Here is a 144,179-nt window from a genome sequence, read left to right as displayed (position 1 = left end):
GGAATTTAATGTCTGTTAAATTCCTGACTAAGGCATACCTAACATGGGGGTTGGATTGTGCGGCTAAGGCCACAGGGCCTTATTATCAAGCCTATCGCTGTTTTCCATGGAACATCACTGGAAAACCAGCGATGTTCCATGGAAAACCCCGTTATCGCTGGATTTCTTATCGCCTTTGAGGTAAGCATTGATAATACAACGCTATCTCGGCGATTAAATCCAGCGATAGCCGGCGATAAAAATAACAGCGCCAAGCACGCGTTGCGATATTTATCGCAACTCCTTGGTAATATGCCCCTTAGTTGTCTAAATGTAAGAACCTATAATGTCCATCTGCATTGGCATGGGCAGGCCCAGGTCTGTGTTCCACTGTAAAGTCAGTTTCCTGTAGGAAGACGGACCACCGCAAAAGTTTGGGATTCTCACCTTTCATTTACATAACCCATTTGAGAGGTCTGTGGTCAGTTTGTTTTTATTGTCCTATACTCTAACAAACAGCTTCTAGGTTTATATATTCTTGTAATAATTGTGGATAAATTGTTACTATGTCTTTTTATTTATGTTTTTATTATAGTAGTATTTATAATTGTTAAATTGGGTATTGATTTTTTAAGGAAAACTACTATAACATACAATCTGTATGATTTCATGTTGTTGATGAATTCTGTCTTTTGTGATTACCACAATCGAAATAAAGACAATACTGAACTGAACTGAACAGTTTGAACTCTGAAGTGAATACCAAACCGGTATGGACTCAACTTCTTCAGGGACCAAACCAGAGGAAAGGCCTCCCTCTCAATGGCACTCCAACGCTGCTCCCTGGGGAGTAACCTCCTGCTTATAAAAGACACAGGCTGGTCTTGGCCATCATCACTGGGATAGGACCACTCCTATCCCTAGCTGAGAGGCATCAGTCTGCACAATGAACTGTTTGGTGTAATCTGGAGATTTGAGAATGGGAGCTGAGCACATTGCCTCTTTCAGGGTTTACTTTCTTTGGCATTTTCTTGCATGTGAGTTCTGTGAGGGGTGTCACAATGGATCCATACCCATCTTCACAAACCTCCTATAATGCACGTATTATACAAGGAATGCCCTGACTTGGGTCAAAGTTGTTGGACCCTCCTAGTCCAGATTAGCCTGGATCTTGAGTTGTAAGGGTTGCACTTGGCCTCCATCAACGCTGCCAGGCAACCTTCCCCAAATCTCCAATTGAAGATGTCTAGTCCTCTTTCATATTCTAATACTTGCCCCATCTCAGTCCCGAACCTTCCGCAATCGCACCCTTCCCAAAGCAGGGGGAAGCGAAGATGTGAGATCGCTGAGGGCCGGTGACTGCACTGAGGAGCAAGTGGGTGTTAGCGCTTGAAAGCTGGGTACTCAAATATAAGCAATCTGACTATCGGCGAAGAAGCAGATCAGGAACCAAGAGGCCGGATATTGCAGGCTAGGCCCTCGTGTTACACAAATATACTTAGCCAAATGACCAACGGTCTTTCAAGCAGGAATTGATACAAGTCAAGCAGGTATTGACACAATATTAATAAAGGTTAAACTCAATTCCCTAAAAACTTACCAGGCCGACCTATGAATTGGAAGGGCAGTCCCACGCAATGACTAAAGACTAGATGTGATCTTTAACAACAATCAATAAGTAGCAATAGACAAAGAAATAGCAGAAGTACTTATCTGCAATGAAGAAGTGAATAAAAGAGAATGATGACTGTGTCCCCTCGACATACATATTGTCTGGAGATTCTATTGGTTTATGATGTATTATTGTTCTTTAAAGGGCTGAATTTTGGGGCAGCAATAAAATGTTATTGTAATGAAATCAGCCACCTACTCACTACCTTGTTCAACACCTCAATTGCCAAAGCCACCTTCCCCAAAGACTGGAAGCATGCAAAAGCCAACCCCCTACTAAAGAAACCATTAGCAGATCTAAGTGAATTCCACAAGTGTCAACCAATCTCCTGGTTTCCATTCCTGGCCAAAGTATTAGAAAAAGTCATCAAACAACAACTCTCCTCACATCTGGAATGGAACCTCCTACTCGACTCCTCCAAATCTGAATTTCGCAGCAACCGCAACACCAAGCCAGTCCTCCTTGCAGCTACCGACGACATCCAAGCCCTACTCGACTGAGGAGAGACTGTGGCTCTGGTCTTCCTAGACCTCTTGGCAGCCTATGATATGGCCCCCACTGCACACTCATCACAAGGCTGCACAATAGAGGCATCCAAGGAGCTGCTCTCAGATGTATCGCTTCTCCCCACCAAAATAATGCAAAACTTAAGTCTACCCTTCACCTTCGAACCAAAGGACATCATCTGTGGAGTACCCATAGGATCCTCGCTCAACCCCACCATCTTTAACACTTACATGACCTTTCCATCGAACATCATCAAAACTCATGGACTGGCATCCTATCCTACGCCGATGACACACAACTCATCCTGTCCCTCTCCGAAGACACCGCCAACACCAAGACCAACATCCAAAACTACAATACAGACATTGCTAACTGGATGAAGGACAACTGCCTGAAGCTCAACACAGACAAGACAGAGGTACAGGTCTATGGAAACAAAAGCTTCCCCTTGGATGCATCCTGGTGGCCCTCTTAACTCAGACACCCACTAACCACTCTACCATCCGACTACAAACCATACAGAACACAGCAGCCAGACACATGTTCTGGATCTCTTTAGATGAACACACATCACCCCCTACCTAGGGGAAATCAACTGGCTCCCTGTACAGAAAAGATTCTGTGTATCAAGCTCCTGGCCCACGCATACAAGGCCCTACACAACTGCGAACCCACATATTTGAACCATCACCTGAACTTCCATCAGCCCACCAGACATCTCCACTACACTTCCATCTCTAACCTTTACCCTCGCATCTGACGTAGCAGATGCAGAGGTCGCTACTTCTCCTATCTAGTAACGAAGTCATGGAATGAGCTACCCCTTTATCTCCGGACCTCCCTATCTCTTCCAGAGTTCTGAAAGTCCCTGAAGACCTGTCTATTCGGCTAATCAACTGGACCCTGCCATCACCTGTATTCCCTCACGCGGGACAAGAAGTGCTCTACAAATCTATTGATTGATTGAAGCTGAGTGGAGCGAATGCCTGTTGTTCGTGACAACACATTTGAAGGGAATTTATATCTTTGTAATTTGTGGAACATCAAAGTAAAGATTTGTATGCACCCTGTATGAATGTTTGTTGTTCTTATTCCTTAGTATAGAAAGTGAAAGAGCTTTCTTAGAAATAAACATCACCAAAAATATATTTTCTATGCATGGTATCAAATTCTCAAGATTTCCATATTCAGGTATTGTTACAGTGGATGGACACTTTTTTGATTAATATAATTATTAGAATTCTCTCTGGAATACTGAAACTGGCTCAGCTAGTCGAAGGCAGTAGAATGGTCACACTAAGCTTTCCGATTTGCCCGTGTTCCATGTTCAGTGAAGGTCTGGAAGCCAGCAGTTGCAATTGGCTTTTTGGCATTCCTATAGGGGTGCTAATAGGTGTATTCTCCACATGCTCAGTAGTAAAAGCTCTTAATTGCCTGTTCTCCTTTTCTTATCCCCTCACATTCATAGTAGTCAATTATTGGGTTATGCTCTCAGCAGATGGTATTAACTAATGTTAACACACTTTGCAGTGGGCAAAAGTGGATAATACCTTACAATCAGCTCTAGATGAGAACTCTTAGGACTCTCTTAATCATTAGTGAACACACGCATATGGGCAGTGAGATCGGAGAGCAATTACAAAAAAGTATAAAGATGCAGGAGTGTAGTGCCAATAAATAGCACACACTGCATAGCCAGGCTGATGTTTAGGAAAACGTGTCTCACTTTACACGTCAAAATAATCTTCACCTTTCTCTGCAAAATGATGTGACTTTCATTAATCTTACAAATTTACGTTTGTTGTTTTGAATTGGTGCATTTCACTAGGATCCACCTCTTTCCACTGGATATGAACCTGTCCACTCCCTTACATCCTAACAAGGTGAACATGCATCCTCGCTCTTCTTTCACTTTAAACATATTTGCGTGTATTATTTGTCTGACAGAAAAATACTTAACCCCTTGCCTGCTCATGACGGAACCACTTTGTCATGAGCCACGGGCGCCGTGTGCTCATGACGGAGTGGTTCCGTCATGCTGCGGCCGCTCCGCCCACACGGCACTGATTCCCCGCCTATGCGGGCGAAAAATGCAAGTGGGCGGAGTCGTGACGGAACCACACCGTCATGAGCACAGCTCGCCCGTGACTCATGACGGCGTGGTTCCGTCACGAGCATGGCGGCGCCACGCTGATCCCGAACCCCCCCAGCGCCGCGGCGGAATTCGTGCCGCGGCGAAGGGGTTAATGCAGTCAGTCTATTTATACTCATGGAATGTTTATAGGCAAAATAGCCAAATACACTGTTCTGACACTGGAGATCTTTAAAGCCTTTAAAACCGGAAGGGTACCATGGCTGAAGATATGACTTTACAGCTAAATAATATTGTCATCTCCTACTTTACATGATTTACTAGAAACTAAGTTGCTGGCAACAAACTCAGCGTGATCATGGTTCTACTTACAGTTGGGTGCCACTGAAATGTTTGTTGAGAGTCTTTCATTGTGTTCCTGGAGGGAGAGTTTGGTGTGGAAAGTGACAGTGGGCCTGAAAGTATGTTTTGTCTAATGCACTTTTTACCTTTACAGCAGCCACAGCGGTTCCCCACAGACACAATAATGAGAGAGAGCCGAAGCCTCCTACCTTATTGGGTGAGAAAGGACATCAAAGGCCACCATGTGTTTGAGCATTTCCTTCACCATGTGTTTGAGTATTTCCTTTCTCTCAGTACTTTTGATCTTTTACTTTCTATCAATGTGTTATCGACAAAACCAGTCATTTCTTGCCACCTCTCCCTCTCTAGAACTAGCTACACAAGCTGCTCTGTCATACATCGTCTTATCTTACTGCCTCATCCTTCAATGGATTTTACCCAACAGTGATTACAGCTTTATGTTATTTGAGTTTTGACAATAAAGTTTCCAAAGGTTTGTTAACTTCAAATGAATGCTGTTTCATCAAGGTTAATAAAGGCCACTAATTGATTTTTTAAATAGATCAAGACAGCGTAGTTTATGAAATACTAACATATACACATAGCCAAAATGTATGAGGAAGATTTTATGTGAATCACTTCTGCTTCTTTCTTTTTTGATTCCAATATTACCAGCTGATCTAGCCATACACACTCTCAATGTAAAAGACACCGCGATCTTCTGAATAAATTATACATTCCAAACAAACCTTTGAAACTGTTTATCTCATCACCTCCAGAAAGAAAGCTTTCTCTTGATGAAGTATATCCACACTGATGGCTTGTACAAACTTCAACTGTGCAAAAGTAAATTAATGGCAGCATCCATCTTAATGTCATTTACAAGTAGAATTATGGTTTCCTTTACATATATTTTACAAACAAGTCTAGAAGATTTATGATGCCTTTTATGATACAAGATTTGGAATACGCTTTCAGACATATATGCAGTTAATTCAAAGCCCTCTGCCAGAGCCACCAAACTATACCATCACTCTTACCAAGATCTACTGATTTCCTTTTATCAAGAGAACTCCTGATATGAGATTCAATAAGCTTTATTAAATCACTACCTCTGGCATTCCCCAGAAGAGACGTTGACTCATCAAAACTCGTAAAACTAAAAAGGTTTACATGGACTTCAATATGTTTTTTGAACAGGGGAATACACAACCCAAAAAAACGACCATATTGAGTGAATATTTGGCTAGCCGCCGTATCTGCATGTGCCCAGGCATATATATATATTTCTATATTTATCTATATATATGTATAGAAACATATATGTGTGTATGAGGGAGATACTTTCCCAAATTCTAATGGCAAGAATGGTGGGTTGGTGGGGGACTCAAAGACATCTATCCAGGGGGACTATGTGGAGGTTAATTTTAACACGCACCACCTGGATCAGCAATTGCTCAACCGGTTACCTACAGTGCCATCACTGAATACCCAAATGTTTGTGTTACTGCTTGGCTTTTGCTATAAACCGGCTTGGAACAGTCCCTGGGGGCAAGACCCTGTGGCCCTCCCAGTCTCCCCCACCTTGAGCCCCAATACCTTCCATCAGGACAATCCTTCATCCCTTTCCCACTCTCAATCGATTCAGTGTTTTAACAGGCCTAGAAGGTTGCGATTGACAGAGGAAGAACAGGAGAACTCCAACTCCAAGCCGCAATATATCAGGGTTCATAAACCCCTCGCAACTTATGGCAACACGCAATCAGATCGATCATGCCAAATTAATCATCTGGAATATCGCCGGCTTGAGTTCCAAACTGTCCGATCCTGATTGGTTAACAATTGTTACCACCTATGACCTGATATGTTTCAAAGAAATATGGGAAACCGGTCCTATTAATCTAGGTGGCTATCGCTCTTTCCATACTTCTGCCCTTCCGTCGAACTCAGGTCATGCCGGAGTGGGGATTCTGACCCTGTGGAAAAGTACCTTAAAGCTGGAAGTCTTGTCATTTCACAACGATTCTCCTTATTATCACCTTTTACACCTAAAGGGCCCCAATGGTAATACAGTTCTTTAAAAAAAAATGATTATAATAATTTTACTGGTGACATGAAGAAGGCTGTTGACCTACTGGAAGGGGAAATCAATGTACTTTTTATTACCCTTAAACAGTATCCGAATATTCTATGGGTAGGTGATTTTAACGCACACAGTTGCTCCTTTTTTAAATAAAGCAGTATGTGGCATAACCAATAGGATAGACGAGCCTATACCCCATTTTACACACAACCCTTATGGAGATGCTCTGAATTGATTTCTTGTTATGAACGATTTAGAAATCCAGAACCTGATCAATTCTAGCTCAAACATGCTACACAATACATTTGGCTTATCTACTCAGGGTTCAACCATAGATCATTTCGGTTCCTTTAAAAAAAAATATTTGTAAAGTTCAAATTGAGGGCCATATGTATCAAGCCTTTTTCCCATTTGCAAACGGGCAGATTCTCAGAATTGGCCCGTTTGCGAATTGGAAAAAGCCTTTTGGGATGTATCATCTCAAAAGGCCATCGCAAAATAGAGAATTGCAAAATTAGCAAATCTCTATTTTGCAAATGCAATAAAGGAAGTGCAAATTGCGATTCCGTAAATACAATTCTGGAAGCACCAGCAATTTGCTATTTGGCCTTAAGGAATTGCAAATTACCACCAACTTCAAGTTGGTGGTAATTTGCGATTTTATTTAAAAAAGCACTTTTTTGATTTTTGAAAAGTGCCATATGTCGCACATACATGCCCTTAGGACATGCATGTGCGCAAAATGTGCACACATGAATATTTCAGGGGTGCAACAGGGTGTCCTTTTGGCACCCTTGCAACCTTTAAATTGCATTCTAAATTTGCGATTCTTTAATTGGTAATCGCAAATTGAGAATGTCTTCTCATTCATTCCTATGGGCCTCCTAGCCCATAGGAATGGATGGGAAGGCATTCTCAATTTGCCATATGCATCAAAAAAGAGTTTTGATTCCTATAGGCTAGGAGGCCCATAGGATTGAATGGGAAGGCATTCTCAATTTGCGATTACAAATGAGAGAATCGCAAATTGAGAATGCAGTTTCAAGGGTGCCAGGTTGTCAAAAGGACACCCTGTTGCACCCCTGAAATGTGCATGTGTGCACATGTGGCACACATACATGCCCTAAGGGCATGTATGTGCGCCACATGGCACTTTAAAAAATGCAAAATAGTGTATTTTTAAGTGAAATCGCAATTTACTACCAACTTGAAGTTGGTGGTAATTTCCGATTCCTTAAAGCCAACTCACACTTTCTTTTGTGCTTCTTACATTGCATTTAAGGAATCGCAATTTGCGATTCCTTAAATGCAATCGCAAAATAGGGAATCGCAAAATCTGCGATTTCTTATTTTGCGAGGGGATTTTTGTGTGATACTTTGCACACTGCTAATTTGCAATCGCAAACGCTGAAATTGTGCGAATTTCAGTGTTTGCGATCGCAAATTGGCTTCAAACATATGGCCCTAAGTCTCTTAATTATAGTGATCATGCTGCCATTATTGGTAACCTGGAATGGGAAGGAGTCCATTTGAAGCAGAAGATGTATGTTAAACCCATGATAGCAGTAAATAATGGGATTATCCTTAAATGGGCTACAATAGACGAAGCAAAAATTGTTTCCGTCTTGGTCAGAAACAGGATAACTGATTTCATGATCTGCCTAGAAGTAGAATCTGATCCCACTCAGGTAACCACGGCCTTTGAACAGATATTAATCGAGATTAAAACTGTCATAACTAGAAAATCTCCTACTGCCAACACGTTAGGCCCAAGATGGTTTGACCAAGCCTGCGCTAAGTCCCTATCAAATTTACATCAGGCCCTTAGATCCACCCCTAGAGATGTGGAATTGGTTAAGCTTTTCGTCTATAAAGAGGCAAGGAGGATTCGAAATATAACTCTTAAGGAAGAAGCATGGGAACCATTGTATCAATCCGCCACCTCAAATAACGCTACGGACTTTTGTTGAGTTATTAACGCTCCCTTTCTCAAACCATCCACTGTTTCGAATCTTGCGTTGCATTCCTTTCAATATTTGACCCAAAAGCTGAGGGAGCGATTATACAGAGGGCAGCCATTACCTCCCATACCAAACCTTTCCTCATTTTTAACCATCAGATCAGAAGGTCCTTATGCAGTGCTACAGTAACAGAGCCTCCGGCCCAGATGGTACTCCAATAATTTTCTTCTTTGATGAGCCGGATTTATGGGGACCCATGCAGACAAATGTTTTTAACACAGTCGCCACTGTGGGCCCACCGGACTCATGGTCGAAATCTATTTTAATTCCAATCTATAAGAAAGGAGATAAATCCGAGGCCAAAAACAACAAACCGATCTCCCTCCTGGACCGCACTGCTAAACTCATGGGTCAGGTCCTAATGAACAGATTAGAGGAATGGGATACCCGCAATAATGTCCTGATCCCGGTGCAATACGGTTTTAAAAAGGGGAAAGGTACTCAGGATCAATGCCTTAACTTAAGTCTGTTAATTGGCAAGTATATTCAAGCCAAGCAAGGCAAGTTATACTTGGCATTTATGGACTTATCCAAAGATTTTGGCTGTGTTGCCGACCACCATTTATGGAGGATTATGAAAGAAATGGGCATTGATGAGGCAATTATCCTTTTTATCAGGCAGCTCTATTTTTCGGCCTTGACCAGCATCCGCTACTGGTCGCAGAGAGATTGCATAAGGTCGTTCCCAATGAACAGGGTAGTCCTACAGGGTCATGTACTTGCCCCATTTCTTTTTTCCCTCCATACCAATCGGGTAAATACACCTCTGTCGGATTCAACCCCAGATGTTCCTAAAATCAATAAAGTGCGCTCCCCAATTCTCCTTTATGCAGATAATGCAGTGTTAATTGCCCGTACGGGCCAAGCCTTACTGGAATTATTAGAGGTTTACGTGAATTATATGCAAAATCTGGATCTAAAAACTTATGAGGCTAAGTCCTTTATCTTAATTACCAGCAGTAAAGATAGGAAAGTTCCAAATTTTTACATAGCCGGTCTAGCAGTAGTCCAAATTTATACTTCTCTTATATAGGGGTAACATTCGACAGACAACTAAATTGGTCCAATATGTTTACCACAAGGGGCTTATTGCTAGAAAAAACGTATTATCGCCCTACACTCTTTTACAGAAAAACTGGGACCGAAAACCCCTTGATACGGTTAGAAAAGTTTACACTGATAAATCTGTCTCAGTAGCAACTTATGGGGCAGGTATCTAGGGTAGTCTAACCCCTCAGCTCTCCAGACTATGGAGGACATTTTCTGGAAAAAAATAGTAGGCCTCCCTGTAAGCTGCTCCAAGTTTATCTGTCACGCAGAACTGGATGTTCCATACATTAATGATGCAATTTAGCCTGGCTCCAATCATTCTATGGCATTCTATCTGGAGAATAGAATCTGTCAACCTCACTCAGAAACTAATAGAAGACTGTCTCTCTCTAGATTATGTCCATAGGATCCCATGGATCACATATTATTAAAACAGTCTTTCCTCCCTTGGCCTACAGCACTTATTTGTCTCACCAATCAATTGCTCTACCATCTCCAAAAAGGAGATCGAGACCCGATTTTTTAAACAAAGGGCAACTGAGAGATTTAAAACTAACTTTTCAAAAGCATCAGTGAATATCCCATCTGAATGACCGATTGACCGGGAAGACACTGCCTCGTACTTAGTTACTGTGACAAACCCTCACCATAGGTTTATTTTACTAACGTTTCGTCGGAATTTTCTCTCTTTTATGCTGACCTATGCATCAGGAATTTTCTCAATACGTGATCCTCCTCCTTGCCCATGTGACGGAGTTTCCACCCAATCAAATTTGCATATCTTTTTCTTTTGCAAATTTTAAGTGTAACACCGTAAGAGATTCATATTGCCACTCATACATAAATATAATTTTACACAATACCGCTCAGGAATGTATTTTCTACATTCACTGCCTGATCACCTTGTTTGTTACTCCATGGCATCTTTTTTACTTCTTTCCTGGAAGACCAGGCGATTGCACAATACTCATGTATGAATTGTATGTTTTATTCTGTTTTTATCAGATGTTTTTATTTGTCTTTTTCAACATTTTGCACAATGATGGATGTTTTAATGGATGTTTTTAACTGCTATTCTGTTTTTCTAACATTATGATGATTGTTTCTTCTATTCTGTACATCTGTACTTTTATAATCTTATCACATAAGAATCGAATAAAGTGATTTCACTGACTGACTGATGTGTATGTGTGTGTGTTTATAACTTGATGATAAACACATAATAAATATATATATTCAAGCACCGTTGATGTGCATTTAGAAAACTATACTTATTTATATATACTTACATTCTCAATATTTTGGTTAATGATTAGATGGTAGGAAAATATTAATAATTTGATATCCTCACATACAAAGTTGTGGGCAGAGCAGGAATGTGAGCCTCATTAGTGGAGGCTAGAAATGGCCTATATCTTTGCTGAAGTCATTTTTGGATTCTTTACAGCTTCCTGAATGCTTTTCTAGACACCGCATGATACAGAGGAGTTTTTCATTGATTTTGAGCATCCTACGTCATATTGCTGGAAGAGTATTGGTAAGTGAAAAAGAATTTTAATGGAGGAATAGGAGCCAGGTATTTGGGTCTTTCAGTTGCTCTTCATGCATGTTCTCTAACATTGGATCCACTATAACTTTTATTTCCCACACCCTGTTCCCAATCCATAACTAACCTGACCAGCCTTTAAACAAACCTTTTTCTAGCATTTCTCACCAACCAATAAGACCTCTAAACCTTAGAGCATCTTCTTAGTATCTCCACTTGTTACACTGTCTTTATGCCTACTTCACTAGTCCACTAAGCTTCTTTTCTGGCAAATTCTTCCCCTTTCCTCTTCTTTCCCTGAAGTCTGGATTAGACGTCACTCTTCTTTCAACATCCCCATTTCATTCTCAGGCACTTCCTTCCTAACCTACCCAACCTACAAATAAAGTGTAAATAGTTCAATAGCTATAGATCTTCATACACATTGGATATTTTTTGACTCACTAGTTTTAACCACATCTGTATTTCTGCATTTACATGCACATGCTTGTCATACAATTCATGAGATTGCATCAGATAGATCAACTTGCCATTTAAATTAGCATGTGATCACCTTCTGAAGCGTCGGCACTGCTAAATACTTTGATGTGGGTTTTTCATTATGGGCATGGTGTTTTGTGGATAATGGAAGAAGGCCTTGGAGTACGTTTTGCCTTTTGCCATTTTTTACCACATCAGCATCTACGCAGGCCCACCACAGAGGCAATGATGAGGCAGAACAACAGCTTGCTAATTTACTCTGGCGAAAGGGTAAGTGAAACAGGATTTCAAAGGCCACCATGTTTTTGAGTATTTTCTTTGTCCCAGTACATTTTATCTACTTGGATTCTAGCAATGGTGGATGGCCTACAAAGCCAATTTCATCCATTGTACTTGGCCCTCGTCTAAAGCAAAACTGTACAATATCTTCTTTGCAACATCCAAATCTTAATGGTCACTGGGTTTTGAAATTACTGTTTCAGAAGGTTTATCAATGGCAAATGAACGCTGTTTTTGCAAGGATTAATAAAGGCCACCAATCAATTATTCACATAAATGAATATTTACAATGCACAATTTGCAAAGCAGTCTGTCTCCCATCCTTTCTTTCACTTCTCCAGAGTATCCATATTCCCTTCACACCCCTTTTCTGTACCTATGCAGAGCAAACATATTTATCAAATCAAAACCATTTTTCAAGGTGAGCTTGCAACCAGTCTGCCATTGATGCAGAGAATATATTTATTTGTATTTGCTAGATCTGCAGAATGGATACATCCACATCACCAATTAAAAGTAACTAAAACCTCATTTGACAGTTGTACTGTTCACAATCCATTACATAATAAAAGTACCCCATTTTTGCCCTGCAGTCGCCTCATAACATTTTGCAGTTTTTTGTAAATAGTGACAGCATTTTTTAAATAACAGGGACACCACGTTTGTCAGTCCAATGGGGAGTGGCAATCCTATTTCAGACAAAAACTCATTGTTTGATGTTTGCAAACACTTGCCCTCCCACCCTTCTTGGTATATGACGTCAACAGAACCCTTCTATAGCATATTGGACCATTTTACATGTTACCTTTTATGTATTTTTTATTTTACATATTTACTTTGGGGGTAATAAACTTTTTTTAAAAGATGGATTTCAAACAAACTAATGTTTATTGACAATAGTAAGTAAAATATTGGCTTATACTGTTTAGTTGCCTGCAGTGAAATAAAAAATAATGCTTGATTATGCTAAATATGGAATTTTAGTAAAAAACACTGTTTGGCATGGTGGACCGTTTCTTGCCAGATTTGTTGCAGGGTCCAAGTTCTTGGTGATATCTGAAAAAGACTTTTCAGTGGAGCATTTGGCTACACCATAACTACATAATGGTGACTGCATTGTGTGCTATGTATATGTGTACATATATATATATATTCCAAAACTCCTCGTACTTCCTTTCGGCGAACAGAGAGAGACGGACCCAAACAGGTAAGGCAGTTAATGTAGTTTATTGACACCCTCTGCGACGCGTTTCGAGCACCCTGTGCCCTTGATCACACGCGGAGGCTAGAGTTGGCCTATATCTTTGCTGAAGTCATTTTTGGATTCTTTACAGCTTCCTGAATGCTTTTCTAGACACCGCATGATACAGAGGAGTTTTTCATTGATTTTGAGCATCATACGACATATTGCTGGAAGAGAATTGGTAAGTGAAAAAGTATTTTAATGGAGGAATAGGAGCCAGGTATTTGGGTCTTTCAGTTGCTCTTCATGCATGTTCTCTAACATTGGATCCACTATAACTTTTATTTCCCACACCCTGTTCCCAATCCATAACTAACCTGACCAGCCTTTAAACAAACCTTTTTCTAGCATTTCTCACCAACCAATAAGACCTCTAAACCTTAGAGCATCTTCTTAGTATCTCCACTTGTTACACTGTCTTTATGCCTACTTCACTAGTCCACTAAGCTTCTTTTCTGGCAAATTCTTCCCCGTTCCTCTTCTTTCCCTTAAGTCTGGATTAGACGTCACTCTTCTTTCAGCATCCCCATTTCATTCACAGGCACTTCCTTCCTCACCTACCCAACCTACAAATAAAGTGTAAATAGTTCAATAGCTATAGATTTTCATACACATTGGATATTTTTTGACTCACTAATTTTAACCACATCTGTATTTCTACATTTACATGCACATACTTGTCATACAATTCATGAGATTGCATCAGATAGATAAACTTGCCATTTAAATTAGCATGTGATCACCTTCTTAAGCGCGGGCACTGCTAAATACTTTGATGTGGGTTTTTCATTATGGGCATGGTGTTTTGTGGATAATGGAAGAGGCCCTTGGAGTAAGTTTTGCCTCATGCCATTTTTTACCACATCAGCAGCCACGCAGGCCCACCACAGAGGCAATGATGAGGCAGAACAACAGCTTGCTAATTTACTCTGGCAAAAGGGTAAGTGAAACAAGATTTCAAAGGCCACCATGTTTTTAAGTATTTTCTTTGTGCCAGTACATTTCATCTACTTGGATTCTAGCAATGGTGGATGGCCTACAAAGCCAATTTCATCCATTGTACTTGGCCCTCGTCTAAAGCAAAACTGTACAATATCTTCTTTGCATCATCCAAATCTTAATGGTCACTGGGTTTTGAAACTACTGTTTCAGAAGGTTTATCAATGGCAAATGAACGCTGTTTTTGCAAGGATTAATAAAGGCCACCAATCAATTATTCACATAAATGAATATTTACAATGCACAATTTGCAAAGCAGTCTGTCTCCCATCCTTTCTTTCACTCCTCCAGAGTATCCATATTCCCTTCACACCCCTTTTCTGTACCTATGCAGAGCAAACATACTTATCGACGAAGGCGCGCCAAAGGCAAGCCCGTCTGCGCCCGTCCGCGCCTGGACCGCGCCCAGCGCCAGGACCCCTGGCCCTCGACGCCGCCAGCCCACACGACGGACCTACGCTGCTGCCACCCTCCATGCACTCAACGCCGGTCGGAACCCCACCTGCTGCCAAGCCACCCCGAGACATACCCACGGACCCTTCACCTGCCAGGCCTGCAAATTTACCAGCCTCCGAACCTGCACCGCACCCGCCAGGCCAGACACCAGCAACAATCACCTCAAGTGCATCCTGCTCAACACTCGCTCCATCCACAGGCACGCCATCGAGCTCTGGGACCTCCTTGACACAACACCTCCAGACGTCGCCTTCCTTACAGAAACCTGGATGAACGCCTCCTCAGCCCCCGACATCGCCATAGCCATCCCGGATGGATACAAGATCACCCGGAGGGACCGCGTCAACCAAACCGGAGGAGGCATCGCCATCGTTCACAGAGACACCATCCGGATCACAACCAACTCCGACGACACCCTCACCGCCGCCGAGCACCTCCACTTCCAAATACACACCGACCCCAAAACCACCCTCAGAGGCACTCTCATCTACAGACCCCCGGGACCGCGCACACAATTCAGCGAAGCCATCGCAGACTTCGTCAGCCTGCACGCCCTAACCTCCCCAGACTACATTCTCCTAGGAGACCTCAACTTCCACCTGGAGAACAACAATGACAGCAACACCGCCGCCCTGCTGGACAACCTCGCCGACCTCGGACTCAAGCAACTGGTGAACACCCCCACCCACTACGCCGGACACACGCTTGACCCCATCTTCTCCTCCAGCAAGCACATCTCCTTCAGCCATTCAACCGGACTACACTGGACAGACCACAGCTGCATCCACTTCAACTACAGGAAAACCACGACCCACCACCACCCGCATCAGGCACCCCGCAGAAACTGGAGCAATATCACCACCAACCAGCTCACCACCTCCCTCAGCCAGAACCCTCCCACCAACTCGACGGACCCCAACGAAGCAGCCCGCAACCTCACACAGTGGCTCACCAACTGCGCCGATGACCTCGCACCACTGAAGAACCCTCCCAGCAGACCCAGCAGCAAGAAAACCTCGTGGTTCACTGACGACCTCAAAAGTTCCAAGAAAACCTGCCGCTCCCTCGAGAAAGCCTGGCGCCACGACAAGACAACAGAAAACATGACAGCCCTCAAGAACGCCACCCGCGAACACCACCAGCTGATCCGCACCACCAAGATGACAACATTCAAAGAACGACTGGACAACAACACCCACCACAGCAAGGAACTCTTCAGAATCGTCAAAGAACTCGCCGACCCCAGCGCCTTCAACAACGACATCACACCCTCGCAAGACCTCTGTGACTCACTCGCCTCGTTCTTTCACCGCAAAATCACCGACATACACAACAGCTTCAGCGCACAATCCACACACCCCACCGCCGAACCTGCACCCCCCACCACCATCCTCTGCACCTGGACCCCGGTCAGCACCGAAGACACCACCCGCACGATGAACACCATCCACTCCGGATCCCCTACCGACCCCTGGCCACACCACATCTTCAACAAAGCCGACTCCATCATGGCACCCCAACTCCGGGATATCATCAACAGCTCCTTCGCATCCGCCACCTTTCCGGAGAGCTGGAAACATGCCGAGCTCAGCGCCCTCCTGAAGAAACCCAGCGTGGACCCCACCGACCTCAAGAACCTCTGCCCCATCTCGCTCCTCCCTTTTCCTGCCAAAGTCATCGAGAAGACCGTCAACAAACAACTCTCCGCCTTCCTCAAGACAAACGGATCCCTCGACGCCTCGCAGTCCAGTTTCCTAGCAAACCACAGCTCCGAGACCGCCCTCATCGCAGCTACCGACGACATCAGGTCCCTGCTCGACAATGGGGAAACAGCTGCCCTCATCCTCCTGGACCTCTCTGCAGCCTTCGACACCGCACCCTGATACATCGCCTCAGCAACAGCGGAATCCAAGGAACGGCCCTGGAGTGGATCATCTCGTTCCTCGCCAGAAGAACCCAGAGAGTCCGCCTCCCCCATTCCGATCCGCGGCCACCGAAGTCATCTGCGGCGTCCCGCAAGGATCCTGGCTCAGCCCCACCCCCTTCAACATCTACATGAGCCCACTCGCAGCCATCGCATGCCAACACAACCTAAACATCATTTCCTACGCCGACGACGCCCAACTGATCCTCTCCCTCACCAACGACCCCGCCACCGCCAGAGCCAACCCCCAGGAAGGAATGAAAGACGTCGCGGAATGGATGAAGCTCAGCCGTCTGAAACTGAACTCAGACAAGACGGAAGTCCTCATCCTGGGACCATCCCCCTCTGCCTGGGACGACTCCTGGTGGCCCCCTGCCCTGGGCACCGCCCCCAAGCCAACGGACCATGCAAGTAACCTGGGCTTTATCCTGGACTCCTCCCTCACGATGACCAAGCAAGTCAACGCCGTCTCGTCATCCTGTTTCAACATTCTACGCATGCTCCGAAAGATCTTCCGGTGGATCCCCATCGAAACCAGGAAGACGGTCGCCCAGGCCCTCATCACCAGCTGACTGGACTACGGGAACACCCTCTACGCGGGAACCACAGCCAAACTCCAGAAAAGACTCCAGCGCATACAGAACGCTTCTGCACGACTCATCCTGGACATCCCCCGCCACAGCCACATCTCCGCCCATCTGCAAGACCTGCACTGGCTCCCCGTCAGCAAGAGAATCACGTTTAGACTCCTCACCCACGCACACAAAGCTCTCCACGACATGAGCCCCAAATACCTCAACAGCTGCCTTACATTCTACACACCCACCCGCCAGCTCCGTGCCGCCAGCCTCGCCTTCGCCACCGTCCCACGCATCCGCAAAGCCACCGCCGGAGGAAGGTCCTTCTCCTACCTGGCGGCCAAGACATGGAACTCCCTCCCCACCCACCTACGGCTGACCCAGAACCATCTCTCCTTCAGGAAACAACTCAAGACCTGGCTGTTCGAGCAATAGCGGCACCCCCCCATCCCAGCGCCTTGAGACCCTAACGGGTGAGTAGTGCGCTTTACAAATCTGTTGATTGATTGAAATCAAAACCATTTTTCAAGGTGAGATTGCAACCAGTCTGCCATTGATACAGAGAATATATTTATTTTTTCTTGCTAGATCTGCAGAATGGGTACATCCACATCACCAATTACAAGTGACTAAAACCTCATTTGACAGTTGTACTGTTCACAATCCATTACATAATAAAAGTACCCCATTTTTGCCCTGCATTCGCCTCATAACATTTTGCAGTTTTTTGTAAATAGTGACACCATTTTTGAAATAACAGTTGTCAGTCCAATGGGGAGTGGCAATCCTATTTCAGACAAAAACTCATTGTTTGATGTTTGCAAAGCACTTGCCCTCCCACCCTTCTTGGTATATGACGTCACCAGAACCCTTCTATAGCATATTGGACCATTTTACATGTTACCTTTTATGTATTTTTTATTTTACATATTTACTTTGGGGGTAATAAACTTTTTTTAAAAGATGGATTTCAAACAAGCAAATGTTTATTGACAATAGTAAGTAAAATATTGGCTTATACTGTTTAGTTGCCTGCAGTGAAATAAAAAATAATGCTTGATTATGCTAAATATGGAATTTTAGTAAAAAACACTGTTTGGCATGGTGGACCGTATCTTGCCAGATTTGTTGCAGCGTCCAAGTTCTTGGTGATATCTGAAAAAGACTTTTCAGTAGAGCATTTGGCTACACCATAACTACATAATGGTGACTGCATTGTGTGCTATGTATATGTGTATTACCTACTGGCGGTCGCCAGTAGGTAGTTATAGTTAGGACCACGTTTCCATAGGAAATCCGCAACATTCTATTTGGAAACTTTCAAAACTAATGGGGCGCTACGCTCCGCTCCTACCCTGAAAGTCTCGGGGGGATTCGTCAAGCGGGGGCTGAGAAAAAAGGGTTTCCAAAATGTGTTTTTCCCATGCATTTTTCCATAGGACCTTTAGACACAGCTACAGCCCGAACGGCTGAACAGAGTTACTTGAAATTTGGCAGAGAGGTAGTCCTCAGGTCAAGGAAGTGCCTTTTGTAGGTCTGGTGTAAATCTGTTCAGTAGTTCCTGAGAAAATAGCATTTAAATCAATATATATATCTGAGCCAGCTTACGGTGCGCTTACGGTAAGCTTACCGTACGCGTACGGTGACGTGCGCGAGCGCGATTCTGATTCGCTGTTAGATCTTAGTAAACATTCGAATCGTTCGAAACCAGGAAGCGGCGGCCGCCATTTTCTCTCTCGCACTCTTAAGGGGTGAGGAAAAACGAAGGCCAAAAACATGTAATGGGACTGTTTAGACAGCTCCTTACCACCTAGCCTTGATTAATGGGTCCCCACCGTTCCCCCATGGGCAAAAAGTCCATTTTTATTTTTTTACGAAAAATCGCCGATTACGCTTACCGTACGCGTACGGAAAAAAAAAAAAAAAAAAAATTATCCTCACTCTCCCCACCCCGTATGCAAATGGTGCCCGAACGGCAACATTTGCGCATGGCATATCAGCCTTGTAGAAAATGTAAAAGCTTACCTTTCACAGCGAAGCGCATAATATGTCCTCCATGTGCGCACGGTGCGCGTAGCGCATCGTGCGTACATGGCCCATCGTACGCGTACGGTAAAAAAAAAAAAAAAAAAAAAATTATCCCCACTCTCCCCACCCCATGTGCAATGGTGCCCGAAGGGCACCCTTTGTGCATTGCATATCGGAAATGTAGAAAATGTAAAAGCTTACCTTTGACAGCGAAGCGCATAATATGTCCTCCATGTGCGCACGGTGCGCGAAGCGCATCGTGCGTACATGGCCCATCCAGCGTAACGTGGGCACGCGGTGCGCGTAGCGCACCACGTGCCCACCCTGCATGCACGGCACTAACTGCGTAAAGTGGGAATATTAGGAATGCCTACAATAGGCAGTGGATAGCCCATATAAAAATAAATTTTCTTTGAAATAATCTATTTGAAAATGGCATAATTAATAACATGATCGGAATGGAGTTACAAATAAGATAAATAACTGGTCACAGTACACAAACGGGTGATAGTGTAAATAAAATAAAGAGTAGTGATAGTTATAGAACTACACTAACCAGAATGCACTGCACATAACAACCAGGAAGTGATGCAATGACGTATGAGGAAATGGGTTTAAATAATGAAAAAAACATGTCAGAAGTGTAATGATTGAACCTCGTGAAAAAGATCTTTGTAAATATTGAAATGCGTAGAGGATTATTACTGGTATGCTGAATTAAATCACAACCTTGCTAACTGGAATTTGGAATCTGCTTCGATTATTTCTGAGTGCGAGCGGACCTGTCTCCAATCGGAGACATTGCTTTTGGAATATATATATATATATATATATGTATTTATTTATATATATATATATATATATATATATATATATATATATAAAAAGAGGGAAAGAGATAGAGGTAAATTTAGATATATCTCGAGCTACAGATAGGTTGTAGTCTTTTCCTGACATTTGTGGAAATTCAAACTACAGGAAATTATAAAAACTGCCTTTTCTAGACAAATCACAAAACAGGTTTAAAAAAATACCTTTTCTAACGTCCTGTGATTATCTTTCTAATTTACCAAGATTGGGGTCTAAAGACCGATCTGAGAGGAGAGGGGTTGTAATAATGTTTAGTGCGGTCAGCTTCTGAAGTCTTTTTTGCTTAATGCCTTTTTTTGGTATCTTTCTCAGCTACCCATTTGGCCTGCCACAGGTGTAATGGTACATGGGAACACCCATATGGTTACACTCATATATCATGCTGCTGGGAGAGAAATGGTAGATGGGAGAGGATGTTAGTAATTGAGTTGGAACCATGTCTTGAATGTTTCCTTGTCCTCCTAAGCTAACGATGAAGAAATGGCCTCTAGTGTAGTTGTTCAGCATGACACCTAACATTCACCTCGTCCTTGCCTTTCTAATAATGTCTTGACCAAAAGTCACTCATTGCTATTCATGCTCACTTATCTTAAGACACACTTTTCAAACAAACATTTTTCCATTGACCGTGCTGTACTTTCTACTTGAAACATATTTGTCTTGATTGCTTAACAACATATTTATTTTCGTATCACCTGCAGCAGTGCCCTAAACAATAGAAATTTGCGTTGGATATGATAAGCTTCTAAGATTTCTGTTTTGCCTTGACCTCCATGCTTGCTGTTTTAAACATTACTGTCCCTAGTGACACCACATATAAGGGCACGAATGGGATGCCATGTTTGTGCTGGTAATATCCGTACCCTCTAGGATACTCTGAGCACATAGAAATTCCTGGAAAGTCCTAGTCCTACCTTGAGCATTTACGTAATAGATGTCTTAACAAACATAAAATAGAAATATTTAAGAATATCCTAAAGAAGATGTTTAGACAATCCCTCTGAGCCACATTCCGTTTTCATTTTCTATGGCAAACCCATCAGACCATGACACTTCTCAATAAGTCAATAATACCCAGCATTCTCTAATGACTATCATTATGACAGAGATTTGCGCCATCACGGATGCCCAAAATGAACCAGGATTTATTGTCCCAGGGCCGTCATGTTACTAGGGGATAGGCATTATAACATGTCTGACCACAATTTACCCAGAAATATTACCATTATTGGAGGGTCAGTATTTGACCATGGGTGGGCAATGTGAATCCTCTAATGGAAGTAACAGGTTGCCAAGAATCATTCATTTATTTATTTGGTGTTTTATATAGCGCGAACATGACCCTGAGTAGGGTGTCGGAGCGCTTTACATTTTCATTTCAAAAACAGTTATGTTACCAAGTCATCAGTTGTTGTACATTGATTTAGAGAAAAAAAATTAAGCTTAATATACAAAAATACAAACAACAAAAAGGTTAATGTTCAAAGAAAGGTAGCCTGTAACTGATCAGGAAGGATCCATGATGCTTGCGAGTCTGTTGAGATTATGGGAGGTATTTACTCATGTGAAAGGATTTTGCTTTGTTTTTTAATGCAGAGATGGACGGGATTTTTCTAATGTTGGGAGGGAAGGCATTCCAGATTCTAGGAGCTGCGCCAGAGAACGCTCGATCATAAGTTCTTTTCTTACGAAAACGGTCCGGTTTCAGTAGTAGATCTCCATGGCTCCTAGAGATACGGCATCCTCCAGATAGAGTGATTTTCTGGGCTAGGTACACAGATGTTTCGACATGTACCGCTTTGTGAGTGATGCATGCCAACTTAAATTGTACTCTTGCTTCGGAGGGCAGCCAGTTGAGAGCTTTCAAATGAGGGGTGATGTGGTCGAATTTTTTGGATCCCTTTATAAGTCTTGTGGCCGCATTAAGACAAGCTTTCAGTGGGGCTGTTGAGATCTTGGGAAGACCGGCCAGCGTTGTGCAACCATATTCTATCCATGCCTGAACTGCTGTTTTGAGGTATGACTTATTTAAAAATGGTTTCAGTTTTCTAAGGTAGCTTAAATGGAACCGGGCGTTTTTTGCCATTGTGTTAATATGTGATAGCATGTTCAAGTTTTTGTCCAGAATAATTCCCAAGGATTTAGTGGAATCAACAATCTTCGGAGTACAGTTTAATGCCATGATCAGATTGGTCCATTCTATAATGCTCGTGGAGCTTTTCTGGGGGGAGATCAGCAGGAATTCGGTTTTATGTGGGTTAAACTTCAGATGGTTACTCGTTAGCCAATGATTGGTTCTCTTTAGTGCCTGGTTCATGATACTTATCTCTTCTGTCGACGTGACTTTGATGTACAGCTGAGTGTCATCAGCGTACATGTGAAAAGAAATGTTTGCTCGTTGTAGTGTTTCCGTGTGTGGTTCTACGTACAGATAAATAACGCCGGGGAGAGTGTGAAGCCCTGGGGAACTCTGATTGTATTTCTGGATGAAACTGATAAAGTTTGGTTGACTATGAATATTTGCGATCTTTTTTCTAGGAAAGAGCTGAACCATTTTAGGACTGTCCCCTCTACTCCCATTCCATTTTTCATGCTATATAGTATTTTGGCATGGTTTACTGTGTTGAATGCCGACGAGAGGTCAAGCAGGATTAGGAGACATTTGGTTATGGTCGAGGGCAAGTAGAGCGTTGTCCACGATGGACAGAATTGCTACTTCCGTATTATGGTTAGGTCTGAATCCTGATTGGAAGTCATTTAATAGATTGAATTCGGAGATATGATGGCTCAGTTGTTGTACACATTTGTCCAGGACTTTGGCTAGCATGGAGATGTTTGTTACTGGTCTGAGATTGTTTGGGTCAGAGGGGTTCTCTGTTGGCTTTTTTAAAATTGGACTAACTTGCCCAGCTTGTAGGCATTCCGGAATTGTGCCTTGTGCTAATGAAACGTTGATGATCTTTTTCCATGACGGGATGAGCAGATGGTTTATTGAGGACCAACACTTTGCAGGTAAGGGATCGTTGTCATGATAATTAGGTTTAATGGTCGAAATGATCTTCGCAATGTCATCAACACCAGTGCCTCTAACAGATAGATCATCAACACCAGTGCCTCCAACAGATAGTTTTTTTCTCCCATGCTAAAAATGCTAGTTGTAGAAACACTTTTTAACCATTTGCTGTTTAGGAAGCATGCTTTGTTCATCCACCTAAAAAGAACACCAGTGATAAAAAAGGCAAATATAAATACGCAGGATTCATTTGCAAAAAATAAAAAAAACATATTCATACACAGGCATGCACACTCACACACATATTAAAGTACAATGAAATCCACATGGAAAACAAGTAGAAAACATATAACTCCTGGTTTTTTTTAACTAGAAAGCCATACTTACTGTCCACTTGTGGGTATCTTTCTCCAACAATGTAGCATCACCCTACTGCCATAGAAAGTACAATAGTCCTTTGAAGGTTCTAGAACTGTTCAGCACCACATTTGATTTTCTCAAATCTATTCTGTAGATTGGGGTCTTGTAAAAGGCTGACAAAAATTGGTCCACTAAACTGAAAAAATAAGCAAATCCCCTCATTCCCTCCAGCATTCCTTGCATCTCTCTGAATGATATGTGGCATGTACCAAAATACTTGAATCTACCTCACTGAATTCATAGGTCAAAAGAAAGATTCGACCAGGAGTAATACCAGATCACTTTCTCCATAGACTTATTGGTCAATTTGAACTGACTTTAAGGGCTTCTCCATCTAATGCATACCGAATGCTCAGTTAAGAATCCTTAAGGATCACAGTAATAGTACTGGGGGTTCTTATACATGCCAGTGTGTACAGGGAAGAGGGTACCTCAGAATGTTGCAGAACTTAAGATATGACTGCAAAGTGATAACCTTGTGCCCTCTGCATGTTTTGAAACTTGTAGCTTCAGTAACATCTCCCTTGAAGGTACTGCTTTGAAGTGCAAAGGTCAACATTGGTGTGTTATATCTAGATGGTGTGGGATTCTATTCAAAGTGAGTGAATCTATAATGATTACTGATACCAATAGCATTCCCGGTAAATGCTATTTCATCTGCTAATCCACATGATGTCATAAAGAGTACTTTGATGATCATGTAGCCATTCCTTACTTAACCCCTTCGGTGCTCATGACGGAACGGTTCCGTCATGAGCCACGGTTGAGCTGTGCTCATGACGGAACCGTTCCGTCATGACCACGCCCGCGCAAGATTCCGTCAGCACAGCGGCGGAATTTGCGCAGCATGGAAGGGGTTAAGCTGAGTGTTTTGGGAAGTGTGGTCTAGTGATAGGAGAGGGATCATTTGTTGAGGGCAGAGAATAGCTAACTGGGTGTCACTAACTTTGAAGCTTCAAACACTGACCATCAAAATATTGGCATCAACTGGTGTAAACTAAGGAGCACATTTAGGAATGACAGCAAAGCTCACCAACTTATAACTTCCATGTCCAATTTCCTATGCTGGACATACTTACATTTGCTTATTTCCAATTTGTCAGGATGGACAAAAGAGTGATGGTGCAAAGAATTGTGATCCAATATAACCCTAGGGTTCAAGGAGCTACTAAGGGGCTTGTTAGACTTGGCATCTTTTGGCATGTTTCCCCTGAGTTTTTGCTTTCTGACCTCCCAGGTTTTGACTCTGTTTTTGCTGGCTTAGTGTCTCTGCGCACTTTTCTCACTGCTGATCAGTGGTAAAGTGCAATTGCTCCTGTGGTAAAATGTGTTATGGATTGGTGTTTCCGTGATTGGTCTATTTGATTTATTTGTCAGTCCCTAGTAAAGTCCACTGAGTGTGCCAGGGACTGCAAATCAAATGCTGTTAGTGGGCTGCAGCACTGGATTGTGCCACCCACACGAACAGCCTGTAAATGAAACTCTGGCCTGCCATTGCAGAGCCTGTGTGCAGTCTGGTACTGCCATGTCAACTTGGCAAGTGCACCCACTTGCCAGGCCCTAACCTTTCCTTTTCTTACACGTCAGTCACCCCTATGGTAGGCCCAAGGTACCCCTGTGGGCAGGGTGCAGTGTATGTGAAAGGTAGGACATGCCCTGGTGTGTGTGGCATGTCCTCATAGTGAATTACTGCCAATTTAGTTTTTCACTATTGCAAGGCTACCTGTTCCCATAGGACAGAATGGGGAGTTTGTTTACAACATCTTATAAACATAACTGGCCCTGGGAACTAGGTGGAAAATAAAGTTTAGTATGCCTGAACTCAGAACCTAAAGATGCATCTTTTAGTGAAGGTGATTTTTACATTTTGGGTTTGAAAATACCACTTTTAGAAAGTAGGTATTTTCTTGCTCAGACATCCAGTAGGCCTCTGCTGGGTTTGTGGTTTGACTGTCTGGTTTTTAAATGACAGGGGCTGTGGAGGAGCAGTGGCTCCAGATAGTCCAGGTGGGTCAAGAAAGGGCTGAATAGATCTGGGCTGCATTTAAAGTAGGGGGAGGAGATTTCCTTTCACCTGAATGGGCCTGGTCTGCCTCTGACAATGCTGTCTCTACCTCCTGGCAGGAAGCTGCACCAGAGAGGATAGAACTGGTTCTGGCTGGGCACAGACACTCTCTGCCTGAGAGGACAAAGGATTTTGGGCTATAAAAAGTGGGGCCCAAACCCCTGAACTTTAGAACTCTTTTGGCCCAAGAAGACTGCCAAGAAGAAGAGCTGGAGAAGCTGTGAGGAGGAACTACCACTTTGCTGTGGGCTTTGCTGTGTTGGCCTGCAGTGGCTGCTTCTGTCTTGGGCAGTGAAAGGACTGGACTGAACTTTCTGCAATCTAGTTTTATGAGTTTCTCCAAGGGCTTGAGGTAGAGCTTGCCCCGTGTTCAAGAAGTCTCAGGAACAGCAAAGAATTCAAGGTCTTCTGCCCTCAGGACTGGAGACTGTGTGTTTTGTGCTGCAACAGAAGAAAAAGCAACCCGACACCATCTATGATGCCGCTGCCGACTCCGTGTCCTGAAGGCACCGCAGAGGGCACTGCCGCAACACAGCACAGCGACCCTGGTCTCACCGATGACGTTTGTTTACGCCACCACCGATCCACTACTCGCACCGTGACCTGTGGGCACCGCACTCCCCATCGACTCGCTTCACAACACCGCCTTGGTATCCTTGACGCTGCCCCTCCATGCCGCAATCGACGCTTCTGCCTGCACCATGGTTCGAGGGCACCGCACCTAAAGTTACATGACGCACCAACCTCCTCCCGCACAGCAGCCTTGGCCTACCAACACCGGCGCCATTGACTCCAGTTCGTCAGCAGACGACAGCGCTTCAGCAACGACGATGACGCTGCTTGCACCGTGACCTGCCAGCACCATGACGAGCACTGCATCACTTCGCACCGCGACCCTGGTCTCACCAACTACGCCATCTGACGCCACCACGAGCCGCTGCCAGACCACTGCACTTCGCACCGCAGCACCCGACGCCTGCCAATGCCAGCGCTCCTGACTTCAACCATGAGGAGTTCGATCTGCAACGCGTTTGACTTCGAAGGCCCGGCGACTCCTGCACCGACCTACTGAACCGATGCCTGCTGATGCCCTGTTTTCAGAGCTTAACAAGAGGTTGCCGATGCCCTGCATTTCTAAAGGTACTGTTTTGTGGTTCTTCCCGACACCGTAGTCTGCGACGCCGCGGTCAGCCAGAACTGTTTGTATTTGTTTGTTCATGACGCCGTGATAGCCCCAGAGGGAGCTAATGATTTCAAGGAACTGTTTTTCAAGGTTATTTTGATAACTGGAGATTTCTAAGTACTGTATTGTGGATTTTTTGGTCTTGTCTTAAGTATATAAAAATATTGGATATTTTTCTACACTGATGTGGTGTCCTATTTGTGGTGCGCACACTGTATTACTCTTGGTTATGTGCAAATGCTTTACAGACTGCCTCTAAGATGAGGGTGATGGTGAGGGTGCAGAGAATCAGGAAAGTTAAATCAGGCGGCCGGGCCTATTGCATAGCAGCTCCCCGGCTCTGGAACACACTCCCATTGGACATTCGACAGATAGATAATCTGATGCAGTTCAGAAAAAGGATTAAAACCTGGCTCTTTCCTCGGGCCTACCACCAAGCCCCCTGCTAATTCCGCCTGGCAGGGGCCTTTCTCACTCAGTCTACATTCTAACATAGCGCCAGGTTACCCGTAGGGTGTCAGCTGCGCTGTACAAGCAATTATAATAATAATAATAATAATAATAATAATAATAATATTAAGATAAGCCTGACTGCTCGTGCCAAGCTACCAGGTGGGTGAGCAGGGGTTATTTTAGGAGTGTAACTCCCTTATCCTGACTAGGAAGAAGGGTCTCTACTTGGACAAAGGTGCAAACCATTGCCAACTAGAGACCCCCATTTCTAACAGGGCTTATTAAGAGTCTGGTGGTCCACAGACCGCCAGACTCGCGGGGTGCAGCGGTCTTTCAACCTCTCTATTACAATTAGGATAGTCGGACCGCCAATACCCCGCAGCAACCGCCAGGGAACCACTGTTCCCTGGCAGTGGTGCGGTGGTCTTGAGGCCACAATATTCTATGTGGAACCGCTGTGGTTCGCCAAGCATATTGCAAGTTTCCTCTCTGCCACATTTCTCATGGTGGTTCCTCTTCCTTGAAAACCGTGGTGGAAAGGAAACAAAGGGGGCCCCATATAGGGCCCCCTTGTGCCTCAGAGCCATGGGGTGCATGCAGAGGGCACTACATGTGCCTCCCTGTATGCATGCACCCCAGTTCCTGCACAGCATGATCATTACATGCCATATCATGCAGGAACTGTTTTTGGGGTTCCCATTGTGGTGCCCATTTTCTGAGGCACTGCTGTGAGAATGTCAAATAAAAGCCTGCCAGACAAAGAAATACTCGTAATCTGGCAGGAAGCCTGACCATGGGTTTGGTGGTGCAGCGCACTGCCAAGCTCATAATCAGGCCCCAATTAAGATGGGACATAAGAGTGTGGCTAGCAAGGAACATATCTATCCGAGAAAAAGATTTACGAGAGGCGGAAAAATATGTAAACCCATGTTCTGTCATCTCACAATATCGCCAGACATCCACCAGAGCATAAGGTTCCATTACTTGCAACAAAGCTGCCCTAGCCATTTCGTTTGAGCTATAGGTGGTTCTCAAAGTAGAGTTTAACCCTCGACCACTAAAAGAGGGGTCCATCAATGGATTAAGGACCCTGAAAATAATCAATGGTTCCGACCATTGATGTAGCTAAGAAAGCAGACTATCAAAGACCACAGGGTCATTAGTGTTGGCCCCATAGAGTACACATGGCATAATGCATAATTGGCCCCTCTTGACTGTTGCTATCAACTTTCATCCACCGACATCTATACCGTGGTTGATGAGTGTCTAGCTCTTATTCCAAGCCAGTACGGCAATCCCTCTCTGAGAGAAAAGAAACAAGCTGAGAATAGCACTTGATACCAGAAATCATCCAGAACAAAGGCCTGTTTATTCACGAGCTGAGTTTCCTGTAGGCCATCTAAATGTGGATGAAGATAGTGTAACATCACAAATCAGTAGAGGAAAAAGCTGCATAGTACACCCTCAGCACCCCTCTTTCTAACTTGCTTTCAATATATTGATGTTACCTATTACTCCAAATAGCTAGGCTTTTTGTCTTCACAGCATTATCCTCGCTACCCACGAACCCTTTCCCTTGTCTTGTCCTTTCTTTCTGGCTAAATGGGCTTCTCACATACCATCAGTCTTTTTTCTATTCTAAAACCTATTCACAGTAAACAAAACAATTAGGCTGCACATTACTCAAAATATTCTTTTCAGACTGCCAAATTTGCTAGAAGTAATCACTGGTTTTCTATTCCAAAAATAGTCAGGTATCTTCTAACATATGGATAATTACTTCTTTACTCTAGATCCTTGTTTATGTACCCCAGGAAATGATAAAGCTAAAGAGAAAAAGACACGAACATCAGCTAAAAAAATCAAATTTTTTCTTTGTGTAATTTCAATATTTTTCTTAGCTATTGCCTTCATACCTTACAAGTTAGCTAAGTGTAGCACACTCTTCCGAGCCTGCCAGTCTTCCTTCCGGAGAAGTTGCAAAGCTTAATTTTGTAGTCAGGCAGTTCTGTATTGTGCGGGCAGAGCTGGCGGAATTTGATTCTGCGTGATTACATTAAAATTCTGCAGAATTCAGCTTTGGAGCGGAGTGTGCATTTGTTGCTATTTTCTTAGTGCTAAATGCACCCCCTCAAACAAAATGGATGCGAGGGTGCATTTTGCACTAAGAAATAGAGCTGGCAAATACCAAATGCACTGCAGTACCTACCCTTCGGTGCCACTGTTACATACTAAGATTACATAAGCCTTAAATACTCTGAGTATGTAAGGGCACTGAGGGGTATGCACATCAGTGAAGTTAGTAGTTTTTAAACAGAGACAGAAGAGGAAGCTGTCCCTGTATGTTTAAAAAATAACTGCACATTAAAGTTTGACTGCTGATTAATAAACGTAAATGGTGTCTACATCAAGGAGTTAGTGCTTGGGTGGTTGTAGAGCAACTGAGTCCATTAATAAGTGGCTAGATGAAAGCACATCAATATGAATGGATGAAGAGGCCAGTGCCTTATGTGTGGGATAAGTAAGTCTGGGGTCTATTGTGGCAGTGTGCAGGGGCTTGGGTAGGTTATGATGAAGTGGGAACCCAATTGTATTGTGACATCAGGGTGGAGGAATTAGAACTTAGGATAAGTTGTGGTGGTAAAGTAGGAGAAGGCTGCACCCAATCAGTGCATGATGGAACACAGGGCAAAGAAGGGAGCACCTTACCTGGTAGAAGTAATGCTGAGGGGTTGGGTAGCTGGACCTCTTCTGCTGCTGGGCCATGTAGCCCCAGACCAAATTTCATATCTGCACCAGTTCCTCATCTGCACGATAACTGAGGCTTATGGCCTTGCTGCATGATTATCTCTGATCAGGAACACCCTTCTTTGTCTTTCTCTTTATGTCTGGATAAATGGTTGCTCATGTTACCTTTCCCTGAAATGTTTCTTCTCACATACCAACAATCTAATTTCCATTTTTAATCTGTTCACACAAAATAAATAAATTAGGCTACACATTACCCAAAACAATTTTTAGGCACTGTACCAGATTTGCTAGAAGTAATCATCGATCATCTCACAAAGTGGTCACACTTAAACATAAGCTGTCTTCCCACTTAGACGATCACCTGTAGGATGCACACCAGTGAAAAGCAAAATGTCTTTCCTTGTGGAGAGAGGGAGAATGTATGTGTGTGGATAGAGGAAATTGCTCTTGAACTGAATCTTGGCTAATGCTTTTTTTGGTATTTTCACAGCAAGAACCCAGCCCTGCTGCACTTGAACTGGAATAGACCAGGGGCCAGATGTACAGATAAACGACCGGTTTTAGCGGTTGCAAACGTGAAATTGGCCCGTTTGTGACCGCAAAAAAGGGTGGTGGTATGTACAAATGCTTTTTTGCCAGTCAGTGACATGCAAAATAGTGTTTTCGAGTTGCTATTAGCAAGGGGCATGCCAAGGGTGTCCCTTCCTAATATCGAGTCACAATGGTATGTAACATTGTTTTGCGACAGCATTTGTGGTTGCAAAACACTCGCAGCTTACCGTCTACTTGAAGCAGGTGGTAAGCCACTCCCAAATGGGCTGAATTTGGAAAAAAAAGTTGCTTTATTGAAAAATCAAACACATACACTGAGGTCTGCTGTCACCAACAGGCCAAAATCCCTGTGTTTGCAGGCCATTCCCGATGGGTCGCAAATTGTGACCTGCCTCTTGAATATTAATGAGGCAGGTCCCTTGCGACCCATTTGAGAATCGCAAACAGTGTCTCAGACATTGCTGTACATTTCATTTTGCGAGTTGCAACTTGCGAGTCGCAAAATATCGCAATTTGTGATTTGCAAAATGGAATGGTCGTACATCTGGCCCCACAAGCCTTGTACCTTATGATAGTGAAAGTCAAAGAATAAGTGAGAGGTAATCAGTGGATAGGGAATTAGCTTGTTTTTTAAATGTTTGCATGCTAGCTGTAATGGAATGGCCTAGATCATTTTTTTTTTTTATTCTTCACCACTGGATATTCTAAAACCCCACTATCCCTCATCCCATTATTTTTCCATATGTGATCAAAGAAGCCTGTCGTAGGCACTCAGATCAGAGTCGAAATCCTTGGACAGCCTTAGCCACCTACAGTTGCCACATTGATGTCACCTTTATCCCTGCTAGCCCACTCTGGGTGCTTCATCTTTATGCCATGATTGCAAACAGCCAGAAACCACCTCTTTTGTGTATTTTCAGCTTAATCCTGCATCTTCCTTATGGTTCTCTGCACAGAAGGAAACGATGTCTGAGTTTTCCCCATAAATAGCAAAGACATATTTTGCTTGACCGCTCCCAAGACACTTCAAACATGCCTTGTTCAGGCTTTGTTCAATAGGTGGGCATTCTAAAGCTTTCTTGCCTTGCCTTAAAGCATCAGCCCTATGAACAGAAAACTGCTTTACGAAACTGAATTGGTTTTTCTACAATATTTTTCATTCCTTTTTGATAGTGGCAAAAATGTGTTTTGGTCCCGGTATATCTATAGGTCGTTATTTCAAAAGTCGATTACATGACAATAGAAGAACTACAAGCAGGTAAAAATAAAGGGTTCTGTTGTGACTGTTGGCAGTGGTCTTGCCTCACACTTTTTTTCGAATCTTTACAGTTGCCAGACACACGCACCTCAGATGAAACACACGAGAGCAGCATCACATTGGTGCGTCGCCTTATAAATCACACTTCAGGAAGGCAGAGGGTAAGTGATCAGTGGACAGGTCCATGTGTGAGTGTTTCCTTTCTCCCCTCCCAGTGTAAGCTTTTACAATTCTTTATCAATGAATTGCCCTAAAATCTTCTGCAATCTTGTATACCCTTCCAAATGATTAAATCTCTTAACTATTATTTTCTCTGCAACACTGAAATTCCCATTAAGTTCTAATGAGCAAGCAAAGTTTATGTGGTGTGTTGAGTGGAAAGAAGAGAGCTGAGCAGTGCCATATCGAAAAAGATATTGCACTGCTGCCATCTTCCCAAGTGCTCGTTCTCCTTAAGGTTGCCTAGCAACATGCAGAAACATTTGAACCAGAAAGGTTTTGTACAGAAATGATAACCCTCCAGTACAAAATCCTTCGCTTAAACTTACTTTTAAACTTTGCCACTTTGTATGTGTTCTATACACACATGCAATGATAGAACAGTTTGGAGAAAAAAGATGTTCTCTTACTTTGTGCCTTCCTCATGGAGGCATATTTTTTTTGGTGCAAACTCATGTCAACAACTGTTAGTAGATGGGACTCTGTGCTAAATTCCTAGGGTAATTACATGGGAACACCCATGTACAATCCATGAAACACCCCTTGACGCAAAGCAATGCAAAGTAACACAAACAGCTGCTTTGCGTTATTTTTAGTCAACCTTCCACACAAATAAACGTTTGCACTGAAATGTAATACTTTATCGTGACTTTACACCGGTGCACATCTCTTTTTGTGACTTTGTACCAACACAAAGCCTTGATAAATCTGACCCTACATTCATATTTTATCTAACTCAGACCAATGTCATCTCCATCCACCAAGCCCCAGATAACCCCTTCATTCTTACACCATGATTCTTGAGAAACTTTTATGTTTATTTGTTAAGTTAAGCACTCACTTCATATCAACTGTTTCTAGGCTTCCGCAAGACAAGTCTTATTGCATAACATTCTTATTGTTTTAAATTGTATTGCTAAGTGGTTGTGAAAGCAATAATTTGATCAAGGTGAGTTTTGAATCCTGAAGGTCATGTTACTAGTGGTATTATGAGTGTGTGGATGGAGGATATTGCAAAATTGAAAGCCAGTGACTCTGAAGTGTTTTCTACAATTGGTTCCAGTGACCATTAGAAGATTGATTTCTTTGAATCTTAGGGGCATATTATCAAGCACAGCGTTAAACTTATCACCGCTTTAGAGGCAGAAAACTGCCCCTAAAGTGGCGATAATGGGCTTGATAATATGCCGCAGAGAATTCCAATAGAAGCCCATGTTTACACCAGAACATGGGCTTCTATGGGAATTCTCAAGGGCATATTATCAAGCCCATTATCGCCGCTTTAGCGGCAGTTTTCTGCCGCTAAAGCAGCGATAATTTTAACGCCGTTCCTTGATAATATGGCCCATAGATGGTAAGCTGGTGGCGCATGATTTTATTCTGTAGGTATAAGGGTGTTGAACGTTAATGGGAGTTGAAGGTTATGCAAAGGGAGACTATTTTATTGAGGCGTAAGTGGTCTATGCTTTTCTATGTGGACAAAAGTGTGAATGGTGAACGATGAACGGCAAGTTTCAGTTGTTCATAGTACTTTGGTTTGTCAGGAGGAGTGATGTAAAGGAAATTGTCGTAGTAACATTTACTGATGTTCCTACCTCCAGGGGTGGTATGTTTTGGGATGAGAGGCAAGATCTTTTCGAGGAGCTATATTTAGTAGAAAGTGACATTGACCATTGCTTCTGTCAGTTGAGACTGTGGTTTGTAGCTATACAAAACAATGAATCTGACTTTGGTTTTTATGGAACAATGTCCCCAAAGAAGGTTGGGCATGTCAGAGTGCCAGTATTTGTAAGGGAGTTGTGTCTCAGCACCAGGAATTCTGTTTTAAAGCCATGGAGTGTCATCAGCCTGCTCGGCGTCATCCACATCTCTATTGCTTTGAGGTCTTCTGTCACATTGATGAATTGTTTCGTGTGACCTGCAAGTAAATCTACTTGTCATCCTGTGGAAGGTAAGGCTGTGGTTTTTAAGTCCATGCGGTTGTCAAGTATTTATTAGAAGGATTAGTATTAAGGATGATGTGGTACTCTTCATGTGACCTCGCAGGGTGGGAGAATTCAAACAGCTGCAGCAGAGTGGTCAATGATGCGTGCAACAGACCAGTGATAGAAAGATGAGCCAGAGTGGTTGAAAATAATCAACTTGCTTTGGAAGCCTTAGCTGAATCTCACAAGTTGACACAGATATTCACTGCTGTAGCTGCTGTTCCATGTTTTAAGCAGAATTCCGATTTCTTGTTATGTAAAAAGTCATTCCTAATATTGGGAAAGGTTGTCAGCTTTTGCCGTCATATTTTGTTGCAGAGGGTGGTGCATTAATGAGTCCCCTTTTATTGGATGAGTTTTAATGTTCCTTGTTAGTGTGATTGCATATGAACTTTGTAAGATAATATCCCTCTTGCATCAGAATGAACATTTCTAATGGTGAAAAAGCAATGGAAAGAGGTGTAAACATCCAAGACAAAATGGCAATTGAGTTAGAGTGGGCCTTTCATTGCCTGTAAGGAAGAATCAATCAATCAATCAAAACAGTCTTTATTTCGAGTATTTCATCTTAAAAGACATTTAAAATTCATCAAATACAATTAAAAAGTTAATGTATTATTTATAACAATTGAGACTAAAAACTATTTAATAAATAACAGGTTAAGATCAATAAAAAAGTATTAAACATACATAGACTTTGACTTGAAATTCATTCTACAGTTGGGGGTAATGCTACGCTATAGTATGTATAACCAGTGGTAAAATTTCACCTTTTCCGTATAAGCCACGCCCAACTAATATATTTGGCTAGACCGATGACCACAAGAGAGGATGTATCAGTCTTTAGGATCCTTCTAGCGGCCTGGGCTGATCTGACACCTAGTTCACGACACACAGGTCGCAGCCAGGCTCGCCTAGGTTGGTAATATGCCGGGCATACAAATAAAAAATGATCTTCTGTTTCGACCAAATTTTTACAGAATGGGCATTTATCAGTGCCATTTAAGGACCAGCTAGAAGTAAAGGAACCTAAAGGAAGGGTACCAATTCTGAATTGGTGGTATAATTTCCGATCCAGCTTTTTGGTTATTACGTCCCAATATACTTCTAAAGATGATTGATCCTTAATAGACAAATAAATTGAGGTCAGGGAACCACCAGTAGAAGGAGTAAATCGTTTTTGTGAAGCCCAAAGCCAGTAGGCATCCCTATATATTTTTTTAGGGGGAAACACAGCCGACACAGGGTTGGACCACAAGTCACCCATGCCCATTTCTGACAGAATAAGTTTGATTTCTGTGAGCCAACGAATTCTATGGGAGCCTCTCATATCCTTTACCTCATGCAGCGCTTTAGCATAAATGGATAGCTCCGGGGTAGTCCATAGGCGTCGCCAAAACGCCAGGGGCCTATACCGGATCATATCCTCTATGGGTTGTCAGCCCAGATCGAATAACAAGGGGATACGTGGGGTGGAGGGGGGTAGCCCTATCAATGATCTCAAGAAGTTGTTTTGGGCCACCCTCAAGGAGTCAAGATTACTAAACCCCCATAGCTCGGCGCCATACATGACTGCAGGGAGGATTTTAGAACCAAAAATTTGTATCACAGGTGCAATGGGTTTAGTGCAGGAATGCATATGTTCCTTTAATAAGGCACCACCAAGTTGGGAGTGCTTTAACCTAAGCAATTCTATCTGGGGCCCCCAACTTAGGTTATCACTAAAGGTGACCCCCAAATATGTAAATGTAGAGGTCTGTTCCAGCCTTGCACCAGCCATTTCAACCCTAGCTTTAACGGGGCGTGGGCCACGAAGAACCATAAATTTGGTTTTCCCCACGTTGACCTCGAGCTCATGTTCGCGGCAGAATAACTCAAACCTAGAGAGGGCCAATTGAAGCCCCTGTCGGGTTTTAGAAATGAGGAGCGTATCGTAAGGAAGAATCCCATTCTAATGTGATTCATCAGTGTCTAGGGTGTCATAAGTTACAATGTGGGCATGTAATTGGTTGGTGACAGCTTGTCCAGCAATGGTATCTTTTATCCCTTTAGTTTCCAACTACTGGCCTACCCAGATGGCTGGCCCAAACTGGGGTGGTGTGGTGAGCAAAAGAATGATGGATTTAACCCAGATCTTTGTGAATGTTTGCATTGTTCAGCATTCTGTCCATCATTTGTTACTTTTGCCTCCCAATTAAGCAGTCAGAGGAATGCGTATGTGCTACAAAATCAACTGGCATTGTACAGGCTACATACAATCTAAAGTGGGTTCTGCAAACAACATGACAAAGGAGAGTCTACGGGAGCCTCCAACTCTTCTGCAGCGTATGCAGAGCAAACCATGGAGACTAGAGAAAAGAAAGTAGTATTTTGGGGGTGGGCAATATGCTTATTGACAGTGGCACAATACTTTGACTGAGTGTTTCCTCATTCTCTTTTTGTATCTTCACAGCACTCACTGTGGCATGGCACATCTGGGATGTTCCAGAGGAGCAGCCCTGTACTTTTAAACCAGATCTATTACGTTTCTGAGAGAGAAAGGGTAAGCAACAGGGAATATCAATGGAGGGGTGTGGGCCATATGGTTGATCTTTGACTCCCATCTGCATGGTTAGTTGTTGTCCTTCAAAATGGGTGTCCAATATCCATCCTCATCTCACACTACCTGCTCCTCCCCCAACAGAATTTAAGTGTCTAGTCTCTAAACTAAAATGGCTCCATGACAATCCTGTTACCCACTGTTCTCACCACATTGACATCTCCTCCATCCTTCCAAGCACTGTCTAGTTAGCTCATCTTTACATCAGAGTTCTCGCCTTCCAGCGCCCACTTCTTCCTCTTCTTTTCCACCTTTCCACATGATAGACAGACTTATTGACTTTGCAGGGCATGTTGATGCTTGTATCCATATTATAGATGGATTGTGAAACCTTATTTTACATATGTATGATTTATACACCATTTAAAAAGGACCACAGAAAGTTCAACTGATCTTAATTCATAATTGGCTTTTTTTTACAACTATTTGTACACTATCTTTAATACTCGTACAATAAACTACAGAGGAAATTGGTTTATCTCAAACATACTGTGATATTGTTCACTTAAAAAGTAGTGAGAACATATGATCTTCACAAAGAGAAAAATTGTGTGGAATAGGTTTTCACCAGTGCAAATTTCGGTGGTAAGGCACTGAGTCTGTAGCACTTTCTGAGATTAGAAAAGTAAGCTGCTGAATCATGAGATCAAGTATCTCCACCCATCCCAAACTTTTCAGGCCCTTATCACCCTGTCATTTCCTTGTAACTACCAAGCATCATTGGTTCAGGCTTGACTAGCTACTCCTGTATAGGGTTAAGTCTTTGACTTCTGAGAAGTGTACTCCTGGTTTTATGTGGATAAATCCTTATGCCTGGCTTACAAAGCTTTGCAAGGGACAGGTCACTTGTTCCTGAAACAACACTTCACCTGGCACCATCCAGCCAGAAACTTAAGATCATCACAGAGCAAGCTCGATGGGGAGGAAGAAATTTTGTTCTGAGCACAGTGAAACTATGGAACTCTCACCCTATGGACATCAAACTCAGCCCCACATTAGTCTCCTTTAGAAAATCACTAACAACTTGACTGTTTTACAACTAAAGCCACAGTCTCTGTTATGCATGGCAAACCTTTTTTCCCACACAGCGCCTAGACGCCCTTGGGCATTCGTGCACTATATAAATATAAAATCAAAAAACAAATCATAAACAAGAACTACAAATCCCACAATGGAAAGTTAAAAACCTACACCATAGCAGTTAGTTCTGCATAGATCTGGGCAACTTGACAAGGAGCTCGGAAGCCTGGGGAGCTCTGCTGCTCAGGGTCTATACTGTAATAGTGTAAACATTGGTACTGAGTTATTGTGCAACTGAGCCCTCATAATGATCATAAGAATTTAGGACAAATGTTAACACCAATCCTGTTTTCACTTGTGAAGGAGGTGTATTGAAAGCCAAATTAGTTATAACTCTTGCATGTATGTATTGAAATATAATTAATGCAATTGTCAATGCAGTTTGTGAATCACTATTGCTGTTTGGTCATGATTATCTTATGTCTAGGGTTCAAGTTACCTACAAATGTAAAAATGTTTTCCATTTTTCTCTAACCCCCACCTGAAATTTATATTTATGTTTGTGCATCTTTTTCTTTTCCAGGCAACAGAGCCTTTTTCCCAAAACTAGTCTGCTTTGCGCAGAAGCATGCTGCACAGATAAATAACACCATTGACAAGATGCTTATTACATAATAAAAATAAAGCTGTCAAATGTATATTGTAAAATAAAAAATAACGTCAAAAACCATATTAAAAAATAAAAAAGTTTAATGCTGTCTACATGTGATTCCTACTTGATCCTGTTTAATTGATTCTCTTGTTGACTGGGAGTCAGTGGAGTTGTCAGAGGTGTTGCGTGATGTGGCTGAGGCAGGGGATGTCGAGTACCAGTCTGGCTTCGGTGTCTTGGACGTTCTGTAGTTTCTTGAGCTGTTTCTGGGGAACGCCGGCATAGAGTGCATTGCCGTAGGTGATTCTGCTGGTGATGGGTGCATGGGTGACTGTCTTTCTGGATTCTGTGGGGATAAATCTGAATATCTTTCAAAGCAGGCGGAGCATGAAGAAGCAGGCTGAGGAAACTGCATTGATTTGGCGGTTCATGGTGAGCAATGAGTCCAGTATGATGCCGAGGTTGCATGCATGGTCCGTGGGGGTGGAAGAAGATCCCAGAGTGGCTGGCCACCAAGAGTTGTCCCAAGCTTACAGGGTAGGTCCCAGGATGAGTACTTTGGTCTTTTTTGAGGCAGCTGTCTTTCATAAAGGTAGCAACAGCCTCCATTCCACTGTGGAAGTTGGTTCTGGGGGTTGCGGGTTTGTTGGTGAGGAAGAGGGTCAGCTGGGTGTCGTTGGCTTATGAGACGATGTTGAGTCCGTGGCTTCTGATGATGACTGCGAGGGGGGCCATGTAGACGCTGAAGAGGGTGGGGCTCTGGGACGAACACTGTGACACTCCACAGCTGACCTCTGTGAGCTCTGAGAGGAACTGTGGTAGTCTGACTCGTTGGTTCAGGCAGGTGAGGAAGGACTGGATGCAGTTCAGAGCCTAGTCGCGGAAGCTGGCGTCATGGAGTCTCGTGATTAGGGTGTGGAGGGAGATGGTGTCGCAGGCGACAGAGAGGTCTAGTAGGATGAGGGCTGTGGTCTCGCCACGGTCAAAAAGTGTGGTCTCTGTGCTGTGGTTGCTTTGGAAGCAGGATTGGGAGGGGTCCAGGATGTGGTTCACTTTGATGAACTCAGACAGTTGGGCATTGATGGCCTTATCGATGACCTTGGCTGGGAAGGGGAGGAGGGAGATGAGTCTGAAGTTCTTGAGGACTGTCAGGTCCGAGGACAGTTTCTTCAGCAGGGGGTTGATTTTAGCACGTTTCCAGCCATCGAGAAGGGGGCGGTTTTGATGGAGCAGTTGATGTTGCGGCGAAGCTGGGGGGAATGGCGGCGGCTGCTCTGTGGAAGATGTGGTAGGGGCAAGGATCAATCGGTGCTCCTGAGTGGATGCTCTTCATGGTCTTGAGCGTGTCTTCTATTGTGAGCGGGGTCCAGCAGTTCATGGTCTTTTGGGGTGCAGCTTGGTTGTGTGTGAGGGTGGTGAGCATACTGGCTGGGTCTAGGGTGTCGAAGCTGTCATAGATCTTCCTGATCTTGTGGTGGAAAGCCCAGTTTGATGCAGAGGTCTTGGATGGGGGAACATCTGTGGTGTCACTGTTGAACTTGGTGAACTCCTTGATGATGGCAAAGAGTTCTTTGCAGTTGTATGCGTTGTTGTTAATTCTGTCTGGGAGGGCCATTTTCTTTGTGGTTTTCAGAAGTAGGTGGTGTGCATTGATGGCGGAATTGAAGGTTGCTTGAGTTTCCGGGGTTGTGTTGTTCCTCCATCTCTTCTGTTGGTGCGTGTGGACTTGTGGAAGGTGGGAGTAAACCAGCTGGCCTTCTTGGAGTGTTGCTTGGGCAGTCTGTTCTTGAGGGGTGCCAGAGTGTTGGCGTAGTTGGAGATCAATCGGTGGAGGTCGCGTGCTGCGGTGTTGGCGTCCGTTGGATTTGGCAGAGTGGTTGTGCTGAGGGAGTTGACGATAAGTTCTTCAGTGGCCTTCATCCAGCTGTGACAGAGGGTGATGATGATGGAGTACGGTGGGAGTGGTGACGCCGAGATGCACGCAGTGATGGTCTGTGCAGGAGAGTTCGGTGGTGTGGCTGTAGCTCATGTTCCCGCTGGCGGAGAAGATGGGGTCGAGCGTGTGTCCAGCTGTGTGGTTCGGTGCAGTGACTAGCTGCTTGAATCCAATGCTGTTGAGGTTCTCCAGATGCAAGGCAGTATTCTGGTCACTAGGGTTGTCCATGTGGAAGTTGAGGTCTTTGAGTAGGATGCAGTTGGTGGATACGAGAGCATGGGGTGCGATGAGGTCTACAATGGCATCAGTGAAGGAGGGTCAGGGCCAGGGTTGCCTGTAGATGAGGGTGCCGCAGAGGGTGGTGTTGGGGGTTGTTCTGAATCTAGAAGTGGAGTAGCTACATGGTCGTCGTTGGGTCGTTGGTGTGCGTGATCAGTCAGAGTGTGCTTTTGTGGATGATGGCGATGCCTCCTCCTGGATGGTCGGGCGGTCCTTTCTGGTGATTTTGTAGCTGTCGTGGATGGCGATGTCCGGTCCGGTCTGGACCAGGGGTTGGTTCGGATTTCCATGAAGAAAGTGATGTCTGGAGAGGTGGCATCGTGGATGTCCCAGATTTTTGTGGCATGTTTGTGGAGGACCGGACGTTGAGGAGGATGCAGTTAAGCCGGATGGATGATCTGTTGGTCGGCTGGGTGGCGAGAGAAGCTGGTGTGTCAGCGTGGCTGAAGGTGCGGTTGCAGTTCCAGTAGGCAAATGGTCCAAGGGTCTTCTTCGGTGATGCTAGATGGCAGGTGGAGTGGCGTCCCGGGTTGAGGGCGAGGAGGGTGCTGGCATCATAGCGGTGGAATGTCTGAGAAGCAGGGTCATGGGCGGTGGGAGCGGTCCAGGCTTGCCTTTAGCGTGCCTTTGGCACGTCAGTGGCGCCACTGCACAGTGGCCACCGTTAAGTAGTGCTGTGGGGGGGATGGACAGCTGTGAGGCGGGAAACTCTGGAGCGGGAAGGGACACTGGAGGGGGAGCGGGCCATGGGGATTTGCAACGGCAGGAGAAAGGAAGAAGGACGAAAAAAGGAAAATCCAAAAGGCAGATGAAGAAAAACGAAAAGAGAAAAGTAAAAAGAGGGACAGCGACAGCAACAAAGAGACAGAAGGGCAGTCAAGCAGCAGAGCATGATGCTCTACCACTGGACCACCAGGGATGGGCTGCAGGCAGGAGCTTGTAGGTGGAGGAGGACCTCGGACTCCTGATCTCCAGGTCAGTAGCAGCAGCAGCAGATAAGGAAAGCAGCTACCAGACGGTGCAGTGCTGTGGAAGGAGCAAGTCCACTAAAGGATAGGTGCAGGTAATTAAACGAAAATAACAGCTGTTTGGGGAAGAGTCGGTATTTAAAGCAAAATGCTTGCCAGTAACGAGTAGGAAATGGAACAAATGCTTCAGCCATTTTATGCTGTGCAAGAACCTGAGAAACATACTTAAGGGCATCTGGCAGAAGACACTTCTATGGTCACTTGTCTGCCTCAAACATTGCTGAATGGGTGCAGTTGTCTCACCCTCCCCAGAGACACAATTCTGCATGTGTGTGCTTTCTCCCTCGATGCAACATTTGGAAGGTGAGAGATGAAAGAAAACCAGCATTATAATGTCTGCCCTGGAATCAAATCTGGAAAAAATATACCTGTTGCTGTGCTCTTACAAACAAGGAGAGTGGTGGGAAGCAACATGGGTAGTACTGGGGCAGGGATGTGAGGGGGAAACAGCAGATGGGGAGAGAAGAAAAAAACATGTAACTTTTTATTTTTCTGCTTGTGCCTCCAATTGCATTTCATTCATCCAATTATATATGCACATTTCTCATGATAATGCATATTTCAATAGGTATAATGTATACATGTTGTGTTCTAGATGGTGATAGCGCACCAATTATTCACATATAATGTGATTTATAGTGTAGCAAGTTTCAGTGTGTGTTAAGCAGAATGTGTTTGCTAATTCTATTTCAAATCTCTGTTCATTGTGTTTGACACTTATCATAACAACAAGAAAAGTGTATCTAAGTCTGATGCAAAAGCATCTTTCCTGAGTCACATGTAAAGATTTTTCTTGGAGCTATGAGCAGACGACACTGTATACTGCAGATATCTTAGGCTGATGGGCAAATATAAGTCTATGAGTGGATATCAGAGAAGACTCATGAGTCTTTCAGTAAGTGTGTCACTGGCTGCTATATTCTATGAATGCATCTCTCTATCAGAATCAGAATCAGAAAAACTTTATTCGATTGCAAAAAGAACAATCATGAAAGTATATATATAAAAAGACATTACAATTCATTAAAAGAAAAAATATCACATCATGTAGCAAATCGTTTCCATGGGTTGATAAAAAGAGATACAATTATACAGTTATCCCATTTCTAATAAATATCACCTTCTTCAAGTACAATGTGATTGTTGCAACACAGAGCTGATTGTCCAAGCGTTGGATATCGTACATAGCCGGGCGGCATTGCCGATGCCCGATCTCCCTTAAAAAGGGTAATAAAAGAACACACCTCGTTTGATGATAACATTTACAAAATAGGACAACATGCATTGTACTTTGTGGGGAAATTTCATCACAAGGACGGGGAGGCAGTACATGAGACCAATTATTAACTGATGGGAAGCTAACCAGTCTATGAAACAGTCCTAACCTAAAACGGGTTAATAGAAATCTGTCATAATTACCCGAAACATGAAGCAAATAGGGTTGAATATTAAAAGATGTTAAAATTATTTGGTGGTTTAAAACAGTGGGTTTTGAGGCCTCAGCAGCATTTCTTAATGATTCTAGAAAGAGCAGACCCTCTTTTTTAAGCTCTTTCCGTGAGATTGCTGACATGGTATAAGGATTTACAAAATAATCCAATTTTCCAATATCACTTAAAAACTTTCGTACATAATTCAACCACGGTATCCTCGAATGACCATCCAATTTTAAAACATCTGACAATATGTCTCTATTAAGTTTGGGTTCTTCTTTTGTCCATACCCTATGCCAAAGTAGTACCGGTTCCAACTTAATGAGATCTGATATGAACGAGAGTCCCAATTCTGTGTGGCAAATATAGTTAGAGGAACTCTTAGGGACTGCGAGGATAAATTTCAGGAAAAAGTTCTCAAGTACCTGGAGCTGGATAGTGTCAGCGAAGCCCCAAATCCCACTGCCATACATTGCGGCAGAAACGCATTTGGCCTTGTAGATCTTAATTAATTCGGTAGGCGGTCTGGTACCTAATTTCCTCGTGAAGGTTGTGAGGGCAGCAATCGAACGGTTCATTACCAGTTTTTTTGCTAATATTGCCTCACCCCATACATCCTTCCAGGTAAACAATATACCCAGATAGGAGAATTGCTTGGTATGAGTTAACTGCTGACCCTCAATAAATATAGCCCTCTTAGTTTTAACCCTTCTACCACAGTGCATGAAGAAAGTTTTTGCAATGTTAACTCGTAAACCCAGATCTTTCATAAATAGGGCAAAACAATCCACCACGTGCTGTAAACCCACTTGAGTGCGGGACATTAATACGGCATCATCTGCGTACATTAAAAGCGGGATTGGACGACCAGCTACGTATGGGGGGGTCACAACTCTTATTGCGCAGGGCCTTCTCCAACCCATTTATATACAAATTAAAAAGGAGTGGGGCCAGGACACAACCCTGCCTGACCCCACTTCTGCTTGGAATTTTGCCCGTGCATTCTCCCTTACGTCCATAACGAACGCGAGCAGATGCATCACTATAAAAACATTTAAGAAAATAAATAATGTTTTCTTCAACCCCAATTTGTTCCAGTAATATCCATAGTTTAGAGTGAATCACACAGTCAAAAGCGGCTGAGAGGTCAACAAAAGCCATAAACAAATTCTCCCTCTTAGCCCTGGTATACTTCCCGGTCAACATCAGAAAATTTAGGCCCTGTTCCACTGTTTCCAATCCAGAAAGAAAACCATATTGCAGGTCGGATAAAATAGAATTATTCTCAGCCCACGTAAGTAGACGATCCAAGATAACACGTCCAACTATTTTAGTATAGGAATCTAAAAGGGAAATGGGTCTGTAACAACCCGGGTCATATCTGTCCCCCTTTTTGTAAATTGGAACTATTATCGATTCCGCCCAAGTGGGCAATAAGTCCGTCCTGCAGCTGGCATTTAGCACCTGGACCAGAAGGGGGGCCCACAGAGACATAATTGTCTTAAACACATCTATAGGTACACCATCTGGGCCAGGGGCCTTCCCACCCTTACTCACAAGTATAGCTTTTTCAACCTCTTTTAAGGAAAACTGCATATTGCCTAAGGAAGGGTAGTCCATAGGTTTACAAGAAGAATAAAACATACAATCTCCCTCATACACTTTAGAAAAGTGATCAATCCATTTATCCTCCGGGATGGCAATCTCTATGGAGGGACAGACCTCTTCACTAAGAAAAGGATTTCTGATGATCTTCCAAAACCTTGCGCAATCATTACTAACCGATGCCTGATGCAACGCTTCCCAGAATTCTTTTCTTAGCTCGTCTTTTCTATCTTTTATGGCTAGTTTATATTCTTTTCTAGCTCTACGTATATCTTCAATACACCTAGGATGATTATGCAACATTTTCTTTAAATAAGAATATGCTCTGGTGCATCTAGAGTTAAACCAGCCATCCCTCGGTGCAATGTTACTCTTGCATTTTCTCGTTAAGAAAGTTCTAATTTCATCACAAATTAACGAAAAAGATGCAAGTATTTTTTCTGGAATAGCGTCCTCCGATAGACAAGTTAAATACTCCGGGGCACATTTATTTATTACGGAATTTAATACTTTAGTTTTATCCACCTTATCCCATTTAAGCGTATAACCATTGGTTCTACCGATGGTCAGGTTTTCCCACAGTATGTCTCTGTCTCTACTATTATTGGGAGCAGATTTCTTTGAAATAAAAATAGTTAGACATAGTGGAAAATGATCACTTAAAGCCATATCAGATACATTAAATTTAACAATCCTTTCGGCATGTTTGATTGTAATTAATGCAAAATCGATGGTCGAAGAACAACCTCGACCATTACATGTTGGAGGAAGAGAAAAGGGGTTGGTACAAAATTCATTTAGAAAACCCAAATCTAGTTGTCCCAATAATTCATTAAAATATTCTCCCAAGGGAGAATGATTAAAATGTAACGAACTCGCTCCATCTTCTTGCCCTATAGTGCATCTCTTATCAATCGTCATATTGCACAAAGTACAATTAAAATCTCCCAGGAGAAGGATCATCATATTATACCCAAAAGATTTTTCTTGTAGGGACACTGAATTAGCCAGTTTGTTGAGCGTAATAGAGGCCTCCCCCAAGGGAAAATTATTGTATAAATTGAGCAGAGCAATCGGGGTGGCTAAATTAAAAACCAGTATCAAAAGTTGAAAGTAAGAATCCTTAACTGGCTCCAATATCCGTAGTAAATGCAATTTATTGGATACATAAATTGTCAGGCCTCCTTTGGCTCTACCATGTACAGAATCCACTGCTGGAGTGTGAAACGTTTTAAACCCATTTATATGCACTGGATCCCCAGTCCATGTTTCTTGGAGACAGATGAGATCTTGCTGGTAGATAAAATCTTGCCATAAAGGGTTACCAATTTTGGATATAATTCCAGCAATGTTCCATGAACATATATTACATGTCAGAGTGCCACTCGGAGGACAAGTAAGGGGAACCAGAATAGGATCTGCCTTCAAAGGCGATAAACCACTCTCACTCATCTCCTCTATACTCTCGGCCACCACCATATACCCACCCATGTAACCATCGATTTCAGATCGAAAACTAGCTACACTTGTTTCACCGTTGATAATATGCAGTGGGTCAGAAGGCAACGTATCATCCATAACAGAAATCAAAGTACTTGGTGAAGGATTAATTTGCTGTCAATCATTGTTGTCTAATCCACTAAGAATGTCAAATCGGTTAGAAGTTGGGATAGTAAATCTCCCACCCTCAGAACGCCCCCAGGTAGGTAGTACAGGACGATAACCCCGCATCCTTTCCTGCCATGGGGACGAATACAAGTAATCGAGGGGAACAATGTTGACATGATCTGTAAGGAGTTGGCCAGAATAGCATCTCTCAAGAATGTCGTTAACCAAAGGTGGGGACCGGAATGAAAGAATCACGCAGTCCCCTCTCAATGATTTAGGAGACGGACCAATCCAGCCAACTCTTCTAGCCATCTTAAAGTTAGAAAACAAAGCACCATTTGACCCAAATTTAACTGATAGGAAATATAGAGATTTGTTTCTCAAGGTTGACCAGTGTTCTTGAACATTTGGGGGAAGGGGTGGAACATTAGCTAACACCACGGTGTATGGTAAGGCCTCCGGGGGCAGGTTTATGGTAGGTAAGCTGGGCGTAATAACCTCCCTAGCGTCAACATCTGTTCCTATAACAGTTGGAGAATTATTTTGGACAGCTTTAGAAGGTCCTGGTACATCTAAGCCCACCAAATTGGTGCCTTTTGATCTGGTGGATTTCTCCTGCACACTACTTTCAGTCAGCTGATGTACTTTTTTAGGATTGCCTTTCGTCACAGGCGGCGGCTTTTGTGGTACAGAAACATTACCCCGCGTGGCCTGTGATTCAGCTATGACTAATCCTTCCATGTGGGTGACCCTGACTTCAATATTTGATAATTTAACCATGATGGGTTCCACAAGGTTCATTAACAGATTCTCCATTTTCCCCCAGAAACCCTCCCCTATTAACGGGTCACTCATGCTAATATTAGGAGGGGTAACTAATGTATTGTTATTGACCATTTTCCCTTTTTCCACAGGTTTACTAGTAGTTTTACGTGGTTTATGGGGTCCCTTTCCCTTAGCGTTTGTCAAGTATGACCCTTCCTTAGTGCAATGGTTTTGCTTACGCTTCGCCTTCTGGCCTCTAGTTGTCATTCGTGGTGAATCATTATTGATGTTTTGTTCAGATCCAGAAATTATGATTGGACTTAAAAAAGGAGCTGCTCCCGCCTCATCTATAGGACTCTCACGCAGAGAGTGCTCTGAAAGTTGGTTACTAGAAAAAATGACAGGGGAAAAAGATAACCTAGATTCTATAGGCATATGATCTAATTGTACCTGTTGAAAAGAATTTATATTGTCCCCGGGTATTTGTAATGATCGAACTTCAGGGAGGCCAATAAAAGATGGAACTATTAATGACTCCTGTAAGTTAGAGGTAAGAGTCGATACATTGTTGACAGAAAGAGGGGGAAGCATACCTACTGGGAGAGAGAGGCGCCTTTCAGTACTTTCGATAGCTGATGAAACCACCCCGATGGTTTTTTGTAACATACGATCAAGCTGGGAAGAGGAGTGTTGACAGTAGATTTGGATTTAGGATCATTATGAATTTGAACAGACGTATGCTTTCCCATAACTTAGGACAATAATACGTAAAGGAACAATAAAAGGGGCACGACAATAAAAACTGAAAAAGAACAAGGGGACCAAGCCCTAAAAATCACTCAATAAAAAAGAGATATTACTCAATGCAACGACTAGGAGTTATGGCCCTGCCCTGCCGCGGCCTGCCCCGGACGGCCACAGACGGCCCGCCCTTTGCCCGGGCTTAGCCCGGCGCCGCCCGCGCGCATCCCGCGGCGCAGAGGGAGCCGTTTGCATTTAGCGCCTCCAGGCGCAGAAGTGACAGTGGGTGGGGGCGGTAACGCCGCCGGGGATCCTGGGAGGTGTAGTCCTGCTCTCCCTTCATCGGGCGCTGCAAGCGCCAGCAGCAGCGACAACGAGGAGGGGAGCGTCTGCCTCAAGGGTCTGGCCGGAAACCGCTAAACTCGCCAACACAGCTGCCCAGGTAGAAATGCTCCGTGCTGTCTGCTCGCTGCAAGTTCACCCGCTCCACTGAGGGAGCCGTTTGCATTTAGCGCCTCAAGGCGCGGAAGTGACAGTGGGTGGGGGCGGTAACGCCGCCGGGGATCCTGGGAGGTGTAGTCCTGCTCTCCCTTCGTCGGGCGCTGCATGCGCCAGCAGCAGCGACAATGAGGAGGGGAGCGTCTGCCTCAAGGGTCTGGCCGGAAACCGCTAAACTCGCCAACACAGCTGCCCAGGTAGGGATGCTCCGTGCTGTCTGCTCGCTGCAAGTTCACCCGCTCCACCAAGGGAGCCGTTTGCATTTAGCGCCTCCAGGCGCGGAAGTGACAGTGGGTGGGGGCGGTAACGCCGCCGGGGATCCTGGGAGGTGTAGTCCTGCTCTCCCTTCGTCGGGCGCTGCAAGCGCCAGCAGCAGCGACAACGAGGAGGGGAGCGTCTGCCTCAAGGGTCTGGCCGGAAACCGCTAAACTCGCCAACACAGCTGCCCAGGTAGGAATGCTCAGTGCTGTCTGCTCGCTGCAAGTTCACCCGCTCCACCGAGGGAGCCGTTTGCATTTAGCGCCTCCAGGCGCGGAAGTGACAGTGGGTGGGGGCGGTAACGCCGCCGGGCATCCTGGGAGGTGTAGTCCTGCTCTCCCTTCGTCGGGCGCTGCCCTGGAATCAAATCTGGAAAAAATATACCTGTTGCTGTGCTCTTACAAACAAGGAGAGTGGTGGGAAGCAACATGGGTAGTACTGGGGCAGGGATGTGAGGGGGAAACAGCAGATGGGGAGAGAAGAAAAAAACATGTAACTTTTTATTTTTCTGCTTGTGCCTCCAATTGCATTTCATTCATCCAATTATATATGCACATTTCTCGTGATAATGCATATTTCAATAGGTATAAACAGGAACACAGACTCACATGGATGACGTCATAAGTGATGTCTCAGTGATGTCATTTGAGATGTCATCAGTGATGTCATGAGTGATGTCACTGACCATGTCATGAGTGATGTAATATGTGACGTCATCAGCAGTGGATTGCGGTCGTGCGAGTTATAGTTAGCAGAACTAACTATAACGTTGGAATTTCAATGGTTTTTTACGAGCGAAATGTTCAGCTAACTATAACATTTGTGAAACTTATGGTTTTTTCATTGAATTTGAAAGGTTTTTTAAATGCTAATTCCTAACTATAACGTGTGTGAAACCTATGGTTTTTTCAGTGAATTTCAATGGTTTTTTAAATGCTAATTTCTAACTATAACGTGCCTGAAACCTATGGTTTTTTCAGTGAATTTGCAAGGTTTTTTAAATGCAAATTTCTTTATTTATTATTTCTTTTCACATTTTTTTTTTAAACAATATGCTACCTATGTATGTAATCATAGATGTACTGTATCTTTCAATATAGAATGGTTCACCTTTTTTAAATAAATGTTTAGATATAGTTGAACAACATAGTTAATATCTTTTACAAACCTTTATATATATATATATTTTTTTTAAAGTAATTTTTACCGTGCGCGTACGGTAAGCTTACGGTATGCGCACGGTACGCTATAAGTACGGTGCGCATACGTAATATGTATGCTCCGTGTGCGCATGCGTACGCGTTTTACGTATGCGTGCGTACTTCGTCTGCGACGCGTACGCGCTGGCTTCCTACGCGCATGCGCGCGTTTTAGTTTTTGCGCATGCGCGCGTGCTCATTACGCTGATCCGCCGTGCGCGCATGCCTCTAATGCGCATGCGCGCGTGCGTCGTACGCTCGTCCTCCTAACGCGCATGCGCGCGTCTTACGTACGCGCATGCGTACTTTTACCGTGCGCGTACGGTAAGCGTACGGAGCGCGCACGGTAGGTCATGTGATCCAGAAACAACACTGGTTTAAACTTCTTTCATTTCCAGAAACTTCCAACACCACACCCATTCCCCTCATTATTGCTTGTGATTCCCTAGGAGAAGGAGCTGAATTGTCTTTGGGATACAATGGCAGAGCAGCAGTCCTCTTCTGGGAGTGAGCAGGACAGCATTATCAGACAGAGACAGAGAAAACAGAAGAAGTCTTTTGTCTGGGAATATTTCACATTTCCAGAGGGGCAGAAGAAAGTTAATGCTCCAAAAGTCACCTGCTCACTTTATGGGCGTGTGTTGTCTAGAGGAGATCCAAAGAAGAAGTACTCTTTTGGAATCTTCACTATGTTCAGACACATTCCGGATGTACATCCTGCGACTTTTGCTCAACATACTGAAGAAACACCTCCAGTAAGTCAGCCGAGCACATCCGCAGAAGCTCAGCCGAGCACATCATCGGCAGCTCAGCCGAGCACTTCCTCTGCGGTGGGAGCGTCACCCTCTTCTGCTCCTCTGGACATTTACCCTCGATTTCAGAGGGTACATATAAGATGCAATACTTGCTATGCTCTTATTGCTTATGGGGAGTCTAGTATTTCTCTAATAGACAATAAGATAGAGCAGCACAAGTGCGGTGTCTTATAATATTCCCATTCTTTCTTTCCTCTGTCCCTGTATTAACACAATGGCTCTTTTAAGAGCCACCTTACCTCACAATTTTTTTAAATTAAATATTTTTTTCACCCTTGAAGGTACTTCAGGGACCACAAGAGAAATGAGAAAAGCAGAGTGAGGAGAAGTGAAAAAATTGAGCATGAAATTAAATATGTGATAAATACAGATATTTCCAACTTACCTGACCAACAAAATAACTTAATTATGACTCTTTTTTTTTTAATTGCTAGAAAAAAGAAATATTATTCCTAAATTTTCTTTCACAATCTGTAAAAAAAGAAAACAAGTATTAATATTTAACAATACATTTTTGAATACAGTACACATATTTTCATATTTAAAAAAACAATCTTTTGCCCTTTTTTTGCTGTTTGCAGAATATATTGAATTTCACTGTAAATCGTGAAACCAATTGCATTCATCACTTTACAGCGGGCAAAAATATTAACAATCTGAAAGATTGTTTAAAAAAAGCCCTGAATCTCTTCTCAGTAAAACATACCTTTATAGAAATATAACATATTTAATAAAAATATCATCTAACAACAATAACTCTTTGCAATAAATATTGTCTGTAAATCTTGTTGCTTAAGCACATACACCAAAATAATATCTGTCAAAGAAGTCCACAATATTAATTTTTACCTTTCCTTGAGGCCAAATGGTAATATTTAAATTCTTTTTTGATGAAATATCCAATGGTAATCCAATAAAATCGCAAAAATGATTTGTTCAGATGTTGCAATTTGTATCTAAAATTTTCGTTTCAGAAAAATTAAATATGAATTTGGTAATTCTGCAGGCAAACATTGCTTGAAAATCAATTGAGAATCATTACACAGTGTCCAGCCTTTTTCTCATTTAAGATAAACTGTGTAATGACCAGAAGTTATAGAAGGTCCATCATGGAAAATTATTGCAACTGCAACAAAAGTCTTCCCAGATATTGATAATTGATGTCCTGTAACTTCTTTACTAAAGTGTCCAATTTTGAACCATCAGCTCTACAACGTTGCATCATTAAAATTAGATACTGTCCGTATTTCTTTAAAAATAACGTTGAAAACATGTCTGATTTACATTTAGAACATTCCATGTTGTGATAGGCATCTTTAACTAATTTACTAAAAGTCACTGATTTACTCTCTGGTAATGTTAAATATATAAACCTTTCTGAATCAACATTAGAGCTGCATGTGTTGAAACAGTTTTCACAACTATGTTCCCATTTATAAGAGACACCAAACATATTTTCTATTTCTACCCCTTCATCTTCCAGTACCATAAGGATATACATCAAGAATTCCTGTGCATCTTGCTGGACATTTTGAGTAAACTGTGTACATCCTGAACATACATCTAAACGTTTTCTAACATCAGAAGCACTTTCTATTTTAGTTTTATCAATACTCAGCTTCTCAAAAAGAAAACTCAGCAGAGAACAAAATCTTTTTTCATGATTTACTATTTTCTGCTCTTGCAAACTCTCCAGATAAAATACAACATTCAACACTACATTAGCGTAGCAGTTGACACCAGAGCTATTTTCAAAATGACAACCAACAACCTCTTCAACATTGTCCTTTTTCTTTTTGCTTGCAATCACATCACTCTCCTTTTGTTTTCTCTTCTGTACATCCTCATTACTGATATTCTCAATTCTCCTTTTCCGAGAAAGAACACGTTTTTCAAACACAGGATACTGACCTAAATGAGGAGCATATGTTCTTCTTAATCTATTATACTCCTTTACACAATTTGCATCAGCACTAACTTTTGAGTCATCAAAGGCTATCATGAATAAACCAGATAATGTTTTCACTCGTGACAAAGCAACATATGCCATACCTTCTTTGAACACAGTAGAACCAATGTTTACAAAAGCACTATCTACAGTTAATCCTTGAGATTTGTGAATAGTTACAGCATATGCTAGAGAAAACGGAAACTGCTTCCTACGTACATATAAGTCTTTCACAAGCAAAAAACGGACTGAACAACGACTAATGTCTTTAACCTCTTCAATCTTATCGAATTTTATTTTTAAAAATTCAATCCCATCTTTTTTCTGGTATTTCACAAAACCCACAACTTTACCCATAGCTCCATTCTAGGGTGACCTAGTTCTAGGACACCCCCGCGCCGCACGGCCACCAGCTGCTGCGTGTGCCTCCCTGCCTAACTGCCTCGCTGCCCGGCTGCCGCCGCGTGACCACGCCCCCTCCTTCGAGCGGCGTGGTCCGTGCTCGCCGCTTCTCACCCTGGTGTCATCGTTGTTAGAATTGTTGTAAATTGTTTATTTTTGACTTCTGTATTGCCTGTATTGCCTGTTTTGCTGTTTGCTGTCCGTGTAGCTGCCCTCCGTCTTCCCTCCCCGCTTCCCGCCACTGCCGCTAACCCCGCCCCTTTTTTCCTTCTGTACCCTCCCGCCTCCCAGCTGCTCCGCCCCCCCGCGCACTTCGCCATATATGGCGACCGTGCGAACGCGCAGCGGTTACGCGCAGCGGGCGCGCCGATTGTGCGCCGAAGGTGCGCCAAAGGCAAGCCCGTCTGCGCCCGTCCGCGACCGGACCGCGCCCAGCGCCAGGACCCCTGGCCCACGAGGACCCGGCCGACCCGCCTGACGTACACCGCCGCCACCCTCATCGCACTCAACACCGGCCGATTCCCAGGATGCTACCGAGCCACCCCGAGACGCACCCACGGACCCTTCAGCTGTCACGCCTGCAAGTTCACCTGCATCCGGACCTGCCCGCCACCAGCACCTGGCAAGCCGAACACCAGCAGCAACCACCTCAGGTGCATCCTCCTCAACACCCGCTCCGTCCACAGACACACCATCGAACTCTGGAACCTCCTAGACACCACAGCCCCGGACGTTGCCTTCCTCACGGAGACCTGGATGAACGCCTCTTCAGCGCCCGACATCGCCATCGCCATCCCTGAGGGCTACAAGATCACCCGGAGGGACCGCACCGCCAACCAGATGGGAGGAGGCATCGCCATCATCCACAGGAACACCATCCGTATCACGACCAGCACCGACAACTCCCTAACCACCGCCGAACACCTGCACTTCCAGATCCACACCGACCCGAAGACCACCCTCAGAGGCACCCTGATCTACCAACCCCCGGGACCACGCACCCAATTCAGCGAGGACATCGCCGACTTCGTCAGCCCACATGCCCTCCCCTCCGCTGACTACATCCTCCTGGGGGACCTCAACTTCCACCTGGAGAACAACAACGACCGCAACACCAGCACCCTGCTCGACAACCTCGCCAACCTTGGACTCAAGCAGCTGGTGTCCACCCCCACCCACCTCGCCGGACACACACTCGACGCCGTCTTCTCATCCAGCACAGACATCGCCTTCAGCCACGCCACAGAACTTCACTGGACGGACCACAGCTGTGTCCACTTCACCTTCAAAAGAACGACGATCCACCACCACCAGCAACAGGTTGCCCGTAGAAGCTGGAACAAGATCACAGCCGACCAGCTCGCCGCCTCCCTGAGCCAGCACCCTCCTGCCAGCTCAGCGAACCCCAGCCAGGCCGCCGAAAACCTCACGAAGTGGATCAGCAACTGCGCGGACGAACTCGCCCCTCTGAGGACCCCGCCCAGCAGACCCGGCAGCAAGAAGGCCCCATGGTTCACCGACGAACTCAAGAGCTCCAAGAAGAACTGCCGAGCCCTCGAGAAAGTCTGGAGAAGGGAACCAACACCGGACAACATGACCACCCTCAAGCTCGCCACCCGGAAGCACCACCAACTGATCCGCGCCGCCAAGAAAACTGCATTCAAGGACCGGCTGGACAACAACGCACACAACTGCAAAGAACTCTTCAACGTCGTGCAAGAGCTCTCCAACCCCAGCGCAGGAAACAACGACATCACCCCATCGCAAGACCTCTGCAACTCCCTCGCCTCCTACTTCCAGAACAAGATTGCAGACATACACAACAGCTTCAGCATTCATCCGACGCACGCCACGACCACAGCAACGCCGCCCACCACCACCCTCCGCGCCTGGACTCCGATCAGCACCGAAGACACTGTCCGCATGATGAATTCCGTCCACTCCGGATCTCCGACTGACCCCTGCCCTCACCACGTCTTCAACAAGGCAGACGCTGTCATCGCACCCCACCTGCGGGACATTATCAACACCTCCTTCGACACCGCCACCTTCCCTGAGAGCTGGAAGCACGCCGAACTCAGCGCTCTACTCAAGAAACCCACAGCGGACCCCACCGAACTCAGGAATTACCGCCCCATCTCGCTCCTCCCGTTTCCAGCCAAAGTCATCGAGAAGACCGTCAACAAGCAGCTGGCCGCCTTCCTCGAGACAAATGGATCCCTCGACCCCTCACAGTCTGGCTTCCGAGCCAACCACAGCACCGAGACCGCCCTCATCGCTGCCACCGACGACATCAGAGTCTTGATGGGCAACGGAGACACAGCGGCCCTCATCCTCCTAGACCTCTCCGCGGCATTCGACACGGTCTGCCACCGCACCCTAGTACAGCGCCTCAGCAACGTCGGAATCCAGGAGAAGGCATTGGAATGGATCATCTCCTTCCTCGACGGAAGGACACAGAGAGTCCGCCTACCACCGTACAAGTCAGAGGCCACCAAAGTCATCTGCGGCGTCCCTCAAGGATCCTCGCTGAGCCCCACCCTCTTCAACGTCTACATGAGCCCCCTCGCGGCCATCGCACGCCAACACAACCTCAACATAATCTCCTACGCCGACGACACCCAGCTGATCCTCTCCCTGACCAACGACCCCGCCGCCGCCAGAGCCAATCTGCACGAAGGGATGAAAGATGTAGCCGAGTGGATGACGACCAGCCGCCTGAAACTGAACTCAGACAATACGGAGGTCCTCATCCTGGGCCCCTCGCCCTCCGCCTGGGACGACTCCTGGTGGCCCCCCGCCCTGGGCACCGCACCCAAACCGACAGACCACGCACGCAACCTGGGCTTCATCCTGGACTCCTCCCTCTCCATGACCAGGCAAGTCAACGCCGTCTCCTCGGCGTGCTTCAACATCCTAAGCATGCTACGGAAGATCTTCTGGTGGATCCCCACCGAGACCAGGAAGACACTCACCCAGGCCCTCGTCACCAGCCGACTGGACTACGGCAACGCCCTCTACGCCGGTACCACCGCCAAGCTCCAGAAGGGACTCCAGCGGATCCAGAACGCCTCAGCCAGACTCATCCTCGACATCCCACGAAACAGCCACATCTCCGGACACCTGAGAGACCTGCATTGGCTCCCCGTCAACAAAAGAATCACCTTCCGCCTCCTCACCCACGCACACAAAGCCCTTCCCGACCAAGGCCCGATCTACCTCAACAACCGAATCAACTTCTACGCTCCCAAACGCCACCTCTGATCAGCCAGCCACGCCCTCGCCGCCGTCCCCCGCATCCGAAGAGCGACAACAGGAGGAAGGTCCTTCTCCTACCTGGCCGCCAAGACCTGGAACTCCCTCCCTCCCGACCTACGCCTGACCCAAGACCACCTCTCCTTCAGGAAGATGCTGAAGACCTGGCTGTTCGAGCAGTAACGGCACCCCCCCCCCCCAAGCGCCTTGAGACCCTACGGGTAAGTAGTGCGCTCTATAAATGCCTTGATTGATTGATTGATTCACTAAACCTTTTTCTACATCCAAATTTCTTATTAAAAATACTCGACAGTTCATACAAACATAAAGATTTTTTTCTAATCTAGCTGTTTTCGAAATGTTCTTCTCTAGAGAATCCAATTTATTTTTCAATTTGCCTGTTAATGTAATAGTAATTCTTTCATGCTGAATTTTGTCCACTGCTTCCATTTTCTTAATCTCCTCCTTTTCCAATTTCAAAAGTTGCTCATTGAATATCGAGCATTCACGTAGTGTTGGCATTAAGCAGCATACATTATTTTTTTCTGCAATGTTCTTGTATATTTTCTCTGCAACTATTTCTTCTTTTGGAAATAAATTATGTAGCAACCGACTCTGTAATGCTTTTCTGCCAACTTCTGTGAGTAGTCCAATTCTGATATATTTCAGAATACTTGCATAATCTTCATCATTTGCTTGCCTCATATTGGTAGTGAGTTCTTTGTACTCAAAGAATGACCAAATATTAGCATTACCAATACTTCCTAATGACTTCTTCGTGTCTTTATGTGTCACAGTATTAAACACTGGTGGTCCTTTAACTGCAGTGAGCTGCAGAAGATCCCCAAAAACTATAACATGTTTTCCACCAAATAACACGTCATAGTCTCTCTTTAGAATTTGCTGCATTCTTAAATGCACAAAGGCAAGCATTAAGTTTGATACCATGCTTACCTCATCATCTTCTTCAACACTCTTGAAACTTCGAAGCATGCTTCTCCTGTTAGCTTGTGATATTCTATTTTGTTCTCATGCTCCACTGGTAACATTAGTAAGCAATGTAAGGTAATTCCTTTTATGTTATATGCTGCTAACCCAGTTGGAGCAGTAACAACACAAGACAAAGTTGAATCTGTTTTTTGCTGTAGGTAGCTTCTGATAACTTTAATTAAGAAACTTTTTCCAGTTCCAAATTTGGTAAGTCTATTAAATCTTCCTGAGCTTGATTCATAGCTGTTTCCACTTCACTCATGGCTATTGCAGCTTCATTTTCTATGATTGGTTGTCCTAGGGGATCTTGACTGAGCGTTCCAGAACATTGGCTGTCTTGAGAACTGTCTTTAGCTACTTCAGCTGCAATTTTAGCTTCCTGTTCAATTTCTTCATTTAACATTTGTACATAATTTGTGAAAGTACTACATTCAATCGTATCTTTACATGCATTAAAGGAATCTTCATAACTGTGAAAATCTCCAAGTAATTCATCTTCTGAACGCCATGGTTTAAACAGCTGTAAAAGTGCTAAGTAGTAAAATTCCTTTTTGTCAGGAGTGTCGCAACTCAGCTTCCTGTGATTAATCAAACTTCCATTTGTTTGCTTCACCAAACATCCTTCCTCACCAATGACTTTATATTTTCCATTGTTGATGTCTTCTGTGGCTTTCCGGGTAAAAATGTAGTTCTGCAGCACTTCATAGAGACACATGTTCTCAAGATGACGACTTATTTTTGGGTAATATGTGTCCAACATGTTTGATTTCAAAATATCTGTACTTTCCGGCTCGTTCTCTGCCAAATATTCAATTTCTCCAACAGATTTCAGTACCCGATTTCGCATTCCTGCAAGGCCTAAACTTACCCAAATTATTCTTCTTGATTTCGAGTACAGACTTGCAGATGATAACCTATCTGAGCATTCGTAGAATCCAATTTCTCGATGCGATAACATCTTTAAACTGAAACTGTATAGCTTCTTACTTACAGTCTTCTCGTGAGAAATCTCTTCCCACATTTCCTTCAATTCCGTTTTCTCAGATTTAGTGATGTAAGATGTGACATACCGAGCAACAGCAATAGAATTGTCAGCCACATACTGAATATCCATGTTAGCATTCCACATGGATCAAATGACTGGGTTGTAGTCATTTATATATTTTGACTCTTCTTTTCTTCTTAGGTTGTACGTATTTTTGGGAGATTTTCTTGTAATAGTATGTCGCACAGCTGACATAAAACTGTTGACTCTTCCTTTTGAAAGAACAGGTCGTGGAAATCCAAATCGACATTTTGTGTAGAATTTATCTTTACTCTTGTACTTTCGTCAACAGTATTTTCCACACCGATGACTTTGGAAACGTAGAACTTGCTCTTTTAAGTTTTTCTCTTCTGTGCTTTTAGGTATAGCACATGTTGCATATTCTTCAATGAAACTTAAAACTGCATCATCAGAATCTGTTCCAAATTTTGGGGCATCCTTGATCCACAACAGCATATGTATGTGAGGAGCAACTCTTGCTTGGTACTCTTTTCTCCAAAAGAAATCCACAACTTCTCCAAGAGGTGGATTTTTTTTATTGCAGATGAAGGACATCATAGCCTCAAATCTATGATTGAAATATCTGCAAACATTAACCGGATCCAATGAGCACAATTCTCCTGTTGTCTTGTATTGGATGTTTTCAATATTTGAATTTGCCTCTCGAAGAAAATCCAGAAGATCATCCCAAGCGTACTCAGCACAGCTTAGGGTGAGAAACCATGTAGGAGTTCCTAATTTCCGTAACATACATTTTAATTCTCCATGGCGTCGGTACCAATATTCATTAGTTCCACGCTGACAAGCCATCAGATTCATCAATTGTGATTCCAAATGATCATCTCGCTGTTGCACTTTGTTCATAAAATCCTTTGCAGACACATTATGTAGATGTACTCCACTTTTTAAAATGTGATTTACTGCATAAGATAGTGCAGACAAGTCACTTTCAAATAAAAGATGGAACAAATAAGGAATACTTTGACGAAATCTTGGATCTTCTGCATATAATCTTGTAGTCCGATACTCAGATGCAGGAATCTGTACTGGGCGTTCATTATATCGTCCACCTTTTCCTGTAGGAAACAGCTGGGGAAAACATTGAGCTTCCAAGCTCTCCTCCCATACACTCACGGGAGTTCCTTTTGCTTTTTTCATCTGAAACAGATCAATAGTGTTTGCCATGACTTCTTTAGAATGAAGAGGATGTATGCTGAAATGTTCATAAATTTCTTCTTCTTTTGACTTGTCCACCTTTTCAATATGCCAAGTTGGTATTTCCGTGTCTCCTAGTAAAACTTCTTCATCTTCATCCATATAAATCGATTCATACCATTTATTATTCCTTTTCAAATATACATTTGCTCTTTGTACTTTTCGTACATCTACTAGCTCCTGCCAAATTTTCTTATTCTTTGTAGGTACACCATTAACCAGAATAACTAATGGTTCAGATTCCAAACTATCTGCATCAATTGTTTCCATATTTTTTTTCAAATCCAATGGCAAATAGACAACTCTTCCTTTTAAACCTCTCTGTAAATCTGAAGGAGGTAATTTACCTGTTTTGGGCTCCATACGAACTATAGTCTGAAACGGATGGACACATTGAATGAGTATAGACTCATACGTATTTAAATCACTAAGTTCTGCAGGAATATCAACCAATTCTAAATTATTATGTACAGCTCTAGCTGGCATTTTATTTTCTTCTAACTTGTTATAACAATATTTACAAATACGCTGATCTTCACCCAAATCCAAACAATTTTCCAGAAACAAATATGTATCAAAATCCTTCCACTCATAATTATCTTATTTTTCACTTTTTTTATAGAGATCAACATTCCTTGTTTGAGTTTTATAATGGCTTTTCCGGCAACAAATACAAGTAATATTTGGGTGCCGATTAGGATCCTGGAAAATATTTCCCCGTACGACTCGTATCCGGTCTTTTTACCGTACGAATCGTACAAGTACCGTACAAACTGCCAAGTACGATTTGCATGGGAAAAAGTCCATACGAATCGCATTGGGAATAATTCCCCACACGTCCTCGGGTCGGAAAATGTGTCCGACACGTCCCCGGACAATTTACCATACAAATGTGAAAAGTGAAGTCTGACCGCGCAAGTACGATCCATCCCGTGCGTCCGATGTTACAACCGTATGGAAAAAACACCGTCCGCACCGAACTCCCATAGCAACCATTGAGACATGTGCCCGCATACGTGCCGAACACCCCCCCGCCCCCGTATGTACGCGCCAAACCCCCACCCGTGCATGTACACCCCGTACGTATGGACCGTACACCCACCCGTGTATATACACCCCTGTACGTACGGCCCGTACCCCCACCCATGTATGTATGGAGCGTACCCCCACCCCAACAGTGAATGTACGGACCGTACCCCCACCCGCGTATGTATGGAGCGTACCCCCACCCCAACAGTGGATGTACGGACCGTACCCCCACCCGCGTATGTATGGAGCGTACCCCCACCCCAACCGTGTATGTATGGACCGTACCCTCACCCGCGTATGTATGGAGTGTACCCCCACCCCAACAGTGTATGTACGGACCGTACCCTCACCCGCGTATGCATGGAGCGTACCCCCACCCCAACAGTGTATGTACGGACCGTACCCTCACCCGTGTATGTATGGAGCGTACCCCCACCCCAACAGTGAATGTACGGCCCGTACCCCCACCCGCGTATATATGGAGCGTACCCCCACCCCAACCGTGTATGTACGGACCGTACCCTCACCCGCGTATGTATGGAGCGTACCCCCACCCCAACAGTGAATGTACGGCCCGTACCCCCACCCGCGTATGTATGGAGCATACCCCCACCCCAACCGTGTATGTACGGACCGTACCCTCACCCGTGTATGTATGGAGCGTACCCCCACCCCAACAGTGTATGTACGGACCGTACCCTCACCCGCGTATGTATGGAGCGTACCCCCACCCCAACAGTGTATGTACGGACCGTACCCCCACCCGTGTATGTACGGAGCGAACACACACCCCACCAGTCTAAGTACGGAGCGCACCCCAGGCCCCAACACCAGCACCCTCACCCAACATCGCACATGTACGAGTCGTACCAAGCCAGAGACAAGGACAGCACTGTACAACAAAATGGCCGATGTACGCACCATACAGACGCTAAAACACACGTACACAACCAGGACAAAGCAAAACAACACAAGAAGACTCCATTCGAATCGCACAAAGCCACAAAACATGTCCAACAAGCACAAATACAACCTATTCACTGACCTGCAACTGCCAAACTCCCAAACAGAGGGCCAAAACACAACCACTCCTTATAACACACCCACCCAAAGTTCAAAACAGCCACACCCACCAATGGACCAATAAAAAGGCCCAACACACACAAACCATGATCCTTTGCAACAGACCCACTGCTGCCAGACCACACAGAGAAACAACTGCACCATACTACAACCTCCACTACACCTTACACCTGCACACCTTCACACAACCACCTTCACAAACACCCCCTCATCACATTCACACACACACCTGCACAACCACACCCACACACCCACAACCATCCACACCCACACCCCCCACAACCATCCACACCCACACCCCCCACAACCATCCACACCCACACCCCTCACCATGCCCACTAACAAGAATCCAAAGTTCACTAGCCAAGAGTTGGAGGTCCTTGTTGACGAAATCCTCAGAGTCGAGCCACACCTCTTTGGAACATTGGTCAGACAGACCAGCATTTCCGAAAAAACAGCCATGTGGCAGACGATTGTCGATGCTGTGAATGCTGTTGCGTCCACCAGAAGGACCAGGCATGAATGCCAAGCCATGTGGTACGATCTGCGGAGGACGGTCCGCCGCAAAATGACCGACGACCACAACCAGGCCAACATCACTGGAGGAGGACCGGCCCGCAGACGCGTTCAATACCATCCCTGGGAGGAGAAGGTGATGGCCATACTGCCGGTGGTGGCAGTGGAGGGAGTAGAAGGACTCCGAGAGCCTGGTGAGTACACAAACAACTCACCTCACATGGGGGGGAACGTCATCCACAACCAAACTCACAATCATGCATGCAACCACCCCAAAGCTATCGCATGACTCAACCACACTCCATAAACACACACATGCCACTAGCGCCACCATGCCCCATGCACCCAGCTAGACAATGCCAAGTCACAGGCCACAGAAAACACCAACACAAGACACGGTAACCCGGATGGCGGGAGTGTGGGCCTCAAAAATCACATAGTGCAACTCAGAAGCAGACAACAATGCCCTCTGCCCATATGGCCTAGGTCACAGCCAGACAAACAGTGTGTCCCCAGACAGGAAAGACTTGCCTGCAAATGGCGGACGCCTTGCATGAAGACATGGGGTGAAGGCACTTTTTGCACATGACAGCAGCCAATGAACAGCCAACACTGTGAAAGAGTGGCAGCACACACCACCACAGCAGCAGCGCAGACACAGACACTACACCCAATGGGTGCCTGGAGATCAGAAACAAACTCACATGATCAAGCCAAGGGCCATTCAAAGATCTGCAAAAAGTGTGTGCCTAGGAAGCTGGGCTGAGGTGACAGAGGGGGACACACAGAGGGAGGGAGAGGGGGAGAGAGAGGGAGGGAGACACAGGGAGACGGACAGAGGGAGGAGGCTGACACAGGGAGGGAGGGAGAGGGGGACAGAGAGGGAGTGAGAAAGGGATGCACAGGGAGACCAATTCAGCCTTGGGTGGTGTGGGTATGTCTGCTCATCAGCAGGTGGACTGCGTGCATGTAGACAAGGGTGGCCAGTGCCTGAATCCCCCTCTCTTCTCCATGGCAAAACACTGGGCCATGTCTCAACCTGTGCACGAGCACAACGCCAGATACCTGCATCATATAAGTGTGTGTAACAACTCCATGTGCCCACGTACAGTGCAACACGGAAGGCGCCAATGCATGGCTCGCCACACCTGCTCACTCCACTGCTGACTGCAGTCACAATTGACGCAGCAAGTAAGACTGTGTCACACATCGGTAAAGTCTCAAAAGCTGTGGCCAAGGGACATACCCATGCACAAGTGCACTGTGAGTGGAATGCAAGACATATCCAAATACCCAGAGGAAATGTGCCTACTTTGAAACGAATGAAACATGGATGTTGCATGGAACAAAAATAACATTGTCTCTCTCACACACAGGTCAACGTCGTGGATCACCCCCCAACACTGGGGGGGAAGAATCACAGGACCTGGCTCTGCGGGATGACTATCCCACCGGCAGCGACGACTCTCACCACTCTGTGGACGACCCCGACCAACCTGGCCCCTCTGGTGTCCAACCACCTGCAGCACCTGCGTCAGGTACAACTGGGCCAACCACCACCCCCACTCCTGCCACATCCCAGGAGACACCCAGGATCCCTGCCCCACCACCACAACGCAGCCAGGCTGACCAGGAGGAACACGGTGTACTGGGCACCCAGGAGGAGGCAGGCGACAACGCAAATGCCACCCCTCAGGGGTCCCGGAGACCCGATGTGCCCACAAGGGCAGGCCAGGTGCAAGTGGGCAGGGGTGGTTGGAGTGGAGGACGGCGGAGGCACGAGCCTGACCAGTTGGCTGCGGAACCGGTATATTCCCATGTAAGAAACATCCTGCACACATACCGGCAGGACACCACGGGCATGAGCCAGGTTGTGTCCACCCTCAACGAGATGAAGGGGACCTTCGAGGAGATCAAGACCCAGCAGGCCCAGCAACATGCGGAGCAACATGCCTGTCAACAGCGACACCAAGGATGGATGGAGGACAGACAGGCTGAGCTCGTGACGGTGCTCACGGGAATTAACCGTTCACTCCGTTGGATAGCCGACAACATGGGCAACCCTCCCTGTGCCACCAGGCAAAGAACATGACCACCCACAGGGAGGGATCAAGAGGAGGAGGATACATCCGACGGAGCATCCCAAACATCGTCACGGCCTGCTACTGAGGGTTCCCGCAGGAGGGCGGGTCGTCCACGGAAAAGACCGTGAGGGTCGGCGCAACAGCACCATCTCCCAGGACACCTGGCCTGGCACCAGGCCCACTGGCCCAACAGCAGCACATCAACAAATGACATTCTCTGCCACATGGACTTGCTGGTCACTGTCTGACCAATGTTGAGAAAGACTGTGGCATGGACTCTGATGATTTCCAATGGCAAGGATACCAACTCCCCCAGTGAACTTTGGATTCCACACACCCGGAGAGCCCCTCTTGTCATACCCCCCCCAACACGTACCCCAACACAAATAAAAACTTACACGATCAAGAGATGATGCCTACATTTTGCATTATTACCTTACATGTGTCTTGTAAAGTCTAACCATGCCTGAGTTCTCATATGACTTCAACCATCCATACCCTGGGGCCTGAGTCTGGCACAGGACACACATGGGTCACAATGTATTAGGCAAGACAGACATGGAGCACCATACACACCCGTGATGGGCCCAACCAGCTGAGGGGGTGGCCGCACAACCGTGCCGACAGACATATTGAGTACAGCAACAGTCATGCGCAGAGGTCAGGGATCATGTGGAGTGTCCTGGGGGGCACCCAGGTATGTGTAGACAGGTGGCAGAACCATGTCCTGCAAGCTTGAGTCAGGTGGATGCAGAGAATGGTGGCCTGGCCAACGTTGGATGCATGAGGATGGCACATGTCACAATACCCACACAGTCATGGACATCATGCACAATACAGAGTCTAATCCCAGACAAACAGCTTGCATCTTGCTACTCTACACATAGACACATAGCCACTATCACTGAAAACCATGCCAGACATGCCGTATGCACCGTGGCAACACTCCAGCATTGACTGAGAAGAGGCACCTTGGAGGCATAGGGACACCTTTATTAGTCATGTATTCCGGAATGCAGAGGCAACTCGGAGTACACATACACAGGTCATGTGGAGTAACATGTGGGTCCAACACTGGCACCCCCCTTCTGCACCACAAATGCTTGCTATCCATGGAACTGGCACACAAGTGTCGGGTAACAGCTAAACACCCCCTGCTGCTCATGGAGAGGCTGCCATACAACATTGATCCTCTGATGTGGAAGTCCCACACCATGTCAAGCCAATGCAAACCGTATGTGTCCGAGGGCAGTGTTACACACATTGATGCCATCATCACAATCCACTATCCCATTACAGATGACTGTCAACAAGTCTGACCATCTATTCAGGTGTATCAAGCTACATGTCGTGTGTCCCATGGTGATGCGACATGTCTGCAGAGGAACCAAACATCGACAGGGGCAGTGTGCACACATCGTAAACAACTGCCACACCCAATACACCCCTGATGCATCCCTTACCCTAAGGAGACTTCCAAACTTGTCCGTGCGTGTAACGATGACGTGTCCATGAGGAATAGCAGTGCCACAACAATGCAACCAGCAGACGGCATGGGCAAGTACCTGGGGATGAGAGACACACAAGAAGTCAGCCACAAAAGCACATCCACTTGCATGTGCATGTACTCGACACATGTAAGGATGACAACATGCTAGGTCACAATTATGACTGTGGAAATACACTCATCACTGGCACCATCACTCGAGTGACACATCCACACACACCTCTGACTCACGTGGCATACAGGCAGATGGACACACACATTGCAACACATGCCACACAAGGACCAATGCGTGCACACTCAGACACTGGTACTCACCACTAAGCAAAGAAGTCGCGTATGAGCTGACTCCGGATGTCCTCTTGCGGAACCACATCCTCCACATCACTAGCCCCATTGCCAAGCCCTTCGTCCTCCACGGGTGGATGGTCCTGATCATCTTGATCCAGGATGAGTGGCACAGCTTTCTCAACTGCCATGTTGTGCAGCATGCAGCAGACCATGAAGATTTTGCAGACCTTCGCCGGGGCATATGGGAGGGCGCCGCCGGTCTTGTGTAGGCACCTGAATCGGCTCTTCAGGAGGACAAATGTCCTCTCTATCACTCGCCTTGTCCGGCCATGGGCGGTGTTGTTGCGGAGCTGGGTCGGCGTGCTGGGGTTGCGGAGAGGTGTGATCAGCCATGGCATGTTGGGATAGCCAGCGTCCCCTACATGGAAACCACATGGACATAAGTAGGACAGGAGAAGCAGTCGGGCTGGAAGTCTACGCAAAATACAGGACAGACAGAGTGTACCCACCAACAACACATGCTCGTTTGTTGCGCAGCTGCGTCATCATTTCAGGCACCCTGCTACGCCTCATGATGTAGGCATCGTGTGCTGATCCTGGAAAACGAGCACAGACATGTGAAATCACCATGTTGGACAGACACACCACAAGGGCATTGATGGAGTGGTAGTGCTTGCGATTCCTGTACGCTACCTCCTGTGCCTGTGGTGGTACCAAAGCCACATGTGTCCCATCTATGGACCCAATGACATGGGGCATCCCTCCCAGGGCATAGAATCCACGCTTGACACCTGTCAACTGTTCAGGAGTTGGGAAATGGATGAACTCATCCAGGTGAAGCAACATGGCCTCTAAAAAATCATGCAGCACACGGCTGAACATGCGCTATGGTATATTGAAGGTACCCGTGGCAAGAAAATGTAGGGCTGCCATTACCTTCAGCTTGGGTGTCAGTGCCGTAGGATACCTGTGCAGCGGTTGCAGGTGTGGTGCCAGCCTTGCCATCAACTCCTCAATCAACGGTTGGGGGAAGCGGTAGCAGCGTATACAGTCATTCTCCCGCATGTCAGCCAAGTCCGGAATTGGTCGGGGAAGAGGCGGCGCTCTGCAGTAATTTGGAAGTGACAAGGAAGAGTGAGTGCACTACAACAACAATTTATATGTACTGAGCACATGTTAATCTGTCAATACACATATGCTACATACGGAGTCAGGTATGTGCTACATGCCTTGGACACTTATGGCTGCCAGGTGACACTCCTACCAAGACCCAGCTACACACGGCGATTGTGAACCTCCACATCCCATGGCATGGGACTAGCTGTGTCCCAGTGTAAGTGAACAGCCAGACGCAATACAGGAGTGACATACATCAACATATCAGCAGAAGTAGGATGTTGATTGCAGAGACAGGTAGTGGAACACTAGAGCCACAGGTCACATGACATTACACTAGGACAGCCCACACACCTTGCCATGAAGGTGTACATGTCATGACTGACCACACATACATTGAGAGGATGCAGACAGATCCTTGTTACGCTACTCCGTGTCCCATGCATACATACACACCTTACATCCGATACCACATGTGGCCTGGTGTGCGTAACAGTGTGCCATGGCCATCTACACACAGACACATGTTGGTTGCAGCAACTGCAGATGCATTTGAGGGAACACCAACATCAAGCTAATGGGAACACACCACACATACATGACATAGTCACATCGTGCAACGTGGGTAGTCACATGTCAGGTGTGGTAACCCCTGTAGCGGGCATCAGGGGACACTTGCGTGTGTTGTTGACTGTGCCATGCCAGTGACGCTCATCTCAAGTGTTCTGTACGACATGCACACATGTCAAAGGAGTGAAGGGCATGTCTGGCACATAGTGCACCATCACACATAACATCTGTATACATCCCATCATACATCTATTGCCTTCACAACTCAGGAGTAATGTGCCACATCACAGCCTTTCACACCTGTGCCCCACACATGTATTACTGCCCAGACAATGCCTTGATGTCCATCCATGGACAAGTATGTCAGCTCTATTCCTTTCTGTGTGCTGCCTGTCACCACTGTTATGTGTGAAAGGCACCGTACATTCACTCTGAGGGCGTGTGTACGTTACCTATCACTATGGGAGTGCTGCCGTAGGCCTACCCATACTGATAGTGAGCGTACAGGTGTGTGTACGGTCCGTATCACTATGGGTACGCATACGCGAGCACACCCATAGTGATAGTGAGCGTACAGGCGTGTGTACGGTCCGTATCACTATGGGTATGCATACGCGAGCACACCCATAGTGATAGTGAGCGTACAGGCGTGTGTACGGTCCGTATCACTATGGGTACGCATACGCGAGCACACCCATAGTGATAGTGAGTGTACAGGCGTGTGTACGGTCCGTATCACTATGGGTACGCATACGCGAGCACACCCATAGTGATAGTGAGCGTATCACTATGGGTATGCTCGCGTATGCGTACCCATAGTGATACGGACCGTACACACGCCTGTACGGCCCGTTGCTATGCATTTGGGGTACCCTAGGGCCCCGGAACGCACCATACCTGTGTGTGAATCTACAAATTACATAGGGGACACATGAGGGACAAGTATAAAGCACTACATGCATGCTGGTTGTCATGGAGACCAAGTTTAAAGTTTGAATTTTTTTCATCAGGTGCCCAGCAAAAGTCGGTTTGAAAGAATCTACTTTGTTGCAAAGTGGTTGTGGAGTTGACATCATGCTCAAGAAAAAAAAAAATGCAAAGCCACTGACTGTGCTTGGTTTAAAGGGATTGGAGGAAACATAGGATGCAAATGTGAGTGACCAATCACTCTGTACTCCTGTGCATGAAACAGGCCAGCAAGGCAGATATAAGGCAGCCAGGTCCCATGAGAGAGCACTTGCCTGCACATCTTTTGATTCTACAACACTGCTGCTGCTCGTGATTCCCTGGCACCATGTCAAGGTCTGTGGAGAGGGCCCAGCCTTTCACCCTGGAGGAGAATCTGGCATTGCTGGATGTGATCCTCCCACAGTACCCCATGCTGTATCGGCGACCAGGGTTTCAGGTGAGTCCACTAGCACAGACTGTGTCCCTTTTTTTGTGACTGGGACTTCTGGCATTGTGTCCAGGTGTGACACACATGCATTGTACTGTAGAGTGGGTCCCGGGGGGGGGGAATGCCTGATGTCTCCCAGCAAAAGCATGCTGTGGTGCATGTCTGCCGTCCTCACTTGCATTGTGTTTACTGTGACAATCACTGCATGGTGCATGCCACATTCTGCCTGTCTAATCCTCCTGGGAATGTTGCTTCTACAGTCCTCATGTGATTCTGTGGTCACCCCAGTGTGACAGATGACTGTACCCACAGATGTGTGTTTGTTCAGTGTACCTGTGCTGAGAGTGTCCACATGATGTGGGCGTACCCTGGACATCGGTGTGTGTGTAAGTCCCCTGTCATGTGGGTTGGTGCATATGTGGAGTGTAGCACCCCAGATGCATGAGGGATGGATATACCCTGCCCATCTGATGCGAGCAGGGAGCAGTGCTGTGTGTCTGATGTGCAGAGCCATCCCCACACCTGTGAGCCCCCCCAGTCTAGTGGCACATGTGCAGAGTGAGGTTTGTAGCTGCATTTGGCAATGGCAGGTGTATGTCCTGTGCCTGTGTGTGTCTGTGTACTCTGCTGAGGTAGCGTCAGTGGCCTGTGGCATGTGACTGCTTTGAGGTGCTGCACATAATCCTGGTGTACCTTATGATGCACAGTGTGAGTCTGGATCATTTATTGTGTCGTACCCCTCATGCCACCTGTGTACTTTCTATGGCACGTGGTGCATTTGCCCTTACACAGAGAAAAAAGTCCCTATGACAAAGGTGCAATGCTTTGGCTGCATACTATGCCTTGTTGAAACCAGATAAATCGTTCTAATGTGTGTCTCTGTGACATGTGGCAGGTGTATTGATGTAGTCTCACTTTTTCAACCCCACAGGTAGGCGCCTCTGCCAAGGAGCAGATCTGGAGGGACGCCGTCAGTGCCGTGAGGAGGACGGAGGGTTGCAAGCGGCACCTGGCCCAGGTGAGAAAACGCTGGCAGGATATCCGGTGCTGGACGCGGAGGATCGCACGGGTCCTGCTGGGGGACTCACCTGTGGGCCCTAAGAACCATGGGCGTCGCCGTCTGACCCACATCCACAAGCGTGTGCTGGCGGTGGTCTTTCCAGACATGGACAGGCGCTTACGGGAGAAGCAGCAGCAGGAAGGGGGTAGGTACATGTGTGTTTGTTGTGTGTCACCAGCATTTGTAAGTGCGCAGTTGCATGGATAAATTGCCAGTGTTTAAATGTGCGGTGCAGGTCCTGTCACCCACAGTATAGCGGTGCTGTCCTTCCTCCCTTCCCCTCCTTGCCATGTGTTCCCTGGTCTGTGTGTAGTCACTCTTTCACAAGGTCATCTGGGCTGGCAGTTTATCCACGTGACCACTGCTTGCAGCATCATGTGTGGCGGTGGTGTGTAACAGGTTTTGGGACCTTGCCTGTGCCCTGTCCAGTTCAGTACTTGTGGGGTCCATGTCAATTGGCACTGATGCTGAGTCCAGACATAGGAGTATGTCTCTGAAGTGTAATGCCTTACAGGAAGCATGTCCTATGTTGTGGCCTGTGACATGATGTGCATGAGTGTGCGATACGCAGAGTGCAGGGATGGTGGCCTATGTTGCAGTCATTACCATTCAGGACCATGTAATATTGTGGCCACTACTGTCCCCTGGGGCATATTTTGCTAGGTATCATGTGTGTCATCACAATATGTGGACACTCTCAGTGTCTACAGCATAGGATGTGCTCTGTGCCATTGTCCCCTGGCACCATGTATATTGTTGGACAGGCCACACGAAGGGCTTGCTCCCTCCCCGCACGACAGGGCCCGAGCTCCGGCCCACCAGGCATAACCCACGAAAAGCACCTGTACCCCGTCTCCCGACGGATCTTCTGCCCTCGGACCTCTACTCATCACGGGGCCCAGCCCCACCGGCTCCCCCGGCCGGTTCAAGCCGCCATCTTGGGCCCTGCACCACGAAGCCGCGTGGCCTCGCCCCGACCCTAACCCCGGGCCTGACCGGCCCCGACATCCCGGCACCACCATCCACCCGGGAGGTGAGCGGACCACTTGGCAGGTCAATGGGAGGACGAAGTGTCAAGAGCTCTCCCCCGCCAGGTGCCGATCGCCTCCAGCTCCCCCAGGCGCTGGCTCCACCCCCTGCTGGGTGTCTGGACACCTTCATCCCGGGCCCTCCGACCTCCAAGTGCGAGGGTCCGGACATCAAAGAGCGCCTGCCCTATAACTGGGGCAACTCCGGAGCAGGAAGGCAGTTGTATCCTGGAGTCGAGAGACACCGAGAGAACTCAGCCTTGACGGACTACTGGCGCTGCCGTAGCCCGCTCTTGTGAACCATCGTCCTGCCTGCTGGCGCTGCCGCGGCCTTCAGCAACATCCATCCTCGTCGGGACCTGCTGGCGCTGCCGCGGCCCGTTGTAACGACCATCCTCACCGGGACCTGCTGGCGCTGCCGCGGACCGTACATCGACCATCTTTCCGGGACCTGCTGGCGCTGCCGCGGACCGTGAACCGAACAACTCGACCGGGACCTGCTGGCGCTGCCGCGGCCCGTACCAACTAAACCACCAAGCTCGAGGATTGTGAGCTAGTCATCACCTCATCCGAACTACCTGACTGGTAAACAGACTGTCCCGCTCCCCCTTACCCTGTTGTTATGTTATGTTATGTTAGTTACATTTTAATGCGCACAGCTGCTCCAGCGAAGGAGCGTCCTGGCGCAGGGAAAGGAAAACACCACACAACACTGGATCCGGTGACAAGAAGCAAACAATAGAAGCTGGAAATAATTAAAACAAGAGGGTTTTCAAAGCTCTGCGAAAGGACATTAGGTCGTTCGAAAGACGGATTTCCAAGGGGAGAGCGTTCCAGAGGGTTGCGGCTTTCACACGGAAGGAGCGACCCCCCATCCGACTAAGTCTGAAACGGGGGACGACCACCAAGGACTGTCCAAGGGATCGTAGTGAACGGGTAGGAACATAAGGAGAGATCAATGAATTGAGTATTCCGGGTGCCAACTCTCTCAGAATTTTAAAAACCAGGCAGAGAGCCTTGAATTGGATACGCTTGCATATCGGGAGCCAGTGCAAGGACCGCAGGGTGTTAGAAGTAGGGCAGGATCGAGGCAGACCAACCACCGCCCTAGCCGCCGCATTCTGAACTCGTTGTAGACGAAGAATCTCGGCTTGGTTTGCTCCTAATAGGAGGGAACTGGCATAATCCAACCGCGAGATGATCATTGCTTGAATGACCAGCTGTCTTGTAGGGGCATCGAAGAAACGCAGCAGGGGTCTTAGCCCGCGTAGTACCCCAAAACAGCAGGCCGCCACTCTCTTTGTGTGAGTCACAAAGCTCAGCGTATGGTCAAGCCAGACTCCGAGATTCCTGAGTTCCAGAACAGGGACCGGCGCTGATCCCAGCTCTGGAGGCCACCATTCGTCCCCCCAGTGGTCCGCTTCCCTTCCAACGATCATCACCTCTGTTTTTGACGCGTTCAGTTGGAGACAGTTGTTATTCATCCAGCTGGCCACCTCTCTCAGTCCACTTCGGAACCTGAGGGAATCCCGCTTGGCATCCCCGCTGATCGTAACCGCCAACTGAGTGTCGTCAGCATAGGAGACCATGGTAAGGCCCCATTGCCTGACGACCTCAGCCAGCGGCTGCACGTACAGATTAAAAAGCGTGGGACTCAGCGAGGAGCCCTGCGGGACCCCCAGGTCCAAAGGATGGTACTTGGACTGAAAAGGAGGGGTGGCAACGCAGAAGGAGCGATCACTGAGGAAGGAGCGGCACCACTGCAGAGCTGAACCCCAAATGCCAATGTCCTGCAGGCGGTGTAGCAAGATGCGATGGGAGACCGTGTCAAAGGCAGCGCTCAGATCTAGTAAAATAAGCGCTGCCGTTTGACCTGCATCGAGCACACTTCGCAGATGCTCAACCATTGCCAGAAGGGCCGTCTCAGTGCTGTGACCAGCACGAAACCCATTCTGCGTTGGATCCAGGACATTCACAAGGGTCATATGCTCCGTGAGGGCCCGATTTACATGGGCCTCCATGACCTTGGCCGGCCAAGGGAGCAAAGATATAGGGCGGTAGTTTTCAGGTCTCGATGGATCCAAAGATGGTTTTTTTAGGATCGGGGAAACCACCGCTTGCTTCCATTTGGCAGGGACCAGGCCAGAAGTTAGGGAAAGGTTAATCAGGGAGCACACTACTGTGCGTCCCTGAAAAGCAACGTCCCTGAAAAGAGCAGATCTTACCGGGTCTGCAGGCGATCCAGACTTGACTCGTAGGGCCCACATTGCGAACTCCTCATCGGAGATGGTAGGAAAGGAGTGCAGCGATGGGCAACTGCTAGAGCCGCTCCAGGGGATCACAGGAGACAGTGTGCTTGGAAACGCCAGATAGATTTTCCTGACTTTATCCAGAAAGAAGGTGGCTAAGGCTTCACAGTGGGCGATGGAACTGTCCAACTGTGGGGGAACTCTCTTTGCCATTAAATCTTTTACGGTTTTAAAGATGGTTTTAGTCGGGTTAGGGCTGTTTCTAAATTCGGCTGCGTAAAACGCCGCCCGGGCCCTGCATATAGCTCGATGGTAAAGCTTAACTAGGGCCAGGTAGATGGATTTCTTATCGGCATCGTACGACTTACGCCACACCCTTTCCGCCCGTCTGCAAGAGGACTTCAGTGCACGCAGCGCGCTGTCATACCAGGGGCTGGCCTGCCGGGGACTGGACTTGCTGGAGATGATAGGTACCAGGACGTCCAGCGCCCTGGTAATCCAGTTACAAAACCGGTCATAGCCCGAGGTGGCATTCAGCAAGGGACCTAATGGCTCAGCACCCATAATGCGGTGAAGGTCCTCTAGCCTAAGTTTGTTCCAGTGGCGCCGAGGTATCCGCAAGGGAGGCGGTATAGTAGGATTGGCAGGGAGAGGAAGCCAGGCAGACACCAGATAGTGGTCAGACCATATCACAGGATCAACCGCCACGATCCGAACGTCCGAGAGAGTGGTAAAAAACGGATCCAGGATGTGGCCGGCCACGTGTGTAGGCTGAGAAATAAGCTGGGTCAACTGCAAAGCCTCTAAGTCGGCCAAAAAACCACTGATGGCCGGAGACTCTAACCTGTCAAAGTGGAGATTTAGATCACCCAGGATGGAAAAATTTGCACAGCCACTAGCCAATGAGCTCACAGCCTCCGGAAAGGCACCTCTAAAAGCAACATCGCTGCCTGGAGGGCGATAGACAACCATCCCTGACAGCGAGAACTGAGGGCTGATGGAAACCTTAAACAACGCACTCTCACATCCGGCAATCTGCAAGATCGTCCAGGTGCATGTAAAGGCGGATCTAATAAATAAGGCGATCCCTCCACCTCTAGAATGGCGGTTAGATCTAAAGCATGAATAACCCGGAGGACAGGCAAGATTGACTATGGCGTCATCAGTATCTTGTAGCCAGGTTTCAGTTACGGCCAACAGATCTGGTGTCTTATCCAAAATGAGATCAGCCACCGACAGATGGTGTTTCACTAGAGATCTGGTATTCAGATTTAAAAATCGTAGACCAGATCCCAGACTACCAGGCAACGGAGAGAGACCAGGAGGAGCTCGTGGGGCAGGAGAAGTGGCGAGCTCGCGAATACCTACAGGGTGGTCCAATGACCATCTATTGCAAGCACACTGAAACGGGCCACACAGCGGATGGTGAGGTGTGGCAGAGCAGCGTGGGAGTGTGTCTCTGATGGCACGAAGCGAGGCGTCGGAATACTTAATCATCCTGACAGAGCAAAAGCTACGAGCACACAGATATATGCAATATTACAATAAAAGATGAAGTCCCCAGCGTACCACGCGTACTTAGCGCGGACGGGCGCAGACGGGCAGACTCAGGCTCGACTCCGGCGCGAGTCAGGCGCTACCGCTGCGCGTCACCGCTGCGCTAGCAGAGTGAACTTTAAATACCAGCTCACCTGGGCTACATGAAGCGCTAGAGCGCTGCAGCAAGTGGCCCAGGAGGCAGAGACCACCCCAAGATGGCGGCCAAGTGCAACGAAGAAGCTACAAACAGGAGGAAATTCCGCGAAAAAACGCGGTGGGGGCACAATTAAAATGTAAGTATGAGGCCAGGGACAATTCTACTAATAAAACGAGGCTCCAAACAAAAAATAGTACAAATATAAAAAACAAGCTTTTAAAATCAATAGTAAGCGCAGCGCGCTTAAATGCAACTAATATAGCGACTGATATAGCGCATGCAGGCACCTTTCCCAAGGGAGAACAATGGGAGAGATCGCCTTAAATACCAGCTCACCTGGGCTACATGAAGCGCTAGAGCGCTGCAGCAAGTGGCCCAGGAGGCAGAGACCACCCCAAGATGGCGGCCAAGTGCCACGAAGAAGCTACAAACAGGAGGAAATTCCGCGAAAAGACGCGGTGGGGGCACAATTAAAATGTAAGTATGAGGCCAGGGACAATTCTACTAATAAAACGAGGCTCCAAACAAAAAATAGTACAAATATAAAAAACAAGCTTTTAAAATCAATAGTAAGCGCAGCGCGCTTAAATGCAACTAATATAGCGACTGATATAGCGCATGCAGGCACATTTCCCAAGGGAGAACAATGGGAGAGCTCGCCTTAAATACCAGCTCACCTGGGCTACATGAAGCGCTAGAGCGCTGCAGCAAGTGGCCCAGGAGGCAGAGACCACCCCAAGATGGCGGCCAAGTGCCACGAAGAAGCTACAAACAGGAGGAAATTCCGCGAAAAAACGCGGTGGGGGCACAATTAAAATGTAAGTATGAGGCCAGGGACAATTCTACTAATAAAACGAGGCTCCAAACAAAAAATAGTACAAATATAAAAAAACAAGCTTTTAAAATCAATAGTAAGCGCAGCGCGCTTAAATGCAACTAATATAGCGACTGATATAGCGCATGCAGGCACCTTTCCCCTGCATTGAGAGACTTGAATCGAGGGGACCCCTGAGTCCAGACCTCCTTGTACCATTCAACCGTACCTTAAGAAGTGCTTATAAAGAACACTGAACCCTATCCGTGTGTGGTATCTGTCTGTGGGGGGGAAGTTACTTGTCTGTACGATCGCTGGAGACGGCTCTCCCCGGAGACCTCTCCTCCTGACCCCGGCCGACCCTCCCGGTCCGTCTACCCTTTCTAACATATATTTACGTAACGTGTTCTACAAGTGTCCACTGTACAGCCTGACCTAATTTTCCTCGTTCATACTCACGGTGGCCAGTGCCTGTGTGTCTTGTTACAATTATCTGATGATGGCCATTTGTAAATGAGATCGTTGTACAGGCGCACATGGGGTATTTTGGGTCCAATATGGGTTTCTGGCAGCCCATGTGTATTTCTCCCAGACTAACAGATGCAAGTGCTTCCTGTGTCTCATCAAATTGTCGCATGTAGGGGGTGGTTGGTGCGGGCAAGGCCTACATGTCGACACCTGAAATCTCATTGCTCGGTCTGGCCAGTGTGTGATGTTTGTCTGGACATACACTCAAGGTGCAGTGTCCCATTCATGTTGGGCATGTTTTTAAGTATTACCTTTGCAGCATGTGCCTCAAGTTCATGGAGATGGTCCCTGCTCATCCCTAGTTATGGCAACGCTGTGTGGTGCAGATGCAGTGCTGGATTGGCCCCAGAGCCTGGCTCCTCTGTCCAAATCCATATCATGTCATTTGCAAATGTGTCATGCTCTCCATAGTTTCTCAGTGGCATGGTGGGTGAACCAACTGTGTGTTGCAGGGCCTATATATGTACCTTGTATTGTAGATGTTACTCATCTTTCATTTCAGGCTATGCACTGTAACCTATGTAGATTTGACTCATGTGACATATGTATACAGGTGTCTGATTAATTCCTGTTTCTTCACCTTGCCCGCAGCATCGTCGGGGGACACGGATGGAGACACCGGCACGGACCGTGCGGAGGGACCGGGCACCAGTGCCAGCAGTGACATCTTAGCTGGCACATCGAGTGGAACTGAGGCCGAGGGGAGTGAGCTGGAGGACCTGTCCACTGCCACCACAGAATATGAAGCTGACGGGTCCGAGGCTGAGCTCTCCGAGGGGGCGGAGGCTGCTCCAACAGCTGACAGCAGCACAACATCTCTCCCCGCCCCCTCCATTGCAATCACCGGCCTACCACTTGCTCGTGTCCCTTCCTGCCGTGCTAGGTCACCACGTGTCTCCTTCCTGCCAGGCACCGCACCCCCTGCCCCTGTCTCCACTGCTGCCGCCAATGCCGAGTCTGTGGACATCCTGCGGCAGTTGCAGGTTGGTCAGGCTGCGATGCTTAATGTCCTCCATGGCCACAGCCGAGTGCTCAACAACATGGAGGCATACTTGGAGGGCATTTCAGCATCGCAGGCTGACCAACGCAACTTGCTGCGGTCTATTGACTCGACACTGACTGCAGCAGTGGATCTCCTGCAGCACTTCGTCCCACCCCCTACCCATGCCCCATCCACACTTCCCACTCCCATGCCTGTCCCACGTACACCCAGACGTCAGCATGCACACACCCCACCAGACACAGGCACCACACCAGCAGGGAAGGCAAAGCGCACACCTCCTGGCACGCACACACAGGGTGAAGTAGGCACACCCACTGGGTCGGGGGGGAAACGGAAGACACGCAGCCAGAGTGGGAGTCCACATTCCTCACGACCACCACCCTCCAAATCCACTCCCCTCAGCTCTCCTGGCCAAGAGTCGGACACAGGGTCAGTCCTGCCCAGTCTGTCCATCAGCCCCAGTGTGGCACCACCCCGCAAGCGGTGGAGGCAGGACACTGGCAGGGGAGTTGTGTCCCCCCCCTGTCCACACCCCCCCAGTAGCGCTGTGACCCATCCCTCCAACCCCCCCCTCCTTGGGGCCTGTGGTTCCTTCGGGTGCAGGGGAGACGCTGGGCGACCTGGCAGTAGTGTGCAGCGCCGTGCTCGAATCCACCTTTGGCGCTGCCCCACCCCCTGTGTTGGAGTTGTCCGTCCCTGCACCCACAACACCTCCCCTTGCCCCTCCTGTCCCTGCGGTGCCTGGTCCTTCCCCCAAACATGATGCCCCCCCCTGTGGAATACAAAGGAGTCTGACTGTGCAGGCAAGCTAGGGGACACATGTACCACTGTGTCCCCCATCTGGATTAGAGTCATGGACTGCCCTATGGGCTTTGTATATATTGACATTTATGATGATTATTACTTACATCCTGCTGAATAAAGCAATTTGTTTTTTCCTTGGAACACTACTGTTCATCTAGTATTGCTGTTGGTGGACCAGCTCCATGATTTTGGGTGGTGATAATGTGTTGGGTGTGTGGGAAATGTAGTCTTGTGCTGGTCATAGGGTGGACCCTGGTATCTGTGTGCCATCACAAGCTGTTGGCTACATTACATTGTTCATGTAAGCAGTTACTGCATGGTGACATCGTCTCAAGGTGTGTTCCTTCCTCTGTGTAACCTGACATCTTCCCTGCAGGGTGTTTCCACTATGTGGTGCTGAGCTGTGTCTACATCAGCTGGGTGTGTGACAGACTCCTTCAACTTTGCACATGCATGCTGAGTGATGTCTCCACCTGCATCATTCGTGGCATTCTTGGTGGTCACTGTACTTGTGTATGTAGACTGTTGACATGACTTCATGTGGACATGTTCTCTTTTAGGCGTTATGCATGTGTGTACTCCCAGCCTCGCACACATGTGGTACATGTACTGCAGGGTCTTTGTGCACCTGACTGACATTTGTGGGCATTGTATCTGTGGCTACTCCACCCTTTGCGTTCCATGGGCAATGCTGGGAGGACTCTGCACCCACCCCTCCTGTGTCTGGGCACTGCTGGGAGGACTCTGCACCCACCCCTCCTGCGTCTGGGCACTGCTGGGAGGACTCTGCACCCACCCCTCCTGTGTCTGGGCACTGCTGGGAGGACTCTGCACCCACCCCTCCTGCGTCTGGGCACTGCTGGGAGGACTCTGCACCCACCCCTCCTGTGTCTGGGCACTGCTGGGAGTGATAGGCACCCACCCCTCCTGCGTCTGGGCACTGCTGGGAGGACTCTGCACCCACCCCTCCTGTGTCTGGGCACTGCTGGGAGCACTCTGCACCCACCCCTCCTGTGTCTGGGCACTGCTGGGAGGACTCTGCACCCACCCCTCCTGTGTCTGGGCACTGCTGGGAGGACTCTGTACCCACCCCTCCTGTGTCTGGGCACTGCTGGGAGTGATAGGCACCCACCCCTCCTGTGTCTGGGCACTGCTGGGAGGACTCTGCACCCACCCCTCCTGTGTGTGGGCACTGCTGGGAGGACTCTGCACCCACCCCTCCTGCGTCTGGGCACTGCTGGGAGGACTCTGCACCCACCCCTCCTGTGTCTGGGCACTGCTGGGAGGACTCTGCACCCACCCCTCCTGCGTCTGGGCACTGCAGGGAGGACTCTGCACCCACCCCTCCTGTGTCTGGGCGCTGCTGGGAGGACTCTGCACCCACCCCTCCTGCGTCTGGGCACTGCTGGGAGGACTCTGCACCCACCCCTCCTGTGTCTGGGCACTGCTGGGAGTGATAGGCACCCACCCCTCCTGCGTCTGGGCACTGCTGGGAGTGATAGGCACCCACCCCTCCTGCGTCTGGGCACTGCTGGGAGGACTCCGCACCCACCCCTCCTGTGTCTGGGCACTGCTGGGAATGATAGGCACCCACCCCTCCTGCGTCTGGGCACTGCTGGGAGGACTCTGCACCCACCCCTCCTGTGTCTGGGCACTGCTGGGAGGACTCTGTACCCACCCCTCCTGCGTCTGGGCACTGCTGGGAGGACTCTGCACCCACCCCTCCTGTGACTGGGCACTGCTGGGAGGACTCTGCACCCACCCCTCCTGCATCTGGGCACTGCTGGGAGGACTCTGCACCCACCCCTCCTGTGTCTGGGCACTGCTGGGAGTGATAGGCACCCACCCCTCCTGCGTCTGGGCACTGCTGGGAGGACTCTGCACCCACCCCTCCTGTGTCTGGGCACTGCTGGGAGGACTCTGCACCCACCCCCTCTGCGTCTGGGCACTGCTGGGAGGACTCTGCACCCACCCCTCCTGTGTCTGGGCACTGCTGGGAGGACTCTGCACCCACCCCTCCTGTGTCTGGGCACTGCTGGGAGTGATAGGCACCCACCCCTCCTGTGTCTGGGCACTGCTGGGAGGACTCTGCACCCACCCCTCCTGTGTGTGGGCACTGCTGGGAGGACTCTGCACCCACCCCTCCTGCGTCTGGGCACTGCTGGGAGGACTCTGCACCCACCCCTCCTGTGTCTGGGCACTGCTGAGAGTGATAGGCACCCACCCCTCCTGCGTCTGGGCACTCCTTGTGCGCATCGTCCTGTTTCCCGGCAGTTTTTGGCTGCCGGAAAATATTCTACGTGCAGGATGACGTCGGTGCGAATCGTACTTCCTGGTTCGTGGAAAGCAGGCTGCTGGCATCCCGACGTCACCTCGGCGCTTTTCCGGATGTCATTTGTATGTTTATTTTCCTCGGTTGGTGTTTTGTACGATTCGTACGGAAATAGGGTTTCCGTGCGAATCGTACTTCCATGTTTGTAAAGTTTTACAACCGGGTACGAGTCGGACGGAGAAAACCCTCCGACCGACGGTTCGTACCCGGTTTTTCCATGATCGGAATCGGCACCTTGGTCTTTCATTAGAGATGATAGTAAATTTAGCCATTTGAGCTTCAAAATTTTTACTAAGAGTGGGTTCCACATTCTCTTCCACATTTTCTTCATTAACTGTGTCATATCCTGCACTTTCTTGTTCTGGACCAAAGTAACAAAACTGAATTTCATCAGTAACCTTCTCTACATCTGATACAGATCCACGGAACAGAGCCCTATTCAACTCATTTAACTTTAGTGCTGGACTTTTAGCAAAATACAATCTTCACACAAACTTTCTCATTTCAGTATGATGAACTGCCAGCATCCTAAAATGGTGAAAAACACTTTCACAAACTTTCCTAGAAAGACAAGCCAGAGAATGTCCTTGCAAACCAGTATTCTCTCTCACTCTGCATGGATCTAGTCTTTGAAGCACCTTAATCTTCTGTTTAACACTTTTTTTTAGTATATTCTCACGTAATTTATCAATAGATTCTTGTCGTACAGTACAAATACTACTACAATTCCAAGTGTACACTGGGGCTTTAGGACGCCTCCCCATAACCTCATCAGCTATCACTTCTTCCTCATTTCTTGGAACCATTTTCTCCTTTTCCATTACACAACCATCTTTCACTTCATAAGCACGACCTCTGGTGTCAACTGCATACAGCAAACTATTACTTTGAAGATAACTCTCTTCATTAAAAAAATGTTCAGTACTTGAACTATGCATCCATTCTCCTAAAAACACTTTACAAAAGTTATTTCTTTTCACTACTCTTTTCGTTTTGCTTTGTGACTTCATTACATTGACCATTTTATCTAATGTACGTATCCTGTTCAAAATTAAAATGAATAGTTTTCTTTTTAATTCTAAAGCCTTATCTACTATTGATTCAATATCTTTCTTTCTCTTATAAAATTTCGCTTTCTTCTAATATTTTTTCACATCCTTTAGCAAATTGGACATCACTCTTCTCTGAAACATTTTTCTACGAATGTCTTTAATGCTGTTTTTCTTTTTAAGTCAATCTTTATTGCTTCTAATTGTACATTAGCATTTAGTAATTTCTCACTTTTGTCCTGTTGTTTTCTCCTTGAAACACTATTTGCAGTGGGGACATTTTTTAAATTTTTTCTTTTTTTGAAGATATTTTAAAAAAAATCCTTAGTCTGTTTACCAGAAGACTTTTTCTTTCTTCCAACATGAGGATCTTCAACTAATTTGGGTCCTCCAGTTGTCTTCAAATATAGATGTTTTTTCTGTTCTTTTCTCTTTCTTGATTTTATAGGCATCTTTAATTTATTTCACTGTTGTTCAGCAATACCTGAAAGAAACAAAAAAAAATACCTTTATGTAATTTAAATATATTACTATATTTTTTTTGAGCTTTTCAAATCTTATAATACTATCTACCCCTTTCCTACGAGTGATAAACACAATAAAACCAACACGAATTAAATCTCTGAGAACAATTCCTGAGTGCACAGAGACTCATGGTGTGATTCTAGGCAGAAAACGAAATTTGATTTGCAATTTGAAGGCACATTTACTAATGTTTTTTGGCAAGTGATAATTACTGTAACAGTCTGACACATTTTCATTATAGTTTTCAGAAACAGAAAAGAGCACATGTCCTAACAGCTAGTTGAGACTATGACCATGTGTAACCTGGGTGACTGACTACACTACAGTGAAGGAAATGAGCCTTGGTGATGTTGAATGTATTAGCGTTACTCACTCCTATCTGAAACACCACACAGTGCTGATTACTAAGCATGACTCTGCATGAGAAGCTGCTGGCTGTGTGCTAAGAGTGTACTTCTGGAGACTGAGTATTTTCATCTGCAAGACAGATCTGCATTGACGCTTGCACAACTGCATAAACACTGGAGACATGTATGTAACACTACATGTGTGGTAAGGTTTAATATGAGTTTTGCACATGTAGGAACTACATGACCCATTGCACGAGTGGAAGAAAAATCTACCATGTTGATTTCAAATGTGTTAGCATTACCCTCTCATTTGTGACATATTAATTTTGGCTGAATGCTAACCAACACGTTTCATGAAAACAAGCTTCCCCTTTCCTATGAATGCAATTCTAAAAGAACCAGAGTAACAGAAATGAAATCTCTGACAACAATTCCTGTGTGCACACAGACTCATTGTGTGATTCTAGGCAGAAAACGAAATTTGATTAGCAACTTGAAAGCACACTTACTACTGTGGTAGAGCAAGTGATAATTACTCTAACAGCCTGACACATTTTCATTATAGTTTTCAGAAACAGAAAAGAGCACATGTCCTAACAGCTAGTTGAGACTATGACCATGTGTAACCTGGGTGAGTGACTACACTACAGCAAAGGAAATGAGCCTTGGTGATGTTGAATGTATTAGCATTACTCACTCCTATCTGAAACACCACACAGTGCTGATTAGTAAGCATGACTCTGCAGGAGAAGCTGCTGGCTGTCTGCTAAGAGTCTACTTCTGGAGACTGTGTATTGTTAGGTGCAAGAGAGATCTGCATAGCATAGACGCTTGCACAAAAGCATAAACACTGAGACATGTATGTAACACTACATGTGTGGTAAGGTTTATTATGAGTTTTGCACATGTAGGAACTACATGACCGATTGCACGAGTTGAAGAAAAATCTACCTTGTTGATTTCAAATGTATTGGCATTACCCTCTCATTTGTGACATATTAATTTTGGCTGAATGCTAACCAACACATTTCATGAAAACAAGCTTCCCTTTTCCTACGAATGCAATTCTAAAAGAACCAGAGTAACTTGATTTGACTAAATTTGATTTGCAACTTGAAAGCACACTTACTACTGTGGTAGAAAAAGTGATAATTACTCTAACAGCCTGACACATTTTCATTATAGTTTTCAGAAACAGAAAAGACCAAATGTCCAAACAGCTTTTTGAGACCATGAACATGTGTAACCTGGGTGACTGACTACACTCCAGCAAAGAAAATGTGCCTTGCTGATGTTGAATGTATTATCGTTACTCACTGCTATCTGAAACACCGCACAGTTGTGAATACTAAGCATGATAGTACAGGATAAGCAGCTGGGTGTGTGCTAAGAGTCTGCTTCTGCAGACTGTGTATTTTCAGTTACAATAGACATGTGCATGGACGCTTCCACAACTGCATAAACACTGGAGAGATGTATGTAAGAGTATATGTGTGGTAAGGGTTAATAGGAGTTTTGTACATGTAGGAACAACCTCACCCATTGCATGATTGGAAGTAAAATCTACCATATCAATTTCAAATGTGTTAGCATTTGCCTCCCATTTGTGAGATACTGTTTTATGCTGAATGCAAACCATCACAGTTCTAAAAAACAAGCTGCCCCTTTCCTACGAATGCCATTCTTACAGAACCAGACCAACACAAATGAAATCTCTGACAACAATTCCTGTGTGCACACAGACTCATGATTTCATTCTAGGCACAAAACTGTATTCCTCAGTGATACCAGTACACCTTAACTTATGGTGAAGACATACTCCATAATATCTTACAAGTTCAAGACAGTTAAATATCTCTCAAAACACAAAATGTGAAACACAACTTTAAAAGAAGAATCACAATTCTATTATTATATCAAAATTCACCACATACATCCCCTCTCAAACTCATAACTCGCCTTTAAAATTAGTTAGCTGAGAAATAAATGTGGCACTCAAACAGCAGATTATCACAGCCAGAATCTCTGAGTTGTACACCTCTCTCCTCTCACCAGAACCAGTTAATGGCAATGTTTCCCTCTCTTTTTTCACACATATACATGTTAACTCCAAATCACAGTGCTTCCCACATTTTTTCAAATGGAAACACACATTTCTATTGGTTGGAAATTTCAACCCTTTCCAAATGATCCCTACCCCCAACTTTACTTCTGCCTGCTACCATAGCAACTGGTGATGGAACACTGCTGTGAGCAGAGAGGTCAGAAGTTCAGCACACAATGTTTCTAATCCAAAGGCAAGAGTGCTTGATTTTTCAAACCTAACAGCGAATCCAAACTAATCTTCTGTGGGAACACTTTTTTCTGAACCAATCTAAACATGCTTGCAAAAATCTAAACATACAGCCTAGTTTTAACTGTAAAATGGTTTGAATCAGCCAATGATTTTTTTTTTTTTTTAAGTATGTAAGCCTCCATTTTACAACTATCTTTCTTTTCATATTGCCATTCTACTGGAAGACACCTTCTGAGTGCATCCAGATCTCCTTGAAAGATGTTCACAGTGTGGATTGTAGGTCAGAGCTATGTCTTCTGGAGTGAAAAATATGCAGAGAAAAGAGGTATTGTGACAGACCTTGCTTTGCCAAATGTAGACATTAAATGGATTGGTCAGAGAGAGTTAAAGTGGCACCAATTATTAATGCCTTTGGTGAAATCCTTTCTACATCTCCCACAGTCTAACCTTATTATTGTGCACTGTGGTGGAAATGACCTAGGCACTTTAACTGGGGTAGGTCTGGAAATGCTTGTTAAGGACACCTTTGTGCAATTGATGTCACTTTTTCCACAAACTGCCTTTGTATATTCTAATATATGCCAAAGGCAAAAGTGGAACTGGTCCAACCAATTTTGTCCACAGATTGACAAAGCAAGAAAGCACGTCAATAAATCTGTTTCTGCTTTCCTCAGAGACTATGGTATGGGTTCTATTTACCACAACAACTTGCGTTACAACATGCAAGGCATTTATAGAGGAGACGGTGTACATTTCACAGATGAGGGCAACAGAGTCTTCCTCTTGAACTTTAGACTCTGCATCGGTACTTACTTGTAGGTACAAAAAAAACACTTCATAAACACAATGGCTCTTTTTAGAGCCACCTAACATCTAAACACTTAACTTTGATTTTTAATTCTCTTTTTTTTTATTTATTTTTTTCCGCCGTACGCGTACCGTACGCGGACCATGCGCGTACCCCGCAAATTTTTTAAAATAATTTAAATTTATTTTTCACACTTCTGGGTCCTTCTTGGACCCCCTGACAAAGGCTAGAGTGTCTGAAACTCTCTACCTTGCCCCCTTTTCACGTTCTCCACCTTTGTTTTTCAGTTCGAGAGACACAAAATGGCGGCTGACACTTCCTGATTTCGACCGACTGGAATGTTTACTGTCATGTAACCACCAATCAGAATTACGCTCGCGCACGGCAGCGTGCGCGTACGGGAAGTGTACCGTGCGCGCACGGTACGCGGCTATAGATATGTATGTACTTTTAACTGCAATTTTCTCAGGAACTACTGAACAGATTCACTCCACATATGCAAAAGGCACATCCCTAACCTGAGGACTACCTCTTTGCCAAATTTCAAATAATTCTGTTCATCCGTTTGGCCTGTACCTTGGACTAAATGTCCCTATGGAAAATTGCATGGGAAAAACGCATTTTGGGACCCCCCTTTTTTCTCAGCCCCCGCTTGATGAATCTCCCCGAGACTTTCAGGGTAGGAGCGGAGCGGAGCGCCCCACCTATTTTGAGAATTTTGCGAGGATTTGTCAACCGGCGCCAAAGTTATTCCAAATAGAATGTTGCGGATTTCCAATGGAAACACGGTCCTAACTATAACTATCTACTGGCGACTGCCAGTAGATAATATATATACATACATATATAAGGCTGCGCCTGGCAGCCGGAATGTGTGGATGTTGAAATCGCTCGAAGTTGAATAAGCCGCAGTGATTGAACCATTGGAGTGCCGATGTCATCTTTCTAAGTTAAGGTGAAACTGTTCATATATATATATATATATATATATATATATATATATTCACTGAAAAAACCATAGGTTTCACACACGTTATAGTTATAACGTGTGTGAAACCTATGGTTTTTTCAGTGAATTTGCAAGGTTTTTTAAATGCTAATTCCTAACTTTAAAGTGTGTGAAACCTATGGTTTTTTCAGTGAATTTCAAAGGTTTTTTAAATGCTAATTCCTAACTATAACGTGTGTGAAACCTATGGTTTTTTCAGTGAATTTGCAAGGTTTTTTAAATGCTAATTTTTTAATTTATTATGTTTTTTGAGATTTGTTTTTTTAACAATATGCTACCTATGTATGCTACCTAGTTTTTTTTGTTTACGGATGTTGACGAGGCACAGGGTTTTCTGGAGAAGATAACGAAGGATTAGAATAGTGTTAGGTTGATATAGCTAATGTTTTATATTCGCCCCTTTTTGCAGAGTTCATGGAAACAGGAGTAAATTCGATATAAGCTCGTCATGTTAGGAGAAAATTAAAAACTTCTTTTTCCTTTCTTTTTTTTTTTTTTTTTCCTTCCTGTTTTTCCTTTTATTCTTTACTCTTCTGGTTTAGGGCGATTTGCTTAGAGGGCTTCATAAATTAAATTCTGGAGGGCAGGAAAGGAAAAAAAAAGGGGTTGATTCACCGGGTGTAATAACATAACACCCAAATTGAGTAGGGGTTGGGGAAAGTGGAAGGAGCGGTGGAGGGGGGATAGTCTACTTTTCTGGGGGTGGGATAGGGCACTTAAAAATAGTAAAAATGCAACCGGTAGTTTCAATAATTGGTTGATTATTTTTGTATGCTTCATTTGTTTTTTTTTCTCAGAATGCTACATTGATTGGTTTTTTAGATCCTTCCTTTTTTTTTTTTTTTAAATGGCTAATAGGCTAAAAATAATTTCGTTTAATGTTAACGGCCTGAATAAGCGAAAAAAAATGCGGGCTATTGAAGCATGGCTAAAAACAGAAAATCCTGAAATTAGTCTGTTACAAGAAACTCATATTTCGACTATAAACATTTTGGGATTTTCAATGTTTAAAACCTGGGCCAGCTACAGGGGTTTTTCATCTGCCTCTGCATCCCATAGAGGGACTGCTATATTTATAAAAAAAGGCTTACAAGTAGAGTGTATTAATTCAGGTAAGGATCCATTTGGGAGGTGGTGTTGGGTGACATGCTCTTTTAGATCCAAACCATGCCCTCTGACCTTTGTAAGCTACTATGCACCTGTTGAAGATGACGCCAAAACATATGACGATCTTTTTCTCTCTTTAAATCATGTTGTCGGAGATTTGATTGTGGGCGGGGATTTTAATATTTTGATGAGTCCACATCTGGATTCTATGGTTCAAGGGAAAAAACAGACAAAGCCTAGATCTCTTAAAACATTGATAGATCATTCGGATATGCTAAATTTACAAGATCCTTGGCGAACAGCATATCCGACTTTAAAGAAATTTACATGTGGTTCAGGACGGTTTGGATCTTCCTCACCCATTGATTTTTTTTTAATCTCTCGGAATCTAGATTTTTTTCAAGAAAATTTCTTTTTCATTGGATTTTCGGACCATGCAATGTTATCTCTGGAAATTCATGCGGGCTCTGGTTTAAAAACCCCTAAACGCTGGTTATTTAATACGTTACATCTGAATGACGCTGAGGGGGTAAAGTTTATGGACACTGAGATTAGACAATTTTTAATTCAGAACATTCATTCTGCAGAACCCAATATAGTTTGGGACACACTTAAAGCCTTCATTCGGGGGTTAGTAGTAAGTAAAGAGGCAGTCGCCGCCAAAAATGCTAAGGTGAAGAAATTAAAAATTGAAGATAAGATCCATATTTGTAATGCGGCCTTTTTAAAGAATCCCTCTTCCACCACCAAAGTTCAGCTTGAACAAGCCAAGCGTGAGCTTTGCACTGTATATAGCACTCAAAAGCGAGATCTTTTTCCAACAGTCTCAGCAGAAAATCTATGAGGAAAGCAACTTTACTGGTAGGCTCTTGGCATGGCAGGCCAAGGAACAAGCAGCCACAAATCAAATCAAAGCTTTGAATTCCCCATGTCCAGCAGGCTCTACGGAGGATCCAGCTGAGATTAATTGTATTATGCTTGCTCATTATCAGACTATCTATGGCCAACTTCAGTCAGTCGATGATCTGTTGTTGAAAAAGTTCCTGCTTGAAAATCCACCACCCATGTTGATGGAAACAGATAAAAATCTTATGGCCCGCTCGTTTTCATTAATTGAGTTGGAAGAGGTGATAAAGAGCTTACCTAATGCTAAAGCATGTGGCCCAGATGGCTTACTCGCCGAATTTTATAAAAAAATGTTAAGGCGTTTGGTGAATTCTTCCTCTCCTTGATTAATTCTATGCTAGATGGGGGGGGGTGTTCCAGAATCTTTTAAACAGGGAAATATTGTTAGTTTTCCGAAGAAGGGTAAAAATAAAAGGGATCCCAACTCTTATCGCCCGATTACATTGTTGAACTCGGACTATAAGATTGCTACAAAACTTTTATCTCTCCGGTTTAATAAATATGCGGCAAAATTGATACATGTCGACCAAAATGGATTTTTACCGGGCAGACAGTTAGCCACCAACACCCATTTTCTTGCAGAAGCCTTGGATTATTTTGAAATTCAGAACATCCCCGCGTTAGTTTTATTGCTCGATGCGGAAAAAGCTTTTGATTTGGTTGTTTGGAAGACGTTGTTTTGTATTTTGAATTCTTTTAATATTCCAACGTCTTTTATACTCTTAATTCAGAATTTGTATCAGAATGCAGTGGCAAATGTAATTATTAATTCGACCGTGGCAGGATCCATTAATATTAAGCGTGGCACAAGGCAAGGATGCCCTTTATCACCAATACTATTCGCCTTTTTCATCGAACCCTTGGCAATCGCAATACGAAACTCCCCAGATATCCTTCCTCCAATTCCGACTATGCTGTTGTTAAAACTTAATGCAGACGATATTATGTTGTTAATTAAGCCTACAATAGAAGTACAAATCAAAGTCTTCCAATTATTTGAAGACTTTGAAGCATTAGGAGGGTATCGAATAAATAGAGCTAAAACGGAAGTTATACAGTGTGGGAGAGCTGCTTTTGATTTACACCTAGACATCCAAGGCTCAGTAAATCTCAATCCAAAACGATATCTGGGGATTTTCTATTCAGCGTCGTTTGAAGATTTATTTTAACTTAATTATACGCCACTTTTAAGAAAAGTTCAAGGGTTATTGATCCGTTGGAATATGCTTCCTTTATCCATCTTAAGTCGTGTGGCTCTTATCAAAATGTCTATTTTACCATTGTTTAATTTTCTGTTTTCTTCAATATCATGCACTTTATCAAGCTCATTTTTCTCTCAGGTTGAGTCCATGTTTACAACTTTTGTATGGGCAAAAAAAAAACCCTCGTTTAGCACTTGGCACTTTATATGAAGATTTAGATCAGGGAGGGCTCGCACTTCCGAATCTGAAATATTACTATGATGCTTATTTTGCACAGTATTTATCTAAGTTCAAGCCTTTACCACAAGCACATTTTTATTGCAATTTCTTTTTTAATCTAATTTGTACTGAAACTCAGATTAAATCTCCCATGTTATTGTTTAGGTACCCAAAGTTGGCACGATATAAATGTCTCCAATGTATTTTCAAAAGACGTCAGGCCTTCTTTAAAAAATATTCTATCCCCACAATTAATTCAGCCACCTTAATAGAAGAAGTCCTTCCCTTAATAGGAATTAAACAACCCACCCACTTGACATCAAAATTGGCGGAAGTCGGGTACCTTAAAATATCAGACTTCTTAAGGGACGGTAACTGGATGACGGTAGCAGAAATATCTCCAGGGATCGCTAAGGATTTTATTTTGGTTAACTCTTATGGCTGTCTATATAAATATCTAGTAGAAGTAAACCCCACCTCTTTTATGATCCAAAATCAACTTGTAGAGGATTTGTTAGTTAAAGCAGTCAATAAGAATCCAGGTGCTTGGAAAACTTTCCTGGCTTCTCTCAAACAATTGGATCTTGAGTCAAAAGCAATTAAGAAATGGGCTGATCATGAAAATTGTGTAGTATCTCCTCAGATTTGGTCTACAATTAATAAGTTAAATTTCTGCACTCTCAGAGGGGCTAATTGGCGTAGGATGCTGTTTTTTAGTAAATGGTTATTATATCGAACCCCCGCTGTTTTAGCTAGGATGTTCACTAACCAGTCCTCTCAATGTTTTCGCTGCATGAATTATGCACACGCTAATTGGTCACATATTATGTTGAGTTGCCCAAATGTCAATATTTATTGGACTGAGATATTTGTTTCATTAGAATAAGAGTGCAATATAAAGCTTGAGGTTAACAGTAGGCTTATATTACTTGGTTACGACCCAGATCTTCTCTTCTCGGAATACATGATTAGATTGCTCTACATAGCAATTGCGATCGCAAGGTCGCTTCTGCTGCAAAATTGGCGTTCGGATTCCATACCCTCAGCTATAAAATGGATTCAGAAGATGAGGAGGGTCAAGCAGAGCAAATATACCTATGCGGCACGCATTGGAGGCCTTAAGAAGTTTGAGAAAATATGGGGTAATAAGTTTGATTTTTGATCATCAGCCTTGGGAGATATTTGAAATTGCTATTAAGACGTGATTGAGTCAGGGGAGGCTTGAGCTTTTTTATGAATATTATTAAAGTTGCCTTTAAGATAATTCTTTGTCTTAGATTGTTAAACAGGCTGAAAATTTGTAATATTCTGTGATCTATTAATCAATTATTTGTGTTATAATATAATATGTTTTTAATCTGGTTGCAATAAAAAAAAAATAATAATAATATGCTACCTATGTATATAATCATAGATTTACTGTATCCTGCAATATGGAATGGCTCACCTTTTTTAAAAAAATGTTTAGATATAGTTGAACAGCATAGTTAATATCTTCTACAAACCTTTAAACATTGTTTTTTTTTTTTATGGGATTTTTACCGTGCGCGCACTGTAAGCTTACGGTGCGCGCACGGTACGGTACAAGTACGGTGTGCGCACGTAGTTTGCATGCGTATGTGCTCCGTGTGCGCATGCGTACGTGATTTACGTACACATGCGTACTTCGTCTGCGATGCGTATGCGCCGGCTCCATAAGCGCATGCGCGCGTTTTCTTTTTGCGCATGCGCACGTGCTCCTTATGCAGGACCACCGTACACGCATGTGCGCGTGCCCCTAATGTACCGTGCGCGCACCGTAAGCTTACGGTGCGCGCACGGTAAGTCATGTGATCAAGAAACAACACTTTTCATTGGTTTAAAGTTCTTTCGTTTCCAGAAACTTCCAACACCACACCCATTCCCCTCATTATTTCTTCTGATTCCCTGGGAGAAGGAGCTGAACTGTTTTTGTGATACAATGGCAGAGCAGCAGTCATCTTCTGGGAGTGAGCAGGAGAGCCTTATCAGACAGAGACAGAGGAAACAGAAAGATTATTTTGTCTGGCAATATTTTACATTTCCAGAGGGGCAGAAGAAAGTCAATGCTCCAAAAGTCACCTGCAAACTTTGTGGGCATGTCTTATCTAGAGGAGATCCTAAGAAGAAGTACTCTTTTAGTATCTTCACTATGTTCAGGCACATTAGGGATGTACATCCTGCGACTTTTGCTCGAGCTACTAGAGCAACCCCTCCAGCAGCTCAGCCGAGCACATCCGCAGAAGCTCAGCCGAGTACATCATTGGCAGCTCAGCCGAGCACTTCCTCTGCGGTGGGAGCGTCACCCTCTTCTGCTCCTCTGGACATTTACCCTAGGTTTCAGAGGGTGCATATACGGTGCAATACTTGCTATGCTCTTATTGCTATTGGGGAGTCCAGTATTCCCCTAATAGATAATAAGATACAGCAGCACAAGTGCGGCACCATATAATATTGCCATTCTTTCCTTCCTCTGTCCCTGTATTAACACAACGGCTCTTTTTAGAGCCACCTTACCTCTTAATTTTTTTTAATTTTTTTAATCATTTTTTTTTTTCACCCTTCATGGTCCTTGAGGGACCACAAGGGGAATGAGAAAAGCAGAGTGAGGAAAAGTGAAAAAAAGGGAGCATGAAAGTAAAGGGGTGAGAAATACAGATATTTCAAACTTACCTGACCAACAAAATAACTTAATTATAAATAAATGGGGTTTTTTAATTGCTAGAAAAAAGGAATAATTTTCCAAAATTTTCTTTCTCAATCTGAAAAAAAAGAAAAAAAGTATTAATATTTAATAATACATTTTAGAATACAATACACATATTTTCATATTTAACAAAGTAATTTTTTGCCCTTTTTTTGCTGTTTTCAGAATATATTGAATTTCACTGCAAATTGTGAAACCAATTGCATTCATCACTTAACAGCGGGCAAAAAAATTAACAATCTGAAAGATTGTTTAAAAAAAGCCCAGAATCTCTTCTCAGTAAAACATACCTTTATAGAAATGTAACATATTTAATAAAAATATCATCTAAGAACAATAACTTTTTGCAATAAATATCGTCTGTAAATCTTGTTGTTTAAGCACATGCTATTCACTATTCAATAGTTCTTTATTCGGTGGTTAAAAACCATCATAAAAGAGTACACATATATGCAATTAAAATAATATTAAATCATTATACATGAACATTGACTGAATCTCTATACATAAAATAATTCATTATTCACAGTGAGTCCACCTTGGTGGCTTAATCAGAATAACGGGTAGGGAAACCTGCAGGGTTCACGAATGGTTCTGGCCTCTGGTTACCCTTAATCTTAGTGCAAATTTAAAAAAACTTATAACAGAACACAGTGTTAGTGGGTCACTAGCCCTTTGTAGAAAAGTCAGTGCCTCTTTGGTTCGAGTAAACCTGGCCTTTTTTTAAAATTTCCTTTAAAAATCTTCTTCTTGGTACAAAATGAAGGGTGTCCTGCGGAGACCTATTGTCGCAGCCGCAGGCACCCTTCTGCTCAATTGAATGACTAAAACCAGCTGGGTCGGCTAGCAAGTGTGATAAAAAATTGAGCCTAAAACATGACATTAAAAACCTTTCTTGAGCATTATACAAAACACAAAGATACGGTTCCATCCCCTCAGTGGTTTCAAGCTTGCTGTGAGCACTCACTGATGGTTTAACCCCTTCCAGTGTGGTTCTGACAGATGATCTAAGATCCAGGAAAATTCTCTTAAGGTAAAGCTTATCCTGTGAAATGATCACTGAAGGGTTTGAGTAAAACTCCTTGCAACCCATATTTTCCAGGCTAGTTTTAACATAGTTAAGCCATGGGATATTCAGGCTTTTGTCTCTGCCAAGGCAGTCTTTTAGGATCTGCCTGCTCAGCGCGGCTTCCGGGTTTGTCCAAATTTTGAGCCAGGCCAGAATTGGTCTAAATTTGATCAAGTCCTCTAAGTAGGGTCTTCCTAATTCTCTGTGCGCTATGACAGCTGGTGTGCAGTTACGGACTTTCAGTATTGAGCGAAAAAGTTTATTTTCCTCCCTTTGCAGTAAATCAAGATTTGTAAAACCCCACACTTCTGAGCCGTACATGGTTTTGGAACAACACATTGAACCATAAAGGTTCATTGTTTGTTCCGGACACCAATGGCCAACTCTCCTCCCGTAACCTGCTATGGCCCCAGTTGATGCCACCAATTTGCCACACCTTTCCTGTACCAGAGGGGCAAATTTCAGTGATTCATCAAAGAGCACACCTAAGTACGAGAAAGATTGCACCCTTTCTAGTGTGTGATTTCCAATTCTATATGGGAAGCTAGTCCGTGGTTTGTGACCTGCTGTCATTACATAAGATTTTTTAAATTGACAGACAGATCTAGTGCATCCATGAATTTGACAAACCCATCAATTAGGATCTGCAAGCTTTTGGGGGTTCGCGCCAAAAGAACCGCATCATCTGCGTAGAGCAGCACTGGGATGTTGCGTGTCCCCACCCTTGGACAATCTGTTTTTAAATTGGTCAGGGACTGTTCTAGATTGTTAATGTATAACGTAAATAAAAAAGGGGCTAATATGCAACCCTGCCTCACACCGCTAGTGCATCTACAAGAGTCAGTCAACCCCCCTTCCATATTGTAGCGTACTCTAGCAGAGGTCTCTCTATGCAATTCCCTCAGAGTACAAATTATACCTGGGTCAATTCCCAGGTGATTCATCATCGCCCAAAGCTTATTCCTGTTAACATGGTCGAATGCAGCGGCCAAATCCATGAACCCCAGGTAAATGGCTTCATTGCTGGTTTTAGTATACTTTGCCACCAGCATGTAGAAGTTCAAACATTGGTCACTGGTAGATCTGCCGGTCCGAAAACCGTATTGAACATCCAAGATGATATTATTATCCTCGGCCCATACAGTCAGGCGATTCAGAATTACTCTTCCTAGGATTTTAGCTGTGACGTCTATCAGAGAGATTGGGCGATAGCATTGGGGGTTATCTCTGTTGCCCTTTTTAAAAATAGGAACTATGATAGCCAGCGACCAAGACCGGGACAGACCGATCAAAATGGCTGCATTTATTACTCTGGTTAAAATGGGGGCCCATAACTCCACATTACTCAAAAACAGGTCCGGGGGGGTCCCATCCGGGCCTGGGGCTTTATTTTTAGTGAGTCCCTCAATACCCAAGACAATTTCTTCTAGGGAAAACTCCAGTGCCTGTCCCTGCATAACCACCCGCATCTCCTCTCTCCTATCTTCCGCCCCATGGTTGTACAGGTCCTCAAAGTGGGCTGTCCACTGTTCCGGGAGGATATTTGTAGCAACCACAGGGGCGTTTTTATCTTGAAAACAAGGGGTGTTTATTAGTCTCCAAAATTCTGTGATATCCCTTTTTTCGGAGGCCTCCCTCAAGGCCGCCCACGCTTCACCCTGCAGTGCTGCTTTCCTTCTTTTTTGCTCCTTCCTATATTTTAATCTGCACATGTTGACTTTTATTGAGTCCCTAGGTTTACTACTAAGGGCTTTTTTTAACTCTCTCAATGCTCGTGTGCAGTCCCCGTCAAACCAGCTCGGAGAGTTAGAGTTAGTTTTCTTTGGGGCCTTGGTCCACAATAGCCCTTCCACCAGGCAAATTATTTGGCCAAATGCATTTATTAAACGAGCCCCTGCAACAGAGAGATCTAAACACTCATCAATGAGTGGTTTACCTTTTTCCATTAAGGACCAGTAAAATCTTTCCCCGTCTAATTTTGCCCACCTAAGTCTTCTACCTTGGTCCGTTACTCTTTCAGAGATTCCCCCAGCTGAGCTGTTCTTTTGTTTCGCCAGGTACAAAAACTCCATGACCAAGGGATTGTGGTCACTGAAGGGGCTCCACTCAATTCCTACGTCAGTGATCCGGTTCTTTAAACATCTAGAAGCAAAAATATAATCTATGTGGGAGGAGCACCCTCTCCCTTTAAAAGTGGGGAGGAGTGTACCATCTGGCCCCAGTGGGATCATATCAACCGTGTGTTCCAGATCATAAGATTGTAGGAGCTTTCCCAATTCTATACCGCTCGATGAGTGGCTAAAATGGGGACCTTTTTCCACTGGGCATTGTGACCAGTTCACATTAATCGGGAACAGCAGGGGGCATAAGTGGCAGTTCAAATCACCCACTACTAGTGTCGATGGGGTCGGGGCACCGTTAACAGGCACAAGTTCTTGGCTCAATCTGGAATCAAGTTCCCTCAGAATGGGGGTGTCATTTCCTGGAAAACCAGTGTTATACACGTTAAACAACACGAGCCTTAACCCTTTATTCCTAAACCTCAGGGCCTGGATGTTCCATGCGAACCAGTCCTCCCTGGACCATTTACCTTGTATTTTTAAGTCAACATACATGGACAATCCTCCCTTGGCTCTGCCTGAGGTGGTTTTTTGTGCTGGGATAAAAAAACATTTATATCCAGCCATGTGAAAGTGGGTGTTGTCCGTTACCCAGGTCTCTTGTAGGCAAATTATGTGGAAGTGGGCCATATGTTGCCGCCAATCCTCGTTATCGAATTTACCTGCAAGACCTGCTATGTTCCAAGAAATAATTCTCAGTCTCTCTTTCGCAGTGTTTTCAGTCCCATTCCCGGCCATGCCTTGAGAGATGTTAACCAACCCCTCTTGGTTCCTAGGAAGTGGCCTCTGTAGATCCCTGCCCTGTTGTGTTGGATCGGGGGCTATAGCTCCTGTCCCTAAGGGTACATGCGGGCGTCCCTTGACGATGGGGTTAGATGGTTCCATGGTCTTTATTGGGGTCCTACACCTTCCCACCCCTAATATTGACTGTCTACCCTCTTTGACCAAAGAATATGTGGGTGATATACCCCCAGTCAATACGTCCATATCAGGATTCTAGTGTTCCATGTCGGCCTGCTTTACTGGGGTATATGGGGCGATTAGTCAATCAGTCTCCTCTAGAGACCTTAATGGGCTAAACCTATTTACCCAGCATGGGTGTCCACCTTCCCAAATCCCTGCCATTCCTCGTGTGATTTGAGATCGAATTTAATCCCTCCCAGCTTCTCCATGTGTTAAACTGTCCCTCATTGGTTTCCTGCTGCCTCAGATAAAAATAGCTAAGTGACAGAGACCTTATGCCACTCACACTCCCAGGTGGCCCCTGTCTGAGGATATGCTCAACCACCCCCCTATCCCTAAAGTTAGCAATAATACAATTGCCTTCAATGTTTTTGGGTCTGATTCCTAACCAGTTCACTCTTCTAACCAGAAGGATTTCCCCATCTTGATTATCAGCTAATGGTCTATTTTGGGTCAGCCAATAAATAAGTTTATTTTTTAGCTCCTGGTGTGATTCTCTCTGTTCGTGTTTTAATTCCGGGACCCCAGCGAAAACTACCACCAACGGGCATGACTCCGGTGGTAAATTTACAGTGGGTAGTACCTTAATGGAGTTTGTTGTAGTAGCCCTCTCTCCATTGTGTACTGTTCTTACTTTGGGGTCAGCAGAGAGTTGGGGTCGCTTGTCCGAATGTTGGACACCTAGACCATTAAGAGTGTGCATTCCTCTATCACTTGGGTTATTGGGCTTGTACACTTGTGTTTGAGGAGCCGGGGCTATATGGGTCTGTACAGTTATTGTTTGTGCATCCCTTGTATTACTGATGTTCCTCTCCCTTTGGGGCACTAAATTAGTGTCTGGGGTGCTAATGGGATTACTTAGTTCCCCTACTAATCTGCCTTTTATATCCCTATTTTTTAGTTCACTTAGAATCTTATCCAGCCTGCTTGCCAACGGTTTCAACTGATTTACAATAAATGTTTCTAAGTGAGCTTGTAGATCTGACGTGATTTGAGTCAGCCATATTGGTGGATCTACTTGAGAGGTTGTCTGTATTGCTCGCTCTACCCCAGTGTTGTTTCTACTCACAGAATGGGACGAACTATCTGTGCTATTTTTGGTCTTTCGCTTCTTTGGGCAGCCTTTCTTCTTCCTTTGCATAGTGGCGCTTTTGGCTGGGCCTAAGTCCTCCCTATTCCTGATGGTATTCAGTTGAGCGCACGGGATATCCTGCTCGCTAGACTCTGGCGTGCTGGGCGGTGGGATTAACACGACCTCTTGGTCCTGATCTTGAGTAGCTACGGGAGGGTCAAATGCTGGGGTTAGGGACAGGCGCCTCTCTGTGCACTCGATTTCGCTATACACAGCCCCTAACGCTCTTTTGAGCATACGATCAATAGCTGTAGGCTGCATAATAATGGGGAATGGTGAACTAGTATCCGCTTTGTGCGCCTGGGGTACAGAGGGAGTGTTGAGCTTTGCTCTTATCGAGCGTGTGACAGTTTTGCCTGTCATGCTCCCGGCAACAATTGGTCCTTGCCCTTAAAGGTGTCGTGGGGGTACTTGTTCACCCTACTCCAGACCTCACTTTCACTACACCCGACGTGGAATTAAAACAGTTTTATCCCCTCCACCCCTATCACGGTTTGCACAAGATACAATGCAAGCAGAATATCGTGTCAAATGGCAAAGTCTCGGATAACAGGGCTATATGTATGTTTTTAAAGTCACTAAGTCACAACAGGCATAACTCACTGTTAGTTTCCCAGATGTAGATGTCAAGGGGAGTGTCCCAGCCCAGCCTCCTCCAGCCCCGGATGGCCACAGACAGCCCGCCCTCTGCCCGGGCTCAGCCCGGCGCCGCCCGCGCGCGTCCCGCGACGCGGAGGGAGCCTGGTCTTTTGAAGCGCCTCCGGGCGCACTATGGGCGGAAGTGGGCAGGTGTCGCAAAGCCTCACGGGAGCTGTAGTCTCCCCCGACTGCGGCCGATGCTGTAGTTTGGCGGCAGGGGAGACTGACAGCGTTGCCACCCCGTCTTTAGTGTGTTGCACTGGACCCAGCAACCTCTCGTCGGGTCGACGCCCGTCCGCTGCACAGTTGGTGAGTGAAAGCGTGTCCCCCGCTCCACCGAGGGAGCCTGGTCTTTTGAAGCGCCTCCGGGCGCGCTATGGGCGGAAGTGGGCAGGTGTCGCAAAGCCTCACGGGAGCTGTAGTCTCCCCCGACTGCGGCCGATGCTGTAGTTTGGCGGCAGGGGAGACTGACAGCGTTGCCACCCCATCTTTAGTATGCTGCACTGGACCCAGCCACCTCTCGTCGGGTCGACGCCCGTCCGCTGCACAGTTGGTGAGTGAAAGCGTGTCCCCCACGCACATACACCAAAATAATATCTGTCAAAGAAGTCCACAAGAGAAATTTTTACTTTTCCATGAGGCCAAATGGTAATTTTTAAAATCTTTTTTGATGAAATATCCAATGGTAATCCAATAAAATCGCAATAATGGTTTGTTCAGATGCTGCAATTTGTATCTAAAATTTTGGTTTCAGAAAAATTAAATAGGAATTTGGCAATTCTGCAGGCAAATGTTGCTTGAAAATCAATTGAGAATCATTACACAGTGTCCAGCCTTTTTCACATTTTAGATAAACTGTGTAATGACCAGAAGTTATAGAAGGTCCATCATGGAAAATTATTGCAACTGCAACAAAAGTTTTTCCAGATATTGATAATTGATGTCCTGTAAACTTCTTTATTAAAGTGTCCAATTTTGTACCATCAGCTCTACAACGTTGCATCATTAAAATTACATACTGTCCATATTTATTTAAAAATAACGTTGAAAACATGTCTGATTTACATTGAGAACATTCCATGTTGTGATTGGCATCTTTAACTAATTTGCTAAAAGTCACTGATTTACTCTCTGGTAATGTTAAATATATGAACCTTTCAGAATCAACATTAGAGCTGCATGTGTTGAAACAATTTTCACAACTATGTTGCCATTTATAAGAGAGACCAAACATATTTTCTATTTCTACCCCTTCATCTTCCAGTACCATAAGCATATACATCAAGAATTCCTGTGCATCTTGCTGGACATTTTGAGTAAACTGTGTACATCCTGAACATACATCTAAAAGTTTTCTAACATCAGAAGCACTTTCTATTTTAGTTTTATCATTACTCAGCTTCTCAAAAAGAAAACTCAGCAGAGAACAGAATCTTTTTACATGATTTAGTATTATCTGCTCTTGCAAACTTTCAAGATAAAATACAACATTCAGCACTACATTAGCTTAGCAGTTGACACCAGAGCTATTTTCAACCTCTTCAACATTGTCCTTTTTCTTTTTGCTTGGAATCACATCACTCTCCTTTTGTTTTCTCTTCTGTACATCCTCATTACAGATATTCTCAATTCTCCTTTTCCGACAAACAACACGTTTTTCAAACACAGGATACTGACCGAAATGAGGAGCATAGCTTCTTCTTAATCTATTATATTCCTTTACACAGTTTGCATCAGCACTAACTTTTGAGTCATCAAAGTCTATCATGAATAAACCAGATAATTTTTTCACTCGTGACAAAGCAACATATGCCATACCTTCTTTAAACACAGTAGATCCAATGTTTACAAAAGCACTATCTACAGTTAATCCTTGAGATTTGTGAATAGTTACAGCATATGCCAGAGAAAATGGAAACTGCTTCCTGCGTACATATAAGTCTTTCACAAGCAAGAAACGAACTGAACAACGACAAATGTCTTTAACCTCTTCAATCTGATCAAATTTTATTTTTAAAAATTCAATTCCAACTTTTTTCTGGTAATTAACAAAACCCACAACTCTACCCATAGCTCCATTCACTAAACCTTTCTCTACATCCAAATTACGTCTTAAAATTACTCGACAGTTCATACATACATAAAGATTCTTTTCTAAACCGGCTGTTTTCGAGATGTTTTTCTCTAGAGAATCCAATTTACTTGTCAATTTGCTTGTCAATATAATAGTTATTCTTTCATGTTGTATTTTATCCACAGCTTCCAGTTTGACAATCTCTTCATTTTCCAATTTCAAAAGTTCTTGATTGAATATAGAGCATTCATGTAGTGTTGGCATTAAGCAGATTACAGTATTTTTTCCAGCAATTTCCTTGTATATTTTCTCTGGAACAATTTGTTCTGTTGGGAACAAATTACATAGCAATCGACTCTGTAAAGCTTTTCTGCCATGTTCTGTGAGTAGTCCAATTCTGATATCTTTGAGAATACTTGCATAATCATCATCATTTGCCTGCCGCATATTGGTAATGAGTTCTTTATACTCAAAGTATGTCCAAATATTCACATTACCTCTACTTCCTAACGACTTTTTCGTGTGTTCATGTGTAAGGGTTTGAAATACTGGTTGTCCTTTAACTGGAGTGAGCTGCAGAAGATCCCCAAAAACTATAACATGTTTTCCTCCAAATAGCACGTCATAGTTTGTCTTTAGAATTTGCTGCATTCTTAAATGCACAAAGGCAAGCATTAAGTTTGATACCATGCTTACCTCATCAATGATGAGAACTTTCATTTTTTTCAATACTCTTGCAACTTCAAAGCATGCTTCTCCTGTTAGCTTGTGGTATTGTATTTTGTTCTCGTGCTCTACTGGTAACATTAGCAAACTATGGAGGGTAATTCCTTTTATGTTATATGCTGCTAACCCAGTTGGAGCAGTAACAACACAAGACAAAGTTGAATCTGTTTTTTGCTGTAGGTAGTTTCTAATTACTTTAATCAGGAAACTTTTTCCAGTTCCGGCTTGTCCACTCACATACATTCTGATTTGTTCAAACGATGTGCATGAGCACTCTTTATTTTCATGTAGTAATCCATGATCAATTTGTTTTATGACTTCCTCATAAATTTGTTTTTGTTCATCATTCAGTTGCTGTTCCAAACTTGGTAAGTTTATTAAATCTTCCTGAGCTTGATTCATAGCTGTTTCCACTTCAGTCATGGCTATTGCAGCTTCATTTTTTACGATTGGTTGTCCTAGGGGATCTTGACTGAGCGTCCCAGAACTTTGACTGTCTTGAGAACTGTCTCTAGCTACTTCAGCCGCAACTGTTGCTTCTTGTTCAATTTCTTCATTCAACATTTCTACATAAGTTGTGAAAGTACTGCATTCGATGGTATCTATGCATGCATTAAAGGAATCTTCATAGCTTTGAAAATGTCCAAGTAATTCATCCTCTGAGCGCCATGGTTTAAACAACTGTAAAAGTGCTAAGTGGTAAAATTCCTTCTTGTCAGTAGTGTAGCAACTCAGCTTTCTGTGATTAATCAAACTTCCTTTTGTTTGTTTTACCAATCATCCTTCCTCACCAATGACTTTATATTTTCCATTGTTGATGTCTTCTGTGGCATTCCGTTTATTAATGTAGTTCTGCAGCACTTCATAGAGACACATGTTCTCAAGATGATGACTTCTCTTTGGGTAATATGTGTCCAACATGTTTGTTCTTAAAATGTCTGTATTTTCAGGTTTGTACTCTGCTAAATATTCAATTTCTCGAATAGATTTCAGTACCCGATTTCTCATTCCTGCAAGGGCTAAACTTACCCAAATTATTCTTCTGGATTTGGAGTACAGACTTGCAGATGATAACCTATCTGAGCATTCGTACGATCCAATTTCTCGATGCGATAACATATTTAAACTGAAACTGTATAGCTTTTTACTGACAGTCTTCTCGTGAGAAATCTCTTCCCACATTTCTTTCAATTCCGTTTTCTCAGATTTAGTGATGTAACATGTGACATACCGAGCAACAGCAATAGAATTGTCAGCTACATACTGTATATCCATGTTAGCATTCCACATGGATAAAATGACTGGGTTGTAGTCATTTATATATTTTGACTCTTCTTTTCTTCTTAGGTTGTAGGTATTCTTAGGCGATTTTCTTGTAATAGTATGTCGCACAGCTGACATAAAACTGTTTACTCTTCCTTTTGAAAGAACAGGTCGTGGAAATCCAAATCGACATTTTGTGTAGAATTTATCTTTACTCTTGTACTTTTGTCGACAGTATTTTCCACACCGATGACTTTGGAAATGTAATACTTGCTCTTTTACGTTTTTTTCTTCTGTGCTTTTAGGTATAGCACATGTTGCATATCCTTCAATGAAAGATAAAACTGCATCAGAATCTGTTCCAAATTTTGGAGCATCCTTGATCCACAACAGCATGAATATGAGGAGCACCTCTTGCTTGGTACTCTTTTCTCCAAAAGAAATCCACAACTTCTCCAAGAGGTGGATTTTTTTTTATTGCAGATGAAGGACATCATAGCCTCAAATCTGTGATTAAAATATCTGCAAACATTAACCGGATCCAATGAGCACAATTCTCCTGCTGTCTTGTATTGGATATTTTCAATATTTGAATTTGCCTCTCGAAAAAAAATCTCTCTGTACATCCTCATTACAGATATTCTCAATTCTCCTTTTCCGACAAACAACACGTTTTTTCAGAGCAGCAGTCATCTTCTGGGAGTGAGCAGGAGAGCCTTATCAGACAGAGACAGAGGAAACAGAAAGATTCTTTTGTCTGGCAATATTTTACATTTCCAGAGGGGCAGAAGAAAGTCAATGCTCCAAAAGTCACCTGCAAACTTTGTGGGCGTGTCTTATCTAGAGGAGATCCTAAGAAGAAGTACTCTTTTAGTATCTTCACTATGTTCAGGCACATTAGGGATGTACATCCTGTGACTTTTGCTCGAGCTACTAGAGCAACCCCTCCAGCAGCTCAGCCGAGCACATCTGCAGAAGCTCTGCCGAGTACATCATCGGCAGCTCAGCCGAGCACTTCCTCTGCGGTGGGAGCGTCACCCTCTTCTGCTCCTCTGGACATTTACCCTAGGTTTCAGAGGGTGTATATACGGTGCAATACTTGCTATGCTCTTATTGCTTTTGGGGAGTCCAGTATTCCCCTAATAGATAATAAGATACAGCAGCACAAGTGCGGCACCATATAATAAAAATATATTGATTGCAGATGAAGGACATCATAGCCTCAAATCTGTGATTAAAATATCTGCAAACATTAACCGGATCCAATGAGCACAATTCTCCTGCTGTCTTGTATTGGATGTTTTCAATATTTGAATTTGCCTCTCAAAAAAGATCCAGTAAATCATCCCAAGCGTACTCTGCACAGCTTAGGGTAAGGAACCATGTAGGAGTTCCTAAATTCCGTAACATACATTTCAATTCTCCATGGCGTCGGTACCAATATTCATTAGTCCCACGCTGATAAGCCATCAGATTTATTAATTGTGATTCCAAATGATCATCTCGCTGTTGCACTTTGTTCAGAAAATCCTTTGCAGACACATTATTTAGATGTACTCCAGTTTTCAAAATGTGATTTACTGCATAAGATAGTGCTGATAAGTCACTTTCAAATAAAAGATGGAACAAATAAGGACGAAATCTTGGATCTTCTGCATATAACCTTGTAGTCCGATACTCAGAAGCAGGAATCTGTACTGGACGTTCATCATATCGTCCACCTTTTCCTGTAGGAAACAGCTAGGGAAAACAACGAGCTTCCAAGCTCTCCTCACTGGAGTTCCTTTAGCTTTTTTCATCTGAAAGAGATCAATAGTGTTTCCCATAACTTCTTTAGAATGAAGAGGATGTATGCTGAAATGTTCATAAATGTATTCTTCTTTTGACTTATCCACTTTTTCAATTTGCCCAGCTGGTATTCCTGAGTCTGCTAGTAAAACTTCTTCATCTTCTTCCATATAAATTGATTCATACCATTTATTATTTCTTTTCAAATATAAATTTGCTCTTTGTACTTTTCGTACATCCACCAGCTCCTGCCAAATTTTCTTGTTCTTTGTAGGTACACTATTAACCAGAATAACTAATGGTTCACTTTCCAAACTATCTGCATCAATTGTTTCAATATTTTTTTTTCAAATCTAATGGCAAATAGACAACTCTTCCTTTTAAACCTCTTTGTAAATCTGAAGGAGGTAATTTGCCTGTTTTGGGCTCCATACGAACTATAGTCTGAAAAGGATGGACACATTGAATGAGTATAGACTCATACGTATTTAAATCACTAAGTTCTGCTGGAATTTCAACCAATTCTAAATTATTATGTACAGCTCTTGCTGGCATTTTATTTTCTTCTAACTTGTTATAACAGGATTTACAAATACGGTGATATTAACCCAAATCAAAACTATTTTCCAGAAACAAATATGTAGCAAAATCCATCCACTTAGTATTATTTTCTTTTTCACTTTTTTTATAGAGATCAACATACCTTGTTTGATTTTTATAATGGCTTCTCCGGCAACAAATACAAGTAATATTTGGTCTTTCATTAGAGATGATAGTAAATTTTGTCATTTGATCTTCAAATGTTTTACTAACAGTGGGTTCTACATTCTCTTCCACATTTTCTTCAATAACTGTGTCATTTCCTGCACTTTCTTGCTCTGGACCAAAGTAACAAAACTCAATATCCTCACAAACCTTCTTCACATCTATTACCGATCCACGGAACAGAGCATTATTCAACTCATTTAGCTTTAAAGCTGGACTTTTAGCAAAATACAATCTTCTCACAAACTTTCTCATTTCAGTATGATGAACAGCCAGCATCCTAAAATGGTGAAAAACACTTTGGCAAACTTTCCTAGAAAGACAAGCCAGAGCATGTCCTTGCAAACCAGTATTCTCTCTCACTCTGCATGGATCTAGTCTGTGAAGCACCTTAATCTTCTGTTTTACACTTTTTTTTACTATATTCTCTTAGAAAATCACGAAATTTATCAATTGATTCCTGTCGTACAGTACAAATACTACTACAATTCCAAGTGTACACTGGGGCTTTAGGACATCTCCCCATAACCTCATCATCTAACACTTCTTCCTCATTTCTTGGAACCATTTTCTCCTTTTCCATTACACAACCATCCTTAACTTCATAAGTTCGACCACTGGTGTCAACTGCATACAGCAAACTATTACTTTGAAGATAACTCTCTTCATTAAAAAATGGTTCAGTACTTGAACTATGCTTTCATTCTCCTAAGAACACTTTACAAAAGTTTTTTTTTCACTTCTCTTTTTCTTTTGCTTTTTGACTTCATTTCATTCACTAATTTATCTGATGTACGGATCCTGTTCAAAATTAAAATGAATAGTTTTCCTTTTAATTCCAATGCTTTTGAAACAATTGATTCAATATGTTTCCTTTTCTTATAAAATTTGGCTTTCTTCCTATATTTTTTCACATCCTTCAGCAAATTGAACATCACTCTTCTCTCAAACATTTTTCGACTAATGTTTTTAAAATCTATTTTTCTTTTTAAATCATTCTTTCTTACTTCTGATTGTACATTAGCATTTAGTATATTCTGTCGATTGTCTGGTTGTTTTCTACTTGAAACACTATTTCCAGTGGATATATTTCTTACATTTTTTCTTTGCTTGAAGATATTTAAAAAAAAATCCTTAGTCTGCTTACCAAAAGGCTTTTTCTTTTTTCCAACATGAGGTTCTTCAACTATTTGTTTTTGTCCAGTTGTCTCCAAATATAGATGTTGTTGCTGTTCTTTTCTCTTTCTTGATTTTATAGGCATCTTTAATTTATTTCAGTGTTGTTCAGCAATACATGAAAAAAACAAAAAAAAATACCTTTATGTAATTTATATATATTACTATATTTTTTAAGAGCTTTTCAAAACATATCATATGAGCTATCCCTTTCCTACGACTGCAAGTCTTACACAATAAAAGCTACACAAATTAAATCTCTGACAACAAATTCCTGTGTGCACCAAGACTCATGGTGTGATTCTAGGCAGAAAACGATTTTTCATTGGCAATTTCAAAGCACATTTACCACTGTGGTTTTACAAGTAATAATTACTGTAAGAGCCTGACTCATTTTTCTTATAGTTTAGAGAGGCAGAATATAGCACATGTCCTAACAGCTACTTGAGAGCATGAGCATATGGAACCTGGGTGAGTGATTAGACTAGAGCAAAGGAAATGTGCCTTGGTGACATTGAATGTGTTAGCGTTACACATTACTATCTAAAATACCACACAGTGCTGAATACTTTGCATGGGAGTGCAAGAGAAGCAACTGCCTGTGTTCTAAGAGCGTGCTTCTGGAGACTGTGTATTGTCAGGTGCAAGAGAGATCTGCATGGACACTTGCAGAACTGCATGAAGACTACACAGATGTATGTAAGAGTACATGTGGGGTAAGGGTTAATTGCAGATTGGAACATGTAGGATCTACCTCACCCATGGAAGGTGTGGAAGGAAAATCTACTCTGTTGTTTTCAAATGTGTTAGAATTTGCCTCTCATTTGTGAGATAGTGGTTTCTGCTGAATGTAAACCATCAAAGTTCAAGAAAACATGTTGCCCCTTTCCTACGAATGCATGTCTTACAGTACAAGAGCAACACAAATTAAATCTCTGACAACAAATTCCTGTGTGCACACAGACTCATGGTGTGATTCTAGGCAGAAAACGATTTTTCATTGGCAATTTCAAAGCACATTTTCAGCTGTGGTTTTGCAAGTGATAATTACTGTAAGAGCCTGACACATTTGGAACCTGGGTGAGTGATTAGACTACAGCAAAGGAAATGAGCCTTAGAGACATTAAATGTGTTAGCGTTACACACTGCTATCTGAAATACCACACAGTGCAAACCATCACAGTTCAAGAAAACAGGCTGCCCCTTTCCTACGAATGCAAGTCTTACAGAACCAGACCACCACAAATTAAATCTCTGTCAACAAATTCCTGTGTGCACACAGACTCATGGTGTGATTCTAGACAGAAAACAGAATTCCTGGGTGATACCAGTACACCTTGACTTATTTTGAAGACATACTCCATATTATCTGACAAGTTCATGGCAGTTAAATTTCTTCCAAACCATAAAATGTAAAACAAAACTTTAAAACAAGAATCTCATTTACATTTTTTTAATCAAAATGGACCATATACATCCTCTTTCAAATTCATAACTCACCTTTAAAAGTAGGTAGTTGAGAAAGAAATGTGGCACACACACAGCAGATTATCAGAGCCTGAATCTCTGAACTGTACACCTCTCAGCAGAACCAGTAAATGGCAATGTTTCCCTCTCTTTTTTCACACATATACATGTTAACTTCAAATCATAGTGCTTCCCACATTTTTTCAAATGGGAACACACATTTCTATTGGTTGCAAATTTCAAACCTTTTCCAAATGATTCCTACCCCCAACATGACTTCTGCCTGCTACCATATCAACAGGTCATGGAACACTGGTGTGAGCAGAGAGGTCAGAAGTTCAGCACACAATGAGCAAGAGTGCTTGACTTTTCAAACAGCAAATCTAAAGTAATGTTCTGTGGGTACACATTTTTCTGAACCAATACAAAACATGCTTTTAAAAATTTAAACTTACAGCCTAGTTTTTTGTGTAGAATGATCTGAAATAGCCAATGAGCTCTTTTTATTTAAAAAAAAGTATGTAAGCCTCCATTTTATCTTTCTTTTCATGCTGCCATTCTACTGAAAGACACCTTCTGAGTGCATCCAGATCTCCTTGAAAGATGTTCACAGTGTGGATTGTAGGTCACAGCTATGTCTTCTGGAGTGAAAAGTATGCAGAAAAAAGAGGTATTTTCAAAGATCTTGCTTTGTCAAATGTAGACATTAAATGGATTGGTCAGAGAGGGTTAAAGTGGCACCAATTAATGCCCTTGGTGAAATCCTTTCTACATCTCCCACAGCCTGACTTTTTAATTGTGCACTGTGGTGGAAATGACCTAGGCACTTTAACTGGGGTAGGTTTGGAAATGCTTGTTAAGGACACCTTTGTGCAATTGATGTCACTTTTTCCACAAACTACCTTTGTATATTCTAATATATGCCAAAGGCAAAAGTGGAACTGGTCCAACCAATATTGTCCACAGATTGACAACACGAGAAAGCACGTCAATAAGTCTGTTTCTGCTTTCCTCAGAGACTATGGTATGGGTTCTATATACCACAACAACTTGCGTCACAACATGCAAGGCATTTATAGAGGAGACGGTGTTCATTTCACTGATGAAGGCAACAGAGTCTTCCTCTTGAACTTTAGACTCTGCATCGGTACTTATTTGTAGGTACAAAAAACACTCAATAAACACAACAGCTCTTTTTAGAGCCAACCAACATCTAAACACTTAAACTTGATTTTTTTATCTATTTTTTAATGTTTTTTTTGCCACTGTGCGCGCACCGTGCGCGCACCCCGCGATATTTTTTTAATTTGTTTTTTTTTTACACCTAAGAGGTCTTTCATGGTCCCCCTGACAAGGCCTAGAGGGTCAGGGACTCTCTACCCTGCCCCCTTTTCACGTTTTCCTCTTTTGTTTTTAACTCTCTTCTACCTCTAAAACTCAAAATGGCGGACAGGGGCTCTAAAACTCAAAATGGTGTACGGGGGTGTGCGCACCGTGCGCGCACCCCGCGATTTTTTGAAAAAAAATAAAATGTTTTTTTCACCCTTCTGGGTCCTTCAGGGACCCCCTGACAAAGGCTAGGGGGTCAGGAAATCTCTACCCTGCCCCCTTTTCACGTTCGCCACCTTCCTTTTCCACTCTTGCACTGAAAACAAACAAAATGGCGGTCGACACTTCCTGATTGTGACCGATTCGAATGTTGACTGACATAAATCCACCAATCAGAATTACGCTCGCGCACGTTAGGGTGCGTGTACCGTGCGCGTACGTTGCGCGCATATAGATATGTATGTGCTTTTAACTGCAATTTTCTCAGGAACTACTGAACAGATTGACACCATATATGCAAAAGGCACATGCCTGACCTGAGGACTACCTCTCTGCCAAATTTCAAGTAATTCTGTTCAGCCGTTTGGGCTGTACCTTCGACTAAAGGTCCTATGGGGAAAACGCGTTTTGGGACCCCCCTTTTTTCTTGACCCCCGCTTGACGAATCCCCCCAAGAGTTTTAGGGTAAGAGCTGAGCGGAGCGCCCCATTAGTTTTGAAAATTTCGCGAGGATTCGTCCACCGGTGCCAAAGTTATTCAAAATAGAATTTTCAGATTTCCTATGGAAACACGGTCCTAACTATAACTATCTACTGGCGACCGCCAGTAGATAATATATATATTCACTAAAACAACCATAGGTTTCAGGGGCGTTATAGTTAGCTGGACATTTCCCTCGTACAAAACCCTAGAAATTCCCCCGTTATAGTTAGTTCAACGAACTATAACTCGCGTCCCCACAATGCACTGCTAATGACGTCACATATTACATATTACATCAATTATGACATGGTCAGTGACATCACTGATGACATCACTGATGTCATGAGTGATGTAATATGTGATGTCATCAGCAGTGCATTGTGGGGGCGCGAGTTATAGTTAGTTGAACTAACTATAACGGGGGAATTTCTAGGGTTTTGTACGAGGGAAATGTCCAGCTAACTATAACGCCCCTGAAACCTATGTTTTTTTTAGTGAATTTCTAAGGTTTTTCAAATGCCAATTCCTAACTATAACGCCCCTGAAACCTTTGGTTTTTTCAGTGAATTTCAAAGGTTTTTTAAATGCCAATTCTTAACTTTAACGTGCATGAAACCTATGGTTTTTTCAGTGAATTTCAAAGGTTTTTAAAATGCTAATTCCTATCTATAACTTATCTCTGAAGATATCATGTTTAATGATTTTGATTGGATTTCTATATTTTTCAAATTCAGTGTGTTAATTTCATTATTTATCTTTGTTTTAAAATACTTTTTTATCACCATTTTTTAAACCTTTTTTTTCAATTAATTTTTTTTTTAAATTAAAAAATGTTATTTGAACTTAATGGGTTTTTCAAACATATTTTTTTATATTTTTCAAATATTATTTTAACTATATGTTCAAAACTGTATTTTATATCTTTTTTTCAATGTTTTTGGATCCGCGCAACCTATGCACACCGTTCTCGATCCCTACGCGTCGGGTACGTGTTTAGTGCGCGATCGCAATGCGACAGGTACGCAACTCCGAGCCTATACACGACACGTTCGATGCACGTAACGCGACGTTTACGCGCTTCCGCGATGCTTCATGTGCATCTATGACTCGGTAGGTGCGCGGATCCCGCGAAATATTTAACATTTAAAAAAACATATATATATGTATTTCATGTGAATATTAATTGAAGACAAACTCTAAACTAGTCTTAAAACTAATATATTTTTACATCTAATCCTGTATTTCTTTTTAATTCAATTTTGCGGATGCGCGCTGGGTGCCTGCTGCGTAGGAGCACGGTGCGCGGATCCCATGTGACCTGCAAAAAAAGAGATTGGATTGGTTCATTACACTTCCTCTTCTAACTATTGAAAGACCCCACCCATTTCAATCATTCTTCTTTGACCTTCTTTAGAGCACCATCTCTTTCGAGAGAAGAAGATTTTTTTAGACAAAGTTTACACTTAGCTCTAACTTTTTTCAACCAAAAATGGCTTCAGGGCAGCAGGCATCACCTGCATCACCTCATACTTCTGAGGATGAATTTTTGCTGGAGGTACCACCCAAAAAACGTTTTTCTTCAGTGGTGTGGACATTTTTTACTTTTCCCGAGGGGCAGAATAAGACCAATGCCACTTTGGTCACGTGCAAGATTTGCAAAAGAGTCCTGTCGAGAGGGGATCCTAACAAGAAATATTCTTGAGGCACGGCAAGTATGATGAAGCACATGAGGACCCTTCATCCGAACAATCTTGCACAAGAAGAGTGCCGACGGATGAGAAACACTCCTGCTCCTGCGCCATCCACCTCATCGCAGCCAAGCACATCAAGAGTGCATCCATCAGCCCAAACCTTGGACATCCGTCCTCAATTTCAATTTTTAAAAGTGCTCTGCACTAAGTGCAATAAGACTTTGTTCTAGGGTGAGCAGTCGATCGATCTGATCTGCCGCCGGCAAGAAAGTCACATGTATTGTTCCCTGAAGTTCATTGTTTGGTTTCTCCTGTTTTTTTTTGTTTTTGTTTTTTGCAGAAAAACCCAAAAAATTAAAAAATTGTTCAGAAACCCCCCAAAAAATTATAAAAGAAGAAAGAAGAAAAAAAAAGTTCTTGTAAGAACAAACTTTCCTGGTTTTAAAAAAGAGCTACATTCCTTTGTTAGTGTTAGATAAGATGAATGTATGTGTAGTATGTAATTGACTGAATGAATGCATTAATAGCGTATAGTGAATGTATAAGTGCAGAACTATGAGGAAGTGCTGCAGCATCACACAGTAACCTCTTTAACTGCAGTGTGCTGTAGTACCTCCGACTCCTCAAAAAGCAAGGAGGGTTCTGGCTCAAATAGCAGCACGGCCAAACCAAAGCTAATATAAAGAACAAAACAAGTGCCAATACTGTATGTGTTTTCAACTCGATTTTACGTAGTGGACTGAATTAAACAAGAACACTAGCCACAACTTTGTCGTTGAATTTAATCAAAAACGTGTTTGCTATTTTATAAACACTGCATTTTTTTGTTTTTTGTTAAAGTTAAATAAAGTACGCTCATTACAATACAAAAATACATCACAACATTAATGACAATACTGACAATACGAATACATTTGTTACAATTTAGACACCTGTGCACAAAAAAGAAGAGATTTGTTCTACCTAACAAACAAACAAACAACACATTCAAATCACATTATATACAATCTATATACAGGCCATCAGTATATCGCAATTGGCATAGTCATGAGTTAATTCACTGTTTACTTTAAACAAAGATTGGCCCGAAGCGGAGAGAGGTCTACGCGTTTCGAATCCCACTGAGTGCTGGGATTCTCATCAGGACCAACATGTGGCTAACAGTGAGGAAAGCCAACTTATTCTCTAAGGTGTTGCTTCTTCAAACAGAAACCTTGTTTAAAATGTTGTAATGAGCCGAGGATCTGGGCCAGAATGATTCTTTTGTCTTTATAATTTGTGTATGATTCGACAGCCGCTCCAACACGACAAGCGCGTTATCTCGGTGCAGAGCGCGAGCAGGCAAACAATTTCCGTAGTGTAGCGGAGTGACGAATCAATCGCGGCGTCCGTTTAGCTCTCTTTACCTGCGGGAGCGTCGGTGTTCATGTTCTAATTTGGCGGTGGCTGGCCTCAGAGGTACTGCAAGCTTGCAGTACCTCTGAGGCCAGCCACCGCCAAATTAGAACATGAACACCGACGCTCCCGCAGGTAAAGAGAGCTAAACGGACGCCGCGATTGATTCGTCACTCCGCTACACTACGGAAATTGTTTGCCTGCTCGCGCTCTGCACCGAGATAACGCGCTTGTCGTGTTGGAGCGGCTGTCGAATCATACACAAATTATAAAGACAAAAGAATCATTCTGGCCCAGATCCTCGGCTCATTACAACATTTTAAACAAGGTTTCTGTTTGAAGAAGCAACACCTTAGAGAATAAGTTGGCTTTCCTCACTGTTAGCCACATGTTGGTCCTGATGAGAATCCCAGCACTCAGTGGGATTCGAAACGCGTAGACCTCTCTCCGCTTCGGGCCAATCTTTGTTTAAAGTAAACAGTGAATTAACTCATGACTATGCCAATTGCGATATACTGATGGCCTGTATATAGATTGTATATAATGTGATTTGAATGTGTTGTTTGTTTGTTTGTTAGGTAGAACAAATCTCTTCTTTTTTGTGCACAGGTGTCTAAATTGTAACAAATGTATTCGTATTGTCAGTATTGTCATTAATGTTGTGATGTATTTTTGTATTGTAATGAGCGTACTTTATTTAACTTTAACAAAAAACAAAAAAATGCAGTGTTTATAAAATAGCAAACACGTTTTTGATTAAATTCAACGACAAAGTTGTGGCTAGTGTTCTTGTTTAATTCAGTCCACTACGTAAAATCGAGTTGAAAACACATACAGTATTGGCACTTGTAGTACCTCCGAAGCACAGGGATGCAACATATGTACATAAATATGTTGCAAATCTATGCTTCTCTCTGCACGGCTGCTTAAACTGCAGCCATGTGGTGACACAGGCACCCTTGCACCATAGTGCAAGGATATCTGTGTCATGTGCTGTTTGTTTTTCTGCAGGAAGACACACCTTCCTGCACAAAAACAATGAGAAAATGCATTTTTCTTCTTCAATGTATGCTGGACATTTCAGCATGCATTGAAGATGTACAAATGTGGAGAAATGAAAACAATTATCCTTGTTGTGCTTTCCTACACCAATTTTAGAGTGGTGCAGCATTCACACACATATCGAGATTTATGATTTCTGATAAATCTATACAACAAACAAATGATGGACGGAATGCTGACAATGCATACATTCTCCCCAAGTCAAGAGATCTGGGTTAAATCCATCGTTCTTTTGCCCACTACACCACCCCAGTTTAGACATGGCCAAATGCAAATCAGTCTTGACCCTGTGCCTCATGGGAACAGTCCAGCCCGAACTGCCAAGCCATGTCTTCCGTGGACCGGAATCAAGCATCCTAGGACCGGTTTCTGGCTATCAGCCGTCATCAGCCAGGATAGCTTGACTCCAGTGGCGTAGTGAGCACGGGTCCCACGTCTGGGAATACCCATCCCACTTAGGGCGAAAAGCGTTACAACAAACAAATGATGGACGGAATACTGACAATGCATACATTCTCCCCCAGTCAAGAGATCTGGGTTAAATCCATCGTTCTTTTGCCCACTACACCACCCCAGTTTAGACATGGCCATATGCACATCAGTCTTGACCCTGTGCCTCATGGGAACAGTCCAGCCCGAACTGCCAAGCCATGTCTTCCCTGGACCGGAATCAAGCATCCTAGGACCGGTTTCTGGCTATCAGCCGTCATCAGTCAGGATAGCTTGACTCCAGTGGCGTAGTGAGCACGGGTCCCACGTCTGGGAATACCCATCCCACTTAGGGCGAAAACCGTTACAACAAACAAATGATGGACGGAATGCTGACAATGCATACATTCTCCCCCAGTCAAGAGATCTGGGTTAAATCCATCGTTCTTTTGCCCACTACACCACCCCAGTTTAGACATGGCCATATGCAAATCAGTCTTGACCCTGTGCCTCATGGGAACAGTCCAGCCCAAACTGCCAAGCCATGTCTTCCCTGGACCGGAATCAAGCATCCTAGGACCGGTTTCTGGCTATCAGCCGTCATCAGCCAGGATAGCTTGACTCCAGTGGCGTAGTGAGCACGGGTCCCACGTCTGGGAATACCCATCCCACTTAGGGCGAAAAGCGTTACAACAAACAAATGATGGACGGAATGCTGACAATGCATACATTCTCCCCCAGTCAAGAGATCTGGGTTAAATCCATCGTTCTTTTGCCCACTACACCACCCCAGTTTAGACATGGCCATATGCAAATCAGTCTTGACCCTGTGCCTCATGGGAACAGTCCATCCCGAACTGCCAAGCCATGTCTTCCCTGGACCGGAATCAAGCATCCTAGGACCGGTTTCTGGCTATCAGCCGTCATCAGCCAGGATAGCTTGACTCCAGTGGCGTAGTGAGCACGGGTCCCACGTCTGGGAATACCCATCCCACTTAGGGCAAAAAGCGTTACAACAAACAAATGATGGACGGAATGCTGACAATGCATACATTCTCCCCCAGTCAAGAGATCTGGGTTAAATCCATCGTTCTTTTGCCCACTACACCACCCCAGTTTAGACATGGCCATATGGAAATCAGTCTTGACCCTGTGCCTCATGGGAACAGTCCTGCCCGAACTGCCAAGCCATGTCTTCCCTGGACCGGAATCAAGCATCCTAGGACCGGTTTCTGGCTATCAGCCGTCATCAGCCAGGATAGCTTGACTCCAGTGGCGTAGTGAGCCCGGGTCCCACGTCTGGGAATACCCATCCCACTTAGGGCGAAAAGCGTTACAACAAACAAATGATGGACGGAATGCTGACAATGCATACATTCTCCCCCAGTCAAGAGATCTGGGTTAAATCCATCGTTCTTTTGCCCACTACACCACCCCTGTTTAGACATGGCCATATGCAAATCAGTCTTGACCCTGTGCCTCATGGGAACAGTCCAGCCCGAACTGCCAAGCCATGTCTTCATTGGACCGGAATCAAGCATCCTAGGACCGGTTTCTGGCTATCAGCCGTCATCAGCCAGGATAGCTTGACTCCAGTGGCGTAGTGAGCACGGGTCCCACGTCTGGGAATACCCATCCCACTTAGGGCGAAAAGCGTTACAACAAACAAATGATGGACGGAATGCTGACAATGCATACATTCTCCCCCAGTCAAGAGATCTGGGTTAAATCCATCGTTCTTTTGCCCACTACACCACCCCAGTTTAGACATGGCCATATGCAAATCAGTCTTGACCCTGTGCCTCATGGGAACAGTCCAGCCCGAACTGCCAAGCCATGTCTTCCCTGGACCGGAATCAAGCATCCTAGGACCGGTTTCTGGCTATCAGCCGTCATCAGCCAGGATAGCTTGACTCCAGTGGCGTAGTGAGCACGGGTCCCACGTCTGGGAATACCCATCCCACTTAGGGCGAAAAGCGTTACAACAAACAAATGATGGACGGAATGCTGACAATGCATACATTCTCCCCCAGTCAAGAGATCTGGGTTAAATCCATCGTTCTTTTGCCCACTACACCACCCCAGTTTAGACATGGCCATATGCAAATCAGTCTTGACCCTGTGCCTCATGGGAACAGTCCAGCCCGAACTGCCAAGCCATGTCTTCCCTGGACCGGAATCAAGCATCCTAGGACCGGTTTCTGGCTATCAGCCGTCATCAGCCAGGATAGCTTGACTCCAGTGGCGTAGTGAGCACGGGTCCCACGTCTGGGAATACCCATCCCACTTAGGGCGAAAAGCGTTACAACAAACAAATGATGGACGGAATGCTGACAATGCATACATTCTCCCCCAGTCAAGAGATCTGGGTTAAATCCATCGTTCTTTTGCCCACTACACCACCCCAGTTTAGACATGGCCATATGGAAATCAGTCTTGACCCTGTGCCTCATGGGAACAGTCCAGCCCGAACTGCCAAGCCATGTCTTCCCTGGACCGGAATCAAGCATCCTAGGACCGGTTTCTGGCTATCAGCCGTCATCAGCCAGGATAGCTTGACTCCAGTGGCGTAGTGAGCCCGGGTCCCACGTCTGGGAATACCCATCCCACTTAGGGCGAAAAGCATAACAACAAACAAATGATGGACGGAATGCTGACAATGCATACATTCTCCCCCAGTCAAGAGATCTGGGTTAAATCCATCGTTCTTTTGCCCACTACACCACCCCAGTTTAGACATGGCCATATGCAAATCAGTCTTGACCCTGTGCCTCATGGGAACAGTCCAGCCCGAACTGCCAAGCCATGTCTTCCCTGGACCGGAATCAAGCATCCTAGGACCGGTTTCTGGCTATCAGCCGTCATCAGCCAGGATAGCTTGACTCGAGTGGCGTAGTGAGCCCGGGTCCCACGTCTGGGAATACCCATCCCACTTAGGGCGAAAAGCATAACAACAAACAAATGATGGACGGAATGCTGACAATGCATACATTCTCCCCCAGTCAAGAGATCTGGGTTAAATCCATCGTTCTTTTGCCCACTACACCACCCCAGTTTAGACATGGCCATATGCAAATCAGTCTTGACCCTGTGCCTCATGGGAACAGTCCAGCCCGAACTGCCAATCCATGTCTTCCCTGGACCGGAATCAAGCATCCTAGGACCGGTTTCTGGCTATCAGCCGTCATCAGCCAGGATAGCTTGACTCCAGTGGCGTAGTGAGCACGGGTCCCACGTCTGGGAATACCCATCCCACTTAGGGCGAAAACCGTTACAACAAACAAATGATGGACGGAATGCTGACAATGCATACATTCTCCCCCAGTCAAGAGATCTGGGTTAAATCCATCGTTCTTTTGCCCACTACACCACCCCAGTTTAGACATGGCCATATGCAAATCAGTCTTGACCCTGTGCCTCATGGGAACAGTCCAGCCCGAACTGCCAAGCCATGTCTTCCCTGGACCGGAATCAAGCATCCTAGGACCGGAATCAAGCATCCTAGGACCGGTTTCTGGCTATCAGCCGTCATCAGCCAGGATAGCTTGACTCCAGTGGCGTAGTGAGCACGGGTCCCACGTCTGGGAATACCCATCCCACTTAGGGCGAAAAGCGTTACAACAAACAAATGATGGACGGAATGCTGACAATGCATACATTCTCCCCAAGTCAAGAGATCTGGGTTAAATCCATCGTTCTTTTGCCCACTACACCACCCCAGTTTAGACATGGCCATATGCAAATCAGTCTTGACCCTGTGCCTCATGGGAACAGTCCAGCCCGAACTGCATTCTGATAAATCTAGACATGTGTCTTGTTCTATGAGTATTAAGTGCAATCATGCACAACAACACTTATAGAACACCCTTTCAACACAAAGTGGTGTGCATGATGAGGTTATATTTACATGGAGTATAAAAAGTGCACAGAGTGCCTTTTCCTCTCTTTGTAAATATAAAAGAGTATCTTGCACAATATGAATGTTACAAAAAGTGACATATATCCGTTTTTAAATTTCCTTGCGAATGATAGAAGGTAAGAACAGAGTTTTGTCTGCAAAGATGTTCAAAGAAGAATGATTAAAATGATTGCGGTCCTTCAACAGCTAAAAAGGTGAAATATTATGAACCCCTCAAATCTCTTTTTTTGCAGGTCACATGATATCTGATTATGGTCAGATTTCAAAAACTACATAAACAGAGTGTTTTTAGAAACGTGTTTCAACTTTGTAGCTTCTTGCAGGCCTCTTCATTCTGCATATTGAGACTTAGTTAAACTTACCTTCACAGTAATCGGAATAAAAAATGGTATACATTTTTTTCTGTTTTTCATTCAAATATAAATTCATATAAATTGCTTATTTTAAAATTTGGATCTGTGAAAGAAAAGCAAAAAAAATTATAACATGTAATAATACATTTTTTACAACACAGCATAATTTCCACAAAGTAATTGTTTTGCCTTTTTTGCTGTTCTCAGAATATATTAAATTTCACTAAAAATAGTGATTTCAATCGTACTCATCACTTAACTGCGGGCAAAAAAAACACAATCTCAAAGATTGTTAAAAAAAAACAACATGCCATTCTCAAAATACAAATCACAGAAATATAAAATGCACACAGCTAACAACATTTTTTAACTTTAACTTACAAAAACTGTAAATGATGTCACTATAAAATATTCACCAAATCTAAAGTTGAATTTTTGGAGGATGCACAACATTTTCCTTCAGTGATGTGGAAATTTTCTACTTTTCTCGAGGGGCAAACAAAGGCCAATACCACCTTTCTCATGCACAAGATTTCTTAAAGAGTTCTGTTACGAGGGGATCCTAACAAAAAATACTCATGCGGCACAGCAAGTATGATGAAACACCTAAGGACCCTTCATCCAAATAATCTTGCACGAGCCGAGTTCAAACAGATGAGAAACATTCCTGTTCTGTATCTGTAAAAAAGAATCACAAATAAATGTATATTAATAACTTTCAAAATTATACTATTCCATTACTGTACAAACACATTTTCTATAAATACTGACTAAGAAACTATGGCCCTGAACCACAAGTGTGACGGTCGTTAAAACACTACATGCATAGTGCATACTACTTTGAAGCAGTTCATGCCCTAAAGCCTGCCTCACTAAAACTCTACATGCTAACTGACTAAATGATTACAGTACTATAAGGAGACACACTAGGTGAGTGTCAGGGTGTTTGCTAGAAGTGTATGAATACTAACTAGGGAATTGAAGGTGTGAAACACAACTGTGTAGGTGATTAGAGGACTGCATACATACTGCATAGGCATTTAAAGCAGTCCATGTGCTAAGGCCTGGCTCACTGCATGACTACTTGGGTACTGACTGAATGATTAGAGTACTGCAAAGGGAGTGCCTGAGCGAATTTAGAAGTGTTTGAGATTTTGCACAGTGAATGGATTAGTACATGATGCTGAATGGGTCACTAGAAGACTGCAAAGGGAGTGACAGGGTGTTTCCTGGAAGTGTATGGATACTGACTAGGGAATTGAAGGTGTGAAAGACAATTGTGTAGGTGGTTAGAGGACTGCATGCATAGTGGATAGGGGTTTGAAGCAGTCCATATACTAAGGCCTGGGTCACTGGATGAGTACTTGGGTACTGACTGAATGATTAGAGTGCTGCAAGGAGAGTGCCTGGGTGAATTTATTAGGGTTTGGTGCAGTGAATGGATTAGTACATGATGCTTAATAAGGTCACTAGAGGAGTGCAAGGGGAGTGACAGGGTGTTTGCTGGAAGTGTATGGATACTGACTGGGGAATTGAAGGTGTGAAAGACTAGTGTGTAGGTGGTTAGAGGACTGCATGCATAGTGGATAGGGGTTTGAAGAAGTCCATGTGCTAAGGCCTGGCTCAGTGCATGAATACTTAGGCAGTGACTGAATCATTAGAGTACTGGAAAGAGAGTGTCTTGGTGAATTTATAAGTGTTTGGGTTTTGGCACAGTGAATGGATTAGTACATGGTGTTGAATGGGTCACTAGAGGACTGCAAAGGGAGTGACAGGGGGCCCGATTCACAGAACAAACTTAAGACTAAATCCTAAACTTAGTACCAATCTGGTATTCACAGAATGCACCTAGTACTTCTGGTATTCACAGAATGAACTTACTACTTTAGCGATTCACAAAATGAACTTAGGACTTTTGCTATTCACAGAATCCATTTACGACCACTAAACTTACGTCCGCACCCGGGCCGGATTTTCCGCCCTCGGAGCGGAGTTTCCGGGCCCGGAGCGGGAAGTCCGCATGCGGGCCGGAAAGTCCGCTTTAAGGGCGGAATACCCGCTCTCGGGCCGGAAATTCCGCTCTCGGCCCGGAAATTCCGCTCTCGGGCCGGAACATCAGAATTGGGACCAGACTACATTACTGTTGCCATTGATCATTTGAGCCAAGGGGAAACACCTGTTCAAGTCCCTACCATCCCCCACCATGCATCAGCTGACGCACTCCAGCCAATCCCAGCCAACAGCTCCAGTTATCCATCATGTTGCTAGTGCCTTCCATCCCCCACCATGATCCAGCTGAAGCCAATTAACACAGATTGACCAGCAGCAAAAAACATTTAAAAGCAGCACACAGTGAAGGCACCGGTTTGGCCACACGCAGTTTGGATTTCCAAGCAGAGACCGGCCAAGAAAATGGAGCTCATGAAGAGAAAGAGGAACTTTACAGCAGAGGAGACCACCATGCTTGTGGAGTTCATTGTGAGGCACCATAAACGCCTCTATGGACTCACACCCTACTGCACCAGTGGGAGCCAGAAGGCAGCCCTGTGGCAGCAATTAGCCACTGCTGTCACAGCATTGGGGGAGGACAGGCGCACTGTGCAGGACGTCAAAAAGAAATGGCAGGATGAGCGGCTGAGGGTAAAGGATAAATACTCCAGGATGGAATTACAACAGATCCTCCCAGCCGCACACTCTGGACCACGCATCCGCCTCACCACACAGGAGGAGGACATCCTGACGACCATACACCCCCACTTGGTCCATGGGCTGCCTGTCAGTGACGTCCGCTACGTGGTACCAGGTAAGTGGGATGAAAAGTGAAAGTGCATGAATAGAAGGTCTGTGTTGCACTGTCAGTGTGAATAAGGAAGTAGTCCAAAGTGTATTAATTAATCCGTAAGTCACAGACTCCTGTGTCACCCTCTGTATGTAGCACTACAAGTCCCACAATCCTTAGGGATGGAAATGGCAAATCCCTCCTCCACTTCTGAAAACATGGCCACTGTCCAGTTGCATTAATACACCAGCATGCTAAGTAGCAATTGACAAATTACAGCAGAGATGCCCCAGTAACAATGCCACACCCAATCCAACTCTTGTGCAACCGCGGATGCGTCACATTGACAATGCGGTGCACTGTGGCGCTGGGATAGACAGATGGGTGTCGCAACTGATGGCATCAGGGGGATGCTCTGCTGGAGTAGTGTCGCAAGTGTGACGCAACTCCAACTATGTCCATGGACCACCTACACCTAACGCTCAGGGCAACTCATTACAGGTGCCTCAAGCTGGTTTAAGTTTGCATGGCAACACCCTATGAAAAGTGACTACGTGAAATGCCGTCAATTACAATGCATCACTTGTACGAGGCATAACCAAATAAACACACACCCTGCCAAATCACAGCTGATGCATGTTTAATGTTGCGCAGGCCCGCACACCGTGAGGCATCAACATAGATGCATAACATTGGGAATAAGTCCAAATGTGTCACCTGTATTACCCCACCGCTGTGACACAGAAGTGACGCAACTGCGGTGTTAATGTATTACAAGGGGCGTGGAAACATGCCACTAAATCTCTAAGAAGTAAATCACCCCGTGCAAGCTGAAAGCACAAAGCAGAAGGTGAGAGAACCATCTGGTCCAAAAGTCAGACACCTATTCTGTTGTAAATTTCCCACCCTGCCACACCACTACGACCCCAATGCATCACTGCTCCTACCTGCCCAGTCAGCAGCAGTACTGCAAAACACTGTTAGCATGCAGAAGAAATGGGGAAATCACAGAAATGTTCCACCAGCACATATTCCAGATGTTTAGTTTTCTCTCTTCTCACCCATTGACACATTCAGCCAGAGCACAGACAACTGCCGAAGCGGAGGTCCCTGCATCTACTGGGAGGCATCGCCACCGTACACCCTCACCGACTGGTAAGTCAAAGTGGCCAGGAGATGGTCAAAATGCATACATTGCCAGGAGTGACCGAGGGACATGTAGTGCCCACATATGAAAGTCAACCAGAGATGTACAAATCGCTGCATTACTATTGGAGTAGTCAATGGACATCCACCTTTAGATAATTATAATTGTGAACAGCTGAAGACAATATATTACATGTCTTGGCTCATCAAACCTTCGTAATTGCGGAACATGACATGTTTTACAGCAACAGGCCCAGACCAGGGAATCCAATCCTGTTATCGAGTGCCACAACTACTCAAAAGGGTGTCCCCACTATGTTGTAATGGTGTCTGTAGACGTAAGCAATCAAAGTAATTGACTGAAATATGGCAATGATGAACAAGTTAGATCCCAGGGTCATTAGCATTGACAATGCATACACTGTCCAACTTTGAATGTTTCCAATATAGATCAAATGCCCAGTCCACACAGCTGGTCATGTACCACTTACATTGTCTGGCTTCTGTGTTGGCCATCAACAAAACACGATAGTGGACCGCACATCAGGATCCGTAGACATGTCATTGTGATATAGGTTGCATCCAGGTAGTGGGCCCATTCGAAGTCATGTGGGAGCAATCATGATATTACGTATAACACACTAATGCAACGCTGGTGCCCACAACTGCTTGTGCTCATCCTTTGTGCCAGAAATCTAGTGCATCACATGTGGCTGCCAGAATGTGAAGTAGCAAAACACACTTATCATTGTAGGTACAACGAGGTCCTCCCAGAATCAAAGACACATACTGACTTCTGCTACAAGGTTGGCTGTGACATCTGTTCAGGGCCCACACACTGTTCCGGTGCTGGGCCAAGGGAGGGGAACCCAAGAATATATCAGGCTGACTGCTCAAGAAATGTGCCTTTCACGTCCGCCGTATGTTGCATGTGTATTACAACACTGTTGTCCTGCATCACAATATGCTCACATATGGCATTTGAACCCATGCAAGATCAGACCCTGGTGGCTAATGAAAGGATGACACAAAATGTATGCCAAGTGAGTGCAGAATGGACATTCAATAGTACCATGAGTCATATGAAGTGACCAAAACACAACCGGCTTGCAATTCAATGATAGGAAACACCACGATGAAATTGCATGGCTGAGGCCAACACTTATGCCAGTAGTGTACCTTTGAGATGAATGTAGGGGCTGCTAAGGTGAATCTTCATGTAGTTACACCTGCTAAATGACTAGGCTGAAGAGCAACACGCTAATCCAGTGCAGGCAGAAGGCATCAAAGCCTTTCAGCCTATCCGCAATGTTACATTCTGCTTGCCTCCTCTCCTACTGTATTCACATGTATAGGTTAGTGTTTGACAAAAGAGGTTTGGATGTCTGCTGTACAAGACACCAATCGTCGTCAGCTAAGTAGTACCATGATCTGGGAAATAGAGTACGCAAAGAGAGGACACTCAAAGGATGGACGTAAGACATCTGTGTTCTCTCATACAAATATGTGTGACTTCATGCGTGGGGAAGCACAAATGAGCAACATCATGTCCCTGACAATTGTAAATCTCACACATGAAACCCTTTCTGACTTGACAACAAACAACATGAGACTCTGGAAATATGTAAGTCTGAATGGCAAAGGTGATAGCAGTGTAATGGGGAGGAATCTGGGTCATTTATCCCTTCCTATCAGTAATCTTCTCATACATGTGTGTCTGTTGATGTGTCATCTGATTGATGTCACTGCTGTGTGGAGGGAACGGCTGGAAACTGCTGGATGTGAGCAGGTGCCCAAATGTAAAGTTCAGGAGTTAAACATGCTGCACATAGTCCTGGATTACCCACAAATGGTCTTTGAGAATGACATGTTGGCTCAGAACTACCATCTGTTGTAGCAAAATATAGACCTGTATGTCTTATCACAGATGCTGACCGGATTACACCCCAGCAGCGTGCACCATCCCGGGCACTCAATGACATCCTGGCTGCAGCTGTTCACCCCTCGCGCAGCCGTCCCTCAGGTAATTCTAGCATGAGGTGTCTGTTGATGTGTCATCTGATTGATGGCACTGCTGTGTGGAGGGAACGGCTGGCAACTGCTGCATGTGAGCAGGTGCCTAAATGTAAAGTTCAGGAGCTAAACATGCTGCACATAGTTCTGGATTACCCACAAATGGTCATTGAGAATGACATGTTGGCTCAGAGCTACCATCTCTTGTTGCAAAATATAGACCTGTATGTCTTATCACAGCTGCTGACCGGATTCCACCCCAGCAGCATGCACCATCCCGGGGACTGTATGACATCCAACCCTCGCGCGGCCGTCCTTGAGGTAATTCTAGCATGAGGTGTCTGTTGATGTGTCATCTGATTGATGTCACTGCTGTGTGGAGGGAACGGCTGGCAACTGCTGCATGTGAGCAGGTGCCTAAATGTAAAGTTCAGGAGCTAAACATGCTGCACATCGTTCTGGATTACCCACAAATGGTCATTGAGAATGACATGTTGGCTCAGAGCTACCATCTCTTGTTGCAAAATATAGACCTGTATGTCTTATCACAGCTGCTGACCGGATTCCACCCCAGCAGCATGCACCATCCCGGGGACTGTATGACATCCAACCCTCGCGCGGCCGTCCTTCAGGTAATTCTAGCATGAGGTGTCTGTTGATGTGTCATCTGATTGATGTCACTGCTGTGTGGAGGGAACGGCTGGCAACTGCTGCATGTGAGCAGGTGCCTAAATGTAAAGTTCAGGAGCTAAACATGCTGCAAATCGTTCTGGATTACCCACAAATGGTCATTGAGAATGACATGTTGGCTCAGAGCTACCATCTCTTGTTGCAAAATATAGACCTGTATGTCTTATCACAGCTGCTGACCGGATTCCACCCCAGCAGCATGCACCATCCCGGGGACTGTATGACATCCAACCCTCGCTCAGCCGTCCTCCAGGTAATTCTAGCATGAGGTGTGTCACTGGCTTCGACTCCAAAGCCATGACAGAGATCCTGATTCCCCTCTGCATGTAATCAGCAGTTGTGTACAAAGTGAAATACAAATCAGGAGTGTCATGTGCCTGTCTGACAATTGGTGATGCAGATAATTGAGAATGTTGTCACTTCCCTCTACAGCTGCTGGTTCAGGGACAGCTAGGCCCGTGAGGAGACAGGTCCAGCAGGTGACACTAGGGGGGAACACCAAGGGACAGAGAGTTGTGGCTGGAGCTGGTGAGTTTGCCTGTATCTGTGTAACACCTTAGTGCTATGGTGTGAGCTGTCATTTGTGGTGGTACCCTACACAGGTCACATGATCCTCATCTGTTGATGCAAAGTACAGTTGATACAAACCCTTGTTTTGCACCACATGTCATACAAGGTCAATCCCTAATACGGTTGCAACCTCTGTTCCAGGGGATGCTGATGACGAGGATGACAGGCCTATGACCAGTGCGGGTCGACGTGGAATCAGAGGGGAGAATCCCCTGATCCTCCAAGCTGTCATGTCGGCTGCAAGCACTGCTCAGGAGGAGGAGGAAGAATATCCTGAGGACCTCTGCTTGGTGGATGATGAGGACTACATGTCTGACGATGAAGATGGCAATGCGCGATATCGTGCCAGACTGGCTAAATCGGTCAGGGCATCAACTCCTCTGCCAAGCAACGTCCCTCCGCCTCCTCCCAGGCATACCATGGCCTGTCCCCAGACTCGAGCAAACCAGCCACAGCACACACGCATCACAACACAGACATCACTCCCTCACAGTCCTCACGTCCAGGACCAACATGGTGGTTCCCCTACCCACTCTTCCCTAGACAGTGTATCCCTGCCAGCCTCTCCACCATCTGGGGGTAGTACCAGCCCTGTTGTGCTGCTGGAATCCCCTGGGCACCATTCACCTGCCCACAGGCTCCCACCTCCCACCCCACCCCCTGCCGTAGGACCTGCACATCCCATCCATGGCAGACAGCTGCAGAGAGGGCCTGCACCTGGCTGTGATGACCAGTGGGAGCAGGACTTCTTCCAACAGCAGAGCGATGTGAGGCAGGACATTAGTGCCATAGGGGCTACCCTGTCCACCATGTCGGACTCCCTGCAGGACATGGTCCACTTCCCTCAGGCGGTGGAGAGGCTGAGCCAAGTGTTGGATAGGATGGATAGGACTTGGCAGGACATGTCCAGAAATATGCGAGACATGCTATCCATCCAGAGGGAAGAGAGTGCAAGACACCATGCCTTGGCCATGAAGATGATGGAGGGCATTTTGAGAGTGAGCCAACCTTTCCCTTCACGGTCAACGCAGGGAGGGGAGCCATCATATCTGCCCAAAGGACAGCACATCCCCACACCTGTACCAACTGCACACCAACACAGCGAAGGGAGACATCCACACCAGCGGGCTGAACTGGCACTCCCAACACCACCCCCTGTACAGTCACTCCTGCCACCTGCACAACCATCCCCACCTGTACAGTCACTCCCGCCACCTGCACAACCACCACCACCACCACCTGTACAGTCACACCCGCCACCTGCACAACCACCACCACCACCACCTGTACAGTCACACCCGCCACCTGCACAACCACCACCACCACCACCTGTACAGTCACACCCGCCACCTGCACAACCACCACCACCACCACCTGTACAGTCACACCCGCCACCTGCACAACCACCACCACCACCACCTGTACAGTCACACCCGCCGCCTGCACAACCACCACCACCACCACCTGTACAGTCACACCCGCCACCTGCACAACCACCACCACCACCTGTACAGCCATCAAGTGTGCAAACACCATCTGCCACAGCACATGTGGATGACCCTGGACAGTCCCTTGGACAGTACCCACCTCCACGTAGGCGGCGAGCCAGACCTGAGCACTCGGAGCGGTCATCCCCCCCCAAATTGCGGCGTCGCACTCACCAGTGACAGGAACCCGGGACAATGTGATCACGTGTTTGTGTGTGCACCAAATAAACACCTACCAAAACTAATCATCTGTTGTGTATCATGTCCTGTGTAACGTTGCAGGTGGCCTGGAGATGTGAGAAGGTATGTGTGTGTGTGACACAGTTACAAGTGTGACCCATCGTTGCAACCAGCCATTATGTGCATAGCAGATGACCCACCAAATATGTGTCCATATTCATAACCAGACATTCAGAATGAAGTTAAACAAGTGGAAGTTATGAGTATTCCAAATTGTATTTTGAGAAGGTACAAAAGAACAACCGTCCGTTTGGAAGGGAGAAAGGAAAACAAATGATGATCTTAATGCAGAGGGAGATGGGAACCTGGATTGGGGTGGGGCAAAAAAAATATAACACGTCAGGGAGCGTCAGGGAAAACAGTCTATTTACAAGGGGAAAATGAAATAGTTGTTCACGTCTAAAGTCAAGTATCCTTCTGGTCATCCTCTAGGACCACAATGTCCAGATCCTCAGAGTCCGATGCAGGCACACGTCTGGCGGGTGCAGGAACAGGCACCACTTGGGTTCGTGCCACACGAGGAGTACGGGGGGAAACAGTGTGGGGCAACGGACAGGGGAAGACATTGACAGTGGTATGGGAAGGGATTGGGGAGACAACAGACGACATGGCTGCGGGCAGTGAATTGATGGCGGTGGTGAGGGTGGCCATACATCGGAGCATGTCCTCTCGCATCATGCGTACCTCCATACACACTTGTAGCACGATGCGAGCGGACATGTCTGGCTGACCCTCACACATCCACATCAGGTCCACTGGCACAGCCACAGGAGGAACAACACCGGGAGGGGCCTGGGGGGAAGAGGAGGGATGTGGTGCCTGAGGTCCGGAGCCAATGATGTTGGGGAGCTGGCGGCTACGATGAGGGGGACTGGTTGCAGGAGATGCAGCTGGGTCCCCCGATGGAATGGGGAACTCTAGAGGTAGGGAGGGGCTGATGGCAGGCCCAGATTGTTTGTTGGCCTGCCCCGAGGACACCTTTTCAGGGACCACAGGTGAAGAATCCTGAGGAGAGTTGCTCTCCAACACCTCATGGTCCGAGGTGTCGTGTTCACCCCCCCCATTCAATGTCTGCAGCCTCCACCCGGGATGTGGCACCAGCATCAGGGTGTCCCTTGTCAGTCTGGGTGGGCGCAATCCCCTTGCCTCTTGATGTTGAGGGTCCCTCCTCATCCTCCTCTTCCTCGCTGGTTGAAAGTGGGTGTAGCCACCGCCGCACTGGTGGCCTCTTGCTCCGGACCAGGTCCTGCTGCCCTTCTGTTCCGCCAGCTGTGCCTGCTGAAATGTAAGCAAAATCCGAATGTTATGTTTGTGTCATGCAGGACGAGACACATTCATAGGATCCAAGGTCAGACTTATTTTCCTCTGATCAAACTCAATAGTTGTCAGTGTCTATGAGCTGACATTACGTGTATGTTCACCGTCAGTTCCTGGATTGAGTCTGACATGGCCATCTCACGTGGATGTGTGTGGCTTACACGACTGTATTGGCCAACCCTCAACCTGGCATTCTGGGGATCTGTGTGTCCTGCCACAGCTACATGTGCAGGTTCCACAAGCAGTCCACCAATGGAGAACATGAAGTCCCGAATCTCAGATTATGGCCATTCATAGGGAGTCGCAGCTGTTGAAGGTCTGGACAAGTGTCATCTGCTTTGTAGCATTGTATGGGACACGACAATTGGCGAATGTGGGTCACACATGCACTGAGGCTCTGGCCTATTTCTGTAGCTAAATTGTGAATCTAGCCTTTGGCTGTCCCCACACATGTACTGACAATCCAGTGGCACATATTGGCTTTGGTGACTGATATGGTAATGCTGTACACCGCTGAACACTGGGGGAATTTAGTGACAGCTACCTGTACATGTGAAATGTGAAACAGGCCACTGAGGCTGAGACGTCTGTCAGTGAACACCCCTTGTAAATTTAGAAGCGCTTAAGAGTGATGAAAGGATGTCAAAGTCTGTCTTGACTCCATGGCACATGATGTTTTGTCACAATTGGAACCCACACTCTAAAAATGCTATGCAAGTCATAGCATCCAATACCCTTTGGCCTGCCATGCGCACACAGGACAGTGTCTGTACCATTGCTCATCCAATGCACACATGATTTCCTAGTGCCAATTGTAGTGGTGCGGGAAGAGCTGATTTCAGTCCAAATGCACAAATATGGCTCATTTAGCCAGTTGTCATGGCGAGACTCCAACTCCCAAAATGCACTCTGCCCTGTACAGTCCATATGCCACAGTGTGCCTTTTTAAGCTTGGTTACTGCTGCATGGACACGGAATCTGTGAATGGAGGCATCGGAGACACAATGGTACAGCACTGTTTCACTCACATCATACTCCCAGACACATTTAGCATATGATGCACTTACCATGTCCCTGCTGCTCATGCTCCTCCAGCTGAGCATGGAGGGTCGGCCAAGCTGATCGCAGGACCCTCCTGTACAGTGGGGATAGGCGAGGACGATGCACATGGTGCTGGGAAGACTGGCCCACCAGCTCCTCAGCCTTGTGCCGGGCCCACCGTTTTAGGTCCTCCCAGCGCTTGCGGCATGCCCTCGCACTCCTGGTGTGGACTCCCACTGCACTGCAGCGCTCGGCGATGTTGGCCCACAGCCTGGCCCGGGCTGCATTGCTCAGCTGGTGTTCAGGGTCCCCATATAGCTGAGAAAATTTGGCCAGCACCCCCTCAGCCAAGATGTCCAACTCACTTTCAGTGAAAGGGGGTGCCTTCTCTTCGTAACCCTCAGCCATTATGGGGATAATAAGAAGGATGAGAGCAGCAGGATGTCAGAGGATCTGTCTGTGATAGAGGATGACTCAGAATGAACACAAAATGGCAGCAAACTATTTCCTGTGATGTATTTCCTGCCTCCCACTTCCTGTAAAACATTTCCTGAATGAAATTATGTGTTCCGGGTCATTTTCGGAGTTTACGGCCCGTAAACGCAGTTTCCGGTTCCGGAGTGGGAGGTCCGCACACGGGCCGTACGCTCCGTAATCGGCGTTTCCGCACACGGGCCGTACGCTCCGTAATCGGAGCTTCCGCTTTTTGGCCGCAAATTCCGAAAATGACCCGGAACATATTATTCCATACAGGAAATGTTTGACAGGGAGTGGGAGGCAGCAAATACATCACAGGAAGTAGTTGCCTGCCATTTTGTAGTCATCCAGATCCATCCACAATCTGGGATCACATCTACTGCCATCCTGCTGTTCTGTTGTGGATGAAAAAGTAAAGACAGTGCATGTGAGAATTAATTAAATGTGACAAGAGGGTGAAGTGACCATTTCAAGACATGTCTGCAGTTTCTGTTTCAGTTTCTCATGCTTTGCATTATGGTACATGTAGTCCATATTAGGTGCTCATTTGCAGAGTTGAGTGATGTGTTCCAGAACATTGTGTTTGAGAAGTGTGGATATATCACAAACACAGGGGGGCAGAGTTACGGCTACGGACGCATCTCTGCTAATCAGCAGAGATGCGTCAGAAGAGTTGCGATGCATCTGCCCACCCGTGCGCCAACACAGATGCGCGGCATTGAAATTTCGGTGCACCGTGCAGCTCGGATGTGCAGATGCGTGATGCATCCCCCGTTGGAAAGGCCGCGCATTGCTGGAGTTGCGTCGCATGCACAACGCAGCTCGGGGGTGCCCTATCCCTATGATGCTGCGTCAATCCTTACGCCTGCTTCAAGCAGGTGCAGGGTTTTGACGCAGCATGGCCTTAAAAGTGACTGAGTGAAATATTGTAGATTTTTAGGAGGCGTTTCTGCGCACGGAAGGCCCCCCCCCTGCACCAGAACGCCTACATGTGGCGCAGGCCTTTACAACGTGACGCATCTCCCAGATGCTTCATATAGTACATTCCCCGCAGCATGGGGCTGGCTTTGCACCACCGCAGCGTCACAAAAGTGACGCAACGGCAGCGTGAAAGGGCCGCAAGTCCCACATTAATCTGCCCCATGGCGTCTGATTGACCCATTGCATCACTCACGTCGTGGGCGCATCATTTGTGGGGGAGTAACATCTGTTGATGGCACAGGGCCGACAATGCTATGGTTATGGCCTTTTCTGACTAAGAGACCCATCCTCATGAGGTCCGGCTGTGTCTCTCAGTACATGTATCATCTTGCATCTGTGGCTATAGATTCTTTCGGGACATCCACTACACTGATCGCTGACATGGGCACATGTGCTGATGCAGGCTCAACCTTTTGACTACTGTCAAGAGCTGTGATTAACATGCAGTTAGTGTGGCTTGCAAAGTTGCCTCAGGAAGGAATTTATTGACACAGTCGTGTATATCCAAGTTTCATCATTGGCAACAGACAGCAATCCACATTTGGTCCATTCCACTACAGGTTGCTCATGTGAAGAACGTGGCAACAAGCTGCTCACGGACTTGCATGCCCTGACCTCGGTTATGTGCCATGGCCCGGTTTCCCAGATTCATAGGTAGCCGAGGTTCCAGCGGTATCTGTAAGCCATGCGTTAAGGCAATGTTGTGCAAGACACAACAGGCTAATATGATCTTGCACACTACTTCTGGGGAGTACTGCAGCACCCCCCCTGTACGGTCGAGACATCTGAATCGCGACTTCAACAGACCAAAAGTGCGCTCTATGATGGCTCGAGTCCGTATGTGTGCCCTATTGTACCTACGCTGTGGTACAGTGTCTGCACGCCTGTAAGGGGTGAGGAGATGTGGGGTAAGTGCATACCCAGCGTCACCTGAGTAGAGGGGAAAGGGCAGTTGGTTAGATTTCCCTCTTTGACTTACACAGGACATGATCTATACTGTATTACATGCATTGTCAGGTGGGCCCTGTATCTAGCTTTATGAATCTTAAAGTACTATGGCTAATTTTGGGGGGCATTCAGACATTTCAAAAACACATAATCCTCCTTTCTAACGCTTGGTACTTACCCAGTAGCCACATGTTGCCAAATTCTCCCGCAGCTATCCGCCGGGCAAGAGGTGACATGCGGAATATGAAGCTGTCATGGGTACTGCCGAGGAAAACCGCATGCACATCAATGAACCTCCCTCTGGAATCACAGACAGCTTGCACGTTGATGGAATGCCATCGGTGTCTATTGCAGAAGATGTGTGCAATGTGGCGGGGTGGCTGAAGGGCCACATGGGTACAGTCAATTGCACCCAGCACACGTGGAAATTGTGCAATGCGAAAGAAATCTCGTACTGCCCTTTGTCTCAGGGCCAGTGTCGGTGGCATATGTATGTGGAGGTGGGATCTTGCAGTGATGCATCGCAGTACCTGATGCAGGCACCGCGACTGGCTTGCCTGGGATATGCCCACATGGTCACTGGAGACCCTTTGGAATGAGCCAGTGGCGAAGAAATGGAGCGCTGATAGGATCTTGAGGTATGCTGGTATTGCATGTGAGCAGCAGGTCACGGAGTCAAGTTCCTGCTCCCACTCACATACCATTTCCAAGATGATTTCTGGAGGGAAACGGTACCTGGCCCTTATATCTTGACTGGACATTCCAAATAAGTTGATCCTCTGTCTGAAGATCCTCTCTGCTCTGGCTCTCCTCCTCCTCCTCCTCAAGTGGTTTTGCTGCATGGCAAGCGGCAGTGCAACAAACACATTCAGTGACATGTTGAAAGGGTTTCTGTGTGTCTGCTCTGCAGTTATACGTGGTGCCGAGCTAGGATTGGCTGGAGTGTGTCAGCTGATGCATGGTGGGGGATGGTAGGGACTTGAACAGGTGTTTCCCCTTGGCTCAAATGATCAATGGCAACAGTAATGTAGTCTGGTCCCAATTCTGATGTTCCGGCCCGAGAGCGGAATTTCCGGCCCGAGGCCGGAGTTTCCGGCCCGAGAGCGGATATTCCGCCCTTAAAGCGGACTTTCCGGCCCGCATGCGGACTTCCCGCTCCGGGCCCGGAAACTCCGCTCCGGGGGCGGAAAATCCGGCCCGGGTGCGGACGTAAGTTTAGTGGTCGTAAATGGATTCTGTGAATAGCAAAAGTCCTAAGTTCATTTTGTGAATCGCTAAAGTAGTAAGTTCATTCTGTGAATACCAGAAGTACTAGGTGCATTCTGTGAATACCAGATTGGTACTAAGTTTAGGATTTAGTCTTAAGTTTGTTCTGTGAATCGGGCCCAGGGTGTTTCCTGGAAGTGTATGGATACTGACTAGAGAATTGAAGGTGTAAACGACAAGTGTATAGTATGTTAGAACACTACATGCATACTGCATAGACATTTGAAGCAATCTATTTGGTACTTAGAAACTGACTAAATTCTACTACTTCTAGGACAGTGCTTAGGTAAAACTTTTAAATTTTCAGTTCTGCCACAGTGAAGAGAATAGTACATGGCACTGCACCTTAGTGTCAAACCCTGACTCATTTTATCAATGCATAAGCAAAGATTAGCTTCTAATGCTACTAAAACTTCACAACATGACAGGTTAAAACAGTTATCTGTCAGCAAATACACAATGTTACCAAATGCTTCTCTCACAGTGGTTCCCAAATGCACACATACTCACTGTGTGATTCTAGACAAACAACACTATCCCTTTCACTATACCAAAACACATTTCTTCATCTAGAAGTAGTACTACATTTTAAAATAGAAACATAACATAACTCATTTCACAAATTCATAAGCAATGACTGGTTTCTAATACTACCAAAATATAAAAACAGCACAGTTATCTGTCTGCAAACAAATGAAAAACACAAATGCTTATCACAGAATGGTTTCTACATGCACACACACTGTCAATAAGATTCTAGAGAAAAAAAGTACTCCCTACACTTTAGCAGGAGAAATACATTATTCTGATTAAAATCAAAATAGTCTATATACATCCCCTCACAATTAAATAACTCATCTTTCAAGTTCTTTTGTAGATTAAGATGTATATCAGTCACTCACCATATTTTCTTTTACAGAATCTCTGCACTGTGCACCTCTCAGCACAAACAAAGAATGGAAAAGTTTCCCTTTCATTTTCCACACATATACATGTAAACATCAAATCACAATCCTTCACACATAAACTCAAAAGCAAACACACATTTCTATTGATTAAACATTTCAACCCTTTCCAACTGAAATACATTTCAACCCTTCCCCCAATCTGCCTTCTGCCTGTTACCATAGAAACAGGTCATGGAACACTGCACTGAGCACACAGGTCAGAAGTTCAGCACACAATGTTCCTACACAAGAGAGGAAGTGTGCTACACTTTTCAACATATCAGCTAATCATATATAATGTTCCTTACAATCTGTTTTTGTTAACCAACAAGAATCATACCTTTAAAAAACAGAAATATACACCCTACCTTTCAGTGTACATAGTAGGCATACAACCAATGATTTCTTGTCTTTTTTAAAAAAGAATCAGTGGAACCGCACACCCAACGCGATAGGATACGCGCACCGTGCGAGCATTTCGCCGTTTTTTTTGTTTTAAAATAGGGGGCCCCAGGGGGTCCTTCTGGGACCCCCCCTAAGCACCTCAAGAGGGTCAGAGTATTTCCACTCTGCCCCCTTTATATGTTTTCCACACTTATTCCCCTTGCTTCTTCAGCCTCGCTTCTACCGAGGCAGAAAATGGCCACCAACAGTTCCTGTTTTCGAATGTAGAGAGACACTCGACAGCCAATTAGCATTCAGCACGAGATCGGGAGGGTGCGCGCTCGGTTCGGGGAGGGTGCGCGCACGTTGCGGGTAGAGTCCACGGATCCTCCCCGGCCATAGATATTTATGTACTTTTAACTCTAATTTTCTCAGGAACTACTGAACGGATTAACACCATTTATGCAAAAGGCACGAATCTGAACTGAGGACTACCTCTTTGCCAAATTTGGTGTTATTCCGTTCAGCGGTTCGGGCTGTAGCTGCGACAACAGATCCTATGGGAAATTGCATGGGGAAAATGCGTTTTGGGACCCCCCTTTTTTCTCGGCCCCCGCTTGACTAATCACCACGAAACTTTCAGGGTCGGAGCAGAGCTGGCCAAAAGTTTGGAAAATTTCGTGAGGATTCGTCAACCGGCACCAGACTTATTGGGAATAGAATGTTGCAGATTTCCTATGGAAAATAGGTCCTAACTATAACTATCTACTGGCGACCGCCAGTAGATTATATATATAAATATATATATATATTCACTGAAAAAACCATAGGTTTTACACATGTTATAGTTAGCTGGACATTTCTCTCGTAAAAAACCAATGAAATTCCCCCGTTATAGTTAGTTCAGCTAACTATAACTCGCGCGCCCGCAATCCACTGCTGATGACGTCACATATTACATCACTCATGACATGGTCAGTGACATCACTCATGACATCACTGATGACATCTCAAATGATATCACTGATGACATCACTGATGACGTCATCAAGTGAGTATGTGTTTCTCAACAAATTTAATATGTTTAATATATATAGGGAAAGGCCTGTTGAAGAATGAGTGGTTGTACAAGTTTGTAAAAGGATGATTTTTTGTGGTGCGTAACATGATTCTATAAGTGAGTCATTAAATGTATCTTACTGCAGACTAGTTACTACACTGTATAAATGTCTGTATGCGTCTGTATGTTGGTGTATAAGTGGCTGCATGATTTTGTGAAAAGCTATATCAGTGTCTATATAAGTTATTGATTGCTTGTCTCAGTATCTGTATGGGTTCCTAAGTGTTTTTGTGGGTAGTGTGTGTGTGACTCTATGCATAGAAGTAAGAGTGGGTGATTCTATGGGTGCATTGTTATAAGAGTGCATCTGTGATGGACTGTATGGTTGAGTGAGTGTATTTATGGGTGTGTTTGCGTTTGAATGTATATCTCAGTGGTACATTTGTGACTAACTACATATATAAAAGGCAGTATATATGCGTGTATATGTATGTAAGTGGGTAGATGTGAGAGTGTGTAATTGTGAAAGTGACTGTATGGATGAGTGTGTGCTTATATCAATGTTTCTATAAGATTGTAAGAATGTAATACTATTTTTATGAGTTATTGAACTTGACTGTGTATAACCGCTTAGGTGAGTAAATGGGAGTGTGATTATTTGCATGACTGACTAGATGTGTCAGTACCTCAATGGATGTTTGTTAGTGTGTGAGTGTCTACATAGGTGTATAAATGTATATGTTAGTTTTGTATGAAGTGACTGTAAGTATGAGAGACTGTACAGGTGAGTGAGTTGAGGTGTATGAAGTCCTAAGAATTAATAAGTGTGTATGTAGTTATTGGTATTGCAGTATGTATGGTTTTAAGATTGGAACTCTTAATTTTTGAGTCGGTGTTTCAATGGTTATATTTGGGTGTGAGAAGATCTGGTAATTTTTCACATGGATGACGTCATCAGTGATGTCATCAGTGATGTCATTTGAGATGTCATCAGTGATGTCATGAGTGATGTCACTGACCATGTCATGAGTGATGTAATATGTAACGTCATCAGCAGTGGATTGCGGACGCGCGAGTTATAGTTAGCTGATCTAACAATAACGGGGGAATTTCATTGGTTTTTTACGAGAGAAATGTCCAGCTAACTATAACATGTGTAAAACCTATGGTTTTTTCAGTGAATTTGAAAGGTTTTTTAAATGCTAATTCCTAACTATAACGTGTGTGAAACCTATGGTTTTTTCAGTGAATTTGCAAGGTTTTTTAAATGCTAATTCCTAACTATAATGTGTGTGAAACCTATGGTTTTTTCAGTGAATTCGCAAGGTTTTTTAAATGCTAATTTTTTTATTTATTAATTCTTAAGAGATTTTTTTTTAAAAGAATAGCCTACCTATGTATATAATCATAAATTTACTGTATCCTGCATTATGGAATGGTTCACCCTATTAAAATAAATGTTTACATATAGTTGAACTTCATAGTTAATATCTTCTACAAACCTTTCAACTTTTTTTTTTTTAATGGAATTTTTACCGTACGCGTACCGTAAGCTTACCCTACGCGCTCTGTACGTTATAAGTACGGTGCGCGCACGTAATATGTGCGCTCAGTCTGCGCATGCGTACGCGATTTACGTGATATGCGTATGCGGTTACGCGACTGCCTGTAATGCGCATGCGCGCGTGCGTCGTACGTGCGTGCTCCGTACGGGCATGCGTACGTCTTACGTACGCGCATGCGTACTTTTTTACGAGCGCGTACGGTAAGCTTAGCGAGCGCGTACGGTAGGTCATGTGATCCAGAAAGAACACTTTTCATTGGTTTAAACTTGTTGCATATCCAGAAACTTCCAACACCACACCCATTCCCCTCATTACTGCTTGTGATCCCCTAGGAGAAGGAGCTGAATTGTCTTTGAGATACAATGGCAGAGCAGCAGTCCTCTTCTGCGAGTGAGCCTGGCAGCAGCATCATTAGACAGAGAAGGAGGAAACAAAAGAGTTCTTTTATTTGGGAGTATTTCACATTTCCTGAGGGGCAGAAAAAGGTAAATGCTCCATTAGTTACCTGCTGACTTTGTGAGCGTGTGTTATCTAGAGGTAACCCAAGGAAGAAGTATTCCTTTGGTAATCACACTATGTTGAGACACCTTGGGATGTTCATCCAAGGACTCATGCTCGACATACTGAAGCAAACCCTTCAGTAAGTCAACTGAGCACATCCTCAGAAGCTCAGCCGAGTACATCATCGGCAGCTCAGCTGAGCCCTTCCTCTGTGGTGGGAGCATCACCCTCCTCTGCACCTCTGGAAAGTAACCCTCGATTTCAGAGGGTACAAATGAGGTGCACCAGATATTATGGTCTAATTGTTCATGGGGAGACCAGTATTTCCCTAATAAACAATAAGATAGACCAGCACATCTGTGGTCCTTGTTAATATTCCCATTCTTTCTTTCCTCTGTCCCTGTATTAACACGTCTCTTTTAAGAGCCAACCTTACCTTACAACTTTTTCAAAAAAATTTTAATCACTTTTTTTTTTTAGCGTGCGCGTACGGTACGCGCATTTTTTTTTTTTTAAATACATTTTCTTTTTCACCCTACAAGGTCCTTGAGGGACTACAACGGAAATGAGAAAAGCTGAGTGAGGAGAAGTGGAAAAAAGGGAGCATGAAAGTAAATGTGTGATAAATACAGAAATTTCAAACTTACCTGACCCACAAAAAAACTAAATTATCAATTAATGGTTTATTTAAATTGCTAGAAAAAAGGTTTATTTTTTCCTAAATTTTCTTTCTCAATCTGAAAAAAAAGAAAAATGTATTAATATTTAATAATACATTTTAGAATACAGTACACATATTTTCATAATTAAAAAAACAATTTTTTGCCCTTTTGTTGCTGTTTTCAGAATATATTGCATTTCACTGTAAATCGTGAAAGCAATTGCATTCATCACTTAACAGCGGGCCAAAAAAAATAACAATCTGAAAGATTGTTGAAAAAAAGCCCAGAATCTCTTCTCACTTAAACATACCTTTATAGAAATGGAACATATTCAATAAAAATATCATCTAAGATCAATAACTATTTGCAATAAATATCGTCTGACAATTTTGTTGCATAAGCATAATCACCAAAATAATATCTGTCAAAGAAGTCCACAATACAAATTGTTACCTTTCCGTTAGGCCAAATGGTAATTTTTAAATTCTTTTTTGATGAAATTTCCAATGGTAATCCAATAAAATTGCAAAATTGATTTGTACAGATGTTGCTATTTCTCTCTAAAATTTTGGTTTCAGAAAAATTAAATATGAATTTGCTAAATCAAAAGGCAAACGTTGCTTAAAAACCACTTGAAAATCATTACACATTGTCCAGCCTTTTTCACATTTAAGATAAACTATGTAATGACCAGAAGTTACAGAAGGTCCATCATGGAAAATTATTGCAACTGTTACAAAAGTTTTTCCTGAAATTGATAATTGCTGTCCTATAAACTTCTTTATTAAAGTATCCAATTTTGAACCATCAGCTCTACAACGCTGCATCATTAAAATTACATACTGTCCGTATTTCTTTAAAAGTAACGTTGAAAACATGTCAGATTTACATTCACAGCATTCCATGCTATGATTGGCATCTTTAACTAATTTACTAAAAGTCACTGATTTACTCTCTGGCAATGTTAAATAGATAAACCTTTCTGAATCAACATTAGAGCTGCATGTCTTGAAACAGTTTTCACAACTATGTTCCCATTTATAAGAGAGACCAAACATATTTTCAATTTCTACCCCTTCTTCTTCCAGTACCAGAAGAATATACATCAAGAATTCCTGTGCATCTTGCTGGACATTTTGAGTAAACTGTGTACGTCCTGAACATACATCTAAAAGTTTTCTAATTTCAGTAGCACTTTCTATTTTAGTTTTATCAATACTCAGTTTCTCATAAAGGAGACTCAGCACAGAACAGAATCTTTTTCCATGATTTAGTATTATCTGCTCTTGCAAACTTTCAAGATAAAATACAACATTCAGCACTACATTAGCGTAGCAGTTGACACCAGAGCTATTTTCAAAATGACAACCAACAACCTCTTCAACATTGTCCTTTTTCTTTTTGCTTGCAATCACATGACTCTCTTTTTGTTTTCTCTTCTCTACATCCTCATTACAGATATTCTGTAATCTCCTTTTCCGAGAAACAACACGTTTTTCCAACACAGGATACTGACCTAAATGAGGAGCATAGGTTCTTCTTAATCTATTATACTCCTTTACACAATTTGCATCTGCACTAACTTTTGAGTCATCAAAGTCTATCATGAATAAACCAGATAATGTTTTCACTCGTGACAAAGCAACATATGCCATACCTTCTTTGAACACAGTAGAACCAATGTTTACAAAAGCACTATCTACAGTTAATCCTTGAGACTTGTGAATAGTTACAGCATATGCTAGAGAAAACGGAAACTGCTTCCTACGTACATATAAGTCTTTCACAAGCAAAAAAACGACTGAACAACGACTAATCTCTTTAACCTCTTCAATCTGATCAAACTTTATTTTTAAAAATTCAATCCCATCTTTTTTCTGGTACTTCACAAAACCCAAAACTTTACCCATAGCTCCATTCACTAAACCTTTTTCAACATCCAAATTTCTCATTAAAAATACTCGACAGTTCATGCAAAGATATAGATTTTTTTCTAATCCAGCTGTTTTCGAAATGTTCTTCTCTAGAGAATGCAATTTATTTTTCAGTTTGCCTGTGAATGTAATTGTAATTCTTTCATGCTCAATGTTGTCCACTGCTTCCATTTTCTTAATCTCTTCCTTTTCCAATTTCAAAAGTTCCAAATTGAATATCGAGCATTCACGTAGTGTTGGCATTAAGCAGATTACAGTATTATTTTCTGCAATGTTCTTGTATATTTTCTCTGCAACTATTTCTTCATTTGGAAAAAAATTATGTAGCAACCGACTCTGTAATGCTTTTCTGCCAACTTCTGTGAGTAGTTCAATTCTGATATCTTTCAGAATACTTGCATAATCTTCATCGTTTGCTTGCCTCATATTGGTAGTAAGTTCTTTGTACTCAAAGAACGACCAAATATTCGCATTACCAATGCTTCCTAATGACTTCTTTGTGTCTTCATGTGTCACAGTATTAAACACTGGTTGTCCTTTAACTGGAGTAAGCTGTAGAAGATCCCCAAAAACTATAACATGTTTTCCACCAAATAACATGTCATAGTCTCTCCTTAGAATTTGCTGCATTCTTAAATGCACAAAGGCAAGCATTAAGTTTGATACCATGCTTACCTCATCAATAATGAGAACTTGCATCTTCTTCAACACTCTTGAAACTTCGAAGCATGCTTCTCCTGTAAGCTTGTGATATTCTATTTTGTTCTCATGCTCCACTGGTAACATTAGCAAACGATGTAAGGTAATTCCTTTTATGTTATATGCTGCTAACCCAGTTGGAGCAGTAACAACACAAGACAAAGTTGAATCCGTTTTTTGCTGTAGGTAGCTTCTGATGACTTTAATTAAGAAACTTTTTCCAGTTCCAGCTTGTCCACTCACATACAACCTAATTGGTTCAAATGATGTGCATGTGCACTCTTTATTTTCATGTAGTAATCCGTGATCAATTTTTTTTCTGACTTCTTCATAAATTTGTTGTTGTTCTTCAATCAGTTGTTGTTCCAAATTTGGTAAGTCTATTAAATCTTCTTGAGCTTGATTCATAGTCGTTTCCACTTCAGTCATGGCTATTGCAGCTTCATTTTCTATGATTGGTTGTCCAAGGGGATCTTGACTGAGCGTTCCAGAACTTTGGCTGTCTTGAGAACTGTCTCTAGCTACTTCAGCTGCAATTGTAGCTTCCTGTTCAATTTCTTCATTTAACATTTGGACATAATTTAAGAAAGTACTGCATTCAATCGTATCTTTACATGCATTAAATGAATCCCCATAGCTTTGAAATTCTCCAAGTAGTTCATCCTCTGAACGCCATGGTTTAAACAGCTGTAAAAGTGCCAAGTAGTAAAATTCCTTTTTGTCAGTATTGTCGCAACTCAGCTTCCTATGATTAATCAAACTTCCTTTTGTTTGCTTCACCAAACATCCTTCCTCACCAATGACTTTATATTTTCCATTGTTGATGTCTTCTGTGGTTTTCCGTGAAAAAATGTAGTTCTGCAGCACTTCATAGAGACACATATTCTCAAGATGACGACTTCTTTTTGGGTAATATGTGTCCAACATGTTTGATTTCAAAATATCTGTACTTTCCGGTTCGTTCTCGGCCAAATACTCAATTTCTCCAACAGATTTCAGTACCCGATTTCGCATTGCTGCAAGGCCTAAACTTACCCAAATTATTCTTCTTGATTTCGAGTACAGGCTTGCAGAAGATAACCTATCTGAGCATTCGTAGGATCCAATTTCTCGATGCGATAACATCTTTAAACTGAAACTGTATTGCTTCTTACTGACAGTCTTCTCGTGAGAAATCTCTTCCCACATTTCCTTCAATTCTGTTTTCTCAGATTTAGTGATGTACGATGTGACATACCGAGCAACAGCAATAGAATTGTCTGCCACATACTGAATATCCATGTTAGCATTCCACATGGATAAAATGACTGGGTTGTAGTCATTTATATATTTTGACTCTTCTTTTGTTCTTAGGTTGTACGTATTTTTGGGAGATTTTCTTGTAATAGTATGTCGCACAGCTGACATAAAACTGTTTACTCTTCCTTTTGAAAGAACAGGTCGTGGAAATCCAAATCGACATTTTGTGTAGAATTTATCTTTGCTCTTGTACTTCCGTCGACAGTATTTTCCACACCGATGACTTTGGAAACGTAAAGCTTGCTCCTTTAAGTTTTTCTCTTCTGTGCTTTTAGGTATAGCACATGTTGCATATTCTTCAATGAAAGATAAAACTGCTTCATCAGCATCTGTTCAAAATGTTGGGGCATCCTTGATCCACAACAGCATATGAATATGAGGAGCACCTCTTGCTTGGTACTCTTTTCTCCAAAAGAAATCCACAACTTCTCCAAGAGGTGGATTTTTTTTATTGCAGATGAAGGACATCATAGCCTCAAATCTATGATTGAAATATCTGCAAACATTAACCGGATCCAATGAGCACAGTTCTCCTGCTGTCTTGTATTCGATGTTTTTAATGTTTGAATTTGCCTCTCGAAGAAAATCCAGTAAATCATCCCAAGCGTACTCGGCACAGCTTAGGGTAAGGAACCATGTAGGAGTTCCTAAATTCCGTAACATACATTTCAATTCTACATGGCGTCGGTACCAATATTCATTTGTCCCACGCTGACAAGCCATCAGATTGATCAATTGTGATTCCAAATGATCATCTCGCTGCTGCACTTTGTTCATAAAATCCTTAGCAGACACATTATGTAGATGTACTCCACTTTTTAAAATGTGATTTACTGCATAGGATAGTGCTGATAAGTCACTTTCAAATAACAGATGGAACAAATAAGGAATACTTTGACGAAATCTTGGATCTTCTGCATATAATCTTGTAGTCTGATACTCAGAAGCAGGAATCTGTACTGGGCGTTCATCGTATCGTCCACCTTCTCCTGTAGGAAACAGCTGGGGAAAACAACGAGCTTCCAAGCTCTCCTCCCATACACTCACGGGAGTTCCTTTGGCTTTTTTCATCTGAAACAGATCAATAGTGTTTGCCATAACTTCTTTTGAATGAAGAGGATGTATGCTGAAATGTTCATAAATTTCTTCTTCTTTTGACTTGTCAACTTTTTCAATTTGCCCAGTTGGTGTTTCTGTGTCTCCAAGTAAATCTTCTTCATCTTCATCTATATAAATTGATTTATACCATTTATTATTCCTTTTCAAATAAAAATTTGCTCTTTGTACTTTCCGTACATCTACCAGCTCCTGCCAAATGTTCTTATTCTTTGTAGGTACACCATTAACCATAATAACTAATGGTTCAGTTTCCAAAGTATCTGCATCAATAGTTTCCATATTTTTTTTCAAATCCAATGGCAAATACACAACTCTTCCTTTCAAACCTCTCTGTAAATCTGAAGGAGGTAATTT

The sequence above is a fragment of the Triturus cristatus genome, chromosome 6, assembly GCF_964204655.1.
Source record: "Triturus cristatus chromosome 6, aTriCri1.1, whole genome shotgun sequence".
In the NCBI taxonomy this organism is placed as follows: Eukaryota; Metazoa; Chordata; class Amphibia; order Caudata; family Salamandridae; genus Triturus; species Triturus cristatus.
The sequence above is the reverse complement of the archived record's forward strand: the minus strand, read 5'-3'. Positions refer to the sequence as shown.